The sequence below is a fragment of the Macrobrachium rosenbergii genome, chromosome 25 (genome assembly GCF_040412425.1).
Source record: "Macrobrachium rosenbergii isolate ZJJX-2024 chromosome 25, ASM4041242v1, whole genome shotgun sequence".
Classification (NCBI taxonomy): Eukaryota; Metazoa; Arthropoda; class Malacostraca; order Decapoda; family Palaemonidae; genus Macrobrachium; species Macrobrachium rosenbergii.
Window position 1 is genome coordinate 37804683 of NC_089765.1, and position 144179 is coordinate 37948861.

Here is a 144179-nt window from a genome sequence, read left to right on the forward strand (position 1 = left end):
AAAGGTTTTAAAGGTGTAACAGGAGAAAAACCTTGCAGTTGCACTGTGAATCAATTATTACGAAAGGGTGGAAAGTAAGATGGAAGGAAGAGAATATAAACAGAGGTACCATAAAGGAATGAAAGTGGTTGCAGTTAGAGGCCAAAGGGATGCTGCAAATAACCTTAAGTAATACCTTCAGTGCACCATGCGAGATGCACACCCACCTAGGGGGGGCCCACGCCAAATGCTACTGCTATATTTGAAAGGTAATAATTGTATCCCTGTAGGGAACAAATGTATTTGTTTGTCATTGAGACAGCACAAATGATTTGAATTGCAACCTCAAATAGGGGTATGGGCATTAGAACTGATCTTTTCTTATTTTAAAACTTAGAAACATTTAATGGTTATCCTCTAAATCTTCTATGATGCCTTTGGATAATTTCTTCAACTTACATTTGTAATAGTACATTAAATGGGACTGGGTCTTCAATGCTATTTTTTTAGAGTATATTTTCTTCACCTAATGTCTGTTGTAATATTTTTATATTATACATTGTTTCTTTGTTCTGTTTCATCATTACATCTTTTTTTTTATTTTGGTTACATTTTTGGGTTATGGTTTTGGAGAGGTTTCTTTGCCAGTATCATTAAGCCCCCTCATATTTAGTTCCAGTTTAGCTTCTCTCATGATCATTCCAGTTTCATCTTGAAGTATTTTTAATTCTGTGTTGTATGCACTTGAACATTTTAGATAATGCATGGTGATTTTAACCACAGTTTATGTATGTTGGTTCACCAGTTTCACCTTGTCAAATGATCATTTGATCCACAGAAAGCACACCTAGAGTTGCTATTCATTTTTTGTTTTGGTGTCTATATTTACTGCACATTTTTCATTGTACAGGTTTAGGTACATATGGTTTTCTCTTTTTCAACATGAAATTATAATTTTCAATGGAAGTTAGTGTTCATATATAATTTTTACTATTTTTAGACTTTTTCCTTGCTTGGAATATTGTAGATTGCACAACTTTGCACATTACTGTGTTCTTTCTAATGTAGATTTCACAGTTTTTCACATTACTGTATCTTTTTTTAAGAGTCTTGAAATATTTTTGTCAAATGGCTCATCTTCATTACTGAGCAACATGATTTTTTTGTTACTTTAATTTATCTATAGATTGTATCATAACACTCAAGACTGATTTTTGGTAGTTGCTTTGACCAACTTGTTTTGTTTTTAACTTGTCTAGTGCCATTTCAGTTGCTGAATGCCTGCTTAACAGATAGTTTTCACATCTTGTGGTGATATTTGGTGTTCACTTTCTAGTATCAAGAACCTTGATCAATTCTCATTTTCAAAAAGAGAATCAAAGTGGGTCAAGGTTAGAACCTGTTCGAATTTAGTTTTTCTTTTAAGTGTTACCTTAAAAGGTTTTAATGTTATTTCTATTTGTTTTTATTGACTGGAAGAATCCAAAGGGAGAATCAAGGGTATGTAAGAGCCCCGACGCTGCCTCTTCCAAACACGTGTGTGTTCGTCAATCGTCACCATCGAAGTGGACAGGACAAAGCCAGCGTCTCGTTTTCTTTCTCTACAGGAACGCGATTTCAACCATACAATATTTCCGTCTGTTTCTCCCTACGCATTGTTGTCTTAATGTATGTTAATCATGTCTCTTGATATCGCCACCTGTTTGTCTGCCGACAAACACAGATGTCTGAACCTTTTATCTCTGTTTTACCTGTCTGTGTGTAGACGCTTACATTACCGCTCTCACCACGCGTCAATAACATCTTTGAAGATTCTGTACATTTATCTCAGTAAGGAACAACCAATAAACCAGTTAACACCCAGCCAGTATGTCGCTCATACCCCAGTCCTTACACTGGTGACCCCGGAGTGATCCGAAGGACCCGGCCGACCCAAGATGACGACCCACGCGCCGATAGACCCTTCGCCGCCTCGCTGTTTCCCGCCGTTCCTGAGTTCTCAGTAGAAGTCCGACCCTCTGAGATGACCCACTCCACCACCGGAGCCCTGGATGCCTCCTCCAGGAAACCTGAAGCCGCCCCCGCACTCGTACTGGACGAGCTGACCAACGAAGGACCAGCCACGTCATCCTTCAGCCTGCTGCCGCCCCTCTCGAGCTGGCTACCAAGGATCAGCCGACGTCACCCTTCAACCAGCTCCCGTCCTCCTCGAGCTCCTGCTGGCCGGTGCCGCCCTTCAGCCTCCTACCTGCCCCTAGCCCAAGCCCTTCGAGCCAACTACAATTGTCGCCAAGACAATTTCCGCATCGATGCCTCGCTTGTGGGGGGAACATTGTAAGAGCCCGTCGCCCCGACGCCGTCTCTTCCAAACAATCAGACGTTACACACGTCTTGGGGGAGAGTACTTGTAAGAGCCCCGACGCTGCCTCTTCCAAACACGTGTGTGTTCGTGTGTTCGTCAACCGTCATCATCGAAGTGGACAGGACAAAGCCAGCGTCTCGTTTTCTTTCTCTACAGGAACGTGATTTCAACCATACAATATTTCCGTCTGTTTCTCCCTAAGCATTGTTGTCCTAATGTATGCACAATCACCACTACTTGCATTGCCATGCAAGCATTCTAATCATGTACTCTTAATGTTCCAACAAATCTTCTGTATCAAACTGTACGTGTGTTTCTGTTTGTGAAGACGCCAAATGTCTCTCCATTTCACATATATTAAGCTACTGCATTGTATCCATTAATCTGTCTTGAATCTCATGCAATTGGCCAAATGTAGAATTTCCTGGCCTTTCCACTGATGTATGTTTCATCACTGTATGTTAATCATGTCTCTTGATATCGCCACCTGTTTGTCTGCCGACAAACACAGATGTCTGAACCTTTTATCTCTGTTTTACCTGTCTGTGTGTAGACGCTACATTACCGCCCGCACGCGTCAATAACATCTTTGAAGATTCTGTACATTTATCTCAGTAAGGAACAACCAATAAACCAGTTAACACCCAGCCAGTATGTCGCTCATACCCCAGTCCTTACACTGGTGACCCCGGAGTGACCCGGGACCCGGCCGACCAAGATGACGACCCACGCGCCGATAGACCCTTCGCGCCGCCTGCTGTTTCCCGCCGTTCCTGAGTTCTCAGTAGAAGTCCGACCCTCCGAGATGACCCACTCCACCACCGGAGCCCTGGATGCCTCCTCCAGGAAACCTGAAGCCGCCCCCGCACTTGTACTGGACGAGCTGACCAACGAAGGACCAGCCACGTCATCCTTCAGCCTGCTGCTGCCCCTCTCGAGCTGGCTACCAAGGATCAGCCGCCGTCATCCTTCAGCCCTCGAGCCGGCCACCGAAGGATCAGCCAACGTCACCCTTCAACCAGCTCCCGTCCTCCTCGAGCTCCTGCTGGCCGGTGCCGCCCTTCAGCCTCCTACCTGCCCCTAGCCCAAGCCCTTCGAGCCAACTACAATTGTCGCCAAGACAATTTCCGCATCGATGCCTCGCTTGTGGGGGGAACATTGTAAGAGCCTGTCGCCCCGACGCCGTCTCTTCCAAACAATCAGACCGATACACATGTCTTGGGGGAGAGTACTTGTAAGAGCCCCGACGCTGCCTCTTCCAAACACGTGTGTGTTCGTGTGTTCGTCAATCGTCATCATCGAAGTGGACAGGACAAAGCCAGCGTCTCGTTTTCTTTCTCTACAGGAACGCGATTTCAACCGTACAATATTTCCGTCTGTTTCTCCCTAAGCATTGTTGTCCTAATGTATGCACAATCACCACTACTTGCATTGCCATGCAAGCATTCTAATCATGTACTCATAATGTTCCAACGAATCTTCTGTATCAAACTGTACGTGTGTTTCTGTTTATGAAGACGCCAAATGTCTCTCCATTTCACATATATTAAGCTACTGCATTGTATCCATTGATCTGTCTTGAATCTCATGCAATTGGCCAAATGTAGAATTTCCTGGCCTTTCCACTGATGTATGTTTCATCACTGTATGTTAATCATGTCTCTTGATATCGCCACCTGTTTGTCTGCCGACAAACACAGATGTCTGAACCTTTTATCTCTGTTTTACCTGTCTGTGTGTAGACGCTACATTACCGCCCGCAAGCGTCAATAACATCTTTGAAGATTCTGTACATTTATCTCAGTAAGGAACAACCAATAAAGCAGTTAACACCCAGCCAGTATGTCGCTCATACCCCAGTCCTTACAGGTACACCAGAGGTTAAATGTTGCGGATTAATACTCATGAAACAAAAAGAATACAATTCAGAGTGTGTTCCTCTGTCCCGATGGCCCTGCTTAGGGGAAGAGGCAATTTTGCTACCTTTAAAAAGGCAGCTGCCCTGGAGACCCATCTGAATATACTGTACACTTCACCAAAGTGCCTTAAGAACTGTCAGTCTGTTGAGATGAGACCCACCATTGCTGGCAAAGTTTGGCACTATTTCCACTCACTTAGCCACTTCAGGTACTCAAGTTTTATGGATAGATGCATGCCATCCAACTCTATCCTCCATCAAAGTTTCATGAGCAGATTTTTCCATAGGCCAAATCATTTTAGTGTTCATCAGAAAGTCCGTTTTAATAGAAGAGAAGAAAAAGGTCTCACTACAATTTGCTAGTACAGTAGCTGAGGTGTTAGGCTTCCAGGGCCTTGATGTCTATCATCATCAAAGCACTGAGACATTGCTTCTTACCTCTAGTCCCCCAACAATGGCAATGGGTCAAGATTCTGGGGAGGGGGTTGTGCCCACCTCTAATCTTGAAATGATCTTTATTTATAATTAGTATTTATGGCAGAAATACCCAGTCATCTATGTTGACTTTCAAGTCAGCATTGGAAGAATTTTGGCAGCTGCGCCCATGACAATATACCCGTTTCTCATATTTTCTTTTATATAACCAATTTCCATTACTTCACACTTGTGTTTCAGTCTGTAATTTTCTTTGGCTGAAATTTTTTTTTTCATTTTGTACATTTATGTAGAATTACTTACTGTCAGTTTTTTCTCTCTCTCACCTGACAAGGGTGCAATCGTGTTCTCCTATTTGGCTAATCATCTTATATTCTTTTTATTTCACTTTCTTTATATACCGCTCATTTATTATGTCACTGTCATCTGTTTAAATAATTTTGTTTCATTATGTGTACTGTACATATAGGTATGTTACTTATTGCAAGTGACATGTAGGTGGTCTGGAGCTGGTAGCGATGTCTTGGTGACTATATAGTGATTTCTTTTATTTCATTAGGTAATAACTTTTCTTTAAATAATGTTCTTTCCTTTTAAGCATAAATTTGTATATATTTATTGCCTCCATACGTGAAATTATGTGCATATTTGTTGCAAATAAGTGCCTTCCCTTAGGTAAGAGGCACTTTTATGAATACATTTTTAGAGAGTATTATTTATAAGTAGCTAGGAATAAATTCCTAATTAACCAATGTTATAATTGGGTTGTTATCTGATATATCTATTTTTGAGGCACCTAACCAAAATTGTATACCTATAGCCACATGTACCAAGAATAAATGATTGAAAATCACAGGTAAGATTACAATACAAAAATACTCACATTGGAAAAGAAAAGAATATCTTGTAAAGCACAAACAAAAATATCAATCAATAAAAAGAATACCTGAAAGGTCCACAGTACAACAGGACAACACTGGCATAGAACTATACAGAGCATACTATGTGGAAAGTAAGAAAAGGACAGCATATTTTTCCATATAAAAAAGCTACACTAATTAGTCAAGGAAAGTTAAGCCTACTATTAGCAAAAACACTTGGGTCCTAACAGTAAAAATGTCTACACTACCCTGTGTGCTAAAACAGAGGAGGCAAAGTCACCAACACTTTAGACAATTGAATATAAATAAAGATATTACCTGAAGTTCTCCAACGACGAAAAATGTATCAACAGTTTTAGGGTTTACCACAAGGAAGACAACAGTGCTACCAGTTGAAGTAATTTTCACTACAGAACACTAATTAATGGAATTAATCACTGGATTCAGGAAACCTAAAAGAAAAATAACACATTATGATGAAAAGATGCAAAATAAAAAGAAAAACTAAAAAAGTTAAATCATTTGTAAAAGTTCTGCAGTCAAGGATGTGATGTACTTGTGAGCACAAATGGAATATAAAGTGAAATGACAGCCAGGGCTGTCCACTCCTTCCACATGTACTTACCCACACATCAGTGATTCTTAGGAGGATTTTTGTCTGGGACATTCTTCAAAATATAAAATGGGCACTGTAAGTGCAACACTTTGTTATTTGTAAAATATTCTCTAGTATTATATATAAATTCAACAACACTGATAAACTGTAAAAACTACCTAAGTGACCCACTTACTGATGCCCAGCTCTTACATTTTTTTTTTTTTTTTTTTTTTTTGCCAAAATTAAATTTTTTCACATTGGGAACTATGCTATTCATGAATGACTGTTAGGAGACAAAGTTCTGTACAATGAAAACAGTATTGATAAGCGTGCATTCCCTGATGCGGCAAAACACACTAGCATGGAAATCCAAGGACCAAAACAGAGAACCATGGGAGTGACAGATTGTATTTCAAAAGCAACATACTTCAATCGATGTATACTATTAAGAGTAAGATAATACTATTGTACATATAACTGAACAATATGCACAGTTTATATCAACAATCTAGCATTTGCTCAACTGCAATAGCACTACATACAAATATACAATATCTACCCTAAGGATACATTCATACACACATTGTACATACAGAACACACTTTTAATACATCATCAGTGCATCTTAAACAAACTGTGACATTCTGTTATCACAAAAATATACAAAATCTAAAGCCTTTCTGCAATCATGACTAATGCATCTGAGACTAGAGATAACAAAATTCTCAGTAAGAAATCTTTTAACACCACAAACACTATGTAACACACTAAGGCACAAAAAAGATAGAAATATGAGGATAATGTTTTCTCTTCAATGTTGGATTAAAAATAACTAATGTGTTTCCAAGTTACATGCTCTGAAAAAGCCACTCAAACAGAAGACTAGTCTTCATTACTATATAACCATAAACCTCACATCTTATGGACCATATGACAGAAACACAAGTGCTTTCAGTCTCTTCACAAGGAAGAAGGGGTTCATTTTTGGCAAGTCTCATGAAAGTTTTTATATATTGCATTTTATCTGCAACATTTAACCTTAGTTCTTTATCAAGAAAATTTTGTTACCCTTACAGCAAATGGAAGTCTGGTAGCCTGAAAACTTAAAAAGCTTTAAACAATTTTTGAAAAGGTCTTCCCAGTCTTACATCTTCAACAGGATTAAGCTTAAAAAATATTAAAAATTACTCTATGCTCACCAACCTTACTCAAATATTTTGTTATTTGAAAATCCTGATATAAATTATATTTTTTTTATACAGGTATGTTGCCATTGACAACTAAGATTGGTATATAAACTAACAAGCTTGATTCTAACCTGTAGTCAACTATAACGTTCAAATAGTGGTTCTAGCACGAGTAATGCCTTGACTTACATCCCTAAGAAAATATGCAGTAGATGGTAATGTACTGGACTACAGCTTGGCATTACTTCGTCCATATTTATCACATATTTCAAGGTAAAGGTTAATGCTGCAGAAAAGAGTAACTTTTTCAAAATATCAATCTTGGACCTTTCTTGCTTTTCACAGTAAATTTTTAAAATGAATGAATAATAAACCAGTTGCATATGAAAAGAAAGTTAAATATTATGAAACTTAGTATAAAACAGTACAGTAATAACAACAGAAAGTCTGTCGTTACATTAAGTTCAGAATAACTGCTGCTTTCTTAAGCCCTCAAAAAGCATTTGACCCAAAAATAAAAGAATGACAATTAAACAAATACTGGACAAGGAAACTCGGCTGCAGGGCTTAAGAATCATTCCATTAAAAACCATTGTGGTAAGTAAAACTTCCACAAATATATCTGTAAAATTTTTGCTTTAGTGAATTCTGTAATGTGAAATAAGCTATACTCCCAAACTTTAAAAAAAAAATTCTGTGAATTTAAGTTAAATTTCACGCATCTGTTTTACTTCATAAGAAGTCTTAGTAATTTATTTTCTTAACAATGGTCAAGAAAAATTTAATTATTTTACTGGCACCTTAGAATGGTTTGCTTAAAACTAAAACCAACACAGTCATCACATTAACAATCTTATAAACTGTTCCTAAAAAGAACAATTAATGATGGCATGATAAACATGAATTCTAGTTACACATTGCTTTCCCAAAACCTTCAAACTATTTAATGCTAAATTACAGACTATCCAAGTTAACAAAATTGAAACTATCCACTTTTTTTCCTACTGGATTCTGCAATGGACAGACACAGGAAAAATACATAGTAAATATCAAATGAATTTTGAAATATGGTCTTTGAAGGCATAACAATGTATAACAGCTAAACACTTAAAATGGTTCTTCTATTACAATCAATTTCTGAATATTACCTATTATGACAATATCCTTAACTCTCCAGGCTAATTTAACGTGACTACCATGTATCACCACTATAACCTAATGAATTCCGTTTTACACCTTACTCATTTTAGAAATGTAAGCATGGTACTCTTACAACCTAACTCATTTATGCAATATTAATAGATATAAGGTTAATAAAAGCCTAAAATGAATACTGAACCTATCATGAATACTAGTGAATATCAAGACTGGGAGCTTATTTTATGAATACATTTGTGCAAAAATTCATGATGCAGTATTCTTCTCAATATTAACTCAACATGAGAGAGCAAACTTCTAAACCTCTTCAGTTTTAACCTGAAGTTAAGAGAGCAAACAGAAAATGTCTATAACTACTGTAACTAGGTATGTAATCTTTGGCTGTAACTCATTTCTCATACCATGCAACTCACAATTCACCAATGACAACTTTATAAAAACATACAATGGTCAATAGAGAAATTCAATGTTCATGTCAGATAATCTGCCTTAAACTAATGAACTGCAAGGCTTAGACCACCCTATCAACTTACCTCTGAACTATTTATACCTTCTGCTCATAGCAAGCTCCAGAAATGCATTTCAAATTCTTTGTAAATTATAATTTTACCCTACAAAGTACCTTGAAAACTTCATTATAACATACAGCAAACTTTTACAAACACAGCATTTCAGACAGAATCAATTGTGCTGGCTACAATTACAGAACAAAGTTGTACTGTGCTGATATAGTAAACATTATATACTGTATCAGTAGAAAAAACAACTATAAAAAGATATGAATACAAAGCTTTACTTTTCCTACAGGCTAATAAAAAGTATTATATATCATATATTACACTACCCATATAAAGATTATAATACTAAAAATACTTCCTACATCTTCTCATAATAAGGTAGTGGCCGATTTAAACAGGATAAACAAAAGCACTAAGTTACCCCATGAAATATATGAATGTTTAAAATTATAATATATATATATATATATATATATATATATATATATATATATATATATATATATATATATATATATATATATATATATATATATATATATATATATATATATATATATATGTGAAACTACAAATGTTGCTTAATATCCAATTCATGCTACTTCGGGAATATCCCCGATGGGGAATTAACACCGAAGGGGAATTTTTAAAGTGATAAATGGATCAGAACCGCCAGGTCTCGACTCCTTGACACGGTAACTTCCAGCGACTCTATTCGACGCAACCAGGGACTGCCTGTATATATATATATATATATATATATATATATATATATATATATATATATATATATATATATATATATATATATATATATATATATATACACACACACACACACTGGTAGTCCTTGGGTTACAACGGGCTCGGCTTACAACGTTCCAAGCTTAAGATGCTCTTCAAATATATTCATCAAAATTTATTTCCCGGGTTACAATTCATGTTGCCAGTATACGATGCCACTGATCCAACGGAAGAAATATGGCTCCAAAATGCCAGAATGGTGAAAATTTTAAGGTTTTTTGATGAAAAACTCAACAAAAATGCAAGTTGCATCATTTTCAAGACATCCAAAGGATTAAAGTAAGGTTTTCTTACAATTTTTGAAAATATTTCAGGTTATTTTGGGGACTGCCTGTATATATATATATTGTGAGGCTTAGTGCCTGTTTTGTCTGTGGAACAACTGTTCCCTTGTTGAGGGTGCACTCCTTTTCACGGTGGTGCTTGTTTTTTTGTGCATACAGAGTTTACGTCTGTTGTCTTCGCTTTGGTAGCGATAGTCAAGTCTGGGTAATCATCGAGTCAGGGTCCAGACAGCATAGCAGCATGGACAGGTAGTTGTTACCTGTTGGCCCCTACAGCATGAGAGGATGAGAACTTCGTTCGAGTTTCGAGGATGAGTTGATGGCTAACCTTAGTCATCTGTGGAGAGGAGGCATTCCTCTGGGACAGCAATTTGGCTGTCGCATCGACTCTGCGTGAACGTCTGTGTTTCATGGAGATGTTCCTGTTTGCCGTCATGGGGCGGTTTTGACGACTTCACGGCAGTAGTTTGATGGTCATCCTCGACGATCTTTGATGGTCATCCTCTTTGACCCTTGTTAGTGGTCTTGACACCTCTGGGTAGATGTTCAATTTTGTACTGTAGGAGGTTTGTGTATTCAGATCTATGAATTATCAGTGAATTGGTATTTATGATAATTTGGGTTATTGTTATTTGTGCTGCTTTAATGATTGATCTGTTATTTGTGTACTTTTGGTTATACCATTATTTATGTTAATTGATGTTAATTGTAATCATTACGCTGTCTGGAATGTTTGTATTTTCTTGATGTAGCGTGAGTGTTTACTTTGATTTTGATGTTTTGATGGTAATGTTTTATTTTTAACTAACTTTGCTATATCTTTATTTGACTGACTCTTTGGTTTGTTTGATGTTTATTTATTTACTGATTTATGCCAGACTTGACTCACTTGTAAATATGTATATTACGTAATGTTAATAAATTAGTATTAAGGTTATTTTGCTAGTTTTATTGTTCCCCTTTCCCCGTCGTTGTCTCGGCTTCTGCCAGTCTTTCCAGTCCATTTCTTTGTAATTGATGATAGAACCTGATGAACCGATACGGTTCATAACAATAACAATATATATATATATATATATATATATATATATATATATATATATATATATATATATATATATATATATATATATATATATATATATACAGTCCCCAGATTACAGAGTTCCAACTTTGGGGCACTTGGCCACAAGCGTTGTTATAAATCTGATTTTACAGCACTGTAAGCAGTTTTACCGTGCTGTACCGGTTTTATGATGATGTTCCAGTTAATGGCATTTTTTGGTTTGGCGTGCCACCGGGAACAGAACCCACACCAAAACCAGGGACTGCCTATGTATGTATATATATATATATATATATATATATATATATATATATATATATATATATATATATATATATATATATATATATATATATATATATACTGTATATACAGCAAACCCCACCTATTCGTGGTTCTAGATTCACAGCTTCATCTATTCGCGATTTCTCTGTGGAACATATATACATATTATTCTGCAGAAAATTTGCCTATTTGCAGTATTTTTCATGGAGAAATATTCACAGATTACTGTATTTTCATATCATTTTCATGACTAAATGCACATTTTGTGATAAAACTATTAAAATATTCTGGTATAAGCATTTTTTGAGGGTTTTTTGGTGTTTTGAACTATCAAAATAGGCAGTTACAAGTGTTTTTCAGAGGGGTTTAAAGCATTTGCAGATTTTCGCTATTTGCGGGGGGGTAGTGGTAAGTATCCCCTGCAAATACTGGAGTCTACTGTATACATTATATATATATAAAATTTACAGAAGGTAAATAACTTTACATATGTATGCATGCTCTTCTACTTATGATGACAGGTTATGTTCTGAGAAACTTGGAGAGTGGAAAATTGTACTCAACATCATTGCCTAGCCAACCTTATTTAAAGGTGATAAAAATGCATTTTGTAGCTTATCATGTAGCAAAATTTTATACAGAATGCATCTTTGAACAAAATACAGCATATCCGATGTGCTTTATTAGATAAAGAATTTTTGTTCAGCTTTGGCAGCAAATTATGAAACTACTGCACCAAATAACTACATACAAGTATTTTCTTTAAAATCAGGTCTTCTAGTAATCTCGTTTGTATAATAATATGCAAACTACAAAAGGACTTTTAGTACATGATTGGATGCAAAAATGCACAAACTCAAAAGGAATTCTTCCAACATAGTATCATATGTTTACACCTTGTTTTTTTCACTGATCTGTGTGATCACTGCAGAACCTGAAAACATGGTTGAGTGGATGGTACAGCTGGCTGCCATTATGAGCTTTAGGAAAGAAGTATCAAACTTCATATCGCAAGAATAGAGAAAAATTCAAACTCAAGTTCCTACCAAATGTATCACACTTTTGTATCACCATTACTGAAAAATCTAAGTCAATGAATCGTGTGAACAGTAGCATCTATGTATGTATGTTTGTATGTATGTATACTAAAGAATTTCTTTTCCCTAGATATTCTCAGACATGCCAAAGTTTTACCCCAAGTATTAAGCAAACCAATGAGAACAACACACTCCTGAACTTAATACCATACTGAAGGCATAACTACCCATCTTATGTTGGAATACAGTACTTAAGTAGACAGGGAATGAAATTATAAAAAACTTAAACCAGCAAGACAATTGCAGGATATTTCTATTACTGGTGAAAGCCAGGCTTGAAATTACTGTACCTGCCTCAGCTGTTTGTTTTATAATCCTAGCCTTTCAAGATCTAACCACTGCTCTGATAGTTTAGCTATGGCAAACATGAAAAGAGATTAAGAATTCCATGTTATCTTCAATTAATGAAGAAATTTATGCAAACGTACAATGAATATACTAATGGTATTTGCCAGTACACAGGGCACCCCAATTTTAGGATGCATACTTGGGACAAAATCAAAATACTCTCTCTTCCCTGATCTTCACATGCATCCCCGACATAGGTTACTTTGAAGCTTCTTACCTGTCAGTATTCAATTATTAATGCAGAGGAAAACAAACAGTAAAACTGCACTTTTTGGCATCTCAGGGGTCTGCCCCTCACAAAATATGCATTATCTATTCACAGAAATGGGTTTTGCCTAACTTGGTGACTAGTGTAAATCTGACTTTCCATTTCTTCATTTTTTCTAGCATTTTTTTAGTTTTTGATACTATAATTCTATGCCTATTAAAGATACATTATGGAAATCACTATTATATGAACTTGTGCAATTGTAAGAATACCAGTCTGCCTGTCTAGACAAAAACCCATTTCTTTCTCTCCCATATAAAACAATTGTTGTCAGAAGCTTAATGCTGAGCTGTTAGGAATACGAAAGACTGCACATTCAAGGAGAAAGAGTACATTTTCATATACAGTTTTGAGACACCACATATCCTCTTCAGTGTGGTAAGTATTTTCCAAACTGAAAAAGGAGATGTGATGTCTCAAAACTGAAATATATCTTCTTCAAATCTGTAATTTTTTATACAGACCTATTTTACTGATACCGTACTGCAATTTCAAACCTATTAGTGATGTTCTAGAGCAATATAATTACATATGTAGTATGGTACATGAAACCTTAGGTTATCAATAATAAGTCCACAACATTACATGTTTGGCTCTTAGCAACTGTAATGAACCAAAGGTATGTTAGCCTGCTATCTCTCTCCCCATATATTATTGATACTGTAATACTAAACATACAAAATATACTTTAAGACATTACTACAAATTAAGTCAAACATACAGTGCAGTAGTAGAATATGTGCATTTTCATGCATACCATGAATGTTCAATGCTATATTGAAGATTATGTTGGGGGCAGGCTGGAGAAGGAACCAAGGCACAACAGGAAAGCAGATGAAAGCTCACAAAATGCAACTTAATACAGAAACATGATGACAAACTTGTAATGCTTTGGACTGCAACTGTTAAAACTGGTGCATATTGCATAGTAAAGATATAAAACCTTTGTATGAAGATAAGACAGCTGGTATATACTGTTACACTGAAAACCTACTGGTAACTGAAAAATAAGCTAGTTTCTAATAAAAACCAATAAAACCTTCTCCTCCAGAGATGTAATGTATATCTGATTTTTTAATTTGCTGGTATTTATAATTTTTCTGCTATATTAGCCTTATAATGGGAAATGAAATATCTTAAATTATAAAGTCAAACAATTCATAACATGGCTTATATACTGTGGTCTAATTTGGTGAATAAGGCAACACAGTAATCACTGTTCACATCTGTGAGTGGAATTTGTTATTTGTCAGAGAAATCACTCCATCCCATCCCGTAGGCTAACTTCATCAGTTTAAACTTTGCCTTATATGGTGCACCAAGAAATTCGTTGAGTTTTAGAAAAAAAAAATCTTATATGCTTTATACATACTTTTAAGTCTACAAAGATAACCTATGAGGCACACAAACAACTGAAATAGATATAAAGTATATAGACTGCCACAACAAATTCCTAATCTAACATAAATACTTGATAGTAAAAATAATTTTATCTGCTCCTGGGGGAAATTAAGCCCAGAATTTCCTAACATAGTGCCACTCCTCTAACCACAAATAAGCAGCCAAAAATTTAATGCTCTACCCGAAGTTAATATATTTCTTGCTGAACTGTATTTAATACAGTATAATAATTCAACGAGGCAAGCAACCAGCAAATTTGGCAACCGGAACTGCTACTCAAGAAATAATCCCCAAAATAACACTGCTGTCAAATATATTAATCCAAAAACAAATATATTTTTCATACACACTCTCTACTTATAATACAGTATTGCACATTTCTCATATTAAATAAAATCCCAGACAAATCATTCCTCTGGATAAACAAAGTTGGCGGAAGAGACAGCTACCGAGCAAAGTGCCCAAGGATCCTCAGATCTCTAGCAGCTACATGCTCTAGTTCTTGCGTAATCTGCCCAAATATCTCCAAAGAACAGCAGAGTTGGGGAAGGTTCTTTGATTATGATCAATGGATACGTATGAAAAAATCTAGTTTTTAACAAAAGTTGTTGCAAGGTGAACCCACTACTGTACTTACAATACAGCCTCTACAACAAACATAGGTGGGAAGGAAATGAGTATTTGAAACCTAGAATTGGCCGATTCAGACTTGAAGGATATAACAATAATAAGCAAACCCACGGCTCCCAGGAAAAGAGAGTCATGTTTGATAATGCTGAAACCCTGGCCTGTGGAGAAACGGTCAAGTGTGGGTGTGGAAAATAAAGGAAGGCGAGTCATGAACTGTACAGTGCAGGGCATGGTGTGGCCAACAGTCTCCATTGTGTTACAGCCTATATACGAACTTGCTTGTTGGGTGGATGGAAATTTACCATCATCATCATCACCATCAAATATTTAGCATGCAGGAAAATACAGCAATTGTTAAAAGAAATGCAGTGCTTTGTTCTGAAAAACAAAGAAATTCCTTTAAAATTTCCTTTCTAATTACCCTAAAAGTCAATAAAGGCTCTTTCACAGGCAGTGAAAAGCTATGAAAAAGACAATATAACAGTCGAGGTAGGGAAAAGCTTCATGGAAGGGATATGAAAATGTCAGTAATCAAAAGGATAATGTTCGGAGTACAAGGTGCATGAAAAGGCAGTTGGCTGCTGGAGATGAGGATCCTCGGTTGCATGCATAGGGCTGTCATCTGCCACCAACTCCTTTTTTTTTCATTTTTTATGAAGAAAACAGGCTATATTAAGAGTAGTGTGCAAACAAACTCCACCTTTGATACTTATGCTATTGTACCATCAGTACTCCCTAGTTGGAATACAGCCAGCAAAAAATTCAATAGATACTGAATAAAATAAATTACTTGCAAGTTGTAATCTATCTCAGAAATGAAAGATAATGTGGACACTCATTTAAACAATCTATCAAAAGAATGCAAATTAGGTATTAAAGTTTTATCTATCAAAAGCAAGTTCACATTCCCACTGATCTAACCACAGAGCTAGAAAAGCAACTGAAAACAGCAGGTTTAAACTCAACAATGTACGAAAGCATTAAAAATTCTAAAGTGGAATGCAGCAGAGTAAATTGGTATGTAACAAATGCTCTAAATCATTATTAGGTAGAAACCACTGACCAAGTATGCTAAGAGATACATAATCAAAACTAATACAGATAACACATACTACATCAATCATTACTTAAATAAATGTAAATCCAGCATCAAGTTCTCACCAGTATCAGATGCTACTTGAACCAGTCTATTTGACATGTCCATGACAATTATCTCTATGCCATCAAGCTAAGTGAAAAGAAAGCAGTCTAAAAAAGCATTGACACATCCATGACAATTATCTCCAAGCCATCAAGCTAAGTGAAAAGAAAGCAGTCAAAAAAAGCATATACAGTATATTATACAAGACTTCTTAAATCAGTTATCTGTACCAGCATACTGGTATGTGGATAATAAGCAAGACTAACTGCTGCAGCTTTTTGATGACAGATAATCAAACAAATACAAATCACTTCAAACAACTTTTACCTTTTTATGTGTGGGTATATATCCACAACTTTAAGGGACATAACCAAGGCTAACCACAGTTCTATCAAAGGAATATGATGATGAAAATCCTTCAACTAAAAGACAGTGTTTGTGAAGTATTTATGCCTTCAGCGTGATATGTACTTCACAATCCACCTCTGTTCCATAAAGAACAAACATTCTGTTGATACAGCACTGGCCATATGAATTCATGGTTAAAATCTCACCCCATGTGCATAGAAAACTTTTAAATTGGACCTTTGCAATAATTGGGACTTATGGTTTTACATTTTAATATATAGTGGCAATAATAACTGATGTTAAACTGTATATGAAGTAACTTATTATCAAAGATGAACAACATGGTTTCACTCTTGTTTCAAATTCACCTCACCCAAACAGATGTACAATTACATTGTACATCTCAAAGAGAGCAATTAGGAATAAAAAAAATATACAGCATGTGAGATCATTAAAGAAAAGCATAATCACAACAAATATTTATGAATACACAAAAGTAAACCCAAGATGAGTAACTACACAAAATCAGTCATGCCAACAGACAATATTACTTATTTTAACAAGTTACTTTATAATAAGTTTCCATTGGCAAAAACGTTATCAGGATCAAAATATTTCTTAATAGCCTTTAAAGCTCCAAGACTAGGTTCCGAGTAAGTTTGGTTCATAAACTGACGTCGGATTTTCCCAACGCCATGATGATGCGAGATGCTTCCTCCACAAGCCAAGATCTCATTACGAGCATTGCCCTGAAATGAATTTAATTCTGTTTTCTAACTCCAAACTTACACTAGAATGAGAAACTCAGCATTATAGCTCAAAAGATTTCTCAAGTATTAATGTTATTTACTAATCTTACCAGAAAAATAATTTTATGACAGATATATCAATTTTTTTATACAAACCCATTACTGTACAGTACTTAAAATTAGCATAAATCTCACACAGAGATCAAATGATACTCACAGAATCTACCCAAAAGCTACCTGACCTCTTAAGGTCATACAGGAAGTTGTACTCAAATGATAAACCTTGGTACTGCAAGAAGTTTAAAACTTGTACTAAAAGCTACTATGTTCACTTTCTGCTTCAGATTCTTTTAGGGAATGATGCAAGCTGTGAGAACTGTACTGGCATTTGGTACACCTGGGGATCACGAAAGTCAAAGAGGACAGCACTTTTTGGCCCATTTCTTTATTCATTTCTTTTATCACAATTCTTAGATCCACATTTCACTATTATTGTAACTTTGCCTCCCATTTCACTATTATCGTAACTTTGCCTCCCACCTTTGTTTTCATGGCCATGTGGCCCACATCTCATACATGAATGTGTGGTCAATCTGAACTTTTCAAAAAACAAAACCTTAAAAAATTTTTTAGAACTCACCCCAGTAGCTATACATCTTCACTGCATCTAGTATGCTTATAACTCCTTCTCCATGCTCGGCCCTGGGCTTGGACAAGCATAAACTAAGGCTATGTGGTGTTTGGAGGCTGCCTTTGTATCAGATATCTCCTTATACTGTACCTTCCAGTATAAAACTTGGCAGTTGAGGGAAGTGAGATGGCGCTGAAGATAGGTGGAAGGGCCCAGTATTAATCTCATACTGACATGTTGTTAGTGTCCCCCTTTTCCCAGCAACTGTCCAAGACAGTTAATGGCCCATCTTCTTCCCCCTTCAAATCAAGTTCAAGAAATTCATGTCATCACATTTTTTTATAATTTACATTTTTTAGAGTTCACATTTACCTTCCTCATTTTTCTTATTCTAAGAATTTTCCTTTATTAATTTTCTTCATCGGTCTCCTAGCACTCCTACGACATTATTTTCACTCTATACTACTTATCACTACTGATGTATTCAGCATGTGATAAAACAACTGAATGGTTCAGACCATCCCAACCTAGCCTATACAAGATCCTGCAAGGAGACATTTTGTGTCTGGCCTTTTCCAATCTCCTCCTCTTGTAACTTTAAGTAATCCTATAAACTTATTCCCCATTGTAAATTTTTCCTCATTTCTTTAAATTTAACTAGACATATGTGAATTTAAGACTCAAAAATTTTTTAGTTAAATTAATGAGTACTAACTTTGAATGTTTGAAACTGATATGCCATGGAAGACAACCACTTATCTGGATTAAGATGACTGGTCTTCACCTTCAAGTAATATGACTAGTAAGTGGATTAAAAGGTGATTTGATCCCACAACTGAAGAATCTTGTGGAAGTTGTTCTGTCCTTGGGAAATATTTTTTTAAAACAAAGTTTGGAGTTGAAGAATTTACCATAGAGAATGATGTCAAGGCAAATGATCCAGCAAAGTCTATGCCATAATAGATACAAGGATGGTTAGGTACCAAAGGAAATTATTTTAAAGAGTCCAAAGCACACCTGAATATGGAACCATCTGTCCCACAAAATCTGAAGAACAGGCTGATCAACATGTGACATACCCCTGAGAAAGCCTGCTAATATACAGTATATCTGGCATCTTTGCATGCAAATCATAAAACATGTTCACTTGAAGGAAAGTAAAAAAATACAGAATCCACAAGAGATCTAATCTTATAGCTAAACACTATAATTTGTGCTGCTTTATAAATACCTATCTGAGCCAAAGCATTACAGAATTCTCAATTCTTTGCTTGTTACACCTTGGAAAAAGTAGTCTAGAATCTCCACTGAACTCCTTGGTTCTTCATGTAGCCAAAAATTTGTGCTGCTTTGCCATCATCATAATCATGTAAGGCCTCAATCCCTGTCTTCTGAGCCAAAGTTTTACAGAACTCTTGATTCTTTGCTTGATGCATCTTGAAAATGGTACTCTGTAACCTCCAATGAACTCCTTGGTTCTTAACGTAACCAATACTTTGTGTTGGTTTGCCATCGTCATACTCATGTAAGGTCTCAATACCTGTCTGAGCCAAAGTGTTACAGAATTCTTGATCCTTTGCTTGGTGCATCTTGAAGACAGTAGTTTAAAACCTCCTCTGAACTCCTTGGTTCTTCATGTAACCAATAATTTGTGTTGCTTTGCCATCATCATACTTGTGTAAGGCCTGAATACCTGTCTAAGCCAAAATGTTACAGAATTCTTGATCCTTTGCTTGATGCATCTTAAAAGACAATAGTCTAGAACCTCCACTGAACTCTTTGGTTCTTCATGTAACCAATAACTTGTGTTTCTTTGCCATCATCATACATGTGTAAGGCCTCAATGCATGTCTGAGCCAAAGTGTTACAGAATTCTTGATTCTTTGCTTGGTGCATCTTGGAGACAGTAGTTTAAAACCTCCTCTGAACTCCTTGGTTCTTCATGTAACCAATAATTTGTATTGCTTTGCCATCATCATACTCGTTAAGGCCTCAATATCTGTCTAAGCCAAAACATTACAGAATTCTTGATCCTTTGCTTGGTGCATCTTAAAGACAGTAGTCTAGAACCTCCACTGAACTCCTTGGTTCTTCATGTAACCAATAATTTGTGTTGCTTTGCCATCATCATACATGTGTAAGGCCTCAATACATGCCTGAGCCAAAGTGTTACAGAATTCTTGATTCTTTGCTTGGTGCATCTTGGAGACAGTAGTTTAAAACCTCCTCTGAACTCCTTGGTTCTTCATGTAACCAATTTGTGTTGCTTTGCCATCATCATACTTGTGTAAGGCCTCAATACCTGTCTAAGCCAAAATATTACAGAATTCTTGATCCTTTGCTTGGTGCATCTTGAAGACAGTAGTCTAGAATCTCCGTTGAACTCCTTGGTTCTTCATGTAACCAATAATTTGTGTTACTTTGCCATCATCATACTTGTGTAAGGCCTCAATACCTGTCTAAGCCAAAACGTTACAGAATTCTTGATCCTTTGCTTGGTGCATCTTAAAGATAATAGTCTAGAACCTCCACTGAACTCCTTGGTTCTTCATGTAACCAAGAATTTGTTTCTTTGCCATCATCATGTGGCGGACTTCAAACCCACAAACAAAACAATACACAACACTCACCCTGATCTTCGGTTGCTGGAGACGGACCAAAGGTCCACGGTCGCCAATCACAGCACGCAAAACCACAAAACAAAACTGCAAACAGACCCTCCACCAACAATGAACAAAAAAGAAGAGACACATGCACCATCAATGTTGGTACAAAAACCCAGACCAAAATTAATTTCGAACTGCCCATCCACTTTCAAGGCTGGACCTCAACTCCCCAAGACTCTCCCAAAACCGAAATCTACCTAACATTTTCACAGACAGACAGCGGCGTAAACGACTCCAACAACCGAACCACTCACAACGACAATTACACTTGCTCTCTCTCTCTCTCTCTCTCTCTCTCTCACACACACACAAAACGTTGGGAAATGCTAAATACAAACAAATTCATTCATCCCTCTATAATTCTCCCCCCTTTTTAGCATTTCCCAACCAACACCTTTCACACTGCATTCAAATTGCCTTACACAACACCCACGGATGCTCACTTGCAGGTCCTCTAGATCGCGTTCGCGGGAACGCAATCATTCTCTCAGAATCACTTTCTCTTCCAGCAACATTCAGATTCACATTTTCTCCTCCATTCTCTCTCAGATTCACGCTATCTTCTTCACTACTACCACTCTCAATTTCATCTACAATCTCATCTATACCCTCTAACTCGTTCCCAAATACCTCCCCCAATTCTTCAACTAACCCATCCCATTCGCTCATTGACCTTTCGAATTCTTGCAACGATTCATTCATGCTTTCAATCACTCGCATATTACTGCTACGCTCTCTTACTCTTACACTTTCGCTCACCTCCAACCATTCACTCACCCCTACACGTTCAGTCAACTCAGTTATATCAAACCCGCATATGCTATACGTCCTATTCATACCATCCCATTCATCTGTATTACACGCTTTATCACTCATTTTCACTTTGGCACTCACACCCCTATCACACAACTTACGATCATTCCGTTCACTTATGTTCTTCCCTTTCTTACGTTTTCTACCATACTCTATCAAAACAAATTGCTGATCCTCCATACACAAGCTCTCATGCATACTTGGTTCACCCACATTCGATTTCAACCATTTATACACCCCATTCTCTCTTACATATTCCGGTACATCCTTCCATCTACGCAATTGGTTATGATGCGCTCGTATTTCTCTCTCACTACCATCTACACATACTTCCCCTACAACATAACTAAGCCCACTGGGACCAACTTCCAACACTTCATACGGACCCTCAAATTTTTCACGCACTTTATTTACATTCAACCGCCCTTTCTTGATTACTTCTTTCAACACTTTCTCGCCCACCTTGTAACTTTCGAACCTCTCATGTGCCTTCTTCCATACCTCCCTATCATTCTCAGATATACCCAATCTCGGTCTCACTATCTTTTCAAAATTTAATACATATTTACACGGAGACATACCAATACCCTTATGCACGGTGGCGTTGTATACCCACAACGCTCGCCCAACATTTACATCCCAATCATTATCACATTCACTCATCATACGTAATATCTCCGTCAACGTTCTCACCGTTCGCTCCGCCAATCCATTCGCACTGGGCATATACGGCGTAGAGTACACATGCTCTATGCGCCAATCACGCAACATTTGCTCAAACTCCCATCCAACAAATTCAGGCCCATTGTCACTCAACATTCGCGTCGGCTTGCACACACACATTGGCAACATCACTTGACCCACCATTCTCGCTACAGTCTCACTCTTTTTGTTCCGAATCGCTACTGCATATGCAAACTTACTCAAATGATCTACCATTACAACCATTTCCACATGTCCCCTAGCAGTCACAGGCAACGACACACAATCAATCACAACCATCTCAAATAACTCTTTCATCTGCAATCGCAACACAGGTGGATTCGCATGCACACTTTGATACTTACCCTTCTGACAGTCCGCACACGTAATCGCTACATCCGCACAAATTTTATTCAATCCAGGCACATACAATCTCTCTCTCATACATTCCCATAATTTATTTTTCCCCAGATGCCCAAACTTATCATGCACTAATAAACACATACCCACGGCTGTGTCTTCCGAAAACACTGGCACATACACTTCCCCATCCCATATTCCTTCCTGATGCAAAAAATAAACTATACCTTTACATACAACAAATCTCTTAGCCCTTCGCTTATACACTTCTAACTCACACAGCCAACTTCCTACTCTTACACCCTCTAACACACACTCTCTTAACATACTTATTCTCATGCACTGATTTTGCATCTGCTTAATTTTCTCTTCACTCAACAAATCATTTTCACTCCTTGCAATATCTACCATACCTACAAAACTAGTTTTAGACACATCCCCTCCTTTAACCTTCGTTATTTCCCTGCCGCCCTTTCCTAAAATTCCCCTCCCGACATCCACACTTATATCATGCATTCTCATAAAATCAATTCCTAATAAAAAACAGGTAGGCATATCATTCTCATCCATGACTACAAAATTATGTATTATTTCAAATCCCCCTAACTGAATTTTTAATTGTACCTCCTCCCATATTAACACACTCCCTTGTCCCAAACCATGTATCCTTACACTCGTTGATTTTCTTTTTATATCCCAATCGCACCTTTCCAATTCACTCACTACTGTACTACTCACTAACGACACTTGTGCTCCCGTATCTACCAAACTACAATATTCACTCTGATTCACTACTACATTCGTTACTAATTTACCTTTCGCTTCATGCATACACGCTCTCACGGCTACATTCACCTTCTTAGCTTCCTCACAACCATCCTCATCGCATTCATCTTCAAAGATATTCTCAACCGTACCCCTTATTCCCTCATTTTCCTCACAATCACCTTTCTTAACCAGCCAGCTACAATTATCTTTTCCACATTGAACATTTAAAATTACATTCGTACCATTTTCATTCACCCCTCCTTTATACTCCACCAGCCTATTCCATCCAAAGAATAATCGTACTGTAATTTTAAATATTTCAGCCACTACCAACAACACTTTCACTAACTTTTCCTCCTCATCTAATTCCCTTCCTTCCTCGCGCACTCCTCCTTCCGGCATTTCATTCATCACCTTTTCACGTAACTCATTCATGCTTGCAGGTACTCCGTCAATCAACCCATTTGTTTCCAAATTACTCAACCCCCCAAACAGACATTCCCACACTCGATTCTCCCCTACAAACTGTTGTAGAGGACCTGCTAGTGAGCATCCGTGGGTGTTGCGTAAGGCAATTTGAATGCAGTGTGAAAGGTGTTGGTTGGGAAATGCTAAATACAAACAAATTCATTCATCCCTCTATAATCATACTCGTGTAAGGCCTCATTACCTGAGCCACAACGTTACAGAATTCTTGATTCTTTGCTTTGGTGCATCTTGAAGACAGTGGTCTAGAATCTCCACTGAACTTGGTTCTTCATGTAACCAATAATTTGTGTTGCTTTGCCATTATCATACAAGTATAAGGCCTTAATACCGGTCTGAGCAAAAGTGTTACAGAATTCTTGATTCTTTGCTTGGTGAATCTTGAAGACAGTAGTCTAAAACCTCCACTGAACTCTTGGTTCTTCATGTAACCAATAATCTGTGTTGCTTTGCCATCATCATACATGTGTAAGGCCTCAATACCTGTCTGAGCCCAAGCATTACAGAATTCTTGATCCTTTGCTTGGTGCATCTTGAAGACAGTAATCTAGAACCTCCATTGAACTCCTTGGTTCTCCATGTACCCTGATGAATTATCTATAATGCAGCACTACAGTGTAGTTGGAAATAAGTGAAAATCCACAATTATGTATATGAACAGCAACTGTAATTTGAAACAAGTAAAAAAATGATTAAACATATGGACTTTTGATTTTCGCATGACAGTCCTCTTTAACCAACTAGATAAAAATATATGAATTTCTTAATGAGATAAAAAATTACTTAATTTTGTAATAGCCTGGGAAAACATCAGATAACCCTTCAGATTTTACTATGAAATGATGGTCATGTAATGGCTATTCCTCACATCTGTGTGCCAGATGTTGTGATCTTAATTGCTGCTTTTCATTCATAAGCTGCTCATTGGTGGTGAATCACCTTGATCACCACTTGGTCAAGGTGATTCGTAGGTGGCAAATGATCATCATCGGTGCCTGTTGTTTCTATGACAACTGCCACTTCAACAACCTGTGCAGAGGAGAGGAAGATGCAGCATTAGAGGCCAATAGAAAGTGCTTGAAATCTAAATTTATGGAATGACAGACCAGCTTGTCTGTATGTTTGTTTTCCTGCATAAAGGCTTTATTGCCATCTAATGCTTGGCTAATATTTATTAAAGCACCTCTAACACTCTATAACCTGCATTACTACTCCTTTATATTGTTTTAGCCCCCTCTCAATCCTTGGCATGATCATTCTACCAACTAAGTTCAGCAATGGTACTCTTTTGAGTGAAGTCCCTCACACTTCTTTTTTATGCTCTTGTAATCTTACATCCCTCCCTCTGCCTGTTTCTCCAAAACAAAATAAACTGCAAAGCTTGCATCTTATAGCATGCATTCTTACATCTTCTTATTATCTCATTAACAATGCTGCAACTATTCTTCTTAAGGATTTTGGATCTGATTGAATCTCCATAGGTAAAAGCTATGTTAATACTACCTGTGTTATTAATGAACTGAGCTGCTGTCTAAAGTTAGAAAAAGTTCTATAATCCTGCAGATAAACAGTGATCAAAGTGAGAGATACATCAGACTTTCATATCATGAGAGGTTGAAAACAACACCTCAGTTCATTAATAACACAGGTAGTGTTAAAGTATTCTTTACATATTTCTGGATATTCAATGAGTGCAGCATTGTGAAGGATATAGGAGTATTTGCAACAAAATGCAAGCTTTACAATTTATTTATTTTGGGGAGACAAGTTGGGATGTAGGGTTGCAAGAGGATAAAAAAGTTGCCATGGACTTTGCTCAAAACAGCACCATTATTAAACACTTTTGGGAAAATGATCATGTCATGGACTGGGAAGAATCTCAAACTACATATAGGAGTAGCCAAGTAGGTCATAGAAGAGAGGTAGTGTGTGCTTTGATAAATATTTGCAAAACATTAGATGACAATAAAGCCTTTACACAGGAAGGCAAACATACAGCCAACCTAGTTAGTCAATCCATAAATTTAGACTTAAAGCACTTCTTATTGGCCTCTGATACTTTGTCTTCCTTGCCTCTCCACACACAGGTTGTTGAAGTGATAACTGTGACAAAAACAACAGGCACCAACACTGATTACCACCGATTACCACTAATGAGCAGCTCGAGAATGAAAAGCAGCCTTCCAAACTGTCTTTCATGCTGTCTCGGTGCATTCTACTGAGGAATAAAAGATCAAGTCATTCGAGGCATGAGAGGTGTAGACCTACAGTCTTCTGGATGAGAAAAATAACTTCCCTAAGAAATGAGCTATGGGTGAGAAATAAGTATTCATCAAATCAATACCCATCTACAGCACCAACTGTAGAATGAGTTCCAAATGCCCAGTAAAGAGTCAGGGTAGATCAGTATAAACTGGAGATGGTTGGAAACATTTGATGAAAAATCCCTTGGCCTCTGAAGTTTTGCTGAAATCCTCTAAATTGTGCCACTCACTCCAGCTTTTTGAAAACTTTAGATTCAGTGAAGAGCCAACCAAAGAAAGCAAACCATATTACTGAACCCTTCAAGCCCTTTGTTGGCCGAGTTGGTTGAGCTTCAGACCGTCATTCGATGGGCCGGAGTTCGATTCCCGCCGCCGGCTGATGAAGAGTTAGAGGAATTTATTTCTGGTGATAGAAATTCATTTCTCGGTATAATGTGGTTCGGATTCCACAATAAGCTGTAGGTCCCGTTGCTAAGTAACCAACTGGTTCTTAGCCACGTAAAATAAGTGTAATCCTTCGGGCCAGCCCTAGGAGAGCTGTTAATCAGCTCAGTGGTCTGGTAAAACTAAGCTATACTTACTTACTGAACCCTTCAATACTGACGACAATTCCGCAAACTCAATATCTTGCCTATTAAAACTCTAAACATACTAAAGAATATAATTTCTCAGCTCTTGCTCCATTCTTCATTCTTATGCACACTAAAAATCACAATAACATGATAAAATATGCAAAGGATAAACAAAATCTCTAAAAGGTTCACAAAAGCACCAACAAATTATTTAAATGTAGGAATGCCAGTTGACACACACATGGATGCACAAAGAATAATCACATGTGCTACTGGAGAACCTAGGGATCTGGTCAGTTCTCTCTCTTTCTTTGAACATAAAACAGAAGTGTGAGGGCCATATGAGGCATAAAATGGGCTAATGGTAAGTAAAGTAAGGGAACTGTACATTATTCTATGAATTACACATTCACAACAGAAAACCATTACTGGAGTTTGTCTTAATTGTATGGAACATATTAGCTCAAGCAACCAAAACGGACATATTACTTAATAGATACTTAGAAGTTAATGAATGTCCCATTCTAGGCAAACTACCCAAAAAATGTCTAACATGAAATAATTCATTCTGCTTTTCCTTTTAAAAGGTACCTATAATTTCCCAGTTTATATTTCCAAGGGTTGTTTCCAACTTACAATTACTGTCAACAACAAAATCCATCAAAAAGATTTACCTTAATAACGTTAACTTACCTCAATTGTTTCATAAACATGTACAGGGTCTGACAGTCCACGATAGTTAAATGCAAAGTAGAAATAAACACAAGCACCTGCATCATAAGTCTGTGTTACTCTGCAGGTCACAAATGTGTGTTTAATGCCCCTTTCTGAAAATAAGTGATGGCATAAGAATATATGAAACTTGTAAAATAATTCTTACACATCATAAAATGATTTTACAGAAATCAGTGCTGCTATAACAAAAACATCTTCAAGACTTAAATAAGTTCAAACTTATAATTCAACATTGTCACTTATTGAATCAATATAATGTAACCATCATTCTCAGTTTCTCTTATAATTACAGCCTAAACTATCAATCTCTATAAACAATGGTTTGTTTATGATGAAACTGTTTTCAAAATTTTTTTTTTGCAAATTTGTACTTTGTGATAACAGATCTACAGTATATCAAATTTCATTAGGAAACAGTAAATGGATTCAAGCAAACTGGGATGTATAACATTACCTATCTAAACTTTACATGGTAAAATAGACAGGAATGGATGCTATCTGACATCACATTACAGTGACGCATACAGATCTGTCGGTGAAAAACACTCTGTAAAGAATCGCATATTAGTGTGGCAAGATATCTGAAGCACTTAAACTTTGTTGCTTTTCTATAAATTCCATTAGTTAGCCATATTCTTCAATCTGGACAACTTTGTTTTCATCCTTATCAATTGTGGCACAATCTTCAGCCTGGCTGACTTCACTTTGCTGCATAAGGAGAAAAGATTATACAGTCACATGCAGGTCTTTCCTGAATCATGCTGCTTTATTCTATCTATCAAGTTCTTGTTGGCTCTCTGCCAAGAAAACATCACTACTTGTGTGCAACACTTATGTCTCTAGTGCATCCTTTGAGACTGGCAAGCACTACAGAAAACCAAGGCCCTTTTCAAAACTATAAAAGGTCAGCTAAGGTACCAGCCACCTGTAAATATTATTTACCATAACAGAAAGATAAGGGTGTTTTAGGGATGGCCAGTCTGATGGTGAACCACTTTTTATTGGTACAGCAGTTTCCCTTTGCCCACACTTACCTAAACCTTTAGTAGTAGTATTCTCAAGACCCTCCACAAACCCTTTTTGTTTTCTGCTTGTCTGAGTGTGCAGCTGGGTCACTGAATACTTATTTTGGTTAAAATGCACTGCTCTCTGCATGTTTAATATACCATCAACACCTGCAGTCTCACTCATCAGAACTTTATTCTAAATTTCTTCATTCTGATATTCATCAAATTCATAACTCCTTTGCATCATCTGTATAATCAATTCCTTTCCTTAAAGTTTGGGGGTTGTATTTTCCCTGGATTTCCATTTTTAGTGTGAGTAGGTTTTTCTCCAGCTTTGGTCACTTGATCAACTTCTAATACAACATTTTCCTTTAAACTGCCACAATTTCACATGTTTAGCTGGTGGTATCTTTTGTCAGCCAGTTTATTCACTGCTTTTTTGGTGAAGAATTTCCTTATAAGTTTCAAAGAGATTAGTTTTTTGTTCCTTTAACAGTAAATTACATTTAGTTGCTTGCATTATGTCACCTTGCTTAGGTTATTCAAGCTTAGTTAGGTGTGTATACAACTTAGTGTACTTAAGCTGTATGCTTGGTCAAATTTTGAGAGGAAATTAATTATTTTTGTCCTTTATTTTATTTTTGTCATCAAAGTCAGGTACCCTTCCTCTCCTTTTCAATAAAACAGGTTTTGAAACAAGAAAAACCTATTTTTGATAGCTGCTGTGGTCCTCAAGGGCTCCAAAAGACAGACCAACTAATGTCAAAGAATTCTCTCTTGGCAAGAACAGTGCCTGCTGATAGAGTAACAGAGTACAAATGACCTCAAGGCTGGAGGGCTCATTCCCAAGCCTTCAGCTTCAAATTTATAATATAGATGTGGCAACAGTGCATGAGTCGACCATATTCACCACTACTCGCCACATCTGTAAAAGAAACATCCACCTCAGATTCCTGTGCCTTTTCCCCAAGGAAAGTGAGGGGGCTTGAGCACTCACAGTGGTTACCAAAAACATATTTTTCTTCCGTAAAAACCCATTTTTTGATAGCATAGTTGCTCTTGATCCTCAAAAGAGAATACATGCATAAAGAAATTAACCGGTGAAAAAATGGACTAGCTCTCTGATTAAAGAATCCCAGTAAACCAGACAAAAACCAGTCCACTATAGAGTCACATGAGTGATTACCAACCCTTTATTTACAAATCCCACTTGGGATTAGTAATGAAGGATGGGAAAGAACATATACATGGGGGGTGACTTACCTAAGTATGTCGGGGCGGGATACAGGATAACCGCTCCGCCCTGACAATTAGCAATGGGATTTTAAAAAATCTGAGACGGTAGCAGTGACATCTTAATACTTGAAGTGATCTGACCCGGCATAATATTTTACTAGTCATACTGACTTCTTACATAAGAATAAGAGATGCCCTCTTCAATGGATGCTCATTCTTGGCAAAGAATGATGGTCCAAGGAACATGAGCAAAAGACTGCTGGTGGTGTGGATTATGAAATGCTATCCATCTAAGTGAGCAGAGTTTGCTGATCCTGACTCCTGAAACCATGTTGGTCAAGAAAACCTGCCTTCTGAAGCATATGCAGGGGACACCAAGAGCCGAACAACCTTAGTCAAGGATGGGGGAATGTGACCCCTTATAGGAACAGTCTTTACAGTGTAAAGGACCAGAGGGTAGAGCTAAGTATGGAGCTTATGTCAAACCCATAAAGCAAGGGTTCTGATGGTGCAGCCTTGTAAGTTATCAATCCGGTAGCAAGGTGTGTGTCCTCAAACAGGTGGACCATAAAAATGTTAGAAGCGTTTGAATCACAATTTCAACTTGGCTCTCTCTGTGGAGATGAAGTTGGCAGTTTCTGCACAAGGTATTTAGCAGTGTTACATACACAATTTTCACTTCAAACTAGAATTAGAAAATCCACACATGAAGGTCATAGCTGAGTAAGAAAAATGTGCAGACGACTTTCCCTCTTAAGAGATAGAACAATGAATGGCAATGAAATTATTATCCTCACCTGTTGCTTTAGCAGAATGAATCAATGACGCTTAGGCCAATTTAGAACTGCCTAAGTAGTGGGCAGGCAGTTATCAGCCTACTCACCTCCAAAAATCTGGGGCAATGGAGGGAATAGGTAGACTGCTTGCCATGTGTTCCAGCCCTGTAGTAATGTCTCTTGCTATTGCCTGAATGTCCAGTTTGGAGGGACACGCTGGAAACTGATGGTTCTCTTCCATAGGAAACGGCCCCTAAGGTAAAACAGGAGACCAAAAACAAAATTCCTAGGCAACAGTATTGTGTTCAACTCTGACTGCCATCTCCTCCTTCTTGAAATTACTGGCTAAATGTTTTGTGCTTATTAACTTTCAAATGAACCCAGCTGACTCTCAAATATTCACTCCCTACCCTACCATAAAGGGAAGGCACCAACATCATTAGAGTGGCTCAAGTATAAGCCCAAACTGCTTGCTGGAACTCAGAGTGTTACATTAATACAATCATCTCCTCTTTAACTGAAGGAACTAATCATCAACTCACTACTTCATTGGTCTGCAGTTCAGATCCCATGGAAGGAGGTTATCATTGGCACTTTTTTTCAGGCAATAAATGCCTGCTTATAATGTGTACATCACCTTGGGCCCATTTGGGAAGAGGATAAAATGTGTCCAATCATTGCTAGTGGGGTGGGGAGAGGTAAAACTACAGTTAGGGGTGCACTGGTACATGCTATAATTCCATACACATGGCGCTGCACATTTGGATTCTCTCCTTTTATGCCCTTAGTGATGATGAACTTGCACATCTGGGCTCTCTCCTTTTATGCCCTTCGTGATGATGAACTAAGTGTTGACCTACTGCTACACTGGTTGGCAGTCTGAATACACTTATGTGGATATTTAAATGCATCTACCCCATGCTGGTGTGGTGGGGAAGGAGTGAAACCATAGAGGAGCATAGCTGCCACGACTCCACGCAGTTGAATTTCTGGTTCTGCTGCTTTTGTGCCCCCTCTAGCTGAATGGACTAAGTGTCATCCTACTGCTTCAGTATTTGGCAGTTCATATCACCAATGGAGGAAGTTACTGTTAATAACCCAATACTTTACTAATGAGGCTCCAGTCCTCATGACCACTTGTTAGTCCTCGGGAGTTTTAGGGGTACTACATGATCTCTGCAAAGAGGTACAGCGTAAAATGGCTGGAAAAAAAAAGCTGATTACCTAAGACAAAGGTTGGTTGTATGTGCAAGGAGAGGTGATACGGAGCAGTACGTCAGAATGTAGCAGGATGAAGATCACTGGCAGACTTTCATCCACATTCCAGTAGTTATTCAAGCTATTTATTAGCAATGAGTTTGTTGTGTAACAAATATAATCTCTTATACAATCCTATTATTTTTACAAGAAGTGCCCACTGCCCAGCCCCTCAATTCTCTGAAGTTAGTTCATGCTACATAATATATGATCCAGTTTGCTCCTGTGGATTGTGGCATCAGGGGTGCATGTGCCACATCAAGGTACTGAAAAAATGACTCTTGTTGCTTTTCTGCTATGAGGTGTCTGAGATTTCTGCACAGACAAATGAACAACTACATAAAAGCAAAGATTTATATTGAAGGAAATTCATCTCATACCTTAAAAAATTACCTTTCTGGTTGGCAGGGGGACTAGGTTGAACTTTACCAAAAATTTTCAAGTGTAACTAACATAAAGTACTGCAAATATAAAACATGGTATAGATGGTGTGAATAAATCTTATATTGATTTTCTACTATCTTAGTCTAGGAAATCAAAAGAACTCTGAGGGATCTATGTGCTAAATTTCCTGGGTTTTAACAATGAGACCCAATTTAATATGGAACTGCATAATGCAAGTAAATAGGAGAAAACGTTGTATTATAAAGGCTGAACAAGCTACTGCAAACTTTCACTCAAAATTCTATGAAGGCTCCCACAATGAAATACCAATATTTTCAGGTAAAAAATTTACAATAATAACTTATTATTGGCATTACACTCACCTTTACACTCCATTTTGATGCGATGCTTAACATTATGGCAGAGGGTTTGTACACGATCCCATGGCACAGAGGTTTCAAAAGACTCTGCGACAATACCATAGTCAAAACCTAGGTCCTGAAGAAAATAAGAACAAATTAATTATGCAACTTTAACTTAGCATTCAATGGAACATATTTCTATCAATTCCAAAACATTTTTTGTCAATAATGGTACTATATTCAATTCATATTCAATTACATAAAAAATTCAGTGATCTAGTTAACACCACATTAATATAAGTGGAGAATAATCTTACAATAGGAAAAGATTCCACATATAAACAATCTACCTCAAACAAAAATAAACATAAAAACTATCATCATCAAGGATTTATATTTATTAATAAAAAATCTATAAAATTTGTTGCAATTCATATAGTGACTTTATTGGTACTATTCATAGGGAGGCATACCTGTACAATTTGTATAATTTACCTTTTTATGAAATATGATGTTTTTGTTACAAATACATCTGACACATCAGAATACAGTATGCCAACTTCATTCAGTACCTTATGCCCAGTCAGTTAGTCATAAACAGTAGTTTATTCACATCATTAACACTAACAATTTCATGTCCGACTATCTCTTTATGGAGTCAGACATGACTTTTCTTCACTCTCTTTTCATACACTTTCTGACTGAATTCCCACTTGGCCTACCTTCATCAATTCCCTTTCCCACGGCTTCCTAAACCTCCCTATGGTCTTCATCCTGCAACTTTTCTGACTTACTGTTCCTCATCCCCTCTAATTACAGGTACAAAAAACCTCAATCTTTGGTATCTCAACCTGTTTTCCAAACATTTGACACCATACCTCTTCGCACCTTCATTTGTAATATGATTTTCCTTCTACAACTCCCATCACAAATCTTATTCTGTAGTCACACTTCCAAATCTCCCTCCTATTCTACATTGAGTGTTCCTGTCTGTACATGAAGTAGAGGCCTTGGGCATACATCTAAAGATTTTGCTTTGTTTGCATTATATCTGATAAATAAAACTAACACCTACAAAAGATCAATCTTAATGTTACTGTCTAAAAAACTGTTCTATTTTTCTACTACAGAACCCAGATACTTGGCTAAGCATCAGACAGTACTGAAACTTTTACCTAATTCACAATGAAAGACTCAAATCTGCAAATCTAAAATATATGAAAACAAGTTGAGAGAGGTGAACTTCTTTTCTCTCTACCCTGTGACTTTGTAACCAAATAAATTTCAATAGAGATTTAGTCAAGTGACACCAACTGAGGCACTTTCTGATCAAATAATAATTTTTATAAAAATTCATCCACCACATTTATGCTTCATAAAGTTCACATCTGAGCAAAAATTTTTATATCTATCCAAAAATTATGTGTAAACCCATAAACAACAAAGCACCATACAAAAGAATACATGTCATATTTCATTTATGCCACATTTAAAGAAACTACGTTTCTTAGTAAATCTAAGATAATTCCCAACATATATATCTGTACTGATCATGAAAGGAAGGCTATTGTGAAATCTCCGTTTGGTCAAACCAGACGCAGACGTCATCAATAAGTACCTGTGTAGTGCTTTAAGACAGTGCGTCATCATACATTAGCATCCGTTTGCATAAACTCAGCGTTCTCCTTTTGCTCAGAGCTGGAGGCAAAGTCACGTAGCCGTGGGAAGTTCTTGGGAACGAGGTCATATGTTTGTTCGTGTGTGTGCATCTTAGTCTTGCTATGTAAAAGTGTGACAGCTTAGATATTAGATCGACATGGGAGATCATCCCGTGCAGACCAATTGTATTCTTTTGTAAATAAGTCTTTATACGAAATACAAGAAAAACCACTATGGAGTTTGTCTGAAATCCTGCAGAACATTGGTCTGATCTTCCAAAAACAGTCTTATTCTACAGCCATGGAGAAACTGAAGATGTCATAACCAAACTCTGACTGAGTTCCAAACACAGTCCTTATAACCAAACACCTGGAGGAATTTCTGATGAAATACCTTCATAAAACAGTATGAAGGTCGTTTCCCAGTACCTTGCACAGATGATATTTTGTCTCTATTAGGACAGAATAAATTTTTTACTTCCTTGGACTTACTTAAAGGCTTTCACCAGATACCCTTAGCTAAGGATAGTACCCAGTACACTGCTTTTAGTACAGCTAGAGGTCACTATGAATTCCTCACGTATGCCATTTGGGCTACGTTGTGCTCCTATTACGTTCACTAGAATGATCAATATAGTGTTCGGAGATTTACTAGGGAATATTCTCCATGCTTATATGGATGATTTAGTTATATTTTCCAACACCTTGGAGGAGCATTTAAGTAAACTAGAAATAGTCCTTCAAAGGTTAAGAGAACATCATCTAAAAGTAAAAATTTCTAAATGTGAGTCTTTTAAAGACGAATTAGTCTATTTGGGTTTCATGGTATCTCGGCAAGGTCTTAAAGTAGTCCATGATAAAATCTCTGCTATTAGTAAATTTCCCGTTCCTACTAATGTTAAAGCCATACAGCAATTTCTCGGGGTTTCGGGTTATTATCGTCGGTTTATTCGAGATTATTCAGTAATAGCAGCTCCTTTAACTGATCTCATAAGGAAGGACGTAACTTTCAAATGGGAATCCCAACATCAAATTGCTTTTGATACCTTGAAAGAAAAAATCAGTTCTGCTCCTATTTTAAAGTTTCCCGATTTTACTAAAGAGTTTATTATTGCAACCGACGCATCAGATCAAGGAGTAGGAGGTGTGTTACTCCAGTGGCATGACAATAAGTTTTTCCCCATTGCTTTTTATTCTCGCAAATTAAAAATGTCAGAGAAGAAATATGCAGTAATAGATAAGGAATGCCTCGCCATTGCTAATTCGTTGGTACATTTTAAATATATAATCTATGGGTATAGTGTCAAGGTTCTAACTGATCACAAGCCCCCTTACTGACTTTTTTTAAAGGTTTCAATCATAGTCCTAAAAGAACTCGGTGGCACATGATTATCCAGGACTTTGGAGCTAAAATTGGATACTTACCCGGTAAAGCAAACGTAATCGCAGATGCGCTATCTCGTAACCCAGTACCAACACACTCAATACCTTTCGCTGATCTAGAAGAAATTCCAATTCCTTCATAAAGCTATGAAAATTGCTATCGAAAATGGTCAATCGTTAGCCCAAGCAACAGAGAATATTACAGATATAGAATGGAATCTAGATTCAGTAATGACAAGAACAAATGAAAGATCAGAAATTAAGAGTAATAATAGATGCATTAAATAGGAATCCAGATGATAAGGAATATGTGAAATATACGAATCAATATTTCTTGATTAAGGATAACATTCTATGCCGATCCGTGGCTAGGAGAACCAGGAGTTCAACACAGTTAACTAACGACCAGGTGGTTGTACCTATCACATTAATCCCAATCGTTCTGAAATGGCTTCACAACCATCCTCTGCATGGTCATCCTGGGTTCGAAATAACCTCTCAAAAGGCCAAGTCATTATTTTACTGGTCTACTATGTTAAAAGATATTAAGACATATATTAAAAACTGTGATATATGTTTCCGTCACAAGGGCCATACTAAGAATCCTGTAGGTCTCGGAACTTATCCCGTGCCTAGCAAACCTTTTGAAAGGGTACACCTTGATTTATTGACAGGTTTTTACGAGACAGACCGGGGAATAAAAACCTCTTGGTTATCATTGACGCCCTTACACGGTATACTGAATTAATACCACTAAAAAGTAAAACAGCCATTGAGTGCGCTAGGAAGTTTTACGAGTGCTATATATGCAGACATGGAATTCCAAATATAATAATCTCTGACTCAGGTGGAGAATTCAATAATCACTTCCTTAACTCATTGTGCGAAATTCTGCAAATAAAGAAAGTCAATACGATGATATACCATCCTGAATCTAATGGATTGGTAGAACGGGTTAATAGAAAGGTGCTAGACATACTGCGTGTAAACATAGGCGGTATGGACCCAAACTGGGATATTGCAATACCCACGGTGTCCAGTACCTAAATAACAATTATCATACTTCAATCCGTATGTCTCCCCATGAAGCTGTATATGGGATACCTGCTAGGTCACCTTTTCACATATTATCCCCGACATCTAGTTTATCAGATCCGTTGAAGGATATAATAGATGTTAGCCGAAGTAGATATCAAACACTTTATCAAAACCTCTTACAGGCTCAAGTGTTAATGAAGAATGCACATGATAAAAAGCTAAGGTCACAAAGCCTTACCAAGAAGGAGATATAGTATATGTACAAGTCTATGTTAGAAAAGGGCTAAATTGGAAATTGTTGCCTAAGTTTGAAGGTCCTTTCATAGTTATAGAAGTTTTAATAGGTAACCGACTTAAAATTCGGAATCAGTCCGATTCAACCGATGTTCGAACAGTATCTATCTCTCATGTGAGAGCTTAAGACAATGGTTTGTTATGAAAAAGTTAATTATTGTGTGAATTTTTACATCATTTGGATGATGCGATGTTTTTGTTTCATTATTTACAAGTTATTTTCTTTTACAGGCTCCAACATGAAGCTTGTCAAATTATACCATGCACTATTCCTCTCAATGTTTATCGTAGCTGGGAAGAGTTCTGAAATAACTTTACATCATGGTTCTATAGTAGAGGAAATGAATAATTTCTTTCTAACTGGCAGTAATATAGTTTTAGAAGTCAATATGAACGCCATTTTTACTAGCGAAAATGAAGTAATAACTTTGAAATCAGAATTGACTCTTTTTATCAATCTCTGGCAGACTTGCATAAATCATTCTTAGCTAGCAGTGATCCAACGTCGCCGAATCAAGTCAGTGACACAATTAATATGCTTTTCTGGGAATTAAGAAATAAAACAAGCGAAGCTGAAATCTTGGCTCGTGATTTGCTAATGTGGTCAATACCTCATGACGTTACAGAAAGGCGTAACCCACTTGTTCTAGCGGCATTAAATTTGGTTGGTTCCGTAGCAGGTCTTGGGTTAGGGATTTCAAATCGTTTAAAACTTCGCGATCACGGGGTTAAAATCGAAAATCTGGAACATCAACAAGAGGTATTAGCAGGAGAACTAAACAAACAAATTCAAGCTTTGAACAGCGTAATCAGTAAAGTAAATGAACAGTCACGACGTTTCAATCAGATTCATGACACTCAAGTTTTGTTAGCAACTTTGATGTATTATCACGCTAAAATTAATCATGTATACTCGAGAGTTTCAAGCTTTATCGAAAAATCAAAAGATTATGTGGAAGCTATAACACTTGCTGCTAAAGGCGTGTTGTCTCCTCATTTGTTACCGATTAAAAAGATCTTACTCAGATTATCAATAATGCTCATGATAAAATGCGCTATGTTCCAGTAGTAGATTTCCATAAAGTTGAATTTTATTACAGCTTGATCACAGTTAAAGTTGACCTTGATAAGATCGTAATCGACATTCCTTTCAACCCATCAGACGCGTGGAAAGCGTATAAAATTTCGCCTTTTCCCACGTATGTATCTAACGTCTCGACACCTATTATTAATAATCTGTCAGCTCTAGTATTGGTTTCCGCCAAAAAGGAAGCTTTTACGGTAGTCCGAGCCCAAGCACTGTTAAATGATTGCCATGATGTTATGAATAATGTAGTGTGCAGGATCGATTTGTTTGAATTCTTAAACATTATGTCATTGAATTCATGCGAATTGGACTTGGTACTTAACAGAACCTCTCCCCATACACGTGAACATTGTTTGGCTGGTTTAGTACGGTATCGTGACAATCAGTTTCGTCACAGGCTCGTGAATGGCACGTCATTCGTCTTCTCTGCAGAACCATACATCGTCACTTGCCCAGATGGTACTAGGACAACAGGACACATGTTCGTCGTTAATGATGGCTGCACTGCAACAACGCCGTCACTCTTCATCCGAGCTAGCACATCCATCATCAGAGGCCGCAACATCTTCATCAACACATCGTGGGGAAACACTAGGCTGCAAGGTCTAACAATTCCCTACAGCAGGCCCATCGAAAACGCTATTGCATCATTAGACTTGCTGTCTCCTGCGAGCCATTCTTCTGATCACCATGATTTTCTTCTCCTCTACACATTAATTGCCGTTGGTATGTTCCTGGGAGCCGTAGGCGTAATCGTCAGCGTAATGTTTTGGAAAAAAGCACGAGAGATGAAGGAGACCATTGCGAAATCTGCTGTTTCTCAAAGGTCAACGTTGGACTGGCGCAATTATATGTTCCGGGTTCAATAATGGAATTACTGGCCATTTTTTCATTAAAGCTCGAGTACACAGAGAAAGACTGAAAAGGTTCTATTTTCGGTGGTAATGTATGTGAGGAAGAGCTGAACATTTCTGGTGTTATCATTTATCTACATTTATTTCTTTAATAACCTATACTACATATGTATGTATCAATTGCGTGTAGTAGCATGTTGTTCATTCAACATTTTGCATTTAGTAATTTGGTTGTCCATACTGATTAATCTATCAGGATAACTGTTTGTTTATATAAACCTACCATATGGTTATTACCTTTGGATACATTTTTTAAGCATTGATTTCAATCTCTATCATTGCAAGTGTATTCATATAATCTGTGCACAAATGTTTTTACTTCGTATACGAATTGCATTATCATTTCTGAATTGCATTATCATTTCAGAATTGCATTATCATTTCAGGATTGCAATATCATTTCTGAATTGCATTATTTTATTTGATTTATCCGGATTGCATTATCTATATATGATTTATATGTTAATCATTAGTATTGTCAGTATAATCAATGTTTGAGTTATATATCTTACCTTTTTTTTCTCACTTTGCTACATTTTAGTAAGACTTGTGTTCACAAATATGCAACATATTTCAGTATTTGCTGTCTTCAGTAATTACTATATATCTCATTCACATTTTGAGTATAATGATGTTTGGAAGCGTATATTTTCTTTTGCTTTCTGAGGATTTATGCTTAGCTAGTGAATGCCTGTTTTGATGATTTCGTTCCTATTGTGTTTTACGTGGCGAGCAAATGTCATATTTCATTTATGCCACATTTAAAGAAACTACGTTTCTTAGTAAATCTAAGATAATTCCCAACATATATATCTGTACTGATCATGAAAGGAAGGCTATTGTGAAATCTCCGTTTGGTCAAACCAGACGCAGACGTCATCAATAAGTACCTGTGTAGTGCTTTAAGACAGTGCGTCATCATACATTAGCATCCGTTTGCATAAACTCAGCGTTCTCCTTTTGCTCAGAGCTGGAGGCAAAGTCACGTGGCCGTGGGAAGTTCTTGGGAACGAGGTCATATGTTTGTTCGTGTGTGTGCATCTTAGTCTTGCTATGTAAAAGTGTGACAGCTTAGATATTAGATCGACATGGGAGATCATCCCGTGCAGACCAATTGTATTCTTTTGTAAATAAGTCTTTATACGAAATACAAGAAAAACCACTATGGAGTTTGTCTGAAATCCTGCAGAACATTGGTCTGATCTTCCAAAAACAGTCTTATTCTACAGCCATGGAGAAACTGAAGATGTCATAACCAAACTCTGACTGAGTTCCAAACACAGTCCTTATAACCAAACACCTGGAGGAATTTCTGATGAAATACCTTCATACAACATACACAGGATGTCAAGATCCACATTATGCAATTCATACTGACAGGTCCAAAAATTCATCTGAGATACGATTTGCTGCAATACTATCACTTGAAACATTTACCCAGAGAGTCTGTTTTCAAATCAGAATTGTCTGCACAAGCCACCTTAGAAATGCATAATTTTCACAGGCCACAAATACTTTGGAAACCTTTATAAATTATTGTCTTAAAAATCTCTTATCTTGACAAATTAAGTTTTCATTCCACAAAACTAAATTTGAAGCTGGTATAAATGTTGAATACTTATTCAATAGCAATGTGAGCACACAGCAAGATAGCAAGAAAAATCACTAGCTACCAAATGAACCGATTACTTCACTAGAGTTGGTAACAGAAGACCAACATACAACAGTTTAACATGACCATAGAGTCATATTTCAAGACTCTCACTGGGCTAATCTGAAGGATTTGTTCTTACCTGAGAAATGAAAATTAGAGAATGATAAAGCTTAAAGAAGTCTGAAAACCCTGGTAGGAAGAAACTAAAGGGAACATAAGAAAAGTAAAAGGAAGAAAGCAATGCAGCATGTGGCCAAAATATTGCTGGAAAGAACCTTGAGTATCATCTACAGTGTGCCATGCAAGACTTACTGTAAGCTCCTCAAATGGTAAAAGGCTCCTGTAAACCTAGGGCTGGCACACTATAAATTTAGAATACATGTATACTAATCTATGCTATCATAAATGTAAAGCCTATTTGTGTGAGAACATACCAAACTTACCCTAATATATGCTATAACAAATGTAAGCATGTACCCTCTCTGCCCATTAGCATCACCAGCTGGGATACCACCATTATTCAAAGCTATGTCGTACAAACGTTTTTCTTGTGCAGCAACTTCTTGTTCTGAGCCTACAGGGAAAATAGAAAATACATATTTGTGAAAAAACTTGAAAAATGCACACAAAATAACATAAGACTCATCACCTTACAAATAAACGATTAACTTAAGAAAATGCAATGAACACGTATCCCACATCAGATGACTAAAAATCTCAACAGAGATCACTTATAAATCAAACAGTAGAATATACCCATCGATTACAAATAAAGATGTAACGGGAAGTTTCAATGAAAACAAACCTTGTTATAACAACCTGAAAACCCAGGAATGGCTAAAAGTTAATTAGTGTAAAACTACTATAATTTACCAATACAGGCAGTCTCCGCTTACTGGTGGCATCGGTTAACAGTGTTTTGGTTTTACGACACATGGCTAACAACATCGTTAACCAGATTTTGGCGCCGGTGAGCGGTTTATTGGCGTTGGTAAGCAGTTTATCGGTGTCTGTAAGCAGTTTATTGGCATCAGTAAGTGGTTTATTGGTGTCAGTAAGTGGTTTATCGGCACTTACAGCATCGTAAATGCCATTTATTACCATAATTGTTGTGATGTTCCGGTTAACGACGATTTTCGATTACTGGCACTCAGCCAGGAACAGAATCCCTGCCGTTAACTGGGGACTGCCTGTACCATTAAAAACGATGATAACACAAGTGAAGAAGGGGACAACAAGTTTCTACACTGTGAATTTACTTATTGTACAGTCTTAAAGCTCAGACTATAACATGGCTACCCAGGAGTAGGTGCCACTAGGGACAAAATCTCAGATGGGACAGCCACTGAGTTCTAAGCAAGGCTCCCCTCCCTCTGTGTCCTAATTCTGTCCACTTTCTGGAAGTTATCTCAGTCTTCTAGAACTGTTTTGGCTGCAGTTATAAAGTCCTTATATGGACCCTATATGGGTGTACTATACTAAGATTTCATGGTGTAGTGCCCAGGGTGCCCCTTCCCATTCTCACCAAACTTAAGATACCCATAAGATTCTGGAACCATATAACATCCAGTCATCGCTAGTGTATTCCCCAATGTCAGAAGAGGGAGCAACAACAACAGTAACATCATCTCTTTTGAGAAAGATGCAGATGTGCTCATTGAGGGAAAGGAAAAGCACCTCCTACAATGCCAGTAAGGGCAAAGGAAGAAGTGAAGCTCGATAGGATTTGCCAGGGGTGGGGGGGTTGCCTTTTGCAACACTACATGCTGTGAAGTCTTCCCCCCGGGGACATAGCATTATTTCCAATGGTCTGGGGTGGAAACCCACTCCCCATACCCTCTCTGACCCCTGGAGAAGTGTGTACAAAAGGCTCTCTCAAAGGGAGCCATGGACAAAGAAATGCTCATTTGTCACTATTTATGTCTTCAGCATCCCTCAGAAGGACTCTGAATGAAAAATTATCCTTGACCTATCAAAGCTGAGCAAAAGGGAATTCAACTAGTGGCCTTCTTAGGAAACCAACAGAGAGAGGCTCTTATGAAACCTGCAACTAATTAGTATTAGCCTCTGGTCAGAAGACTTCCTGATTAACTAAGATAGGTCCCACTTAGTCTTTTGTGTGGCTGGGACCTCGCTGTAATATGCTTCGGGGCTGGTTGTTTCTTCCCAGCCAGACTCAGGCAAGAGTAAGGAAAGATTTAGTCCATACTGCTCCCACGGCTGATGGAATGGATCCTGGACCTGTAACATTTTGAGTCTATGGTTAAACAAATCCTCAAACTTTAACTCAAGGACATGATGGGAGTCATTTCTCAAATGCCTGAATAAGGCTTTACAATAGTCCCCGCCTGTGAAAAGAGGTGATTGGAAAGATACTCCTGCTGTGGACCTGGAAGAGTGCTCTTGCCAAGCAGTACGTTCTGATATCCCCTACTGCTCAAGTACTTAAATCCAGATGTCTCCATGACTGGGCTCCTTTCTTCAATAAAGAAGATTTAAACACACTTCGTAAACTGAGTAAAAAGGAAGACCTGATTTTTTCAAAACCAGGTAAAGGTAAAGGAACCGTTATTCTAAACAGAGCAGATTACATTCATAAGATGCAACATATTCTATTGGATGACTCTAAATTTCAGATAATTGGCGAAAAAGATTTTAAACTCATTTTTAGAAACGAGGACAGGATCAACTGTTTTTTAAAAGCCCTAAAGGACAAGCATACAATTAATCAGGCTACTTACGACGAGCTTTTCGTCACTGGCTCTTCTTTTGGTGTCATGTATGGGCTCCTGAAAATACATAAGAAAAATGTTCCTATGAGGCCAATTCTTTCGTCTTATACCACGCCTGGCTATAAAATTGCCAAATATCTGATCCCTTTATTGGAAAGCTCTTTTAATAATTAACTTAGTCTTTCTAATTCCTTAGAATTCAAAAATAGCATTTTGTGTCAGGATTCCGATTTAGTCATGGCTAGCTTTGACATAGAATCTTTATTTACTAATATATCCGTGGAGGAAACAATTGAGTACATTTTAGATACCATTTTTACTGAGGATGAAAGCATTCACCATGATTTTAGCCATCATGATTTTAAGAAGCTGTTGGAGTTGGCAGTGCGGGACACTGCTTTTGTTTTTAATGATGAGTTATATGTGCAAGTTGAGGGTGTGGGCATGGGTAACCCACTGAGTTGCACATTCGCTAACATTTTTATGCACAAATTTGAGAGAGAGCTGCTGGACAGTTGTCCCTCTTCTTTTAAACCCTTGTTCTATCGCCAGTATGTGGATGACACTTTTGTTCTTTTTAAGGACCATTTGCACTGTGACTCGTTCTTACAACATGCCAATTCTTTACATTCCAACATTAAATTTACATATGAATTGGAAAACAATAACCAACTACCATTCTTAGATATGATTGTCATCCGTGATGATGACCGTTTTCACACAAGTATTTTTTGAAAGGCAACTTTTACAGGCCATGGTCTTAAGTTTTATAGTTTTTATTTTTTTTATTTTAAATTAAATTCATTGTCTACCCTCCTCCACAGGGCCATGACATTAACTTCTGATTGTTGTCTTTTCCACAAAGATATCGAAATCCTTTATGATTATTTTAAATCAAATTGTTATCCTCCTAATCTCTTTATGAATTATGTCAGGAAAATCAGATATCTTATATCATCCACCAGTAGCAATACATTTGGCCCATAAACTCAAGTTCTATATATGATTTCCTTATGTGCATGACACTTCTTTCTTACCTAACTTAAGGAGAATTTTAATTATTTTCCAGCTGTTGATGTCAAGTTTGTTTCAATAAACCCTAAGACTATTGGTAGCATGTTGCGCCATAAAGAGAGATTACCTCCCTTAATGCAGTCCGGTGTTGTCTATATTTATACTTGCTGCCGATGCAATAAGCAGACTTACGTTGGCAATACGCGTCGCCTGCTTAAGGTGAGATGTGATGCACATAAGGGCATTAGTTTCCATACAGGGGTGTAAACTATCCAACCCAGAGCTATCTAACATTAGGAATCATGGGAAATTTTGCAAAAATAATATAAATTATAAGGATTTCAAGATATTATCATCAAGTCCACACGAGCACCACCTTCCAATATTAGAATCTCTAGCTATTAAGAAACTAGTTCCCACCTTAAACAACCACTCTTCATCTATTCCCTTGCATATAGCTTAAACCACACCCTTCTTGTTGTTTACTTTCGGTACATTTTCCATACAGCAACTGAACTCCGTTGAGACAAGGTGTCTTTTTAACTACTCTTAACTTTAAATATGCTTCTTTTTTTTGTAGAGTAATTTTTATTTCAATGTTGTACTCTGCTTTATTCAATGTTTTGCATGTCAACAAAAAATAATTTGTTATGCTGTATTGTTTACTAATTTTTATCTTTCATTTTAGCCTGGATGATGAGACATTGGTCTCCAAATGTTGCAATAAGAATAAAGTGAATTATGTTTCAGGCTGTCTTCTTCTATGCCTTCTGGATTTATATACAGTACATACATACATACATACATACACATATATCTATATATATATATATATATATATATATATATATATATATATATATATATATATATATATATATATATATATATATATATATATATATATATATATATATATATATATATATTATATATATATATTATATATATATATAATTTATATGTATACATTATATTACATTATATATATATACATGTATATCTATATATATATATATATATATATATATATATATATATATATATATATATATATATATATATATATATATATATATATATATATATATATATATATATATATATATATATATATATATATATATATATATGTATATATATATACATATGTATATGTGTATATACATATGTACATATATAAATATATATATATATATGTATATATATATATATATATATATATATATATATATATATATATATATATATATATATATATATATATGTATATGTATATATACATATATATATATTTACAGATATTCCCCTACTTACGATGGGGTTAGGTTCCAAAAAACCTATCGTTTGTTGAAAAAATCATAACTCGAATATGGCCTAGCCTACACTAGGGTAATCAGTACCATCTATACATACATGGTAGCCCAGCCTACACTACACAGTATACTTTATACATATATGGTATAGTAATTATTAGTGTCAGCTAATTCTGCAGGTTCAATGCAGACTGACATGATAAGTCAGTATAAAGAGAAATTGAATAACAAACAAGGCCTGGCCTGCACTTTCGTATATCATATACGGTAGCCTAGCCTACAATATACTGTATTCTATTTTCACATAACACCGCCGTATTATACAAACATCAAAATAACAAATGTGCATCTTTTCCATGGATCTTTTAAAAAGTTATGCTTTACTACACTGTATCCAATCGTAAATATTCTTATACTGCTTTTGCATTATAAATTCCGATCATAGCGATCAAATGTTTTGGTTTGAATCGATCACGCAGTCTTTATTTCGATGCATTTAACTTTCGGTTCAGAGGCATTTCTTGCTTCTAGTTAGCGTAAATGAATCTCTAGATACTTTATTTACATATGTATTTTTCGTTATACAAAGTGTTTTTATGTCGAAATATAACTTAAATATGTCTCGGTGTGAAATTATTTTAGCCATTTTTTCGTTAGTAGATGACGTTGGCGGCTGGCCGTTTGTTTTGTGTAAACAAAAAAATCAAGATTCCGTTAAGCTATTTTCTCTTGATTTCATCATCATACCATGAGCTTTTCGTATGTATCTTTTATCAGCGTGAAAACAGCAGTAATATGTGTTCTTTCATGTACAGTAGTTTTGATTAAAATACTATCCAATTTTATTTGCGGTCGAGTTTCATCCATGTTGCCAATGTACGATAATTTATAGTCATTAGCAGCTTGAACTTTCTTTTCTCAGCGTCAGCTACAACTTGCAGCTTAATTTTACTGCAGCAGTATATTTCCTTGCCGATCTTTTCTCCAAAGCGGATAAGGGTAGTGTAAAAACATATCAGTACTTAACGTCATTTTTAACATAACTACGATAATTGTTTAACCGTACGATGGTTGAAATACAAGCAAAACACTTGTTATCCGATTCGGTTATTAGCAAAACAACAGTCTCGTTCGGTTGTTTATGGCTGTACGCATTTTCGCAAGAGTATAAGGTTACTATTTTAACTAGAAGATGGAATAAAGAGATGGAGAAAAAGAAGTTGGTCTATTGTAAGTTGGTCTTACTTGCTGCCTGATTCTACGGCAATTGTAGTGTACGCTGTTGCTTGTGCCCGCTCAAAATTTAAAAATATTTTCTAAATATTGTCGTACCGGTATTAATTGCTAACTCCATCGTAAACTCGAATTATCGTCACTCGTGCACTACCTGTATTTACAAACGCACAAAAATTGCAAACGAACACTGACCTATTTTAACTTCCGACACAACGAGGGCAAGTGAGGTCAGCTCATTGAATTAATGTACCTATTCCAGCCTCTCGGGCCAACGTATCGTACACCGTACGCTGCCTGATTGTACGTTGTTGCCTGCGCCAGTCGCCCGCGAAATTTAAAAATACGTATTTTCAAAATATTGTCGTATTGATATTAATTGCTAATCCCATCGTAAAAGCGAATTATCATAAGTCGAATTATCGTAACTTGAGCACTACCTGTATATATATATATATATGTATATATGTATGTATATATATATATACATATATGTATATGTAACTCCATCAGCAGGGGTTGTCATCCCTCCCCTTCCCTTGTGAGGGCATTGAAGGCATGCCACAAGTTAACCGTCAAAGTGCCGGGCATCCCCTCGCCTTCCATAAATCACCTCAAGGGTCACCGCCCCTCCAGAAGTTCGTTATGAGGTAGCATCACCTATTTCGATCACGATTGGTGCATGGACCTAAGACAGTTTGTAACAACCAATAGAGTCAAGGAGGAAGGCTGGGGGGTGGGGGGGGGGGGAATTGAAGGGGAGACACGCACTTGACCTGAAGGGAGAGGGATTGTCGTGCCGGACTCCCGTAGGGGCAGGTTGCCTTTCCCTTCGTTCCTGTCCCCGCCGGTCCTTTTACCTCGCCTCGGAAATCGGGTGTCATCAATTAGTTTAATTTCAAATTAGCTTAATCACAGTTGGGCCCTCCTGTAAGTTTAGTTAATACAGTATATGCACTGTGAACTTATGGCTGTGCGTATTATTCCTGCATGACCTGCAATATGTTAAGAACCCTAGATGACCTCCGGAATACAGGTCAAAATTCTGGTGTCAGGTGTGGGGTTTGCAGGTATATTTGTTAATTGCAAATAAAATGCGGTAAAGTGTTAATTATTAGCCAGCTGTGGGTCAGTGCGTCGTGCCAACTCGACAATTGTGAGCGGGGAGACAGAAGTGCACACAATGGTGTATAAAACAGGAAGTGGGAGGGCTCACAAGAGTTTGAGGGAAAGTGAAGATGAAAATGACACGAGAGCTGTGGAGATTAGTCCAGCAAGGGGTGAGAGAAACCCTGATGCTGACAAAACATATACACTTTTCCAAGAGTGCCTGAGACGACACTTTCGAGAACACCGAAATCAGACAGTGAGTGATTCGAACAGTATCGCACCGTCGGAAATTCCGAATGACGCTAGTGCGACGAAAAGGCTACATCGTCGGAAACTTCGGTGCGACCTTTCCCCCCTTTGACGGCTGGACTATTGGGGCCGGTGAGGAAATTACCGGTCCTGGGAGGGCATGTGCCAGAATTCGATGGTTCGCGCCCCTCAGAGGGGTACTTCTCGATAGAGGCCTTCTTACAGACTGTAGAAAATGCGACAGCGGATTGGGCTGACGGGGAAAGAATTCTACAAGCCTGACAAAAAATTACTGGGAATGCTGCCCGTAAGCTGGCCTGATGGAACCATGGCCCTTTCAGAGTTTGGGAAGAATTCAAAGGGAAGATGATACAACTGTTTGGTCTCCCAGAAGAAGAGCAGGTGGTGCTGCTGGCGAAACACAAACCTGCGACGAAGGTAGGAGAGTCAGTGGCCTCCTTTGTTGACAGACTAGAGGAAGACCACGACAGTCTCGTCAAGGCAGAGGACCAAACAGAGGTCAAGAGAACCGACTTTTGCAGGCGGATATTAGGACAGGCCCTCCCCAATGCCGCCCTGGGGATACTCCACCAAAATAGAATCAGGCGAGAACCGTTGGCAGAATATATTCCCGCCCTTAAGGACCTGGTTGATCGAGAAAGACAAAGGTGGGGTGAGGGAGGAGGACCAGCCACGTCCCTTTCCTCCCTTGCCGCTGCCAGCCATCCCGCAACGAGTAAACACACCTTCCCTGCCTCCTCCAGCTCGAGTCAAGATGGTCCTGTGGCGAAGAGATGGGGAGGGGCCACAGGAAGGGGGAGGGGTGCTGCGACAAGGGGACCCTGCTGGCACTGTGGGAGAGGGGGTCATCTGTGCTCCCAATGGCCTTCCTTTGAACAAAGGGCTTATCATCGATGTGGCGCTGCAGACCATTGGGCCCGACAGTGTCCAAAAAACGGGGCAGGAGACACCGTGCCCCCTACCTCAAGAGGCAGGGGAAAACAGTGCGGGAGAGGGAGAAAACGAGTACCATTGAATGCCCACCCTCAAGCAACCCCCAGGGTACAGGTGGCTGCGACCAACGGGACAATAGTGGGCCTTGTGGGAGTAGGGCCACCCTCAGTCAGCCAGTAGGTGGGGATCTCCCCCGACCCCAACACCCAACCACTAACCCCAGGGTGAGCGTATCGGTAGGGGAAATGGAACAGACGTGTCTCCCCACCTCTCCCCCTAGTGAGAGTGGAGATCGAGTCCCGGTGTTGGAGGTAAGTGTGGGAACAGGCACATACCATGCATTGTTGGATAGTGGTGCCTGTGTTTCCCTAATAGAAGAACGCTTACTGATGGGTGGCATTGTGGCATCCAAAGGATGTCTATTGTTAACAAGCGTGAGTGGTCATACCATAATCCTGCAACGTATTGTGCAGCAACAGATATCCTTGGGATGGGAGGACAAGTGTTAACTCACAAGTTTTATGTAGTGCCAACTACCCACTTGGATTCCGTTCCCATAATATTGGGAATCAGGTTTGTGCATGAGTTTGATGTGGACCTCTATGGAAAAGGCAAGGAGATAAGGGTGGCACTCCCCGTAGGTGTGGAGGGTTACCGAAACATCCCTGTTGTAGGTGAATGTCAACCGGTCATCAAGGTTGCATTAACGACCACGGGGGATGTAAGGGTGGTACCTGCCAGCCCCGAGGCGGGGGAGGTAGTTCCTCCAGCTCACCTATACTCACTCCCCCTCATCCCGTCGAAGAATATCGCAGAGGGGTCTATAGTGTATATCAATCCTCATAAAAAGTGGGCGGATTTCATCTTGCCCGGAGTTGCTAAGATCATAGATGGTAAAACCAGTGTGCCTTTTATAAATTTAAGTAGTAGTAGAATAGAGTTAAGTAGGGAATCTATGTGTACTTTAGAGATATACTCTCTTATGGAAGCCAACCTCGCAGCGTTGACCTTGGCCTCTCAGAGTCAAAGTCGTGTCAAACCAAGGCTTATAAAATCAGTGGAGATAGCTACCAAAGCAAAACCTTTGAGTCACCGCAGTTGTGTAGGAGAAATAATAAGAGCATATCATACTAAGCCCTATAGGACTCCTGCATGTGATAAACAAATAATTGGGGAAACGGTAAAACAGTTGCAAGAGCAAGGTATTATTCAAGAAAGCGAGTCTCCCTGGGCGTCTCCCATTGTTTTAGTCAAGATAAAAGATGGCTCACCGATTATGTGTAGATTATAGGCGATTAAATGCCATTATGAAAGATAATGCCTATCCATTGCCCTTGATTGAAGAACTTTTGCTGGATGTAAGGGACAGTAAGTTTTTCACATCCTTGGACCTTAAGTCTGGGTATCAACAGATACCCTTAGATGAAGAAAGTAGAGAAAACAGCTTTAATAGCAAATAATCGGCTATATGAATATAATTTCCTCCATAAACAGCTATATGAATAAAATTTCCTCCCTTTTGGACTAAAGAATGCGCCAGCTCATTTCTCACGAGTAATGGTGTCAGTTTTAGCTTCCATTATAGGATTTGGGGTTTTTGTATATTTAGACGATATCATTGTAGTCGGAGCTACCGTACAAGAACATAGAGAGAATTTGATAAAAGTGTTAGAAGCATTAAGACGTCACAGGATGAAAACTAATTTACAAAAATGTTTTTCCAGGCCGAAGTCGAATTTTTGGGGCACGTTGTAACACCAGAAGGCCTTCAGCCATGTGCCGATAAGGTTAAAGCAATTACAGAATTTCCACGACCATAGCATGCCAAACATGTAGCCAGCTTCCTCAGACTCGCGGGATATTATCGGAAATTCATAAGAAATTTCGGCCAGATCGCGAGGCCATTAGATGCGTTAAGGAAATAACCTGTATTCAACTGGGGTGTAAAGGAAGAGGAAGCCTTTCAGAAATTACAAGATGCTTTGGTGAGCGACAAATTCTTGGCTTATCTGAAGTTCGATTGACCTTTTTTCATAACCACAGATCCAAGTGATGTTGCAATAGGAGGCATAATCTCTCAGATTGATGATAAAGGCCATGAAAGACCAGTTTGTTCTGCATCATGCATGTTAAAGGGGCAGAGAAAAATTACAGTACAGTAATACCTCGAACTTACACAATTCGAGTTGCACGAATTCACAGACACACAAATTTTTCACTGGAACCTAACTAATGGTCATACACAAGTTTTTCACAGACACACGAACATTTCTGAACACTGAGAGACCCTGCAAAAGTGTTTGTTTAATTTTTTTATGTAATTTATAAGTTTTCAAGCTTTTATGTGTAAGTTAAATAACATTAAAGATTATTAAAAGTAATAATTTCTCTCTCTCTCTCTCCCTCTCTTTTAGTGACATGAATTTTTATGGTACATGTATACAGGTATGTTTATTTGTATGATAAATAAACTTTTTACGTAATAATAAGTACTGATTTTCAAATATTAATGAGATTAATAAAATTAATTAATAATAATAATAATAATAATAATAATAATAATAAAACTGTAATACAAAATTCGTATCATCTTGAACAAACGTATCATCTTGAACAAACAAGTTCTTCCCTCATCTTTTGTAAGAAGGTGGAAGGCAAAAGCTGTCAGACATGTCATTTAACATGACAAGAATGGGAGTGTTGCTAATCAGTGGTCAAATTTTTCTTGTAATTCTCTCTCTCTCTCTCTCTCTCTCTCTCTCTCTCTCTCTCTCTCTCTCTCTCTATGTCTGTAATAATTCATAAAAAATTTCACTCTCTTAAGTAAGGACAACTGTTATCTCTCTCTCTCTCTCTCTCTCGTTCGAAGTTACCCAACCTACGTATTACAGCACTGTTTCTCTGTATGTCTTTAACTGTACAATAGATAACTTTGAATTGATCAAATTTTGCCTGTACCGTTTACAAACTATAAATGCGCCATTCTGAAACATAGAGACATAGAGCATTTCTGAACAAAGAGAAAGTGACATAATAAAGAAGTTTGTAAAAACGAGGTTGAGAAGACTTCTAAAAACAGGTTGGTGGAATGGGGGAGAGAGTCACACACTATATTCTTATTTCAACCATTTATTTATTTTTTCAAGGGTAATGTATTAAGCTAACTCTCTCTCTCTCTCTCTCTCTCTCTCTCTCTCTCTCTCTCTCTCTCTCTCTCTCTCTCTCTCTCTCTCTCTCTCTCTCTCTCTTTCCGTAATAATTCATATATAATATAACTTGACATTTCAAGTAAGGACAATCTCTCTCTCTCTCTCTCTCTCTCTGTTATTCTCTCAGTCTCCGTAATAACTGATAAATAATTTCACTCTCTTAAGTAAGGGCAACCCTTGAACCAGGCGATTCTTTACCGTTCATGTTGGTTCTCTCTCTCTCTCTCTCTCTCGTTCATAGTTAGCGCTAACACATTTTCACAACTTATTAATTCTCTGTACGTCTTTACCTGTACAGTAGATAGTTTAAATTGATCTAATTTGACCTGTATCGTCTACAAAGTGTAAATGCGCTAGTGTTGCAAATACGTTCTAAAACATAAGAGACATAATAACTAAGAGTTGCATTAGTCAAAATATAAAACACTGTTAGTTCTTGAAAAAGCATTTCAGAACGAAGAGAAAGACACGCAGAATAAAGCTGTTAAAAAGAGGTTGAGACGATTCTAAAAGTAGATCGGTTGGAAGGGGGGAGAGAGAGAGAGAGAGAAATTCTCTTACAACTCTCAATTTTTATGTAAACCATTTATTTCTCTTTTTTTAAGGGTAATGTATTAAGCTAACTTTTAAATGAAATTACAGTAACTTTAATTTCATTTAAAAGTTAACTTAATAATTTGGGAGCATAATTAGGGTCATATTTAGTGCTTAAACTTTAGAAATAAGCATTTATTAGCATTTTTAGAGACCAAGCCAAACTTACGCGAAAATTCACCCTGCGCGAGGGGTTCTGGAACCTAATTTCATTTAAAAGTTAACTTAATAATTTGGGAGCATAATTAGGGTCATATTTAGTGCTTAAACTTTAGAAATAAGCATTTATTAGCATTTTTAGAGACCAAGCCAAACTTACGCGAAAATTCACCCTGCGCGAGGGGTTCTGGAACCTAACCTCGCGTAAGTTCGGAGCATGACTGTACCTTCAATCCAGAGGCACTGGCGGTTTCGTGGATGCTGGAGAGACATCGCTACTTTTTGTTGGTCATAACGTTCAGACTTTTACAGAACATCAGTCATTAACATACTTATTTAAGAAGGGTGATATCACCAATCGTCAAGCTTGTTGGATAGAGCGAATTTTAGAATTCGATATCATAAAGGTCGATTATATCCCTGGGAAAGGTAATCGAGTGGCAGATGCTCTCTCCAGAAACACCATCAATGTAACAACTCATGCTGCAGAGCGCAAGGAAGAACGACAAAAGGAATCTCGCGGCGTTGGTGGCACCCACAGTGCCAACACAGGTGCCAGTGACTCCCCGACAAGTCAAAGTAGTAACAGTCAGCCAGGTGTAAGCACGACGCACAGAAAACGGGAATCTTGGAAGCACTTGCAGGCGAGTAGAGGTGGTAGAGATGACAGGAGCATGGCTGTGAAGGAAACTCCGTCCGGGGGATTCCAGAGTAAACGCCCGGAGAGTGAAAGTGCGGTTGATTTTTTGTGGTTGGAGTGTGAGAGAGTTGGTTGAAAGTCAAGAGTCTGAAGCCTGGATTAGCCAGGTTAAGGCTTGCGTGAGCGGAGAAAGTTCCCGAGTTCTGTGCATTTGTCAAAAGATGAGTTCTTCATTGAAGAAAACGTCTTGTTGTGTAAATATGAAAAAAGGCCCGGTGGCATCCGAGCCAGAGTCATCCTTCCTCGAGCTCTGATAATGAAAGCCATGCATATGATTCATGTTAGCCCTTATGCTGGACATGTAGGCTAGAGGTCTCTTAGAACAGCTTGCAAACATTTCTTTTGGGTTGGCATGCGTAGGGATGTTACTAGATTTGTAAGTAGTTGCCATGTGTGTAATATTGCCAAAGGACACCAACATGTGATTCCAAAGGCCCGGTTGTGGCCTGTGGTGCCTGTAAAGTGGGATAGAGTGCATATGGATGTAGTAGGACCACTACCCACAGTGCAAGGACACCCTAAATATATCTGTGTGTTCATGGATGCGTTCACTCGTTTCACGCATGTGTGCTATGGAGGACAAGTCTGCAAGGGAAGTGGCTAGAGCATTACATTCCCTTGTAAATCGGTTTGGGTGTCCTAGAACGCTTGTATCTGATAATGGGCGCGAGTTCGTGAATGAAATAATGCGCGAATTCACCGCCCTTTTGCAAGTAGAACATGTTACCATTGCGGCGTATCGGCCGTCTGCGAATGGTCTAGTGGAATCACATAATCGGGAGATTGTTAATCTCTCAAAGTATCTCGTTGCCGATAATCTGACATCCTGGCCGTCCTTGTTGCAGATGGCAGAGACGGCTATCAATACCGTCTATAACAGCTCAATTAGGGATATGCCCTTCTTCCTGATGTACGGCCAAGACATCAGGTTGCCCTATTCGGTGGTCTTGGACCCTCAACAGGTGCCACTTTACACTGTAGAGCAGTACCGGGTGTGGTTTTGTAATATGACTCATCAGATGTTCCAAACAACACAACGCCTGCTGTTGAGGGCCAATGAGAAATATCAGTTGAGGTATGATAAACAGTTTCAGACTCATGATTCCCCAATCCAGGTACAGGATTGAATCTATCTGAAAAGAATGCAACTTCCGAAACACAAACTCGAACCTGCATACACAGGGCCAAATCAGGTGAAAGCGATCAAACACGGCACGGCAGTTATCCAACATATCCGCACGGGCGTTGTGCAAACACCATAAGGCACACCTGCGTGTGGTGCTCGAAGACAGCCTGATGTTCTTCACCAATAAACCAGTACCCCCTTACCCGGGATTGGCGGGGTATCTGGGAGAAGAGCCCGTAGAATACGCACGTGCGCAGATGGGTGCCATATCGGGGGCATAAGATCAAGCTCTTGAGCCTTGCCATGAGTGAAAGATCATTGGAAGTAAAAGCAAACGAGTCTAAAATCAAAGTTGTGAATGCCAAACCACATTTTACCTTAACACCGGAGTCATACAAAATGTTGCAAAGTCTGATGTAGTATTCTTTATAATTTGTTTTTGTCATTTTCGAATGTAAATGTTATTGCCTGAATATCATATTCTTATGTTGTAGTTTTGGTATTGTGGCTTATTGATTATATAACATCTTTCAATTGAGTCTATTGCTTGTTCCATATTCTGTTATTTTATATATTTTTTTGTCGTCCTTTGATTGTGTGTTAACAATTTACATACCAATCTAGATACCACCATTTTCTTTGTGATTTATGATGTTCACTAATGTTTTGTAAAGTTTATGTTACCTTGTCATAAGTAATGAGAACTCTGTGCCTATTTTTCTATCTTCGTCATGTATTTCATTATGTTTCTTAAAGTCAATGATTGATGTATGCCATTTATCTTTTATTATTTTGGTCTATTTGAGTAAATGCCACGCTCAGACACACAGTTGTTGTATCACAATTTCTAAATTTTTTTGGTTTATTGAGAATAGTAAAGACAATTACGTATGCAGTGTGAGTAAAAGTTCATTGCCATGTTGTCATGATTGATAAGGACAATGTTGAAGTTGTGTGTCTTAATTCTTTTTGTGTGTGTTCATAAATTTGTTGAGATGGTAAATTTTGATTTTTAAAATAGAGGAGACAAGATTTTATTCCATTCTTCATGAATCAAGGAGTATTTTCTTGTACTGATGTAAGACATGTTCAATTCACTGGTAGCCTTTGGCTTGCACACACATCACTTGGCCCTTAGAGATAGTTAGTTTTTTTTTATTAGATAGGTACGACCCTCAAGGGACGAGGCTCAAGGGGGGACAAGGTGGACATTGCAGCTTTGCCGGGACGCAAAGATCCAGGGAGGGGGTGGTAACCCTGTCCGGAGGGGTTGTCATCCCTCCCCTTCCCTCGTGAGGGCATCGAAGGCACACCACAAGTTAACCGTCAAAGTGCCAGGCGTCCCCTTGCCTTCCATAAATCACCTCAAGAGTCACCGCCCCTCCAGAAGTTCGTTATGAGGTAGCATCACCTATTTCGATTGTGATTGGTGGATGGACCTAAGACAGTTCGTAACAACCAATAGAGTCAAGGAGGAAGGCTTGGGAGGGGGGGGACTGAAGGGGAAACGTGCACTTGACCTGAAGGGAGAGGGATTGTCGTGCCGGACTCCCGCAGGGGCAGGTTGCGTTTCCCTTCGTTCCTGTCCCCGCCGGTCCTTTTACCTCGCCTCGGAAATCGGGTGTCATCAATTAGTTTAATTTCAAATTAGCTTAATCACAGTTGGGCCCTCCTGTAAGTTTAGTTAATACAGTATAAGCATTGTGAACTTATGGCTGTGCATATTATTCCTGCATGACCTGCAATATGTTAAGAACCCTAGATGATCTCTGGAAAATGGGTCATATATACAATATATACATATATATATATACATATACATATATACTGTATATATATATATATATATATATATATATATATATATATATATATATATATATATATATATATATATATATATATATATATATATATATATATATATATATATATATATATATATATATATATATATATATATATATATATATATATATATATATATACACATATATATATATATACATATATACATAAACATATATATGTATATATATACATATACATACACATATATATATGTATATATACATATACGTACTGTATATGTATGTATATATACGTATACATATATATACATTATATTTATATATTTATATATATATATATATATATATATATATATATATATATATATATATATATATATATATATATATATATATATATATATATACATACAATAATACAGTAATACTTGATCTTACGATTGAGTTGCGCGAATTCACACACACACAGGAACTTTTCACAGGAACCTAACTAATGGGCATATCGATTTTTCACAGACATACGAAATTCTCGAGAAACCCTGCAGAAGTGGGTGTTTAATTTTTTTAAGTAATTTACAAGTTTTCATGCTTTTATGTGTAAAATCTGTATGAAAAATGCATTTCATTCTTTTATGTGTAAAATCTGTATGAAAAATGCATTTCATGCTTCTATGTGTAAAATCTGTATGAAAAATGCATTTGATGTTTTAATGTGCAAAATCTCTATGAAAAATGCATTTCATGCTTTCATGTGTAAAATCTCTATGAAAAATGCATTTCATGCTTTCATGTGTACAATCTGTATCGAAAATGTATTATTTTTATTTTTGTACATGCATAAATATGATGCAAAGGTAATTTCAGCACATTCACTTCGTGTACTTTTACAAGATGTGATACCCATTTGCAAAGTTACTGCACTTTTCAAAGATGATACCCCTGCAGAAAATGCTTGTTTAATGTTTGAAGTACATTTATAAGTTTTCATGCTTTTAACTGTAAAATCGATATGGAAAATTTATATTTATATTTCTGTACATAAATATCATACAAGTATTATGTCCATTTGCAAAGTCTTTGTCACAAGGACTTTACATGACTTTGAGATGAGGTTGTTCAGTCGCGCTCATTTGATAAAATGAATTCTTTAATGTAATATCAGAGATGTAACTAAGAGTTGTATGTGTCATTCTTTGAAAATTACTCTGTTCACCTCGGAGAAAAGTGCTGGTGCAATCTGTATGTGCATGTAATTACAGCACGTTCAGTTGGTGTACTTTTACAAGATGTGATACCCTGCATTTTTCAAAGATGATACCCCTGTAGAAAGTGTGTATAATTTTTAAGTTTTCGTGTTTTTAGGTGTAAAATCAGAATGGAAAATTTGTATTTATATATTTGTGCATAAATACGATACAAAAGCAGTACAGTTACTTTATTACAGTATCTCTCTCTCTCTCTTATTCGTAGTTAGCGCTCAAACATACGTTTACAACTTATTATTCTCTGTACGTCATTACCTGTACAGTATACTGTATAATTTTAAATTGATTGAATTTTACCTGTACTATACTACCTTCTACAAACATTATGTACATGTTTTCGATGTTTTATGGAATTGTACTTTTGTTGACTGTGACGTTTTGCCTAGTGACGCAAAGAAAACGGCTTTTACTCTAAGTGACAAAGAAAACGGCATCCCATGAATTAGGGGTAACATTAGTATACGTACGCACCTTCTGTAAATGCGCTATTATGAAACTGTGCAGTACTCAATTTTTATGTTAACCATTTACTGTATTCCTTTTTTAAGGGTAATAAGCTAAATTTTAAATAAAATTACACTAACTTTAGTTCATTTAAAAGTTAGCTTAATACTTTGGGAGCATGATTAGGGTCATACTTAGTACTTAAACTCTGGAAATAAACATTTATTAGCATTTTTAAAGACCATGCCAAACTTACGCGAAAATTCACCTTGCACGAGGGGCTCCGGAACCTAACCTCGCGTAATTTCGAGGTATGACTATCTATCTATCTATCTATCTATCTATCTATCTATCTATCTATCTATCTATCTATCTATCTATCTATCTATCTATCTATCTATCTATCTATATATATATATATATATATATATATATATATATATATATATATATATATATATATATATATATATATATATATATATACTGGGAGTTTGTCTATATACAGGGTGTTTCTAAATTAGAGGCCCCCTCTACAGCATAAACTAAAATTGATATGGATAAAAACAAAAGTAATTCAGAACAGGTATTTATTTAAGTTTCTCTCAGAGTATTTAATATTTTGTGTGGCCTCCATCTGCCTGCACCACAGCCTGCATTCTTGAGGGGTATGATTTCAGCAAATTGCAAAAAAGCTGAGACTCAAACTCCATTTCCCTGAGCACTTCGGCCCAGCCCGAGAAGAACCCTAAAAGAGTTCAGAGGTCTGGTTAAACAAATCATTTATAACTAACTAACTAACTGAGCACTTCGGTCACCTCTCTTTGCAAGTCGTCGAGGCTTCGTATACCATCATAGTTCACTGTGCTTGCTTCAACACGATCCTTTAAGATACTACCAATGTTTTCACACACATTAAGGTCAGGGGAGCTACCTGGAAATTCACTTGACGAAAAGAAATCGATACCACTGTTTCGAAGCGGCTCCTGTATCTGAAGAGCCTTGAAACATGGTGCCTTATCATGCAAAAATGTGACTTCTTCAAAAGATAACACATTTTCAGGATCTTTGAGGAAAGGGAATACTCCACCAGTAAGCACAGTTTCTCTGAAGTATTCGCCATTCCATTGATTTTTCTTTGATGATCCACATTAACCGTTTACCTGTGAAACAGAGAAAAATTCCCCAAAATCCAGGAAATTTCACAAATGGTGATAGCGCACGTCATCGCTGATATCGTCCAACTTTGCAGACCAAATGATGTCATTTTTATTATTTGGCTTCCTGACTGTGTAAATGAAGAATTCACCTGATGCGGCAACATGGAGAAAGTCAGCTTCATCCCAATCATTAAGAAATGAACCACAAAACCACGCACGGTCTTCCCTCTGTTGCTGAGTGTTGGGCTTGCTGATAACATGAAATGGCCTGATACCAAGTTTTTTCAACTCACGATATGAAGCACTATAACTTCTCTTCTTTCCCCTTTTTGTTTCTAGTTCAAGCACCAATTTATGTAAAGACTTTCTTGGTCTACCCACTGCCTCAGCTGTGATGTCTTTTGACTCCTGAGACAGGACTTCAGGCCTTCCAAGATTCTCACTCTTTTCGCGGTGACAGTCATGTGGATTTTTGTTCCAGTTTCTTTTAACAAAGGATTCATCTCTCTATTAATGTATTTAGCTATCCAGGAACGTGAAATGAAGGATGCGCCAGCATCACTGGCCTCTCTGAAGGTTATAGCCTGGATTCAGTCACTCCATCTGATTTCCTCTGAGTCGTTAGCCATGGCTGTATCTAACTCCGTCACTCAGTCTGAAAATACAAGAAATGTAAAATGAAAAATAGCTTAAGGGTATCAGCGGCCTGTGATTTTGGTGAGATTGGCTCAAATTTGTGAAAATTAGTTATGATTATATTTCCACAAATCTGGGTCCCGGCCATTGCCACGTGTAAGATAATATCAATAAGAAGTCTTTTAAACGGTTTAAAGGCCAATTTAAAGGCCACACCCAAGTAGAGAATTAAAGGTCTGGTTAGGGGTGGTTTTACTATTTCATTTTACATTCATTCTTCAAGTATTTGTATTTCTTTTCATTGCATTTTGTTTCATATGCCGTACAATATGTTTTCCTGAGAGAGATGGCAACTCTTCCCATGGCTGAAAAATGCGAGCCAGTTGTCCCGAGAGAGAATTCTTATATTTCTTTCATGTAATCGTGTATTTGTTATTTTCAATCGATTGCAACACTTCCTCGGACTTTTGGACGTCAATTGTGTATTATATATATTACCAACTTGCCAAAAAAGAAGTTTAGTAAGTGAAGGGAAGCCATCTCTCGCAATATCAAAACTTATCTTGAAGCTAAAAGTATATACACAGCTAATGTTGTGGCTTCTCACAAGTTGCCAACAACCATGTGTGCCGAGGAGATGCCAAGTACTTCCTATTACGAAGCTCCAAGTGAAATCTATTATTCCCTTGCACAAATATATCAAGATGATGCTGATGATGGCACCGATGACTTTGTTTTGAAGTTATGTGATCATGAGGAGGGGGAGGAGGAAGAGAATGAGCATTTTCAAGATGTAATTGTCGTCCCTGACGTAGCTTCTGGAGACATGGAAGCTGCTGGTGCTCTCGCATTGTGGCAAAGATCACTAGACAGGAAATTCATATATAAAGTATTTGTTGGTGATGGGGATTTGACAGCATAGGAGTATGCAGTTTGAATGAGGGCACTGGTCCTTATGGCACTCCATATCCAGTGATCAAGGAAGAATGCATAAACCACGTTCAGAAGAGGACTGTCTTTCATCTTATGGCCTTGAGAAAGAAATATGTTTCAAAATATGTAGCAACAACAAACAAAGTTATGTTTAGAAGTGAGCTTGGAGGACTCAATAAATTGAGTGATAGCACGGTGATAAAGACTGGAAAATATTTTGGCATTGCAGTAAGAAACGGAGCTAAAGATCCCACTAACCCTACAGTTACCATGAAAAAAATATAATGTCAATCTTTTTACAACTGACTAGTGATGCCAAAAATCATGATCATTCTCAGTGTCCTGTTGGCAAAAATAGCTGGTGTTTTTATAATCGTGATTTGGCAATGAATGTATCTCCCAAGAGTCACAAGACGATGACAGTAAAACTCCAACTTACAGAGGAACAAGAGATCCCAGTTCGCCAAATATTTGAAGAGCTTACCTCTGATGATTTTTTTAGTGCAAAGATGTGCAAAAGGTTGTACTCAAAACCTAAATGAATCGTTCAACAGTAAAATATGGGCAAAGTGTCCATAGGTCAGACTTCATGGGAAGGATACTGCAACCTTTGCTTTTCATGCTGCTGCAATGGAACATGATATCAGCTATGCAGCAAGTTCATTGCTGCCTATTATGAGAAAAATGACAGGAGAAAGCCTGAAAGGCCTTCAGATGAAAGAGAAGACCAGGAAACGAACGTCTGCTATACATTCAAGAAAGCAAAAGAAGCATAGAACATCAAAAGGAGGATATGAAGGAGGGGCTCATTAGCCTCCTAAAAACCTGGCAGCACAAGAGTAGAGTGGCGTTCTATGATAGCCGCCCCAAAATAATATAAACTATTTTCTTTAAGTGATAAATATTTTTTTTAGAGGGAATATTATCTCTTATAAAAGAGAGGGGAACAGGTGCCATGTAGGCTTTTCCAAGAAACTTTATATGCTTCTAAAAGCAAAATAAATGGTTAGCAAAACTTTAACTGCGTTTTTCTTACAACATACTTTTTCTACAATCAAATTCCCAAAATTCCCTTATTTATGAATGGATTTTAATAATCTAAAAAGCAATTTGAATAAAGATAGTGAGAGAACACATTGGCAAATTTATTTTTCTTCTCTCAAAAAAACCTTTTTTACCAAGATATATTATATAATTTTATAGTATTTTTTACTGCATTTTTAAAGATTCCAATTCACCTGAGATTTTGTGTGCATCTTCAGTCAAACTAAAGGTAACACCTGTGGAAGTTTGAACACTGTCACTCAAAATTAACCCCCGACCCCGCCGATACCCTTAATAGAAACTTAAAATAATGTACTTGGAGATAGGCTATAGCAGAAAGCTTCATAACTTTCCATTTGTTCTGTGGAGGGGGCTCTAATTTCAAAACACCCGGTATATATAAATATATATATATATATATATATATATATATATATATATATATATATATATATATATATATATATATATATATATATATATATATATATATATATATATATATATATATATATATATATATATATATATACATATATACATATATACATATATATATATATATACATATATACATATATACATATATATATATATACATATATACATATATATATATATATATATATATATATATATATATATATATATATATATATATATATATATATATATATATATATATATATATATATATATATATATATATATATATATATATATATATATATATATATATACAGTATGTATATATATGTATATATATATACATACACGTCTGTGTTTCAACAAAACCACTGATTGATTAGCCACCACTGCACTATCTTGACACTCAGCAGAAAAGAGGGTGGAAACCAACAATTCCAATGCAGTGCTCTATTATAAAAAAAGTATGATCCAACAAGCAAAACGCTGCCAAGAAATTGTTCTCCAAAGTGAAGGATAGCAAATACCACAGCAAAACAGCAGTAAATGAACTACCATTGGCAAAATTGTTTTAAGAATTTTCATCAAAATGCTAAAGCAACTTAGCAAGTGAATATGTAAATATATAAAACAACGTAACTTCAGCCACAAAGGCAACATAATTCAATTACAGTACACAAAAAGACAAATTCTAACATTAGCAGATAACCATACAAAAAATCCCTAACCTATTTTTTCATTAATTAGCTAGTACTTACTAACACCAATGTAACAGAAACTTGGCAAAAACATAAGACATAGACAATAACTGTAAACAGGTATAAAAGCTCAATAGTTGTTCTTCTCTTAAACAAGCACAAAAGACATTACACAAACTACAACCATAATGGAATGAAAACAATCAAATTCAGCAGTTATCCAGTTATTATCCAAAATACCCACCTTCAAGCACAGACACCAAAGGAGAAAATCAGTGACCACCTAACAGCATACACAGAGTTCACAAACATAAATATTAACAAAATTAATTAACAAGATCCAATCAGCAGATAACCAAAATTCTGAGGGGTTTCATGAATGCAATTAAGTCAACTGCTGACAAATACTAACTTATATGAATCTTTCAGACCTGGGGTTTGCCCAATACATGTGCAGTGATATCATCTACTGTACTTGCCATTTTCACTGTATCTCAAGAGGGACTGAATTCTAAATTATGAGTAATGGTTCATTGTTAAATGAAAAACATTTCAAACTGTACTCAAGATAACTGTACTGTACCTTCAAAGAGCAATGTAGCAACCCACATGGCATTTACATAAAATCCACTAATATAAGTGACTGAAGTCAACTGTACTGTACCTTCAAAGAGCAATGTAGCAACACACATGGTGTTTATATCAAATCCCCTAATACGAGTGAGGTACATCTTCTTGATACCATCAGTAAGAAGCCCCATAATGCCTGTTGGTGGTTTTAAGGCATGACCTGCAAGGAAAGAGATTTCAGACAAAATGTAGAGCACATCATCAGTACAGTATATTAAAATATATACCATGCATGTAGCTACTTGTTATTACTGTTGTATTATTATAAAAAATGGTTACAGTATGCCGCCTGTATTCGCAGGGGATGCGTACCACACACCCCCGCAAATAGCTAAAATACTTAAAACCCCTCAAAAACAATTAGAACTGCTTATTTTGATAGCTCAAACACAAAAAAAAAAAAACTCTAAAATTGCTTATACCTGAGTATTTTAATAGTTTTATCACAAAAAGTATATTTAGTCATGTAAATGATATGAAAATACAATAATTAGCGAATATTTCTAAGTGAAAAATACAGCGAATGGGCGAATTTTCCATGAATAATGTGTATATATGTTAGAGAAATACGCAAATAGGTCAGCCCACGAATCGTAAGAATGCAAATACGGTGGGTTTACTGTATTATGGTTACTATTAATACTCGCAAAAAAGAAACCTCCTTTTGGGGATCTGAACTGAAGAGCAATTTAGTTTCCCGAAGATAAAGTATGCCTGTATTATCAAATTCCAGGTGATATTACCAACTTATATTGCATTTTTTTTATTAATGATGATAACTAAAATTCACATATTTAAAAAAAAAAAAAAAAAAAAAAATATATATATATATATATATATATATATATATATATATATATATATATATATATATATATATATATATATATATATATATATATATATATATATATATATATATATATATATATATACACAGCGATCCCAGGTTTACGATGGATCCAGCTTACAGCGTTCGAGGTTATGACACTTTTCAAATATATTTATCACAAATTATTTCCCGGTTTACGACGCATTTTCTGGGGTTACAAGGCGTCTTACGCCGATCCAACATAAGAAATATGGCTCCAAAACGGCAGAATAATAAAAATTTCGAGGTTTTTTGATGAAAAACTCAATAAAAATGCAATTTACATCGTTTTCAATACACCCAAAGCATAAAAAATGTTTTCTTAGGATTTTTGATGATTTTCAACGATTTTTCGGTTTACGACGCGGCATAAAAACAGAACCCCTGTCGTAAACCGGGAACTGCCTATATATACAGTATATAATATACATATACATATGTCAATTAGGTTCCAATGAAAAGCCTGTGTGAATGTGAATTCGCGCAACTCGAATCGTATAAGATCGAGGTATTACTGCATATATATATATACATACACATATATATATTTATATTTATATATATTGTTACGTGGGTCAGTCGGTTAATTACTTTAATACTTCACTCATTGGAGTTTTATTGCCTTGCTTTACCTAAGACCCATGTAGTTCTGCCAGTTAAGGCCAAATAAAGCTCTAATGGACAGATAATGAAATAGATTTATTACACAACCACATGGATTAATTTAGCAAACTTACTGGAAAAAAACTAGTTTCAACAAAAGTAAAATAAAAGGAAATGGATATTTACAGGAGCTAACAGCAGCTCAAAATATTGGTCCTAATCAGGACAAATATCTCAATACTAATTGTAAGGATTACAACAGATTTAATAAGACTTCAAACACTTTTATAAGGCAACTGAATGCAGTGAATGTTGAAATATGGCTTCTTGGCACTGATGATGTGGATTCTTCTCCAAGCAAGAGGGAAAGTACAGGCTCAAGGTATACACACTTCTGGAAATAAGTATCCAGATAACAATCTTGCACTTAAGAAGCTCTCAATCGTCATTAATTAATCACAAGGGATGAATCTTATATCAAGAATAGCACTTTTAACACCATTGAGGGTAAGTTATGTGATTTCACTAGACAACAATGAATGCACTTAATATATGACTTCATAAATGGGATATCTTTCACTAGGAGTTCTTAGTCAGGGACTGCTTAAGAGATGGAAATTTGAAAAGGAAAATGAGAGTTTCAGTTGAAGGGAAAGAGAACTGGGAGTAACTGTCGCAATCCAACTTAATACTGGGTGAGATTTTGCAGTGATAAGTTGCATTAAGATTCCTTGGTCAGTTTGGAGTAACAATTTCCCCCACGATGAAGGCAAAGGGGGAGAAAAAAAGCGTGCTCTCTCTGAGCCAAAGTTCTCACCCGTTGGTCAGTCGGCTATCTTCGTTTGAAAACATCATCTGGTTCTCGTGCCTGATTCTCATCTCATGTGAGGAATTTACACTGTCTGCCTTTACTTTAATAGAACTTAATTCATTATTCTACTAAGAGGCAAGGAAGGGAGGGCTAACAGCAAATATTTATAACAGCTTCCCCCCCTAAGAAGGCATTCACTCCCTTTCGGCCGTGAAGGCCTGTACTAAGCAAGCTGTTCGTCTCGATTACTTTACTCTTTTCCCTGAACAGGTTTTGCCCTTGCAATACGGCTAGCTAAGGATATACCTAACTCCTAAGAATGGGATATGGACTTTCATAAATTACTCACTAAAGGATGCCTAACACTACTCAAAGGTGTCTATGGATACTTATGTGCTACCTCTGATGATAGTGAAAGTTATACCTACACAAATGGTACATTCAATTGTATCTTTTATGACATAACCTATTAGAACACTGCTGTAGCACCAACTTAAATGACAATGAACTAGCTAAATTACAATATTCTTACAAGTATACAATTTCTTACACTAGAATGTACAATCATAGTAAACAAAGGAGTAACCTGAAGTTCTTTAAATGAGTTTTTATACTTGAACGACAGAGGTACACATTCCTCCTCAGTCTTATATGGAAAAAATGCTTTCCTCAATTGAGGTACTATGCCATGTGTGTCATGAGTTCACTATAGTTACGATTACTGGATTAACGAATTATACTTACTCACTGACTGTTGCTCATTACAAGATTTAAAGTCACAAGGTTACTACTACTACTTACCGGATCTGATCTAGACTGTTACTATGGTGTTCCTAAGGCAGAGATCCCACCGGCTACCTCCTCCGGGCAGGAGCCAGGATCACTCTGAGATGGAAAGGCACTGTACCACGGAGGCACGAGTGCCAGGGTGAGCTTGTAGCTATTGCAACTACTTGGCTCTCTTCCCCCCCTTCTTCTTCAAGTTCCTCCGAGACCTATCTATGACAGTCCTAGGAGGTGATGAGGGCACCGATTCTAGGGAAAGGGCAGAACGGCTGTTGGGACAGAAGTCAAGCATGACCTCAGAGGCTACTGGAGAGCTCCCTACTTCAGCTGCTGCAACCACCAGAGCAAGAGTTGTCTCAACCTCTGCGTCCAGGGAGGCCAGTTCCTGGTCTCCCAGAGGTGTAGCAGGAAGATCCACCAGAGGTTCATCCTCTGGGGGATGGATGTGGTGAGGAAGAAGTAGTGTTGGGTGCCAGAGGCTCACAAGTTGCTAGGATCAGTTCGGTGGGGGTTCCTGGATCTCCCGTAGGAGGATCCATCTCATGGTCTGGATCTGGCACCATGGTAGGGCCAGGCACAGGGTCCAATTCTTGTGGTGGCTCAACGTCCGAGACAGACGGAACGTGGCACTGCTCAGAGCTTGCAAATGGTACTGGCAGAGATTGATGGTCAGGCATGCCTAATGAGGGGTCCGGAGGTGCAATACCTCGTGGATGGCTTGAGTTGGGCTGGGACAGAGATTCCTGTACCAGCTGTAGGTCAGAGCCTCTTGGAGTGATACGGTCTGTGGCATCCGCTGGGGCGGTTGCTTATTAGGGCAGCCCCCAAAAATTAATGGAGTGGCCTGTCACCTTGCACGCTCAACAGTGGTACTGCTTTCTTTTAGTGTCCTTTCGTACAGAGGGAGGACTTCATTGGAGGCTGTCTTTTTGTGAACTAGGAGGACTAGGCCTTGAATTGCATGGAGTGTGGCCCTTCTGTGGCCCACTTCGGCAGGTGGAAGGTAATTATTCTTGTGGTGGCACGCCAGTCAAAGTGGCTATGCTCTTGGTCGGTGATTCTACAGTCGGTGCCTCCAATGTGGAGTTAGCAGGGCTACGGAGTGGTGTTGGGGAAGGGCTTCCCCAGAGGAGGTCCCGACCCAACAGGAATTTCATTCACTATGCCAAGGCGGTGAGGCAGCAGGCCCCACGGTGTCGTGACTTGGAGCTCGACTGTGGGGATGGATTTGGTGTGGCCTTCTACCCATTTCATCTCCCACCGAGTTTGTTCATCAACAGTGGAACTGGCTGGCACTTGGGGCCTGTCAATCAAGCTGATGTCTGCTGCAGTGTCTAATGTAACCGGTAGGGTCACTGGCAGGCTAGAGCCATCAAGGGGCACCACCGAAATGGACTGGGTGTCCAGCCTCTCGGAGTGAAGTATCTTCTGCGGCCTGGCAGCAGAGAACTGGTGCTTATCAAGTTTGATGCACTTGGTGGATGGGAAATGATTTGGGCAGGCCGGATGTCCAGCACTATAGTGGCTGGAAGCACCACAGGATTGACAAGGGCCCTTTGTGGGGGCTCAGTTACCTACAGTGACCCGTTGGTGAAGATTGAGTGGCAGTGGATGGAGAGGAGCTCTGGTTATTGGTAGGAGGCTGCTTGTTGGTGCCCAACTTGTAGCGGCAATTGGATTTGGTGTGCCCCACCTTCTTACAGTGGGTACACGTGGGCTTGCCAGGTATTCCGTTCTTCAGGCGAGTCAAGCCTGAGAGGTACCAGGGTGGCACTATGCGCAGTTTAGATGTGCTGTGGGACTGGTTGTAGGTTTCCCAGGAATTGGCCATCAGCAGGCTTCCATAAGTGTTGTGGGCTGCTTATATTGAGATACACAGCAAGGGGCCCAGGGACACATTGGGAAAGACCCTCCAACATGGTCCGATTGAACAGGTCCTCGAATGTGGTGCATGACAGGGAGTCGAACCAGCATGTAACAGACTGGGTGTTGTGACAGACCCATTTGGTCCAGGACCAGCCAACTTCCTTGGCAAGACCTCAAAACCACTGTCTCCATTTCTCCGGGGTTATTTCGTAGGCTTTTGTTATGGCCCTACGGACTTCTATCATGTTGCCACTTTGACTCTCTCCAGTGAGTGAAGGGCTGACTTAGCTTTTCCCTCCATGTGCTTGGCAAGCACTAAGGCCCTCTCTGTCTCGGTGGTACTATAGTTATCGAAGAGTGCCTCTATTTCCTCCAACCATGTTTCTGGCTCTTCCTCAGTCCACTTGGGGACTAGGGAATTAATACTCAATATTGGAGCATTTGGTGCTGCAGATGAGGGGTTGGAGGCCTGCTGGGTAGCCAAAGCTTTGGTATTTTCTTTTTGAGCCTTCTCCAGCTCGAGATCCTTCCCTTGAAAGCTAGCTCACTTTCCTTGAGGGATAATTCATGCTGTCTTTTCTTCTCTTCCCTTGCATCTTCCAGCTGCCTCTGTGCTGCAATGTTTTAACGAGTGATGGATCAACTGCTAGGGTCCGTAGAAGGAGTAGGTGTATATTTGGATGACACAGTCATTTACTCTGCAACATGGGAAGAACATCTGAAGATCCTGAGGAAAGTTTTCAGGAAACTAAGGGAAGCAGGACTAACAGTCAACCTAGAGAAGAGTGACTTCGGGAAGGCAACTGTGCAGTATCTTGGGTTTGAAGTTGGGAAAGGCCTTCTCGCTCCAGTAAACGCTAATGTAGAGGGTATCCATAGGGCTACCCCACCTACTACTAGAAAACAGCTACAGAGATTTTTGGGCATGGCAGGATTCTATTGACGTTTCTGCCCGAATTTCTCAGCTGTAGTAGCCCCCTTAACAGACTTAACTAGTCCCAAAGCTAAGTTTGTTTGGACTACAGAATGTCAAGAATCCTTTGAGAAGGTAAAAGCCATTTTAACTTCAAGACCAGTACTTCGGGCTCTAGACTTCAATAAGAAATTTGTGATACAAGTTGATGCCTCTGACTGTGGAATTGGAGCTGTACTACTTCAAGAAGATGAAAGTGAACTTTTGCATCCCGTATGTTTCATGTCTTCAAAATTGAAAAGCATCAGAAAGTGTATTCCACGATAGAAAAGAAACTCTAGCCTTAATCACAGCATTGAAAAAGTTTGAAGTGTATGTGAACAGACCTAGGAATGAAGAGATTTTAGTGCTGTCTGATCACAATCCGCTCACGTTTTTACAGCGGATCAAGAATCACAACCAGAGATTCACTCTGTGGTCTCTGTGCTTGCAACCCTATAATATTAAGGTACAGCATATCTCGGGTAAGAACAATGTGGTTGCTGATTACTTATCCCATTGTGAATCGTTGGATTCAACCCCGGGATAACCAATCTTCTGGGGGGAGGAGTCTTATGCTGTGGGTTTCATAATGCAGTAATCTCCCCGTGTTTATGTGTGTATTGTTGTATACTGTATAATCTTATGTTCAGATGCGCATATGCCGTAAAAGAGTTAGCGTAAAGTTACAGTGATTAAAGTCTATATGGTTTGAGAGAGCACGGTAGGCGTGTAGAGAGGAGGGACAGAGGCTGATTGTTCTATAGAGATGCAATGTGTTTAGTCAGTATTCAAAACTTGCTGAGATTAAGGCTCATATGACTAAATCCATTAGTGTACAAGACGTTAGGGGACTCGAAAAAAACACAGTGGAAAAACCTACCACTTAGATAGACGCCCATACAGAGGAGTCCTCATTGAGAGACCATTATCCGTGCAGAAAGAAGCTGCTTCTCTCTCTCTCTCTCTCTCTCTCTCTCTCTCTCTCTCTCTCTCTCTCTCTCTCTCGGGATTACGAATGTCCCGTTTTAATGTAATTGGTATTTTGGTAGACGATGGTCACTCATGTCCTTTAACTGTTTAATTCCTTAGTAAATGTGTCTGAGTTATCTGAACAGTGTATTTTATTAAGTGTGTGTGTAACGGCGCCTGATTAAAACACGAAGCAATTTGGTACCAAGGTATTGTAACATAATTATTGGGTTTTAGTGCACTAAAATAATATTTAGAGTGGTTATATGTAAAGATACCTTTTCACCTTTTTAATATTTTTTCGTGTTATATGTTTTATGTTTTATCTTTTGAAGAATTTTTCTTTCATACATATATGTGGTGTGTTTGCTTTTGCCTTAAATTTTTGCTTTACATTTTTTGATATTTAGTCTTTTGCAGAGTATATTTCTGTGTCTTTTGTATCCACATTTTTATATGATTGATTTATTTGCTTTATTTTGTTTAACACTTGGGAATTGATTTACTTGCAGTATATTTCCTTTCAATCAAGTTTTGTTATTTAACAATTTAAATTTTACTTGAATAATTTTTTGATTAATTAATAAATTAATTTCTGATTTAATTTTGACTGATGATTAATTCAGATTTAATCCGATTTTGTTTTGTTTTCAAGTAATAATAAATTTCCCTGAGACTGTTAATGTTATGTATAATCTTTGAATTTAGAAATAAATTTTTGTATTTAAAATATTATATCAGAGTTTCATTTCATTAACCCACCAGTAATTTTGATTTGAATTAGAGATAGAATGGTAAGTGAGATGTTTTCCTTCAAGTAATTGAAGTGAGCTCGAACCAGGGAAATGAAATAAATAGAAATACTTGAACTTTTATGATGTTAATGGAGTGACGCCCTTACATTTTACCTCACACCTATTTTAATGAACTTGCTATCTTTGATGATTGATAAGTTTTATAAGGGCTCACTGTTGCCTTTAGAGAAATCAGTCGTTTTGTATGTGTGATGAGGGTTCAGGTGTCTGGCTTTTGTGAGGTAACTATAATTGTTGAATAAATGGTAAGTTTGGTAATCAAATATCAAGCACTTAGATACCAGGTTTGATTTGAAGAACAGACACTGGACACTCCGGGGTCACCAGATATAAATGGTGCCCTAGACTTCGGGACAAGCATTTAGATACCAGGTTTGATTTGAAGAAGAGACACTGGACACTTCGTCACAATATATACTGTATATATATATATATATATATATATATATATATATATATATATATATATATATATATATATATATATATATATATATATATATATATATATATATATATCAGGCAGTTCCTGGTTATCGACGAGGTTTAGTTCGAAGGTGTGACGATAAGCAAAAATTGCCAATAACCCAAAATCGGTGATTTTTGGGGCTTATCAAAGCCGATAACTGGAGATCAGCGCCTCTGTTAGGTATGTATCGGCACCTTTAAGCAGAAATCGCACGCCAGTGCCGAAAAATCACCAATTTTTGTCACTATATATATATATATATATATATATATATATATATATATATATATATATATATATATATATATATATATATATATATATATATATATATATATAAGAGCCTCGATGGCTCAGTCGGTTACAGCAGCAGCTCCGGACTTCAGTAGAGGTCTGTGGCGCTGGTTCAATCCATAAAGCCGGCTGATCAGAGAGGCAGACACTTTGCTATCCATGTAGACATCCCGGGATTATATATGTAATCAACGGATAGGTTTGCTTAAAAAGCAAATGGATGTTACAGACTAAATGCACACACAAAACAAAGCCACTACAACACCTAAAAACATAACAAACATCTCACACGTCTCGAACGCCGCCATACCTGCGCAATAACTTCGCTGCTGGGAAGAAAGGGCGTTGGGTCTGGTATGATACATGAAACATACGTACCAGGGTCTCAGCGATGTCAGGCAGGGCAGCCGATCGAGACCACAGGTCTACCCTAAAGCCAAATCAAAAGTCCTTCAAAGAAGGCATCGTGGCTTACCCCATACAAAAATGGGAATAAAAGCACGTTAAAAGAAAAAGAAAGAAGAAAGATATATATATATATATATATATATATATATATATATATATATATATATATATATATATATATATATATATATATATTATGCATATCCAATTTCTTTTGAAGTCAATAGCCTATTATGCAGAGAATTCCTTTTGAAGTCAATAGCCTATTTTGCAGAGACACTCTTCATATTTAGACTCTGAATCAGTCTATTCTTCTTTTCTTATTCAGGCAAGCTCCACAGAATAAGGAAAAACTATTCACCTTTCTTTCCATTGGTGTACTTATACAGTAGTCGATGGACTGTTTCCTCGCCTACATGCGACATCTTCGGGATTAAATTACTGACATACACAGTTATATGACTATGTGCAGACTTTGCAGCCGTGTCTAAAATTTGAAGCATGAAACCACTAGGTACAAAATTTCTGTTGGTTGGCAGGTCTCATCATCTTGCTGGTGGTCTGAATACAAATTACTTTTACCTCTACTAGCTTGAAATTTTCAGAGGGTCTTCTACCTACATGTGACCATAATTAATATCATAAATATGTTTATAAAGACTACTGTTCTTAAATCAACTATTCTTGGATGAAAATTAAGAATTGGAGGAAGGTAAAGTTCGATAAAAAGTTATATGCACAATGCAGTGCCACCGAGGCAAAAGGATGTTGCTATTTACCAAGTATTATGCAAGTCATACGTGAATAGGAACAGAAAAATTAAGTTTTCATAATAAAACTAATATTGTAATACTTACCTGAACACCTGAATTAGCCCTGGTCACTGACCAGCCCGAACTACATCCCCATAGCTTTTACCCACTAAGTGGGTAATAAACTGTCAGCGTTACCAACGCTTACAGGAAAAAACTTGTCAAATGAGTTACCTGAAGTACCGTTGGCAACACTGCTGCAAGTCCTGGCCGAGTGAGGCCGAGATCCCCAATGCGTTATCCACTATTCAAATTGAAGTGGGGAGGAGGGGTGGGAATCATTCAGGTGTTCAGGTAAGTATTACAATATTTGTTTTATTATGAAAACTTCATATTGCAATACACTCCCTGAACACCTGAATTAGCCCGATTAACAAAATTTAGTGGAGGTGGGATCAATCTAATTCAGCCTGACCTGCCATCAGGGAAAGCAGGTAACTCATTATTTGCCTACTCTGTATAAATGAATGTATCCTCACCTGGTTATCCCACTTGGCAGGTGAGAATGTCTGTAGAGAGAGTACCCCTGACGTCAGTCTCATGTCTAGGTACTGTCTGAGTTGAGCTACCTCTCATGTGGTATTCAAATCTCCTCATGGATAGAGATTAGCAAAATAAAAACCAACCTACCATGTGGCTAATCACAGCCTCCCATGATTAGTGGAGAACGGTAAACCTCCCATGTGGCTAATCAAAGCACTCTCATGTATGGAGGGGTACGATGAACCTCCCATGTGGCTAATCAAAGCACTCTCATGTATGGAGGGGCACGATGAACCTCCCATGTAGCTAATCAAAGCACTCTCATGTAAAAAGGGTGCAAGAACCTCCCATGTGGCTATTGTAGCCTCTCATGTATGGAGGAGAAGTTGAGTGTGCAGGATCTTCAAGTTCTTCCCGTCCGTTGCTAATCAAAGATGTCTGCATGAGAAGAGGTTGAAGAAACCAAACCTGTCCACTGGATCTACCTATCTTCACAGTACTAACGTCAAACTTAATATTCTCACTATGAACCCCGACTAACAGAGAATCCAAAATTTCAAATTTCTGACTACATTCATTACCTATAGTTCCCCCACCCTGGACATTACTATGTAATTATAAGATCGAGCTGGTCGTCGCAAAGGGAACATCGAGTAATTCTTCTTCAAGAAAACTGAACGTCTTTAGGTAGAAGTCGTGAAAACCGACACCGCTTCCAAGTGGCCGCTAAGAACCTCCGCTTAAGAGAGTACCCCTTAGCTAAATGAACGCACCCTCGATAGAAGGGTTACCCCTACACACGGACTAAGAGAATAACTTTCATGTAAAAAGGAGAACGATGCATCCCCCAAGTGACTATTCAGAGCCTACCCATTAAGGACTCTCGTAGGGAAACTATCAAAGACTAGGATACTTAAGATACTCTGAACTTAAGTTCATGTGATTAAACTATCACTGTTGCTTAACCCCTTCGCCACGGGGACGTACACATGTACGTCTTTTACGGTACAGTAATAAAAGACCGCGACGTACGCCTATACGTCTTTCATCCCTCCTCGAAAAGCAGAGCTGTTTTCTTCAGCTTGGATGGGTTTCAGGCGTAGTATTGTGTACGAGAGAGGTGCAGAAGCTCCACCCACTATTCATTCTAGCCAATGAGTGTCCGATGGTCGTCGTGACGTCATATTCATATGGGATATTATAAGGGGTATCATCCAGCAGCACATGTCAGTGCGCCTCAAGCTGTTATGTATGAAACATTGTCATGATCTTGTGAGTAAACCATTTGGATTCGAAGGCTAAACTTTTTCTCCTTTTGATTGCAGTTATTTTACAGGTTTTTTTTATTTTTCAGTATCATGATGTCGGATGATAGTATTTCAGATCCTGGGTAGGAATACCTGCCAGATCTGTCAGATGATTATAGTGATAGTTGTTATAGTTGCTTAGAGGATGACAGCGACACCGAGATTTTAGAAGACATTGAACCCATTGTCGATGAAGGTTGGCAGTTCATAACATATCCATTTTGTGACAAGCGCCCAGACCCACCCCCCGATTTCACGGAGGGTGACAATGGGATCTCTGTTTGCACACCCGACTTCACCTGCCCACGAGATGCATTTTGTTTCTTTTTTTGTGATGATGATATTGACAGACTGTGTGAGTGGATGAATGTTCGGGCAGAGGAGTATTTTCGGTCAACAGGCAGAGGAGTATTTTCGGTCAACAGGAAAGTGTACTATGTTTTTTGAAAACTTCTTTCATTTTTTTTACACTAACATGTAATTTTTATTATTATTTTTTCTACTACAAGTTGTAGTAGTAGTGGTATTACTGTTGAATTTTTTTATTATTATTATTGTTATTATTATTACGATTATGATTATTATTATTATTATATTATTATTATTACCAATGCCATAAACATTCATTGATGTATACTAACTGTTTCCGTAAGAAAACTAGTATATACTGCTATTACTACTAGTACTATTTTACTAATACTTTACTACTTTTTCTGCTACTTTATTTCTACTACTTTACTACTATTTCTATTTCTGCAATTACTTTTCCACTAAATATTCTCTTTTTTATATATATACATATCTATATATATATATATATATATATATATATATATATATATATATATATATATATATATATATATATATATATATACATTATATATATATATATATAATTATATATATATATATATATATATATATATATATATATATATATATATACATACGTGGACATACTCCGAATACTGTGCAGTAAGGTATAAACCTCGCACCACACGAGAATCGTGAAGTGTGCCTGCAACTGTGTTCGTGTAGTGAGCGCTTATGAACCAGGAACCAGGAACCATTTCTCCGAAAGTAACTAATCGCTTCCTTCGACAGCGGACGGGAAGGATTCCGCGGAGAGACAAGAGGTGTACACGGAAGCGGACGGAGTTTATCAACCTTAGATAATTATTCGCATCGGACATAAAGATATCCCCGCTGATGCCGGAACCGAACACTTGCAGATAAAGAACCTAAACGAACGAAGCAGTGTTTAAGCCTCGGCCACGACTTCCGGAAGAAGAGAAATACTTATCATTTCCCTCCTAGGAAACTGGCCTAGGAAACTTCCCGAAGCTCGCCCATTGTTTATCTGCAGCTAAAGCCGAAAGAAAGAGATAAAACACCTAACCAATTATCTTAACATTAGAACTTCTGACAAATCTCATGAGGGAGCCCGAGGGAACGTAACAAGTCAAAGAAGATCTTACTGCTAGAAATTTCAGGAAAATAGAAAAATGTACTGCAAAGTGCTGAGTGGTAGCCAGCAACAGCCGAAAACGGAAGAATCTTGACTTTCCGAAGGAATAAGAGAAAACCAGCTATTTCAGTTATGGCAGGCCTAAAGATGGAATGACCTTCCTTACGACACAGACTTCCCCATGTCAAGTTGACCTGGTAAAGCTACGGGTTGACTTCTGAAGCTGAAGGAAACACTGTCTAGACATAACTTTAGAGTGTCTGGACTGTCAGCTGTTTGCTCGGCAGTCGCCCGCAACAAGGTTCATCACGCAAGAGTTTGGATGATAATGGTGAAAATGCAGCTGTCTAAAAGATCTTCCGCATGAGGAGGAATATTGGAACTTCCGTAAGGAGCATTAGGAATTCTGGACCGAGGGTGTTAGAGCCAGAAAGGAGCTAGAGTCACAGTCTTGACACTACCGCAATTCCTGATTACCTGATGAATGAGACCGAATGGCGGAAAGTATACACCTCTAAGTTCTAATCATCTTGTTCCCCCCGAGTTCTCAGATACGACACGGCAGTTACGATGTCTCAAAGCAGACCCACTATTGTGTTGTGCACTAGGACTGAAAAACACCTGAGGGCTTCCTTTATAGCCATGAGGTTCCTGAAGGTTATGACTCCTCTCGTTCCCGATCTCTCCAGAGGCCCAAAGCCTGGGTTCCTCCAAGGTTGCTCCCCAACCTTGAGGCATCTGAGTACAGATGAACGTCGGGAAGAGGGGAGACTATAGACCTTCTGGATGTCAGATGCGCTTCTTCTGACTATCACAGACGGTCTGACAAGCGAGAATCGTTCCAGATTATACCTGTATTCTCGATGTGGAAGTCCCAGCGATTCCTGAGACATACCTGAAGAGAAAGCATGCGGAGACACAAGACCCTGGAATGAGAGAGAGAGAGAGAGAGAGAGAGAGGACATTCTCCCTAAAAGACTTCTTCAAGTGGGTACCGGCTGTTCCCTGTTAAACAGGAACCCTCTATTTCCACATTTTGTACTTTCAACGATGCATATTTGCCGAAACTGGAGACATGAGTTAGAAGCAACAAGTTCGTTATACTGGCCATATCCCTTGAACCCAGAGCAGCCACACTAATCATAGCTTGCTGTGACGCTACTGCTGACGACGGCTACACGAAATAGACCATGGAGGAGATATCCTCCTCCCTAAAAGACTGTTGCAGAGTGCAAAAGGCGCCCACAACAGAACCCTCTCCGAATGTCCGGATAGTGAGGCGGAAGCTTCAAAAGAAGCCCCTCCTCTTCTGCCAAAGAACGTTGTATAGTCAGGCGAAATGTTAACCTGGTATGCCAGCCTTACTGACACCGAAGTGAAGAGGTGTCAGGCAGTACCGGACCGGAGGGAGTATATCATCTTGTTTGAACAACTACCGGTTCTGTCGCATATAGCGACTCGAACATCGTTGTTCTTTGTAGTAACTGCGCCCTCGGAACCTTGGATTGAGGATACGTGAGGATAAAGTCTACCATCCGCTTATACTCATTCTCATTGGCTGAAGGAGAACTAATATCCGGTACCGGATCCTCTTCTTCAAATGAACAATCCTTGTCGGACTGGTTCGACCGAGCCGGAGGATTGTCGGACTGGTCCGACCGAGCCGGAACAGGAAAGAGGCAGGCTGATCCCAAGCAAACACCGAACTCGAAAACCCGCAACTGCTACACCTGGGTGCGTGAGAAGGACACCTGACGTATCAATCGCGAACATACTGGAGGCACCAAAGTCTAGGTTGAGCAAACCCCGCACCACCAACAGGGATGACGCAACACCTGGGCAGACCACGCCCACTCCTGAGAGAGAAGAGGCCGCAACACCCGAACCACTCAAATCCGGATGTATCAAAACTGCACGAGAGTGGGAATCCGGAACTGAAGACCCGGAACCAACATGGATGCCTAGACGGAGGGACAGAGAAAACCTGCCGGAAAGTTGAGAAAGAAGAAGCCAAAGGAGGGAAGAAGGAAGAAGCCACACTCGGAGTAACCACCGGAGCACCCAACGCCGATGTTGGACAGATGGAGAAGGTCCCAACCGGACCGAAACTCAAAGGAGTACTGAAGGGGAAGTTACGAGGTACCGAACCGAAGGTAACAGAAGAAGGTAGTTACCAACTATCCTGGAGAATGGAAAGGCTGCGAAAACTATCGGTGCTGATACACTGAACGCTGGCGCAGGCGAATCGTAGACTGCCGTAGCATCCACAAGAATTGCGGAGGATACATTACAATGAGTTAACTATTGGTGCTGATACACTGAACGCTGGCGCCGGCATATCGCCAACTGCCGTAACATCCGCAAGAATCGCGGAGGATACATTACAGTTAGGAACCCATAAAGAATGAAATAAGGAGTTGCTTACGCCTCCGCAAAGAACTGAGAAGCAACTAGACCGGATGCCTGAGAAACCATCGGATTTGCAAAAGGTCATAAAATGACGGATCCGTAAAAAGTACCCCTTCCCTTAACCCCGAAGAAAGAGAGGGAGGGGGGGCCGCTGAGCTCTAAAATACAGGGTTGAAGCAAGAAAGCCTTGCTCTGCTGAGTTAAAAGCCAAGAAAACAGGATGCGCAACAAAGACCCCGAGAGCCCCCCAAAGAGCGGACCGAAAGAATATTGAGCAGGGCAATGGAAGAAGGCTTAGAAGAAAAAGGGGGAAAAACGGGAAATTTCCGTAACGGCCGAAGAGGCCATAGATTTCAAAGAAAATAGACTGGTTCTGTTCCCCCTGCCCCTGATAATCTTGATAGACATTATCAAATCAGAAAATTCGAAGAAAATAGCCTGGTCCTGTTCCCCCCGCACCTGATAATCTTGATAGACATTATCAAATCAGAAAATTCTTTAAGACATGATCATGAATATTGGTAAAACTCAATTGCCAGAATTACCACCATCGCAAGAAGAACGAAATTTTAAACCCCCAAAGGAAAAGGAACCTTCGAAGGAGGAGTATTCAAGGAAAAACAAAAATTCAGAACCAGATACATCAGAAACCAAATCTGAACGACCCTCCACGGATCTGGAAACCTTTATTGCACAGAGCACGAAGCAGGAAATAAAACCGACGATTGATCTGAATGAGAGACCTAAACCCAAAGACGACCACGCTCAACTACTTTCCTGAATACTTCCTAATTAGAATTCCTACCCTTCTGAGTGATTCCTAATTCTAAATCCACCTTAGAACTTACGCTTTTTAGAGGAAGGGGAAATCTGCTACCAACACTGCCTGCTCCGCACCGGGGGGGCTGGTAGATCCTACCTTCGAGGTCTGCGGTTCTCCATGACCCCCGGCACCCGTTAGGGCTGGTTCTGGAACAGGCAGGGGGGCTGAAAAAGAACGATTAGTATCTACAACACTATTACTACTATCCTTATCTCTAGTTTCCGTTAATTTCGTCATAAAGCTAGAAAAATAGACTAGACATACTAAGCTAGTAACTTGTCCTCTAACTTTTTGAATAATTCTTCCATCTGATCTACCGACCAAGACTCACCGCCTATCTGACTGAAACTACACTGTGTCTTCCTACATAAAAACACAAACAGAATGTCGATCGTGTTTGAGGGTACTGATCCTATGCTTGCAGGACGTGTAGTGATGATGAGCGTCAGCATCTCCAGCAGTAGAAGGCTCTGTCGTCGAAGATGTAAATGAAGCTGAAGTATCGGCCTAGCAGACGGCGACGTCTTCTTGTTTGACTTATCCAATCGAATCCAAAGTACCGATCCCAAAGTCAAAATCGGGAGAGAAGTTCCAAATCCCATCAATAAAGTATCCATCCATGAGAAAATGCGTTGAAAACAGTCCAAATCGTGATCTGATATCCAAAAACTTGAATGGGGGTCGGGCTAAATGACCAAAAAGTTCGCCTGATGTGGGACACACCCACACAGCATGGCGAACAAAAAGCAATTGGGGATCTCGGCCTCACTCGGCCGGGACTTGCAGCAGTGTTGCCAACGGTACTTCAGGTGACTCATTTGATAAGATTTTCCTGTAAGTGTTGGTAACGCTGACAGTTTATTACCCACTTAGTGGGTAAAAGCTATGGGGATGTAGTTCGGGCTGGTCAGTGACCAGGGCTAATTCAGGTGTTCAGGGAGTGTATTGCAATAGTTGCATTTCTATTAGGTAAACCAGCAATATAGAAACATGTATCACTTACCAAACTTGAACTGTTCATTGTCTAAGAGTCTAATAGATGCAGGCTGGCATCGATGTAAAGCCACCTCTCTCATGCAATTAACACCCATAGTAAAATTGGGGAACACGATGGAACCATAATGTTGGACTTGTGGCACAGGACGTACCTTCAGCGTTACTTCAGTAATAACTCCTATAGTGCCTGTTAGGAAAAAAAATTTGAAATTTAAGTCCAATTTAAAAAGATATGAAATAGAACTGTGCGTAAGTATTTACATAAAAATATGTACAAGGATTAACTGATTCGTTTTTCAACATTTTAACTGTAGGAACACTCTAGAATACTTACATTCATAAAATAAATTTCATTTCATATGGCAAAAATAAGGCAATTTTAAAAATTCATTTCACAAAGAGAACATGATACAATAGATCTATTTTCATAACGACAATAAAATTAAGGGCCAAAATACTTGAACTAATTTTCATGTTTCATAACCAATAAACTACATTTTATGAGTGTTTTTGGTTTTCCATATAACAATTAAAGCACAGTATTATTCTTAAGGGAAAAGTTAATTCTTCTTCAAGTACTGCACTCTATTCTACATGGGAGAGCATTGTAGCTACATCGTTAAATGTTACTTGTTATTAAGGATAAGCTAAAGTTTCAGAACTGCTCCAAACAGTGATTGAGCAATGTCTTAATTTTGTGGGCTCTTGTCTTGGGTAGAAACTATCTCCCTAGCATAATGAATCATACACCTGCTTGATTACCTTAAGAAGGCAGAACAAGACTATTCTTAGGTACTTTTCTTGTTAAATGCAGCTCTGACAAAAAACTGAAAGAGAGGGATTCTCTAATCTGGAGATTATAGAGTGCATTTCATCCAGAATGTCATGAACAAGTAACGAACAAGGCAACCAAAACAACACTGGAGAATCCAGGCCAAACTCAATACAGCATGTAACTGGCCTTGAACAATATCTGATGGCATAAAAGCTGCTTGGGCATGTAATACACACCCATATTTCAGCAAAGCATACTCAGAAAAAGTTTTCTGTGGAGAATTTTTTGCGTGGAGGGCAGAGCATCAGTCATAAGGTTAGTTTGGAGCACTAACAGCTCAACGAAGTCATTCTGACTTTGAGTGTGATGTGGCAAGACTTTGTCCCAGTTGGGCATTTACACCAACAGCATCCATCTGCAGAGGCCAAACTGTATACTTGTACAGTATTTAAAATACTGATAATTTTAATAAAACTGTTGTTTTACGACTGTGCCCAATTTTCTTGTCTGTTATCATTTAGTTCTTTAAAAAAATATGAACACTGTGTTTATGTCCATTTGGTTTTGGTAGTGTTTACATTCTTAAAGTCATCAGCAGGTTGAATTTTAATAAAACTGTTGTTTTACTGACTGTATCCAGTTATATTATGTGTTCATTTTATTCTATTAAAAAATATGAATACAGTACTGTGATCAAGCCCATTTGCAATTTGGTAATTTTACATTCTTAAAATCAGCAGGTTGAATTTTACCATCATCATCATTGCCACTAGTTCCTAAAAGACAATTCAGAAATACATTTTTTCAAAATAACAAAGCTGAGCTAAATTCTTTTTTCTTTAATTTCATTCAAGAGTAGTTTTACCAGACCATTAGTTAAAAGAACTCTTCTAGGGCTGGCCCAAATGATTAGTTTGTGATTTTATATGTAAAAGGTATTGACTGTATATTAGGTTTTACTTACGAGGTTGCAATGTTGTAAAAATTTTATAATTATTAGAAAAGAAAACTTGTTATTTTCAGATAAAATTTCTTCCATTGTGTGGTTTTTAAAACATAAGTTTCTTGGGCATTGATAATTCTGACATTCTGTTAAATATGCTTTATAGATACTGTACTAGCAAATGATATGTACAGTCATACCTCGAAATTACGCGAGGTTAGGTTCTGGAGCCCCTCGTGCAAGGTGAATTTTCGCGTAAGTTTGGCATGGTCTTTAAAAATGCTAATAAATGTTTATTTCTAGAGTTTAAGTACTAAATATGACTCTAATCATGCTCCCAAAGTATTAAGCTAACTTTTAAATGAACTAAAGTTAGTGTAATTTTATTTAAAATTTAGCTTATTACCCTTAAAAAATGAATACAGTAAATGGTTGACATTAAAATTGAGTACTGCACAGTTTCATAATAGCGCATTTACAGTAGGTACAGACGACGTATACTAATGTTACCCTAATTCATGGGATGCCGTTTTCTTTGTCACTTAGAGTAAAAGCCGTTTTTTTGCGTCACTAGGCAAAACGTCATGTGTCAGTCAACAAAAGTACAATTCCATAAAATATCGAAAACATGTACATAATGTTCGTAGAAGGTAGTACAGTACAGGTAAAATTCAATCAATTTAAAATTATATACTGTACAGGTAATGATGTACAGAGAAATAATAAGTTGTAAAAGTATGTTTGAGCGCTAACTACGAGAGAGAGAGAGAGAGAGAGAGAGAGAGAGAGAGAGAGAGAGAGAGAGAGAGAGAGAGAGAGAGAGAGAGAGAGAGAGTAACTGTACTGCTTTTGTATTGTATTTATGCGCAAATATATAAATACAAATTTTCCATTCTGATTTTACACCTAAAAACACGAAAACTTAAAAATTAAACACTTTCTACAGGGGTTTCATCTTTGAAAAATGCAGTAACTAAGGGTATCACATCTTGTAAAAGTACACCAACTGAACGTGCTGTAATTACATGCACATACAGATTGCACCAGCACTTTTCTCCGAGGTGAACAGAGTAATTTTCAAAGAATGACACTTATACAACTCTTAGTTACATCTCTGATATTACATTAAAGAATTCATTTTATCAAATGAGCGCGACTGAACAACCTCATCTCAAGGTCATGTAAAGTTCTTGTGACAAAGACTTTGCAAATGGACGTAATACTTGTATGATATTTATGTACAGAAATATAAATATAAATTTTCCATATCGATTTTACAGTTAAAAGCATGAAAACTTATAAATGTACTTCAAACATTAAACAAGCATTTTCTGCAGGGGTATCATCTTTGAAAAGTGCAGTAACTTTGCAAATGGGTATCACATCTTGTAAAAGTACACTAACTGAATGTGCTGAAATTACCTTTGCATCATATTTATGCATGTACAAAAATAAAAATAATACATTTTCGATACAGATTTTACACATGAAAGCATGAAATTCAGTTTTCATAGAGATTTTACACATGAAAGCTGAAATGCATTTTTCATAGAGATTTTGCACATTAAAACATGAAATGTATTTTTCATACAGATTTTACACATAAAAGCATGAAATGCATTTTTCATACAGATTTTACACATAAAAGAATGAAATGCATTTTTCATACAGATTTTACACATAAAAGCATGAAAACTTGTAAATTACTTCAAAAATTAAACACCCACTTCTGTAGGGTTTCTCGAGAATTTCGTGTCTGAAAAAATCGCGTATGCCCATTAGTTAGGTTCCAGTGAAAAGTTCGTGTGTGTGAATTCGCGCAACTCGAATCGTGTAAGATCAAAGTATTACTGTATAACAAATTGGTGGGGGGATTGTCTGATGTGCACATTAAAAAAACTTAAGATTACTGTGTCCTCTTCTTAATCTTGTTAGGAGTACTTCTTGTTTTCTATTATTTCCTGAAGATGATGGCCAGTCTCTGACAGTGTCTTTAATGGTCCTTCATTTGTTTGTTGTGGGAGTGTTATCCCAGCCTTGTTGCCATTTTTCCCATACCACTGAGTTAATCACATTTATCCAATCTTCAACTTGAAAACAGAATTGAAAGATGGGTAATCTTATTTTCTCTTTTGCTGAAATATCCACTTCTTTGTTTCTTTCAATTACTTTGTGATGGAGTCCACATATCGTAATTCTGATGTACTTTTATTCCATTCTGTGTAGCATTAGTTTCATATCAGATACTAAGGGGTGTTTTAAACCATATGATTTTATAGCTACAACTGCACTTTTTGAGTCACTATATATATATATATTATAAAATCATTTACTTTATGGATATTTTCTTCATTGCATTTTTAATGGCATATAATTCTTCTGTACGTATACTGTAGATGCTTAAAATGGCAAAGAATTTTGCATTTTAAAATTGCGAGATATTACTGAATAGCCAACCCCTCATGTGTTTTGGATCCATCTGTGTATATTTCATATTCTCCACTATGTATCCTCACGAGTTCCAGAACACGTGCGTCCTCGACTTATGGCGGAGGATCCGTTCCAGCGGCCTGCCGTAAGTTGACTTCTGCAGTACATCAATTTTTCGCATTTAACGGCGCTTACAGTGCCCTAACTTGAGTTATGGAGCCGTAACTTGATGTTGCATCAAGTTACAGCACTATAAGCGCCGTTAACTTGATGCCTATTCTTGCCATTAGTGCCATTAACAGCACCATAACTTGATACAACATCAAGTTACGGTGGTGTAAAAACGCAGTTTAACAGCGCTGAAAAAGCACCATAAGATCGAATTGCTGCAAGTTGGTGGCACCATAAGTTGAGGATGCACTACATAGTTTTATTACCACCTGACTGTGACTGCCTTTCTTTACATCATTATGTAGGGAGGTACAAACATCCACTTGACTGATTATCCAAGGTGCCATAATACTTTGTGAACTGTAAATTTTAATATTTCATAGGTTACTGCTGTTTAAGAGTCTATTTGTTTTTACTGGAAAGGGAGGTGGGTGCTTTACATTTATAAATATGTCTTGTTCATAAAATGGTCTTGCTGGTGATGATCCTGTTCTAATTTTCAAACCTCTTTGCATTGTTAAAATTTCTTGTTGATATGAAAAGGGTAGATCTCCAGCTTCTGTTATCACTAACTCTGAGATGATTTGAAGGCTCTTGTTAGGCCTAAGACCCAAATGATGGACAGGACTTCAGCACTGACTTTGAAGAATTTGTAAAATAGATGCTTTACATAACTTCAATATGTTATTTCTATCAGCTCCCCAAAAGGTATGAGCTAGTTTTTTAGTATGATACTTTTCCCTTTTATATAATTTATGTGCACCTTCCAATTTAAATCTTGATTAAAGAAAAATTCTAAACATTTTACTTCATCGTAAGAATTTATAATTCTGTCATCCATTTTTAATTCTACATTCTGACCATTTATCCATTGCTTATCTTTATAAAACATCAGAGCTTTTGTTTTCTCAACTGAAAATTTGAGACCTACTGACTTGGCCAAAGCATGAATTTTAGCCATTGCATTATTTAGTATTCTTTGTATGTCTTAAGTTGCATAGTGGTGGTAGTATGGAAAATTGGGTTTGTGAGAAGAGGCTTGTGTTTCTGAAACCATTGTGTGTTTTTGTTTATTATCATATTTATTTTTAGTGTGTTTGTTAGTGTATGATTATTTGAATATTGATGTTTATTTTTCTTGTTTTTACTTGCAGTTTGCTTGAGCAAGATAGTGTTAAGGTTTGGCTCCACTCCCCTTCACCTGTAGTACTGTAATAAATTTTCATTGCTTCGATGGTGAAAAATCTTGGGTGATTAAGCAGTGACAGGAAAGAAGGCCTTCTTTTGTCTGCTGAATGCTTACCCCGCTTCGCAGCACGTATTATCTGTAAATTGCTGTTGATGGTGCACATATGAAAACTGGTGTTCCTCAAAACATTCTATTGGAAACATTTTAAACTTAGCCCTCAAATCAGTGGTATGAACCTAGAGTCTTGATTTATTCAAGTTCCTGGTAGGAATTGACAATGCAAAGCATTGTTCAGTGATTGCTGTAGGTGTATTTCAAATGAAGCTAAAAACAGTGTGAGAGGAATCAGAATGTGAAGCAGGCTGACAGTGAAGTTGTACAGAGAATTCCATGTAAAGAATAACATATTGGTTCGCAAATAATCAATGCTGGAAAATTCCAAGTAGATTTGATAAAGAGTTATCTTTCAAAGGTGCATTCACCTACTCTGCCTGTCATAGTTACTTCATGAAATAGTAACATGTAGAAAACTTAATGGAAGAGCTCATTTAGCTTAGTTAAAAAATAGTTGGAATAATCATCTGAAAAAGAATTGGATGTGTTTACTGAACATAGCATTAAGATTGATATATTAAGTTAAGGTTCTTTTGACAGTTGGGGGAACACTATAGTATTAAGATTGATAAATTAGGTAAAGGTTCTTTTGACAGTTGGGGGAACACTATAGTATTAAGATTGATAAATTAGGTAAAGGTTCTTTTGATAGTTGGGGGAACACTATAGTATAAAGACTGATGAGTTAGGTCAATGTTCTTTTTGATGGTCGCTGTAGTACAGTATTAAGATTAATAAATTAGGTTAAGGTTCTTAAGAGTTTTCTTTAACCTCTAAATCTGTTCCCATCATCCTGCACCAATTGTGTCAAAGAAAAAACCCCTACATAATGAAGTATAAAATATTGCAAACTCATCAACATACAGACTGCTTTTAACTCCTTGAGGTAAAGTTTTAACAATATCATTTATTACTAAAGTAAATAATGTACCACTCAATATATTTCCTTCTGGAACACCTTTGTCTAATTTGTAAGTGTTGGAGAGAGTTGTATCTATCTTTGTTTCAAAGTTTCTTTCACCATCTCTATAAAGGAATTTTATTACTGAAATATCTCCATGTCGTATCATATACTTTTTGTATGTAAAAAAATTGCTAATATTATTTTGCATTGTTCAAAGCCTCTTCTTATTTGGTTTTCTAAACATATTAGAGGATCTAAGGTTGACCTCCCTACTCTTGAACCAGACTGCATAAGTGTCAAGATTTTATCTTCCTCTAAATACCAAATTAATCTGTTGCAAGCCATTTTTCCCATTAGTTCACACAAACAGCTGGTGAGGGAAATAGGTTGATAATTATTTACAATGGACAGTTCTTGTTTAGAATTGGTACAATTAGTGCATGGCCCGTTGTTTTGGAAATAGGCTATTAATTCACAGATCATTCTACAATTCTAGCAAATATTTATTTTGCTACATGATTTAAATGTTCAATTACATCAAATGAAATATTATCTTCACCCCAAGAGACTCTAAGAATGAAGAAAGGGCATACTCAAATTCCTCTACTGTGAAATTTCTATTATAATATAAAAATCTTGATTTATTTCAAAATTTATCATTTTCCTTTCTGATTGTGTTTTTATACCATGGAAATGGTGTTCTACTGGTTCTTTTGCATTTGTCAGTAGATGACTATAGTGAAATAGTGCTCTTCCTTTCATTCCACGCCTTCTACTGCTGAGTTTGAAGAATTCATACTGCCTCCTCAGAAACACCTAATACCAAAACCTTTCTTTAATTTTCCATGTACTTAAAATCTAACTTGATGCTCTACTAACAATTCTATCCATTAAGAATGGTCTACTTTCCCAACAAGCAGCAGAAAAGGGCAAAATCAGTTTTTCCTTTACACTATTACTAAAGTTCACATCTCTGCTATAAAATCATACCAACCTGTACTTATGAAATATTTTCTAATAAGGATAAAGATGACAATATTGGTGATACATCAAAAAACAAAGGTCAGAAAGATACTGGAACAAGAGTGAATGAAAAGCAAAATATTTTCAAGATAGGAATTCACTGCCATAAAATAAGCATTACATATCTAACACCAAAACAAATCATGAATACAAAATGCATACCGAGAAAGATATAAAAAAACACCACACACTGTAAGCAGTGGTGTAACACACATCACTGTAACTTTACCTTCGGAGCCCAAAATGAAATGCTGCACATCAGGACCAGCTGAAACCCTAGGACCAGCTGTGTAACGCTCCACAGTTCCTCTTGGAGTTACTGCTTTTACTTGTACAACAAGGTCTTCAATATTTCCATAAATATTTTTCTTCATTCCTGAAGCTCTTGTGGCTACCCATCCACCAAGACTAAAAAAGATAGCAATACACTTTTCAGACAGGTTATCTATTACAAAATAATGTTCACAAAAGTATTTTCAACATTACAGAATTTCTTGAAAAAAAAATTGTCAGCATACAAATTTTAGAAAAGATATAAATTAAAGTTGGAAAATATTTGTAGAAAAGCAACTACTTTTGCCTTATATTTATTATGTTTTCATTTCAATACTTGACATTTTGCCTGTGAACACAATACCAAACTAATACTAAAATTTTGTTGGTTATAAGTTTAGCTTCTTACACTAATTTCTTCTGATTTAAACTTCCTTCTCTTAACTATGCTGTTTCCATATAAAAGTGGAACAATGTATCAAAATTTTCAAGAAATCCACACCTTTAAAGGTTTACTGTATGAAGCTGCAACATTTATAATCATTTACTGTAACGGCAATGTACAACCCTAAATAAGATCTTAAAAAGTACACATAAATACAGTACATTACAGGTGATTAAAAACAAAAACCAATTGAAAATCATATAATATAGCTACTGTAAATACATCCAGATTACTGCAATTTCCTTAAATACTGTGCCCGAGTGTACCATAATTACCTAGAAAATTCATAGGAGTCTGGTTCATGTCCAGTAACATAACCTCTGGCTTTTAGTTGACGTTCCAAATCTTGACCAATAATGCCCGATTCTATTCTAGCAGTCAGGTTCTTTTCATCGACCCACAATATACGACGCTAAAATGTAAGAGAATACTGTGAAGAAGACTTATAATTTTTTTAAAAATAAGAATACATCACATAGTTATTCCATACATACAGTAAACCTACTAGCTAGTAATATACACGAAGAAAAGATTTGGCAACTACTGTCTGTCTTTGGGAAATGACAACAGATCTAAAAATGTATGGGGAGGATAATTTTTCACAACAGATAATAACATAGATCTAAAACAATGTGGTCAGTTGTAAGCATAAGGTCACCAGAAAGTCTGGACTTCTCCCTATACACCCAGGAAGGTAACTAATTTTTTTTGCAACTTCCATGAATTGAATGAATTGACCTGGTCACTGCTACCTCCCAGGAAGCACAAGAACTGCACTGCCCTATAAGTGATAGTGACAGAACAGCATAACAGCCTTGCTTAAAAGGATAAAATATGAATACGATTCACTCCCAGGAAGGAGAAGTAAGTTAAACCCCTAAAAACCTAAACCATGACAAATTGTTTCCTCACCCAATATCCCCACTTGATAAATCATAACTGGGAAACCCTTGGCAACAGCATTAATGAAGTCTTTTTCAATACCTTTAAAACCAGTTTGCCTTTTTTCTTTAATTCCACTTTGGTAGTCTCTGAACAGTTAGGCTTTAGTGATTCATACCAATTGCAAATGGAAACTGATCACTAGTGTTGATCACCCATCAGATTCCAACATAAATGACTGCGTCATCACTGCAAATTCAAATATCTATACCTAATAACATGCTAGTCTGATTATGTGAACATGCTTCTCCTACATTCAAAATGCCAATACTCAGATTTTCAAGAACAGAAAAAATGTGATTTCCACGTTGCTTAACTGTGATTTCCACGTTGCTTAACTGTGATTTCCACGTTGCTTAACTGTGATTTCCACGTTGCTTAAATGTGATTTCCACATTGCTTATTCATTATATCTCCTCACATAGGGTAACATTTACAATAATCTAAATTCATCATCGGGAACAGTGTGAGAGATATCATGGAGCACAATAGTAATACAGACTAACATAGACTTGGTATTCTTTACAGCAGGGATTAATTTTTTGCAGTCCCATACAAATAAGAGGTATTTCATTTACAACAATTTCAAATCTCTCCCATTTAGCTCTTAGTCCCAGTTTCAATATGATATTATTAATTACCATTATTTTAGGAACCCTTCATATTTCATTTCTTGTGACTGTAGAAATAATGTGTTGTATGTGATTTTGAGAGTTAACATACTCATCCCCTTTTAAGGATTTTCTTTGATGAGCTGAAATCTTTGGAAATAGGTTTTTCTACCAGCCACATTTGCTACTGAATAACCAGCAGCTATTGTTTTGGTATCAGAGGAGGCAGATATGTGCTAGCAATATTGGCACTGGTCTAGCATGTCCTCACACAGATAGCGTGGGATGGAAGTGACATTTGCTGCTCCAGTCTAAATGAGGCAATGTATTAGCAAAAATTGGCACAACAGCATCAGCTATTGTTCCAACCTCACAGGGGTAGGTTCACCAACAAGGATGATGTTTTAATACTCACTAATTCTGCAGATATTTTGTTATGCTGTCTTATGTTCTATATATTTATACTGAAGTATTTTACATAAGAACATTCTTGGGCTCAAGCTGGTTCAGTCACTGATGTGGGATTATAAAAAGATTTCTGGTTTATATATCTAAGAAAACTTCAGTTTACTTCAAAATCTGTGATTCATTCCCATGAGAAAACAAATCATCCTCTTTTATGATACTCACTCCTTAGGCAAATGGGATAGTCTAAAAAAATTTCAGAGTATGTTATTCCACATACCATCCAGAAAAACAGCATTCTGGTTACATACATGAGCAGGGGAAAGATGACACCAGTAAGCTACTACACAGCCTGGCAAGTTCAATGTATCAGGTTGGTTTTTGTGAAAGAAAAAGAAACCACATCTGGGGTCTCAGGTTGGTAGGTAGCAGTTTTTATTGCCACTATTCTTAGCTAATCACCTTCCTCCCCCGATCACCCCGAAAACCAGGAGAGATGAGGGAATCAGATCCCAAGAACCTTTGAACTAGTGTTCCACTGGGTAGCTACCTGCTATGGGCCAGACCAGCACAGGCATGATCTAGGGTGACGGAAGTCAGGAAGGGAAGAGAGAGAGTGAGAGAGAGAGAGAACAATCATCCTACACAGCTGCTTCCTTGATAAAAACCAATCTGTGTACAATAGGCAACATGCTTATCATATTGACAAGAGCTTGGGAAACTACACATAGTGATTAGCAGCCACTACAGGTCTCAAGGAATAGTCAAAGGATTGCTGTGCTACTAGCCCTAATTACTTGAGATACCAAAAGTTCCTCTCCTATATACCTGAAATACTGTAAATTCTTCCTGAATCAAAGAAACTCTGATCCTCAGACATTGTGGGCTTTTGCGCTGGGGTTGGAGTTATCCACCCCACAAGATGAGCTCCTAACTCAACACCTCACTAAGCCCGTAGGGAGTATGTCCCTGGATACTTTCTCCCTCTGCTTACCAAACCTGACGAAAGAATGCTGGCACTTAGGCCTAAGCTGTCAAGACTGCTTCAGGTATCCCTGTATGGCTTGCACTGGAAAATGCTACTTGCCAAACCTCGACACTGAGGCCAAAGGTAACAGAAAGCTGCTGAAAAGGTGAGGTCTCCATCCCAGGCCTGATTGAAGGCCTCAAAAGATGGCTCCCAAGATCAAAAGAGAGGCTGTTCTTGCATAAAGCCAATCAGGAAGAGAGATGAAGATATCTTCAGGCTGCTGAAGTGTTCTTGGTCCATGACGGACTTTTCCAGTCATTCCATCTGTAAAAGATGGACCATTTCTCCATTTGTCTGAGTGACCTTGTGAAACCTAGAAGTCTCTAGATCAACCCTGCAAGAGGAAATGTCCCTCTTTCAGGAGAAGACGGTGGTCTCCAGCTGTGAGGAGAAGGCACATCCATAGTGGAACTTTGCAGAAAGGGCACACAAAACCAAGTGGGCCTGAGGAAAAATCTCTTGGTATGTGAAGCTTCACCAGCTCTGGATATCACTCAGCTCTAAACTATAAGGAGAAGCCAGAACCATCTGAGCCCTGAAAAAAGATGCATTCTACTGATTAGGCTGTAGCCCCCATGTGGTAGGCTTACCTGACGAATCAACTTTCTCTGCACAAAAACAACCATGCGGTCGCCACGCAGCTGAGAGAAACACAGATTATCGTGATAATGTTTTATGTAAATATCTCAAACATTGTTATTGCCACCTTTCATATACAGGCAGTCTCCGGTTTACGACAAGGGTTCCATTCTGATGCCGCGTCGTAAGGCGAAAATCGGCGTAACCCGAAATAATCGTCAAAAATCATAAGAAAACCTTACTAATAACCCTTTGGGTATCTTTTGGGTGTCTTAAAAATGATGTAACCTGCATTTTTAATGAGCTTTTCATATGAAACCCTCCAAAGTTAGACAATGTTGAGAGAGAGAGAGAGAGAGAGAGAGAGAGAGAGAGAGAGAGAGAGAGAGAGAGAGAGAGAGAGAGAGAGAGAGAGAGAGAGAGAGAGAGAGACTGTTTGCCTCACCACTTATCTACCAGAAAAAGACTTGGAATTTCACAGAACTACATAAAATCTAACCTAATTTTTCAGTTATTGAAAAATCTCACTCTCTCTCTCCCTTATCTCAGAGAGAGAGAGAGAGAGAGAGAGAGAGAGAGAGAGAGAGAGAGAGAGAGAGAGAGAGAGAGAGAGAGAGACTGTTTGCCTCACCACTTATTTACCAGAAAAAGACTTGGAATTTCACAGAACTACGTAAAATTTAACCTAATTTTTCAGAGTTATTGAAAAAATCTCGTTCTCTCTCTCTCCCTTCCTTATCTCAGAGAGAGATAGAGAGAGAGAGAGAGGTTAAACTGAATTGTTCACATCAGCAAGCTGTTTTCTGATTTCACGGGATTTTAATTTGAAATTTTACTGATACTTTTCCGTGGTTAACTTAACATTCATAATTTGAAAATTAGTAAATAATTTTTTATCATAAAAAATGTATTTGGTCATAAAAATACGATAAAATTCACGAGCTGTTGACCTTTGTGAAATATGAATGAATAAATTAGTAAGCGTCTGACCTGCACTTTCACTTGTACCTTGCTCACAAGGCGATGGATCAGGAAAAAGGAATGGAAAATGTAGGTGATCTAATGGTCCCCTGGGTGCTGGAGGACATCCTCCAAGTGGCCCCTGAGAATGGTGTCTCCTCATCGAAGACATAGCCAGACAGCTTGGCTACAGAGGCCCCTGAAGATGTTGAACGTGATGGAAACTAATTGGTGGAAAATTCCATCTGGAGTATCAGTACCCCATCTGCTATTCCTGGTGGTCTTACTTTACACAAAGCAAGGAGGAAAACAATGACCTTCTTAATTACTCAGGAGCACTACATTGACCGATAGGTTCCTAGGCAAGTAAAAGGAAAAGCCACTTCCTTCCTCCTAACCCCAAATAATAGTCATCCGAAAAACTCAAGGAAAAGAAGGGTCTCAAATGTGTTCAAAGGTCATGGAATGTATATCTGGGGACAGGTCATGGCAACCAATTCCCTGTCTCCCATCTTGCTAGAAGAGAAGGAACTCCCTTCTATACAATAAGACCCATGCTTCTGCCAGTTGGGGAGGAGCTTCTGTCTATCCTTCTCTTCTGGTGAGCCCAGGTAGCAGAAGCCTCAAGGAACAGCTGGAGATAAAGGAAATCTTTAGTCCATGAAACAGAAGCCCAACTCCTCTAGCACCAGAGGGTATCATCTTGGTCAAATGAAATGCAGAGAGCTAGCAAAGAAAACACTACAAGACCTCTGCAGCCAGTACTCTCCCAAAAATTCCTGTCAAACTCAGTCTGTTGAGACCTGGACAGAAGATCTTAGTCCTGCAAACCACAGTAAACTTGGTTGCTCAGTTGACTGGGAAAAGCATACCCTAACCATATGGACATGGGAACTGAACTCTGGTTGAATACGAAGGTGCATACCAAGCTTGGTCAAACCAATATCTCCCTTACATGGTCCAAATGTGAAACTAGACAAATTGGAATTATTATGTGGAACCAGTGAGCAACGACCTGTGACTACTACTATCAAGAAGGACAGTGACTGAAGCACAACACTGGAACCAATAAAGCACATTGGGTGACAAGTCTTGATAGGGACACAGACAAGTACCTAGTGCGGGAGACTGAAGTCAAGCATGATGAGCCCCAGCTGGGCCAGTAATAGGTTTGTACAAGCTGGGACCACTACTGAGCATGAGTGGATGGTCAAGCTCTTGCAGATCAAGTTCCAAGGAACTTGCATACTCAAGGGTGCCAGACAGGTGTAAAGTTACTCAACTGTGCCTCTAGAAAAGCACGAGGGAGGAGAGTGCTAAGGAGAACCTCTCTCAAAGATTTCAAAGGGTAGAATAGTCCTGAACAGGCTCGTGATCTTTAGCCCTCTTCCCGGAACACTATTCCTTATAACTAGAGCAATGTCTTCAGCCTTTCTTCCAGGAAGGTTGAAACCCATGCATAAGGATAAAATCATGTACTTGGAAGGAGAGTTTACTGCTCTGACAGAAAGCATCAGCAAGAGCTCCAGCAGCCACAACAGCAGAAGATGCACCAGCTGGAACCAGAAGCATCCTGCAAAAGAAAACTTCCCGGGAAAAATCTGTAGCCCTTCAATTATCCTTTAGCCCATAATTATCCTGTTTTTACATTATTTCTAAAATTTACAATTTTACCCATAGTCTCCATTTGTCTGCTACATATACAGCACCTATCTACTTTGCCTGTCTATCGACTTTCACACATTCATACATGTTCCAGGCACCATCCAATCTCTCAAATGTTAAATCCCAAACATCATTTTGCCATTTCTGGGAACTTACCTCTATAAGACGAGATCTCTCCTGTCATATTCACTAAACCCTTTCATTTGCTGAATGTACTGTCTCAAAAATGCCTAGACAAAAAATAAGTGAATGTCTTGATTCCTACCACCACTCCACAAATGTTCTGTTGATGGCAGTTGCTTTGCAGATGGTGAAAGGTTGTGTATAAGCACAAAATCTTTATTGTCAATTTTTCTCTTGACCTCTTCATGTCTTCAGGGCTACAATACCTTCCATGGCCTACTCTGAAATCCCACCCCCAAGGTCTTGCTTTGCCAATAATCAAGATGTTTACAGTTCCAGGTGGCATTTACCCAAGCAGTGAGCCACTTTAAAAGAATGCATGTCTATTACTTATCAAAAAATACCCAAAATCTTTAGCAGCAGCCACACTTCACACTCCTACCTATCATAATATTAAACGGCTAGTTGTTAGGGTATAATCAGAAATGGTTCTCTTTGGATAGACAGCAGCTGGATCATCAGGACATCCTCATTCAGATCCTTTGAAAACAGATACCAACAACAAATGAGTGCCTGCTTTCCACTCAGTCCCCCTCTAAATAAATACTTATTAAATTGTATAGTCTTACTCCAGGCTTAACCTTAATGTTTCCTGTTGTTTCAATTAAAGACAATTTCACTTAGGAGCCGAGCCATAACTTAATTTTATAAGAAAAGGTGAACATTTGAATGAACTGAATATTTGAAACTAGTCTTGAAATCTGCTAAAAAATCAAGTGAGACTGTAAGAAATGAATCTCTAAGTCTGATCCACATTTATATTGAGCAATGCTGTGAAATCCTTATCCTGCTCAACAAATACAGCTCTTGTCAATTTTTCTTTGAATTTTGGAAAATTGCAAAGCACAGCCAAGTCCCTACATCACTTGGCTTAATCAGAATTTTGGGAGTTAATATTGGGAGACCAGATTCATGGAGTACCTCAATAAAGGGGATGTTGGGGTTTCAAAACAGTGCAACTATGTATACTAAAAAATTTAATTCCCTAAAGAATTCATAAATTCTTTGTGCACATCAAAACAGAAACTTATAACTACAAATTACCCACTACTAATAGAACCACCAAATTATATAAAAACCACACAAAATACCATACAATGAACTGCCTACCATCTGTGATGTATCAAGGGACACTATCATCCTGCTTTCTTCCTCAGGACAAATTAGAGCACCTGAAACACTTGTACCACCTCCGAAAGGTATCAAAACAACCTGCAATCGGCATGCCAATTCCACAATCTTTTCCACCTCTCCATGGTTAGCTGAGGGTATTAGAAAACAAAAGAATATTAAATGCTTTCAGGGTTTTGCAGAACTGAACTAAACAATATCATACCAATCATACCTAAGATGTTTGACATCATAATGTTGCATCACTTTTTTTATTTACTACGACATCATTAAGTACAGTCACACCTCATCATCTCATGCTTCTGTACTTATGGGTTACATTATTATGATGATTTTTTGTTAAGCTACATTTTTTGAAAAATCTCTTGAATGTGCAATTTAGAAAATGCATGGAAGTACTGCTAGCTGTGGGACATTTTGAAAATGTTAGAGCACAGACTATACTAAAAAAAATCTTCTGATAAGCTGAAGGGCTACTGTATAAAAAACTGGGCATTAATAGAAAAATATACCATATCAAAGAAGTGCAAGAAATACACTAGTGATCAATAAAGAAAGAGTGTGCCAAAACTCACTTGGCCAAATAACTAAGTCAGGAATTCTTGGGAACATTCCTTCACGTAGTACAAATATCTCTGCTAGTGTATGTCCATGAGCTCTGAAGAGACGGTCTTCACCTTCCAAGGAATGAGTAATGCCTAAAGTTTTTACTCCTTCCAAGAACTCTGTTGAAATCATTTCACAATAAGAAAAAAATCTGTTTTGTTTAATACATACATCGCATTTCTCCATAATATAATTATGTACAGCTCTTTCACTGAATATTTCAACTACAAAAACATTAATTGCAAGATGAGAGTAGACATTACCGTTAAAAAATAATTGCAAGATGAGAGTAGACATTACTTTAAAAAATGACAGTCATATAACAGGGGGAATCAATTACCTTTCACATATAATAATTCAGAAATCTTTGATAATGAAACTGTAATAACTACAGTATTTAATCAAAATTTTTATTATAACTTTGAAATTTTAAATGCAGCTTAACAAACTTACCTTCTTGTATAATGGGCTGTGGATAATCTTGTGGCTGGGGGAGTGGTTGCGGTGGGGTGCAGTCATCAAAATTAACTCCCAGTGTATCTTGTACCCATGATGAGAAATGAGGAAGGACCAAGCTGCCAATTTTGTACCTATGAGAGATGAAATACATCATTACCAACTTTATATATTGATTTATTTCACAACAAACCTATTACTGTACTGTACTTACTGTATTAGCACAATTTTATGGTCAATGAAACCCTAGAAGCTTCAGTCAATGTTAATAAGAAATACAGTAAGAAGATGGCAGTCAGCCAGTAACCCTGAAGATGACTGTACAGATCCATGAATCTTTCATAGAAAACCACCTATTTTTCATGTATCTGTGATACTGTTTACTGCTCGTGTGAGAACTTTAGACTTTTTTACATACAGTAGCTTCTCAACTTACAGGTACTTCAGATTTCTGGTCTTCTGTTAAGTAACAAAGACCCTGTGGTATAGTCTACACAGGAATGTTCCAGATATCCAAGAGCCAACAGTAATCCCATATAATTCCTAGCTCAAACTAAAATAAACTGTACTTGGCACTTATCAATCATTCAATTTTACGAATTAATCCATAAAATGCACATCTGAAAAAGTTGCATAAAGCAAAACACCATCATAATACTGTAACATAGCTGATAAGTGAATAGTTTACGTTGACATTTCCAGTGCATCCCTCACGTTTTTTCGCTAATGCAATAACTAATTATTGGAGCTTTCATAGTCTCTTAGGAGGATGAACAAATACATTAGACATTAGACAAATCAAACAAATATGGAAGGCTGTTTGAGAGAAAGACCATAACTCTACTGCAGCTTGTGTTAGGTGTTCCATTTATTATTCAGTGCACTTTTTGATAATATAGTATTGTTTTTCGTATGCTGTACTGGTGTTTTCATATTTAGGTTAACTATTGTTGGCACATGGTAATAGTGAATATAAGGCTAGTTTGCCTGTTTCCAGAAGTTAGTATCCAGTTGGCTCACTAATATGTAAATTTTGCATTTACAGTATTACAGTAGGATTACATTATTTTGAAGTGTTGTTTGAAGCACTGAAAAATGCTGTCCCACTTTTTCTCTTATTACTTGGACTGTTGTACAATTTCCAATTATCAAGGTTCTCTCATAATAACCCAGAAAACTACTGTATGCAAGTCATACTAAAAACATTAGGAACCTTTCATTAAACTTCTTGAGCCCAGTCAGTATAATTAGGGGTACAATAATTACCTTTGGGTGGGGTCCAGGGAACATCATGTAAGATCTATTATTCTGTGCCATGGTATCTGAATGAATTTTGTTGGAAAACATTCATATGGTTTGTACTGGCCATAAATAACAATTTGGCAAATTATTAGACCTCAAATTTGTGAATGGGTGGAATTGCAGTTGTACATAAGATTTTGTAATGAAGGTTATTGCTGCTGCTAATCCTACATCTCTCTAGCCCCGTACCTCTTGCTCTGATTCTACAATTCAGGTCAGGTCGGAGACATGAGTGTCAGTTTGGCATAAAGTACCTAAAAAAAATCATTGACAGAGGAGGAAATATCTTTCCAGTTGGAGTTTTATGAAATGGAAAGTGGTGTATTTGCAGTCTCGGGCACTGGAAACTATGAGTGACAAAGAGAATATGTTGGAAGGCTTAGTAGTGATGATCCTATGCTTCAGCAAGATCATAGTGATTGCAATATGAAACAGAAGTGACTGGCACTGAAACAGACATGGGGAAAAAGTCTTTTTCCCGTCAAGGTACTCAATCAAGATCTTGCTCATCAATTACTGGGGCTAGTTGTGTTGTGATGACAGTGAGATATCATACAATTTTAGGCTTTTGGTAGATGATGAAATAAAGTGAGTCATGGTTAATGAAATTAACAGTTACCATGGACAGTGTTTTACTGGTCTAAGCCCCAGCTCGGGTAAGATGAAGGCACAGAAGTGATAGCGTTCCTTGCAATAACATTACTAACACCCATGTATCTACACACCTCATCAAGAGATTATCAATCATACACAGGTATTTCCTAAGCTTATACCCCATAATTGATACCAGGCCCTTGACAGATTTTTACATTTTACAGATAATGATTAGCAAGACCCCACTCCAAGGATAGACTGTGGAAAATAAATCTTGTGGTTAATGAAAGCCTCATATTATTCAAAGGGTTACTCATTTTTAAACAGTACATCAGATCAATGAGGCTTTGGTTAGGTACAGCAGAAAAATATATGTTACAGTGACTGTACAGCAGGGTATATGATGGATATTGTTACTGGAAGAGATGTAGATATTCATGCTACTGACCCTCCAGGCCACTTGAGAATGTTCATAAAACCATTTATTGCCCCTTATCTGGGCTAAGTGTCATATTTTGTACACAGACAATTGCTATGCAAGCTCAGGCCTAAGTAAATAACTCCATAACAACAACAGCGCACTGGTTGTTAATGTGTGAAAACAAAAAGGAAATGCCCATCTTTCCCTTAGACATGAAGAAAGGATTGACTGCATTTAGAAAGGGCATCAAGAAAAGAATTCTCACTGCTGACAATGATACATACGGCCGATTAACACCCACATGGAAATAACCATCAGATGTCATTATCAACTACATGAAAAACATACAGCTTGTCACTATGTCAGATATACTTTATATACAGATGGTTACAATACAATGTGTCAGAAGATCAATGAGGTGGTACAACAACAAAAAAATCCACCTATTCAACATCTGCATACTGAATGCTTATAATGTAGCTTTAAAACTGGTAAGTCTATACCTTTGCAGGATTCTCTGAGTCTGCAAACAGCTGCTAAACAAGTATTACACATTTCAACCAGGTGGAAGTGTAGAAGGGTGCTGACAGTACAAACTGACAGTATGGCACCCAGGGGGAGAGCAAAACATCGAAAAGTATGCAATGTGTGTGCAAATACGAAGAAATGAGATGAGGTTAAACAGACAGTGATGTACAGTGCCCCAGATGTGAGATGGTCTTAGCATGGGATGATTTACAGAATACCATAGCTATGTAAGTTTTAGAAAATGAGAGAGATAGAGAGGCAATATTTATATATCTATGTTTCATGTTCATTAATTTTTTATATTGTAATTTGCTGGGAACATTTTTATATCTAGTACCTTTTTCATATAGGTAAACAATAAGCTCCTCATGTATAATGAACTTGATTAAATATTACTCATAGGAGCATGAGTCTTGAAATTGAGAAGCAGATCCACAATTATTTATGGGTATATTTAAAAACAACTCTATAGAGAGCTTTTGGGAATCTGTTCAATTCCCCTTTTCAATACAGTATACGTACCCTTAAATAACTCTGGGTTTGTTTCTCCATGAACTCAGTGCAGAGAGAGAGAGAGAGAGAGAGAGAGAGAGAGAGAGAGAGAGAGAGAGAGAGAGAGAGAGAGAGAGAGAGAGAGAGAGAGAGAGAGAGAGAGAGAGAGAGAGAGAGAGAGAGAGAGAGAGAGAGAGAGAGAGAGAGAGAGAGAGAGAGAGAGAGAGAGGTATGGGGCAGGGATCAAATGAATTTGAAAAATTGACAAAGTGCATAAAGTGCATGAGAGAGTGAGAAAAAACTTTATATTTTTGTATAAAATACACAGAAGGATGAAACAACATTTGATGAAATACTTAGGTACAATGATATCCAGTAGCTTCTCGTAAGTTGGAATTTAGTGAAAAATTTAAGAGGGCACATCAAACAACGGACAGGCTGAACGCGATTTGGAAATCATCAAACAGAATAAAACACATGAAAACAAGAGTATACATGAATCAAGATAGGACAATACAACTACCTCTAAAGGTATTCCAGATCTGCGAATAAAACTTGAAGAAGAATGTAAATAACAGTCAGATGCAGGATAGAGTGGGAAATGCTACCAAAAGCAAAGTTACTTAGGTTCCATGTGTAGCTGAGAAAATGATGAAAGGGAGGTGGAGATGGCATTGATATCTCTTTTGCACAACCCCCTAGAGAATATTACTCAGCATTGTCAGCTACAAACCTGTGAAAACCAGAAGAGTTGGAAAAGACAGACTACTTTGATATATGAAATATAAGAAGGGAGGCTAGATAAACCACATGAAAGACAGGAGTGGCAGGATTTCAAATAAGCCCTTTAAATCACACAGCACTGGAGACAATAATGATGATAACCTTAAAAATTCATTACACAAGCTGTGATATAGTGAAAAAGATAGCTACCTGAAACAAGGGATATTGACCTGATATGTGAGTTACTTTGCCAAATGTTCAATCTAATTTTACTAAAACCCAGTCTTACGAAGCAGTATGGCATCATCAAAATAAAAGGTAAGTATATTTCGGAGAAACAGACACAATATTGATAAACTTACAATTTCACACATAATAAAACCTTACAGTTCACTGTACTTACCTGTTCCCTGAAAATGAGACATAATAGTCTTTATCTTTATGGACTATGAATTTCGAATCATTGTAACCCCAGCCATTCCACTTCAAGAGTTCCTGTCTGCAATGAAAAGATTGATTAATAAATAAAAAAAAAGTATACACATATTTTGAAGACAATTTGTATTTTCATAGATATAAAAAGGTAACTCTCATACATACATACAGTCACTGAAGCTTGGTAACAAGGTGTAATTGGTGGTAGGTAAGTGAGTGGCTGGGTACTGCCAACTCTTCCGTTAGTAAATTTTCTTTGGCATCAAAGACTATACAGGGATGGTTGAGGTGGGATTATTATAGACTGATTTGTATATCCTAGGAAAAATCAAGCAGACACCAAAGTAAACACTGCCTTGCCTTTGGAGTACAGACTATGGGTTAGATGGGTTTGACAAAGGAGCAGAGTTTATTTCCCCAAGATCATTAAACTCACATATAAGCCCAACAATCTCTTGAAGAAACTTTTCCAACTCTGCCTGAAGAGGTTTTGAAGGACAGAAACCCTAACGTCCTAACAGATTCCTCAAAGCACAAGTTGGATCCTCCATAAACAGAGACTGACACATCATTCTACCCTGCCCAGTGCTCTCGGGACAGTTGACACAACTGATCGGACTTGGCAATATACTGAATACAGTAATGAGCTGAGATTGACTTGTAACTGCTCAAAATTGTGGTTCACATTCTTTTAGAATTCCATCTGATTGGCAAACACCAAACTAAACAAGAATATAGATGAACACTTGTCTGAGTTATTGTGCACTTAATCACTGGGATTCTTGGATAACCAGAAATACCCCAAGTACCTGTATGATCACACGCACACAACTTGCCACAATATCCAGCGGTATCATAATGCACCAACCTTTCACTTGTGAACCTTCTGCTTGTGTACTCATAATCTGAGGATCAAGCATACATATATTAGAAATTCTGAACAAACCAGGCAATGCCGAGGGTCCATGGAATCATGTGTATTTAAAATGTAAAACCACCCAGGAGCACTGAAATGCAACAATCTTTTGCATAATAGCCAGCAGTATTATTGAGAGGCATCCTGTTTTACATGAACCTTCTGTCTGCATGCACACGACTCAAGGATCATACACAGGCAGAGTCTGGAAGAGTCTAGGACAGTTGTTGTGTCTCAGTAGGATATGGGGAGACACTGGTTCACAAGCTGGCTCAAAGAACCTGTATCAACCCTAATTATAGCATATGTCCTACCAGCAGTCAAGTGAATGCATTGTCAACCCCCTAAGAAGGATGGCACTCCCTCGAAGTTCGATGGAATTTCTTGAGAGAGGCCTTCCAAGAACTCTTCCTCTTCTCACAGAAGGAAGAAGAGGCAGGAGACAAGGAGAAAGAGGAGAAAGAGTTCAACAATAAGAAGGAATAGGAAGGAGAGGGAAGTTGCATCAGAGGAGTTTGTTGAATTCCTCACCTGTCAGTTCTCCAGCAAAAACTGCCAACAAAGCATTACTGTATTAAGCAATGGCAAATCATAAACTCACATCACTGTCCCCATCAAAGTAGGCAAATCATAAACTCACATCACTGTCCCCATCAAAGAAATTGGCATAAATTTATTTTTCCTTTCCTCCATTGCAACTGAACTGCTCCACTGAAGTAGACCAGCCAGTGCAAGACCTACAATGCAGAACAAAACTGGTTATGCTAACATCAATATATAAAGTGGGTAAACACCCACTTATGTCTTTCATACCTTTCACTGTTGACCTTTCTTGTTCACATCGATGATAAAAGAGAAATACAATCACCACACATACAACTTAAAAAACAGGGGTCGATTACAGTGAGTGGTAATTCCTCTCTCTCACCCACCTACCTCCATTTAACTACCTTGCTATCAAGTTTCTGTTTTGTATTCCCATAGGAACAAAAGGGAATCACATGATTGGTTAATAATGAAAACAATTGACAAATCATTAATTATGGGCTAATTTTGTTATGAAGATAGTCTCTGGACAGCAAATCAGCCTGAACTGCAACTTGAAAAGTACAGTACTCCATAGTAAATATGTCACCATATGTAAACAAACAAATGGATATGATTTCTGAATCCTACAACCCTACAAATATCTCAATATACCAATAACTTGCAATGGCTATCACATAGATGAGAAGTGTTGCAATCACCAAGGCTGCAATATAAAAATGCTGCATGTTATCATGCATTGCTTCTGAGATAATACAGCTAAGCTAAACCTAACATTTTAACAGCTTTTAACATTATTTTGGTGCATTAAGCTTTGAAATCAGTTTCCTTTTTATTCCAGTTAAAGTTAAGTATATCTTAGTTTAACCATATCACTGAGCAGATTAACAGCTCTCGTAGGGCTGGCCCGAAAGATTAGATTTATTTTACGTGGCTAAGAACCAACTGGTTACCTAGCAACGGGACCTACAGCTTATTGTGGAATCCGAACCACATTATAGCCAGAAATGAATTTCTATCACCAGAAATAAATTCCTCTTATTCTTCACTGGCCGGTCGGAGATTTGAACTTGCAGCCAGCAGAGTGCTAGCTGAGAACAGAACCCACTCGCCCAACGAAGAACTTTTTTTTTTATTCCAGTAACAGTAAATAATAAGTATTACAATTAGACTAAGCCGCTATGATAGGATAATTGGAGACTCAAATATGAAGATGTAAGCCTATGTGACACAGTATAATTGGCTTTAATTCATCTGTCCACCAATGGGTGACGATGTGGCATGTGCAGCTTGTGACTGGCTGAAAATCAGCATTTCAGATATTGTTGGTTTAATATGATATATGTTCAAACTATTTCTTCACTAATATATCTGGATGTTTATATATCCAAGAACACTCACATCTTCTTATATATGAATCTTAAAAATGACAATTTTCATTGATAATACACCTATATAGCACTAGAAATACAAGCTTATATCAAACAGCCTACTGCCATCACACACAAATGAATGATGGGCTTTCAATAATTATATTTACCCCACTGGTATAGCCCAGGTTGCATGAAGACCTATAACCACAAACTGTTCAGATTACAAGATTTCCGATCATTCAAACTTTATTCTATGTACAACTTCATTGCATGATATATTAATAACCTTATTATGACAGCAAAGCTATGTCCACATCCGTAAACTGGAAAAATAACCTTTATGATGTTGACTGCTAGAACATGAAGCACTGACAAGTGAATGATAGGCCTATGCCACTGATTCTCCAGATATTTTTTACTGGCCTTCTTTTACCAAAATTACTTACTTACTTACTTACTGTAACCATTACTTATTTATTCTAATTAAGTGTCATTCCAATGCCTTACATCAAAAAAAAAGTATCTAGGCTGGCCTTTTATGCTGTATAGCCTATATATATCATCAACACACAAATGATGACAGGAACTCAATTTGTATGCACAAGAAAAAACGATGTAAATAAGCAAAGTATTCTGAAAAGACAACTGCAATATCACTGCCATGCATTACTGAAATTTCCTGCCTTCCAACCACGGTTGCAGTAGCTGTTCCTTTCACCTACCCTAGACAGCCTCATAGGCAACTAGGCCTATACTGTATGCCATTTTGAATATTATCCCTACTCATGTAACTTACATGCAAGGAATTATTAAAATACCTTCAATTCAAGACATTACTAAAATACCTTTAATTTGCACTCACACTTCCAGATGTCTTTTTATTTACCTACAATGCGATAAAACATAATCACTGAAAATCCATCATTCATTTGTGTTTGATCTACATAGACTACTTGATACGGTACAAGCTCGTCTTTTGTGTGCTTGCAGTTATATTATCGATATAAATCAGCATATTTATCAACTATGCAAGGTGTGAGGGTTCTTTGTATATATAAGCATTCAGATATAATACTGAAATGATAGTTTGCATCCTTATCACAGCAATCACGATACCCAAAAATCTTTGATTTCGGCCAATCACAAGCTGGCTAGCCTGTTCGTATTGCCACATCTACCCATAACCTAAGATAGAGAGTGGCAGATGGACTGAAATACTCTATACTGGTGTTCTGTTATCTGTCATGACCACACCTATAGACTAAAACACCAGATGGGGTAGTATTAGGCTATTTTACTAGGCTATACTGTACAGTAACACCAAATTTCAATATTGGAGTTTTTATGCTGTGCTCTGTCTCCTTGATAACACTAAAACTTTACCAACATGCCTAACCTGTCAGAAATATACATGGTTCGTGTGTTCTTCAAGAAATTATTGTATAATTGTTTACATTTTAAGGTGTATCTGTCCTAAGCTTGGCCAGGATGGTATTATTTTACAATAGTTCCAACTCATTCTATAATAATTATAGTATTATAGATGCAATTTGCATAAAAATAATTAAACTTTGCCTCTGAACACTTTTTGGGGAAATTCACCATATCCAAGATATGAATGTTTATATATACAATCCCCATCCTCGAAAAATTTCTAAGTGTTATGTTTACTTTAACACAGACACAGTTTGTGCTCTGATGCGAGTTTGTTTTTCTTTAGAACTGCATTGTGGTTCTGATGTGAATTTTTTCCCCCTTAAAATTGCATTGTAGGTAGTTACGTGTTATGTCTAAGAGTAACGTGACCTGGTGAAAATCTTACAGGCGTCAGACATTTTCGCTTGTTATTTGGCTCAAGTCTGTCATAGAGTGAGGCTAAGTCCAGTCTGTGTTTGTCTTGTAACTTTGATTATTTTCGCTTAATTCAAGATTTCTTTGAAAATGAAACACAATGCACTGATTTTTTAAGATAACACGGAGTGTTACCTGCAGCAGTACAGTGTTTGAAGTATAATAAGCCGTGTAAATTTAGAAAGGATAAAAACGTTGGCGTTGTACCGGCTATGTTTCAGACAAAAGACGTAAAAATAGAAAATATTGTAACTTTACTGTAAGTGATCGGATATGCACATTTTTAGATAAAGTTAAACTGCCGTTATGGAAATTGTTGATTTTTCTTTGCCAGTTTTTGAGTCAATTTTGGAAACATCGCCCTACTGTATTGTTAAGTATTTGAATAGTTCATCAAAGGCCAGTATTAATTGGAGAAGTTTTTGTAGTGAGGTGACTCAGTTTTGGTACAATAATCAGGAGCCCATTGGTGATGTTGATGTTAAAGTGGAAATAGATGAAACTCTAATGACTTATAGTAAATACCATAAAGGTCACCCTCTTACTCAGTATTGGTTGTTTGGTGGTATTGATAGAAGATCAAAAAAATTCTTTGCTGAGGCATTAATTGATCCTGGTGCTGACAATCGCAAAGGTGAAACTTTAATTCCTTTAATTAATCATTACATTAAACCAGGCTCTATTATTTATAGCGATTCATGGTGTGGTTATAGTAAAATCAGTGAGAGTGGATACACTCATTTTCAAGTTAACCACACAGAAAATTTTGTTGATCCCAATAATCCTAACATTCACACACAAAATACTGAACGATTGTGGCGAGATATTAAGGAATGGATTAGAAGGCCTGGTATAAAAATGGGTTTTTGAAACAATATCTTGCTAGGTATTTATTTATCAAGCACTACCAACGTTCAGTTTCACACTAATTTTTATTTGAAGCTGCTAAATTATATCCACCTTTAAGTGACACTCAGCCACCATCACCACCTAGGGAATCATTTTCTGATGACGACGACGATGACACTGTCGATGAGCCACAACCATCTTGTTCTAGATATAACCCATGAAAATGTTTGTGTCCATCCAATTACGGTAAATTTCCAATTGTTTTTAAAATAATATTGTAACATGATTTACCTCCTGTAGCCCCTGTGGCTAGCGCATGCAGCGCAACATTACCTCTTGCCAGTACATACGAGCTTGCCAAGAATCTTTATAAATGTGGATAAGGCGCAAAACGCCATTCTGCCACCCCCTTGCGGTTAAGGGATGTTAGGCTACATTACACTAGCCTACGTTGCCTGATTATGGCTTGCTAGGTATGCTATGATTTACCTCATTTTATTCATTAATTCAAATGCTGTTTTGTGTCGATGGTGATTTACCCCACCCAAAACCCCATATTCCCAAAGGGTCCCCAACCTTGTTGGATGTAGTAGGGGTGTGTAGGCTAGTAACTCAAAAACAACTCATTTCCCTGATGTATTACTATTATAATCATTAAGAACACATTAAATCACACATGAAAATACATAATTACTTTAGAAAAATGGAGTTGGAACTGTTGTAAAAATTTACCGCTCGGGCATTCCTAACGTGATTCTACCTCCTATGCTAGGTGCAGCCTAAGCCTAACCAAAGCCTGCCTTGCAAAATAGCAAGCGGAAGAATGATTAACATAATAAAACATATTAAATAACATATATTACCGTTTCCTCGGCACAGTAGGGGCGGTGATGTAACCAAAGCCTACATTGCAAAATAGCAAGCGGAAGAATGATTAACATAGTAAAACATATTAAATAACATATATTACCGTTTCCTCGGCACAGTAGGGGCGGTGACATCAGTCTTAGCTGTTTCGTCCGAACCAGAGGCTCGCCAAGATGCAGGTTGGAGGCATATCTCGCTTCTACTCAACCCAGGCCCTGAGGACTTTTCCAACTCGGTTCCCTTCTCCTCTCGACTAGAACTTGCGGAAAATGTGCCACATTGAAATTGTCCGGAAGAACTATCACATTTACGGTTCGATAAATGCCGCTGAATTACCGAGAGACGATCACGAGCAGACGATGCCATCGTTGTTGTTGTGCCACTGTTTGTTATCGTTCGTGAGTCCAAGTGTGTTCTTTATGACAATTCAGTCAATGATAAGCGTCACCTCGTATCTTTTGTGTAAGTTAGAAGTTTTCAAGTAATAATTTGTATAATTACAATAATTAAATAAGCAAACAACGATAATCATTTCAACATTTATTTACCTCAATTTATACTTTAAGTACCAAACGATCCTAACGCATACTTTACAATTATCGATCATACGATCACTATAACAGTCTTAACTGCTTTCTTTATTAGGTTACTTGTGAACTGTTAAGTGCAAAATTCATAAGATTTGGAACACAGTTACAGCGTGTAACAATTTTTGTTTTGAATGCCTTTGTTATTTCAGTGCATCTTAGACAGAAATTTAATAGTTGGAAGAGTTCCATGACAATTGTTGATAATATTCATCGTTTTATCGATCAGATTTTTTTCTGAGAGCATTATGAGTCAAAATTTAGGCCCGCATAACGCATAGCATGCGAATAATGTGTTAAATGCTTGATGGTATTACAACTGGTAAGCCACTCCTACATCCGTTTCATACCGCCTCACTTACGTTCCTTGCGAAACTAAACCTAATGGTAATTTTTTGGAATATAATTGTTAAAGTATCAAAACTTTTATAATATTTTATTCTACCACATAAATTTATAAATTACTAAACGACATACAGTCACATATATTTAGCACTAATAAATAGCTGTACGTAAAGAACAATCTCATTGCGTAAGGCTGAACAAAGGGCGCAAGAAAATGTGCTATAGTGTGATATACAGCATCTTTACTAATACAGATTCAAAATTATGTTCGAGGTCTTAGGTTAGGACACTGAGAAATAACTCCACGAAAGGCTGTGCAGTTCTGTGTTCTCTTTCCTCTTTTTTCGTGCCTTAATAAGATTAAGCATGAGCATGAATCAGGTAAAATACAATCATTAAAGAAGTCTTTAGCGGGAAACTAAAAACTTAGTATGGATGTAACTCTCGTTGGATAAATGTGGGTATTCCATACTTTTCGGTAATTTACTGACCTTTGACTTTGACAGAATCTAGGACAGTGGTAAACAATCGACATAAGCACAAGTTATTGGTTTTCCCACTTTCGTTTTGTTTTTATGTGCGTCTATATCTGCAATCACCAATTTCCACCAAAATCTTCCAATAGCATTTTCCGTAATGATTCTGAAAAAATTGGTAGTTATTTTATCTCATCGAACCTGATTAGGGCTAAACACCGTACTTAAGGTAAAATCGATATCTTCATGAAAAATTTTAGTCTTCCACGATAAGAGATCGACACTCGAATGATAAGACTTTGGAACCTAGGAGAATATTGTCTGATGCAGTGTGGTAACAAGATTTACACACTCACAAATTGCGTCAAAGGCCAAGAGTCTCTATGCAGACTAATAATCGCCACGTGTGAACCGCGTGTGTACGAGCAAAGGTCAGTGATGTACTGGTACAAAGCTGCATATATAAAACAGAGCAATGGCTCTTACTATGAACATTTTCCAACCCTTTCAGCCCTATAATTACCAACCCACTTAACAGTGAACGCATTATTCAAGACGTCCGAGTGACTCCAGCTGGCATACCAGACTTGCCTAATGCACATGTTAGTTACCGCATTGTTCATAAATGTGTTGCATCTTCTGTGTACCTACCTATATTTTATCTTTATTTTGCATAGCTGATGTTAGGCCTATGCCCATACCTCAAAAGAGAGGCGTGACGGACATTTGTATTCGACTCCTCTTTATTCTTGGGCATTGCTTCGTTGTATAACTACTGTTTGTATATTATTTTCAGCGTCTTTTCTTGTTATTCACCAAATTTTCGTCTTTTGCTCGTCCCCACATAGAGAATGTTGTACAGGGCCACAAAGTCAACCGTGAAAAAAAAAAGACTTGCACTGAATAGGGCAGAAGAGATGCCTCGGCACTCACGCAAGATAAATTTCTTTGTATCTGCATCTTTAATTGCAGAATTAGTCTCAGTCAATTAACATCGTCCGTTTTTTAACGCCATGTCTGACGCAAACTTTCGGTACCAAGTACGTGTATTTGAGGGAATCACGAAGACTGTAAGTGAGATAATGAGACGTACTGAGAATCGAGTAACGGCCTAATAGCCTTGTTAAGCTGCCAACAAAAGAAGTGAAATGGCTCGGTTCAAAATCCACCGGAAATAATGTTCCAGAAAGGCTTGGAAAGGAAGTTTGTATCTCCATTCCATCCAGAAAGATGAGATCAAAGGGCTTCATTGTTTAATAAATTCCACCGCTTTTCTTAACAAGCATCTTCTCCACAGCACAAATGACACAATAAAGTCGACTTTCCTATTTTTATATGATAAGACTTTTCTTTTTCTAATTATTAGCAGTGCAGCCTTTTTACATGAAAATTGAAAAGTATTGTGCGCAGAATTTTATTTGCATAAATCTGCACATACACCAAGTCTCGATTCTTATGAAAAAAAAAGGCTTCTCGTGAAACAATTTTTATTAAAAAAAAATACAGGCATTGTAGATCACTCTTCAAAAAATGTACGGTGTTTAAGGGTTTCTATAATGAAACTGTTCCATGAATACGAATGAGAATCATTCATGAACAAGAATATAACGATAGGAGATACTCATATAATACATTAAAAATATGTACGTGCAGTGGATGATATAATCAAAGAGCGGTCCGTTGAAGAAAACTAGAATATGTTGACTTACCATCCTTAGCGAATACTCAGACACAGACGACTTCACATACGGAAAAGAGTCTTTCATAAAGAAGTTGAAAAATATAATATTATAACCTCTCATCTTCTGTAAATGCTCAAAGACCCACGGATGAACTGAACTGAAATGATCCAGACAGGGAAGCACTTCGGTCTACCTGGCTCATCCGAGCTACCCATTTAATTTAAGCGTCTTCTCTTGGCAGCCGATGCCGATTTGACTATCCGTACTGTCGCTCTGCAACACAGATAAAGGTATCAGATGTTTAATGCCGGATTGTTAATTACTACTACAAAGCCAAAACAAGGAAGGTGCGTTTTGCTTCGTGAATTATAATGATTATTATACTTTAGCACTCAGACAGGTGGTTTGGTTGTGCTTACTGAACAAGCGCATGCAAACCTATGTTCAAGGGGTTTGTGTAAATTTTTGATGACGAACTTAGTTCTCCATATGCATTCTGGTTGTCTGCGTGGATAATGTTAAACGGATTTTAAAAGAGAGATCATGTTACTTAACAATGAAATACAAAACACTTGCAGTGAAAATTGCCCCCAAATTTATACTTTCATTTTGATATTTTGCATGGAAACTGTTCATTCACACCATATGCAAGCACTACTATGCACGCACGTACCCACACATACATACATACATACATACATACATACATACATACATACATACATACATACATACATAAAGACAAAATCCACAAAGGAAAGAAAAACAGTGGAGTGTTGCAAGGCCTTTCGACTTATAGTCCTTTACTTAGCAGACTGAAGAAATATAAAAATAATGTCATATATTTTCGTGATTCATTTATACACACACACACACATATAAACCGTATATATAATATTTATGATGTATAATCTTCAGTAATGAATATGCCTCAGCTAACATTAACTACTAAATCCTATTTAGTCGCTCAATTAATTAATTTTTTCTAGGCATTTAAACAGTAAAGGGAAAATACGAAAAAGAACACCATATTTACTTGCAGACTTTCAGTACTTTGTAAATGGATACAGATATGAGTGCACCAGAAGTACAGTATAACTGTAAGGGGGAGGCAACAATTATAACTTGTATTATTTTGAATTTCACGAAAGTAACGCAGAGAAATAAAAAAAAAAAACAGACAACCGAACGAACGCAAGATGGCTGGATGGACGGTATTTACGTCCAAAGCACAGGAAAGATGAACAGTGGAATGCGTAAGGCTTAAAATGAAATTAAAACAAATGATATGCTATTGCATAAGCCGACAAGACTGATGAAAGAATTTACAGTTTAATGAGATGAAAACTGAATAAAGACTTAGAAATATTAAAATCTGAGGAAGAAAGGATTTAAAAAGACCATTGTAACTCCGATACTCACGGTAAGGTGGAAGGTACGATTGAGCGGTCGCCGCTACGGTCTCTGTGACGACTTGGGTGATCTCCACGGTCGAGGTGCTGTAGACCGGCACCTCTTCTGTGACTACGGACGTCTCCACCTCCGTCACGGTGGCGGAGACTGTTGCAGTCTCCGTAACGGAAATGGACTGAGTTTCTGTCTGTTGAGGGAAAGAAGAAACCAAGGTTATATATATATATATATATATATATATATATATATATATATATATATATATATATATATATATATATATATATATATATATATATATATATATATATATATATGCTTAAAAATCACAGTAGATGCACATGACTTCAGTGTATAAGCGAATCCCACAAGAAGATGACAGGCAGAAGTTCAGTACCAAGCGCTTTCACGTTTCTTAACGTGTCGTTTGTGCCCAGACGATGCGTTATTAATAAACATGAAAGCGCTTGGTACTGAACTTCTGCCTGTCATTTGCCTGTGGATTCGCTTATATATATATATATATATATATATATATATATATATATATATATATATATATATGTACGTATGAATGAGTGCATATATATATATATATATATATATATATATATATATATATATATATATATATATATATATATATATATATATATATATATATATATATATATATATATATATCACATCACAACAGGTGAAAAATTAAGAGATTGGGTGTGTAGGTCCTGATCAGGTTAGGCTTTATTTCTAAGTCATTAACGAAGGCCCTTCATTAATGACTTGGGAATAATGTCGAAACCGATCAGAATCTACACCCTGTCTCTTATTTTTACGCCCGTGGTGATGTGTGATAAAAAAATAACGTGTTAATGTGATGTGATTATAACCAAACTATATATATAAAAATAATTTATATATACATATATATATATATAAATATATATATATATATATATATATATATATATATATATATATATATATATATATATATATATATATATATATATATATATATATATATATATATATATATATATATATATAATGTATATTGATGTCAAAATTAAAAACATCATCAGATAAAAGAAGGAAATCTGACTAATGTTAACTTACTTTGAAGAAATGAGAGTAACTTGCTACCTTGAGTTATGCTAACGTTTTCCCTAAGTTAACAGACAATTATGACATAGTGATTATTGGGTTAGGTGTATTTTCCGTTGGATTTGCAATTCATATGGAGTTTATAGTTAGGGTATTAGTCTCTCTCTCTTTCTCTCTACATACACACACATACTGCATATACATACATACATAATTTATATATGTATATATACATATATAGTATATATATATATGTATATGTAGATGTGTATGTATATATATATATATATATATATATATATATATATATATATATATATATATATATATATATATATATATATATATATATATATATATATATATATATATATACTAACTGTTTCCTTACAAGGAACGACTTCAGTGTAAAGCAGACCAAGTGCTTACCACGTACACTCTTTGACAGAAGAATCAAGAATGGTCCTCATTTGCAGTGAACTTCCACAACAGCAGACTTCATACCCCTTCACTGAAGCCCTATCAGCATTATATCGATCCCTCATACGTAATATATACACCATATAACTTTGACGGCATATTAAAGTTTTTCCCCTGTTACACCATGCAGTCAGCGCTGTCACGAGCTGTTTTCCATTTTTTCCCCAATCACTCTTATATTGTATACTCTTTTCACCATCAGATCATTCTCCACTCTTTTTAGAGACTATGCCACCAAGGAACACACTATGCTTACCTTTTTACCATATATTTGTCGTATCTCAACATTTCTCACCCGTTCAGACTTTCAAACCCCAAGTACTGTTCATTTCACAATTTTAGACTTTCATACCCCAAGTAGTGTTCATCTCACAAGTTTTAGACATTTTCTCTAGTTTCTTCGGCTTCATTTTCACCAATTAACATAATCATCTGTGAATATGGGCCATTCTACATCTCACAGTCAACCATTTTCCCATCTTACTAATTCACACCTACGCTGTCGTTTTCCTGGCTTCTCTAATCACCCAGTAATGACATTAAATAAAATAAAAATGGGGAAATAAGATATCCTTGCCTGAGAACCCTTTTTACACTAAACCAGTCACTTCCATTTTAAAGTATGCTGTGCTTTCATCGTAACCACTTTTCACTGCTTGCAATAGACTCCCTCTATACCTTATATTCCCAGTACCATACACAAACACACATACACACACATGTATATAAATATATAAATATATATATATATATATATATATATATATATATATATATATATATATATATATATATATATATATATATATATATATATTAGTATTTGCCACTTGGTCTCAGCTAAATGAAAGCAAATAAAGTTGCCCATCCCATCAGCCTCAGCACTGAAGATCTATCTATCTATCTACCTATCTATCAAATGTTAAACTATTGCCTACCTCAGTTTCCGTGGAAATAACGGTCTCAGTGACAGAACTGGTGACTTCAACAACCGTAGGAACAATTTCGGTCTGAGTTTCGGTCTCTGTAACAACTTCGGTCAAAGTAGTCGGAACTACTTCGGTCTCCGTGACCGAAACGGTCTCGGAAACGGTGGTGGGTTCGATGACGGTAGTCGAGACCACTTCGGTCTCAGTGACCGAAACGGTCTCGGAAATGGTGGTAGGCTCAATGACGGTAGTCGAGACCACTTCAGTCTCCGTGACTGAAACGGTCTCAGAAATGGTGGTGGGCTCAATGACGGTAGTAGAGACTACTTCGGTCTCAGTGACCGAAACGGTCTCCGAAATGGTGGTGGGCTCGATGACCGTAGTCGATACGGTCTCGACGACCGTTGCAACTTCAGTCTCAGTGACCGAGACGGTCTCGGAGATGGTAGTGGGCTCGATGACGGTCGTCGGCACGGTCTCGACGACCGTCGCAGTCTCGGTCTGCGTCTCGGTCACGGAGACCGACTCGACTACGGTCGTCGAGGCAACCTCGGTGACGGTCTCGGAAACGGTCTCCGTGACCTCGGTCGTTTCGATGACGGTCGTGGGAACGGTCGTGAGGTCGGTGACCGTATCGGTCTCGACGACCGTCTGCGTTTTGATTTGGGGGACGGTCGTCACTTCGGTCTTGACGACGGTTTGGGTGTGGTAGCCCATGTTGGTCTCGGTCACGACCTCGGTCTCGGTGATGGTGCTGTAGATGAAGGCTGTCGGGCAAATCTAGAAAAGTGAGACTAATTAATATTGGAAAACGAAAGAATAAAAATAAGAAAACTAAGTAGAACACTACAAAGAAGAATGCAGTTGACAATAAGATATATAAATTAATATTTAAAAAAGGAAAAGAATAATAACTTTGCATAAACATGGAAATGACTGATTAAAACACTGAACTGGCATTAGAGTTACAATGGTCTTGAAAAATATTTGGTTAAAACTATAATGTAAACTGGTGAAACAAAGAAAGCTATGTTCCTTATTTAAAATCAAATGATTTAGAATGTTAACACACACACACACACATATATATAATATATATATATATATATATATATATATATATATATATATATATATATATATACTGTATATATATATATATATATATATATATATAAGAGGCACCTACCACTCTTTTAGGGTGAGGCGGAACGGGGTATCCCTTTGAAGGCTGTAACTGTCTCAGGAAGCCTCCCAAAGACGGGGTAACCAACAGAGCCGCGACGATACAGCGAAGACTGGAACTACAAATGATCTGTCAGAATCTGAATGAGTTTCAGTCTTATTTTCAATTTTGATCCCTTACTTCGAGAGGAAACCTATTCAGTATTTGGCAGTGGTACGCGCGCGCACGTACACATTTATATTGTGTGTATGTTTGCGTATGTATGTGCATGTATACATAATCAACATGATTAAGCTGTGTATGTATAATTTTCTAGATTGTTTATAGGATGATGACCTTACTTGCTTCATGAAAGTGTACGGTACGTACCATTTAGGAATCTGGTTACACGTGAACTTGCAAGGCATTAGGTAAGATTTTGATAAGATTTTAAGGGAAAAAATTGCTCAATTTAACAATTCCTTACGCAAAACTTCCTTCCAAACAGAAGCCTTGCATTTCTCGGAGTATGCCTTGAAAAGATTTAAATGATGCATATAAAAATCAAGCAAACTTTGCATGTTTACGTTTCCTCACACTTGACTCGCCACTTACTTCATCTTCTTCCCTTTGGACGTTGACAGAAAGAAGAACCAAACAAAACTACCATAAGTTTCCAGTCAGTCCCGCGTTATATACCTGAGTCCCATCTGTTGTTACTATGGTCGGGCTTGCTTCTGGTACTGTAATAATTATGCAACGAGACAAAAAAGAAATGATTGCGTGAAAGGATTTGTCCTCTTAAAACCAGCACGAGCGCTCCCGAAAGTGGATCTTCAGGCCACGGTGCATAAAGACCAATTTACGGTCATTATAATGCAAGTATGCCCGCTAACAACTCTGGTAGTTAGCGGTTGGGAGAAAATCTTGCTTAACAGGTATAATTTGTTAGGTGGAGATGATTTTCTTTGTTCTTTAGCCCAGGAGGGATCTATCGGTATTAATGATGTTCTTTAATCACAGTAAATAAAATTATATAAGACAAAATTTTAAAAATCAGTGGCTTTTACTTAGAGACATAAATAGCCTTGTGAGCACATAAAGTAAGTGAGACTTCTAAGACTACCAGTATTTTAACGTCGAAGTAAAATATGGCCCGGTGAATTGATTGATGATCTTAATGTCTGTTGGGCAATACTGATCACAGAGATATTAAATGACTGGCCAGGCAATGAACATAGCGTCATAAGCATTTTGGAAGTCACCAAAGTTTACACACACACACACACACACACATAATATATATATATTATATATAATTACATATATATATATATATATATATATATATATATATATATATATATATATATATATATATATATATATATGTATATATGTATGTATGTATGTGTGTATATATATATATATATATATTATATATATATATATATATATATATATATATATATATATATATATATATATATATATATATACACACACAGTACACGCTTGCACATAGAGTATACACAGAAATGCTTACGTACACAAACATGAACCTGTCTGAAGGCGTAAGTAAAAGGATCCAACTAACATCCTTGGGTCCAAAGCGGAACAGATTAATGGATTCGTCCCCTTGGGCGCGTGATGGCTGACACACCCCTTGAACCGAGGAAGATCACTGATGAGTCCAGTGACCAGCTTTCAGAACAGAGATGGGATGGAGTGACTTGAATTAAGAATGATGGAAGGGATGGAGCCAGTGCCCGACTCAGTGAGAGGGGTACACCAATTTAGTTCTAGGACTGAGGGAAGGATAAACAGAAAACAAAGCCCCCACTTGCCATGTCTTCGATCATTTTATGTGTCTGATACTGTTAGCTATGAGTTCTAGGTTAATTTTCCAGTCTTTTCGTAGGGTTTAGTAGGCAAACGAGAACCACGCGGCCGAAGAATTTGCGAGTCGTCGGTCTGATAATTACCTAGAGCAAGGCCCAAAGTCATAGCCTTAAAAAGGCAAAGATAAATGATTTCCCAGTTCAGCAAACCTGGGGAGAGGTTTGTAGCTTGTAAGTCTTGTCAACTAGAGTACCGAAACGCGATCCTTGCACGACCTGGGGAAACTGGGCCATATAAGCGGACAGGGTTTTATCCAAAAGTGCCGAAACTATCTGGAAACACCAGAATAATACTCAGCAAGGAATGGCGGTGAAAGTATCAACGGAGTAAATAGCGAAAGGGAGTATGAATGGATAGCGACCGGGTATTTGAGGACGGCGCTCAGCCACTGGAATAAAAAATGTCATTCTACGTCACACTGAAAAATCAAGAAAGTAAAAGTAAGTGTGTTAAGCTAAAACACTCTCTTATCAAAAATCTTCTGTTCGCATCGAGACATAATAAGCTAAATAAAATCGTAGAGCCAGAAGTAGAAACTGCTGTTCGGACAAAACATACAAAGAGACCATTAAAAGAAATTATTCTCTCTCTCTCTCTCTCTCTCTCTCTCTCTCTCTCTCTCTCTCTCTCTCTCTCTCTCTCTCTATATATATATATATATATATATATATATATATATATATATATATATATATATATATATATATATATATAGAGAGAGAGAGAGAGAGAGAGAGAGAGAGAGAGAGAGAGAGAGAGAGAGAGAGAGAGAGAGAGAGAGACTGGTGTACAGACAAAACGTACAACGAGATCACTTAAAAGAAATGAATGTATATATATGTGTGTGTGCATATACATACATACATATATAATATATATATATATATATATATATATATATATATAGATAGATAGATAGATAGATAGATATATACATATGTATATTGATGTACCACAGAAGAGATTGAAAATTGCATAAAAATGACTGTAAATGTTTAAATTTTTCTGTGGTACATCTGCACATATACCCCACGCACATATACATATGCACGCCCACACGCACACGTATTATATATACACTCGTGTGTGTGTGTGTGTGTGTGTGTGTGTATATATATATATATATATATATATATATATATATATATATATATATATATATATATATATATATATATATATATATATAATTTATATATATATATATATATACTTGAAAGTGACACTCACTCTAAAATTTGTTTTATGTACAGTATTATACACACACACAGACATATATACAGGGTGTTTCGAAATTAGAGCCCCTCCCTCTACAGCATAAACTATACTTGATATGGACAAAAACAAAAGTAATTCAGAACAGGTATTTAAGTTTCTCTCTGAGTATTTAATATTTTGTGTGGCCTCCATCTGCCTGTACCACAGCCTACATTCTTGAGGGGTATAATTTCAGCAAATTGCAAAAAAGCTGAGAGTCAAACTCCATTTCCCTGAGCACTTCAGTCACCTCTCTTTGCAGGTCGTCGAGGCTTGGTATACCATCATAGTTCACTGTGCACGCTTCAACACGATCCTTTAAGATACTACCAATGTTTTCACACATATTAAGGTCAGGGGAGCTACCTGGAAATTCACTTGACGAGAAGAAATCGATACCACTATTTCGAAGCAGCTCCTGTGTCTGAAGAGCCTTGAAACATGGTGCCTTATCATGCAAAAATGTGACTTCTTCAACAGATAACACATTTTCAGGATCTTTGAGGAAAGGAAATACTCCACCAGTAAGCACAGTTTCTCTGAAGTGTTCGCCATTCCATGACTGTCCAAGTATTCGCCATTCCATGGCTGTCCTTTTTCTGTGATGATCCACATTAACCGTTTGGCTGTGAAACAGAAAAATTCCCAAACATTCAGGAAATTTCACAACTTGGTGATAGTGCATGTCATCGCTGATATCATCCAACTTTGCAGCCCAAATGATGTCATTTTTATGATTTGGCTTCCTGACTGTGTAAATGAAGAATTCATCTGATGCGGCAACATATAGAAAGTCAGCTTCATCCCAATCTTTAAGAAATGAACCACAAAACCATGCACAGTCTTCTCCCTGTTGCTGAGTGATATTGTGCTTGCTGATAACATGAAATGGCTTGATACCAGATTTTTTCAACTCACGATATACAGCATTATAACTTCTCTTCTTTCCCCTTTTTGTTTCTAGTTCAAGCGCCAATTTACATAAAGACTTTTTTGGTCTACCCACTGCCTCAGCTATGATGTCTTTTGACTTCTGAGAAAGGACTTCAGGCCTTCCAAGATTCTCACTCTTTTCGCAATGACAGTCATATGGATTTTTGTTCCAGTTTCTTTTAGCAAAGGATTCATCTCTTTTAATGTATTTAGCTATCCAGGAACGTGAAATGAAGGATGCACCAGAGTCCCTGGCCTCTCTGAAGGTTATAGCCCGGATTCGGTCAATCCATCTGATTTCCTCTGAGTCGTTAGCCATGGCTGTATCTAACTCTGTCGCTCAGTCTCAAAATACAAGAAATGTAAAATGAAAAATAGCTTAATAGAAACTTAAAATAATGTACTTGGAGATAGGCTATAGCAGAAAACTTCATAACTTTCCATTTGTTCTGTGGAGGGGGCTCTAATTTCAGAAACACCTATATATATATATATATATATATATATATATATATATATATATATATATATATATATATATATATATATAAACATACATACTATATATATGTGTGTATTATACATAAAACAAATTTTATAGTGAGTGTCACTATCAAGAATTGAAATAAATGAACACAATAGCCCTACAATATGAATAAATTATACCACCATATTTCTGCCAGTGTAGTTCTTCAGCTGCCATGTTTTGAAGATTAATCCACTTCCTTGTACAAGAAAGCGCGTCTCGGCTAATTCAGTTGCCTTTCCCAGAAGAAAATAGCCGCAGTATATCAGAATGCAATGACTAAAAATCAAAATTAAGAAAATAAGCAAAACTGAATTACAAGAGATAAAATTATGAACAACAGTTATTGTCTCAGAGACAATAATTGGATTGTAAAACCAATACGATGTGAATGCTGATGAGTACCTGTATTTATTACTGATGAGAGATGGTAACCCTTGCATTACAATTAAGTTCAGAAACGTACACAAAAGGTAGGTATTTCCTCCCCTCCCCAAATGTAATTATCAGTTTACAGGTACCAAAAAGCAAATAGGAAGATTAAGTGGTAGTACTAATAAGCAATAAGCCATTTGGTTTAAAATAACATTTGGTCCTAAAATCGAGCAATTTTCAAGTCCTTTATAAATATAAAACTAGTAATAGTTTTTAAAATAAATGAGTAGTACTTAGACTTATTAAAATATGCAATACAAAATTCTTTGACAAACAGTCATAACCTGCATTATTGTGAACTAACGCTGGTACAGTTAGCATTAGGGACCAATAAATCTATATTAAGGATGAGTTTATTTTATCTTATATTTTCCTAATAGAGATGGCATATTAGAATTTAAACGTCTTCACCAGAACTTGGGACTTGCAACATTCGCCTTGGCGGAGTACATAAAAAAATACATGCACGAAATGAATTTGGGTCAACTGTACATTCGGCGGAGTTCAGTATTCAAGAAATTTACTTCGGAAAAAGTAGAGCCGATTCAGTCTCAGCTGCAAAATGCACCCAGTAAAATATCTATGTTAACAGACAAGCTCTGTTGGTTGAGAAGCTATCACATGGCAAACCTCATAATCCAATAAAGAACAGAAATTGTCACAGAGAAAAGTCTCTTCTTTTATGCGTTATTTAAGACTCCTTTAAGCTCAAGGCCAATTCCATCGAACAATAAAAGCAACAGTTAAGGAATGCTTCCTGCACTGCTCGGAGAGTGGCAACGCAGCTTAATTGTAAAACGAAAGGTAAAAAAACCACACTGAAACAATGAAAAGTATCAACAAGTGGCCAACACAAGTACAAGCACACCCACACTCGACTTATACACACACACGTGTATATATATATATATATATATATATATATATATATATATATATATATATATATATATATATACACACACACACGCACGCAATACACACACACACACACACACGTATATATATATATATATATATATATATATATATATATATATATATATATATATATATATATATATATATATATTTGTGGGCGTGTGCGTCACTTATACTAGCGTGACGTTCACATTCGCAATTATTAAACCACTAATGCCTTTTAATAGCCAGTCCACTATACATTCGGAATAACTTACACCCAATGGAGGAATTGTAACTGATAAATGCTTCTGCAACGGTCAAGCATATGTACAGCAAAGTCGATATCAACTTATATCTCTTGATATTCGGATGGTCATACTCTATGTCTACCTTTGTTTCTAAACCAGATCATGGTTGGAATCTTGACCGGTGCTGGAGCACTTATTAATCATAAGTCCTTTTGGGTATAAGTTATTCCCAAGGTATGAACAGGATATTAAACGGTATTTGTGTCTTAATATTTGTGAGCATAAAAAGTAGCGCTTGTATAACACTATCGGCATTATACTCCCTGGGGTGGTATGAAGGACGTATCTCCCATCCCATCACTTTTCTTATTGAAATTCCCTAAGTCCTCTCTCTCTCTCTCTCTCTCTCTCTCTCTCTCTCTCTCTCTCTCTCTCTCTCTCTACATATATATATATATATATATATTAAATATATATATATATATATATATATATATATATATATATATATATATATATATATAGCTATTATAAATGGCAAGCACTGGATATTTAACAAGGTCTACAAAATGTCTCAATTAGGATCGGCAGCTTGCGCTCAAACATCGTCGATTAATGATCATATTCAAATGCTTCAAACGTCAATCTATGGCTACTCCTCGTATACAAAGCTGAAAGCGCCCGGGAGCTATATCAAGAACCTTTTCCGCAAAGTTTTAGATGATAATGAAAGTGACAGTGACGTTAAAAAAGACCTCGTGGATGTGAAGAGCAACATGACACCCAAACAGAGTTTCCCATCTAAAGTTAGACTTATAATCATGTTAAATACACCAGAGCAGGTGCTCTCTATTATTTAGTAGATAACTATTAAGGCAAGAAACTTAACAGTCCCATTGCATCATACAAGCAGATCTTCCATTTTTGTCCAAGAATTGTCATTCATTGACGTCATCTAACCAGCCACTTGTGAACTGCAAACGTCATTTCGGCTTGCCCCTCACCCATCAATGCGGTGTGGGGAGATAAATCAACCTGATTATGACTTTCTTTCTTATAACAGGTACAACAGATCACAGCGCCATCTATTGCAGTCAAACCGCACTACTCTTTCGGGCGACTCTGCAGCAATGTCTGCCTATTTTAGCGGCTAGCCGCGTTCATGATTATGGCCCTCCTTGCAAACTGACTTGTTTGTATGGATGACCATACGAGGAACACCTGCTGACGTGCAGTCTGTTATATCAACATATGGAATTCACGTTTTCTTTTTCGTTTTACCGCAAAGGAGCAGTGGCTAGAGAAAAGTGAATTGCTTGCGGTACTCTTTTTTTCTTGAGGTGCAATAAAATAAACCGACGATAATTACCCACGAAAAGAAAATGTATTTGGCATTATGAAGCAGGATTTCTTTTCTCCCCTAAAATGTATACCGTCATATCACTAAACAAAAAATATTATATGGTCTCGACGAAGTAGCCTAATCCTTACTCCACCATTGTGAAACCTTTCATTTGATACTGCAGTGTATCTCTCTCTCTCTCTCTCTCTCTCTCTCTCTCTCTCTCTCTCTCTCTCTTGCAGATCATTTTCGGTGTATTTACAGTGCCTCCAAACGATGAAATGCAGATGGTGGCAGACGTTTACTTTTTAAGACTGTCATGACTGAAAAGGCCGAGTAAAAGTTGGTCTCTTGGAAATGCAAGATTCTCCCAAAGCAAAAGGCTATAAAAGTGAGAGATGTTTATCTATCCAAGAAGTAGAACCCACTCTCCGGAAGGCTCAATTTGTGGAATGAAAAGTTTCGCGCGGGAAAGGATTAGTGCATGTTTAAAGGCGCCAATTATAAACGGCGCTGACATCTATTGGGAGACGTCTGATTCTGTGCATCGCAAAGCAGCCCTAATAATGTTGACTGATCTGTTGGATCTTATGGCGTCGCGCGACAATGGTCATGAACGCAAGAAATTGTTTACGGTTGTAAATTATTTGCGCCAAATTCAGAAAATATGGTAAGATATTTGCAAGTGTTATCTAAGATATTTTACCTGTGACTACTGACAAAATATTTACAATTACTTCCTGTTCATTATTATTATTATTATTATTATTATTATTATTATTATTATTATTATTATTATTATTATTATTATTATTATAAGCAAAACTGTTATTAAACAAAGAAATGAATGCTAACTCGAAAAGGGTGAAAAATAGAAGAAAGCGGTAAAATGATATCGTACAATAACAAAAGCAAATATATAATTAATAATAATATTCAGTAAAAATGAACATATTTAAAAAAATAGAATAAGTACAAGAAAGTACTGTACAGTATGCTATAACGTACCCCTAAGCAACGGGACTTCAACCATGGTCTAAGAAATTTATGAAAAGCCTGATCAGTATTTCGATCTGAACTGGAGTTACATCCATAGTACACAAATATTCGGCATAGTTCTACAATGACGATGACCAAAATACGCGTGAATACACAATACAAAACCACGATCGCATTTACACCTCCTCCTTTCCGCTATACCTCCTTGGCCTTGCTGACAGGTAAATAGCCCATCCACTCGCCCCGTGACGTCATGCGCTGAGTTGGTCGAATTTTGGGTCAGTTGTGAACAGACCTTCTTTCTTAGACCACATGACTTCAACCAAAGACCGTGCTACGGCACAGACAGCGTTTGAAAACAATGGTTGTATGGTCACCCCTGAGGAGATAAGCAGCTACAAAAAAAAGGGGGGAATTTTACACCAATTAATCAGGGAAGACTATTATTGAAGGATAGGGATGTTGGGAGACCCCCAAAATACCCAGGTATAGCATTTCTTATACTAAAGGTAAACCCTTGATAATCGTTGAAACTTTGGATACTGCATGGGAGGTAGCTACTGCGCGCACGCGCGCGCTTTTGTGCATTATGTATGCCAGTGTTTGTGGAATTACATATAATTTACTTTCCCTAATAGGCGGTAGCTTTAACGTACAATGACAGCGGTTCCTGCTACAATCACCCTGTACCCATGAGTACACAGTACAACTTTCACACCATCAGCCACTTTATACACCTACACAGAGGACACATGTGTTAGTGCGTGTGGCGAGGGGGGTTTGGGGCCGGTTTTAGTATGGAGAGCGGGAAAGAGTGCTGGCTTATACGCCTTCTGCGTAGATATGTGCAGTATTTTATACGAAGAGTTTTCTGTACAATTGGCTTCAACCTTAATTAATTAGTTCGAAATTGAAGAAGACAGTCATTGGTCCTTGTTTTACTGAATTATAATATATATATATATATATATATATATATATATATATATATATATATATATATATATATATATATACCTGGCTTTCACACAGTCACTTATTTAATATCAGAAGGGATATACTGTACATTGCACGTGAAGTAGATGATTTTATGATTTTATATTAGACAGTAAAACTGTAACGGATAACTGATGGAGTTTGTTCAATTAAAAGTGAAAACGATTATTCTATTAACGAAGGATTAACACAAAATAAAAAGAAAGGACAACTTTTCCCTGTTCTCTCTCTCTCTCTCTCTCTCTCTCTCTCTCTCTCTCTCTCTCTCTCTCTCTCTCCAACGCCTATTCAATACGGATTTCCTATAAAGCTTTATGTTACGATATTATTATTATTATATTATTGCTGCTGTTGTTGTTGGGAACTGGTTTTTAAGCATGGTTATCAGAATCTCGACCCCGGAAAATAAAAGGAAAAAAGTCCTACAACAGCGTCATAAAAATAAAGAAAGAAATTCTCACTTCAGTACCTGCCTTACATGTTTCACAACGCACGCAGAATAACCATAGAGTCGTGAAGTCATAAATCTAAGTTGCTGTGTGGAAATAGAACCTTCTAGAGTCAAACGCCACACGACCTTTTAAAACCGTGTTCAAAAGACAAAGGGTTTCCGGTCATTAAAGCTTGGTAACAAGGCAGTTAACTATGTTTTGCTATTCCAAAACTTTGCTCATATGTCCAATTTCCTCTTACTTCTTCCATTGCTCTGTCTATAAAAGTATTTAGGCAGTCATACTCCAATTTAAATGTCCTAAGACACGCTTTGCTTCCATTATAAAAACCCCGTAGGATGGCGGTGCCGTCAGTGCACCTCACGTGCTGCGCTGTAGGCATTACTTACGGTTCTTAGCAGGGTCCCTTCGGCCCCTAGCTGCAAACCCTTTCATTTCTTTTACTGTACCTCCATTCATGGCGTCTTCCATCTTTCTTTCCACCCACTCCTACCAGTCGTCTCAAGTGCAGCTGCGAGTCTTTGCCGAATGACTAGGTCCCAGCGCTTGGCCTTTGGCCTAAATTCTATACATCATTCCATTCCACTGTTTAAAAAGATTAAAACACTCTCAACAGCTAATACATAACACCATACATCGTTTTTTAATCCTCCACACATACACACATACTGTAAATATATTCCTGTATATATATACATATACATATAGTATATGAGTGTGTTTGGAAGATGGTAAATCAGTGTCTGTGTTAGTTTTGTTGCACTGAAAGAACGGAAAAGGATATTTTCGCTAAAGAGGAAGAAGTGTGGGGGAGGGAAACCTAAAATGTCGAATTCACTTGACCATGGGAGTAACTTAACGCAAAGGGAATTGTGGATGATAAGTGATAAGTGCATCAATCATGGCCAGATTCGAAATTGTGCCCTTTTCTTATAGTCTCAGACATTAAGACAAAAGAAACTGTACACAACGACTCAACATTACCTTGGGGATATTCTACAATCATATGAATAACATACTATGGGGCATCTGCCAAGACCAGGATTCGAGCCAGTGACTTTTTTGTGTTTGATACAGAAATAACAGAACCTGAATTCGACAGGAGTATGGACAGCAGTGGAAATCAATTCAAGGATATATGGATAAGATTCGAATCCTGCGCTTTATTGGTTTGATATTCGACATTTGAGATTTAAAGACAAAACTATGATATATATATATATATATATATATATATATATATATATATATATATATATATATATATATATATATATATATATATATATATATATGTGTGTGTGTGTGTGTGTGTGTGTGTGTGTGTGTGTGTGTGTGTGTGTGCGTGCTCTGACACACACACACAAATTTCGTTTAATATCCAATTCACTATACCTCGAGAATAACTCACACCAAAAAGGATATTATAAGTTATAAACGTTTCGTTACCAGTGGGATCTGAACTGCCACCTTGGGTGTAAGTCATTAAACGAAATTTGTGAATATTAAATAATGTCACGGAACATGTGAAAACATAAATAAATAATATATATATATACATATATATATATATATTATATAATACATATATAATATAAATACATATATATAATACATACATACACACACACACACACATATATATATATATATATATATATATATATATATATATATATATATATATATATATATATATATATATATATATATATATATATATATATATTCACATACACACACACACACACACACACACACACACACACACATATATATATATATATATATATATATATATATATATATATATATATATATATATATATATATATATATATATATGTGTGTGTGTGTGTGTGTGTGTGTGTGTGTGTGTGTGTGTGTGTATGGGGAGGGATTTGGTCATATTCCCGGAGGCGCAATAACGAAAGCCATAACCTTGAATGTCGAAATATCTACAATTCACGAGAAAAATTTAAAATAATTCTTATAATGAATTTATTTATAGTTTTAAAGATGGCTTTAACTGAGAAACATATAAAACCATTTACATAAAAAAAATCAAAGAAAAAAATCTTGTACATAAAAAAGTGTATCACACGGACAGATTATAGTTAATTGCACGGAGGTGGTTTATAACAGCTGCCTGGCATTTAGAATCATTTAGTAAATTACGGTAACACTGAAATTCAGTTTTAGAAGCTTTAATCACATTTAATGTCAAATCTACCATAATACTTTGGGAATCGGTTGCAGTCCGATTTCTCTACTTGATCGTCATATAAACATTTAGCCAACGAACGGATTAGTTCTGAAGTTTCGGGGGACATCAATTGTATATAAATGATAAAATATACAAAAACACAGTATTGAGAGTGCCAACTAGATCCAAAGTGACCCATTTGCTACTTTCTCTACGTTTAGTGTAAATAATATAAAACTATCGTCTTCGAGAGACAAATCCCTAAATTTTGACCATGTAAAGTGTTTTGAAAAACTTCTTTGATTTTGTTTTTGTTTTTATAAGAAGCAGACATGGCGTTATATGTGGAGGGACAGAAAAGTTCTTTTGCTTGTGTTTTTACATTTCGGATACAATTATTTTAGTATATTCTGTTCACTTTAAAGTCAGCTTATTGTTCAGCCTTTGCAATTAAAAGAATTTCTGTTTTCGCGGCTTAAAAATAATTAGCTTATAAACTTTTCTCTTTCACCATTAAGTAGTTTCTTACAATTTAACTTACCACAATCTTTTCGCGAGGGAACAGTATCACAGATATCTTCCATAAAGCTTGAAAATATTTTAACAAGTTCAAGCAAAGAATGCTCTCTATAATCAGATTACCACCCAGTTGCCAATCGGTTTTTTTTTCTCCTCCTATTTAGTCTTTTTTTCGAGCAAACAACGATTTTTGTAAACAACCAGAGCACCTTACCGATTACCAACTCTGCTTATTACCTTTCGTATTATTTTAATGAAGATGGGCCTTGATCATTCGGGAAGGTGGTTTTCGTAGGGATATCAATCTTTAAGGGTGACAATCTTTCGGAGTTTCAACATAACAGGGTTATGAAATTCTGGAATATGTTCATCTACCGTAAGTTTCTACCACTATGCACTAGTTCTCTTAAAGATGTCTTAGAAATACTAAAGACTAAACCGGTCAGGATTTATAGTTATTATTTAATTTTCCTCGTGGCGCATCTGCGCGCTCACACACACGAACGCATACTCACAACACACACACACACACGCACACATTTTATATATATATATATATATATATATATATATATATATATATATATATATATATATATACATATATATACATACATATACACACACACACATACATACATATAAAAGTAGCCAACCTTATTGGTGGATTTGCCAGCTGTAGTTTTAGTTTTGACTTACTGTGGTTTAAAATATTTCTAAAGATTCAGAATATGTCATGCTTGAAAAGGAACTCATTTGGAATTTGTACTCTGAGCACTACCTACTAAATATGCATAAGAAGCAGTCGCACACGGATGCTGCAGAGTCAAGGCCTGCATTATCCCAGTCAACCCTCGTTCCCTTGTATAAGATATGTGTTCACGTTGCGCAAGCAGTCATCCTAAAGCACATTTGTAATTTCGTACCTCATATTTCTTGCGCTAGTGATAATATGTCTCCAAAAAGGCAAGGGAAAAGAGATTGCTATACCCCTCTATGCCAAAGAGGGAGCATTAAGTTCATCACGTGAACGATAAATAGAAAAGGTTGGAAGAGTTAAAAGACGGCGTACTGCTTGCAGAGGTCGCCACTGATACGGAGTGAATAATTAACCTAGCTTCCGCACGATTTGTAACAAAGAATGCAAAACAAAGGTAGTTTCAGCAACACGCAAGCAGCTGTAAAAATGGTATCTTTAGTTAGTAATAAAACATTTTCCCAAACATTATAGTACCAATCGTCGCAAATCATTTTACTGGCACTGTAGACACCACACCCCATCATCATTTTAACATCTCTATCATGGTCACTGCCATGAGATTACAGCACAACGAAACAGAGGAACTGGGGTCTAGTTGACTTAATGTGTGAGGAAGAGAGAGAGAGAGAGAGAGAGAGAGAGAGAGAGAGAGAGAGAGAGAGAGAGAGAGAGAATTTTACCATTATCATCATAGCCACTCAAGACTTTCCTGTGCTTTTTCTTCTACGAATCTCCATTCATCTTCAGTCTCTTACCTCGTAGCTCTCACAAAAGCAGGTTTGACCCTTTCAAGTCTTCTTAACATTTCTACTTTCCTTGGAGCAAGGAGACATTACTAAATTTTGTTTATTCGGTAATGTCGCAGAACCTATGGAGGATCCAGTGCCTAAATACACCAAAAGATATCCTGTTCCTTTTAATTAACAGCTGATGATGGCTACTGACCTGTGCCATCGCATATTGGTTTTTAGTCAAGGTCATCCAGGAGGAATCCAAAATTGAAGCTTAGAAAACAAAATACTCGACGCCTTAACCTTATCCATCATTCCACTGCCAATGGTTGAAGGTGTTCATCCAGAACAAGGCCACAATATCTGATTTGTGGATTTAGCCTTCAGCTAATGGCGTGTCAATCTAGGCAGCGGCGCTTGTACCCTGAGGTCGGGGCTTAAAACCAGGTCCTATAAAATGGGCAAGCTGGACCTGATGCTCTCTAATGGGCTTGGACACAAGCCCCTGAGGGTATTTGCATAGCATAACTGAATTACCCCATTTTCATGTTGTTACCAGTCTTTTTTTTCTAGATCTTTGATATTTCAGTAATGTACTGTATAATTATTTAAGGTGTACAGTGTTACTTCATTTTATACGTGTCCCAAGCGTCCACGGTTGTTGCCTATCTGCGGGGTTCCGCAGAAATGGCGGGCCAACTACATATATATTTGGGGTATAGCCACTGGGTGGGGCTACCTAGGGACTTTTTCTAATCCCTACCCAAAGGACCCCGTAAGGGAGTAGTGCCGTCAGTGCACCTCACACTGTCCACTGTAGGCATTACTTGAGGTTCTTTTCAGCGTCCCCTCGACTCCTAGCTGCAACCCCTTTCATTCCTTTTACGTACCTCCGTTCATATTATCTTCAATTTACCTTTTCACTCTCTTTTAACAGTTGGTGCAACATTATTTCCGGCGTCGAATTACATGGGTCCCATCACTCGGCCTCTGGCCTAAATTTTATATATTCCAATCCAACCGTACCCAAAGGAAGAAAAATCTGAAGCTTGTGTGTTTGCGTGGATGTAAGTTTCTAACCAGGTACACATTATTCTTCATCCGAAGAATGGAGAGTTCCCATTCAGAAATAAGTACAAAAAAATTCATTAAGTAAGCGAAAACAGCGTATGAACAGAGTTAAAATCTGAAGAAAAGATTGCAAGTAAGAGGAATAAAGAGAAAGCAGCTCAAATTCTCCGCAAAGAAAATACCCATTTTCGTAAATCCCGAATTTACGTTTCATGTGGCTTTCGAGTTAATATGTTTTGCAAGTTTCTGTTCGCCCGGCTGAATAACGTTGCATTCTTTCTGGTAACGGCGATGACCCTTTCCGCAATACTTTGCTTTTTACGTGAAATCTGAAACCTTATTCTTTCCCTACATACATTTCTGTATGCATCTTTTGTTTTCTCTCACTCAGTGTATTTCTGTAATCATGAATTTTGCTTCCCTTCTCTCCCATGCATTTCACTTTACACTCATTTACCTCTCTCTCTCTCTCTCTCTCTCTCTCTCTCTCTCTCTCTCAGTATAGTATAATCACATTTCTGATAAGTTTTCTTCTCTATCTCTGCCCATTTCTGATTACACAAATTCGTTCCTTGTTTTCGCAATATACTGTTATCAGCGTTAATTTATCATTTCCCTAGTGTTTTTGCTTGTCTCAACTGTGAGGGTGTGCAGATATTGTGCCTCCCTTGACAAAAGAAAAAAAATCCAGAAGCCAAAAGAAAAAAAAAGAAAGTATAGGCGCGAAATAATACGTCCACTGAACCAAGCGACAATTCAGGCCCAGCCAAGTATGGCTCCATCCGTTACACATTACGCCACCCAAAACCATGGTGCCGCTGCTTCCCGAGTAGTCTCCTCGATTGACAAGAGCTCCCAGTATTTCCTCACCGCCATCGGCACCCGAAGCTCTTTCGACAGCGGCCACTGCTCCCTTAACAGGAAGAGGCAAGTCTTCCTGAAGGAATGAACTAAAGGTTGCGTGTTAACACGACATTAGAGGGGGAAAAATGTAAAATTAAACTCCGGTTTTAGAGGAAAATCCGCAGGGAAAGCTTGAGGCTGCGTGTTTATAGCACAAGGAAAATTCAAAGCAAAATAAAGCTAAAATCATACGGAAACAGAAACTGCTGATTGCATATTAACAGAGAGTGCGGAAAAGATTGACAGATAAACTATTTCTGTAAACTGACGTCACAACGACGATGGTCATCGACGCCAGATATGAATAAGTTGGATTAAGAAGGGGAAAATTTCTCATTAATATTTTTCAAGATGCATTCCCGCAATCACTACAACTCCAAGAAGGAAGATGCCATCAATATTTGGTTAAAAAGTAGAAACCAAATGAAAATATGGGGAAATCGGTTTGAAAATTCATTGGCTTGCGTGTTTCCTCTCTTACAATCGCCCTTCACTCAGAAAAAGTGTACCGCTTTCTTAGGAATTAATTTACTTTTTCCTTCTCCCCACCTGGTCTGCACTGCACAGAGTACTGGGTTGCCCATCACATATTCTTTAAAACCTGAATGAACCATCAAATAGAAACACTTCTTCTAATTTACAGGTCAAACATGACGTATGATACGCAACCAGACGGCTGTGGCTGCATCAGCCATTGACTAATACGCATGTCGAACACAGAGGGTTGATCTTTCCTCATCACAAACTATGTTTGTTCAGCACGACGGATAATTGCGTTCCCTTGGCCTGTCTATAAGTGCTCAATTGCGGGCAACGAAAACCCATGAGAATTGTGAGTACTTTCCTACATGCAAATTTGAATTCATTGACGGAGATGACAAAACCCACTGATTTTCCTTGTCGTCATTTTCATAATCCTTGATTTCTTCATTTCTTCCTTGACTAACTTCAAACATTCATCATAAGACATCAGTCTCATTCCTGTTTATTACAATTATTAACTTATTGTTAAAGAAAATTAGATAATGAAGAAAAAAGTTATTAGTGTTAAAAATTCACTGCTGGAAGATATATTTCTGAGTCAAGAAATTATTCATAACTGAAATCTCCGCTAAATGTCATCCAGATTTTGAGAGAGAGAGAGAGAGAGAGAGAGAGAGAGAGAGAGAGAGAGAGAGAGAGAGAGAGAGAGAGAGAGAATTACTCAACTAACTGAATTACTAATTACACCCGCTTTAAAGATATCAAAAACTGATTTAGCAGTTGCTGAATATAGCAATACTGGATGTTTGTACCACCTCGGTAAAGCCATCATGCGTACATATCCACGAAGGGAAATTGTCTGTCTTATGAGTGTTTGTCATACTTTCTTAGTATTGCAAGGACTGCTAAATTCTCTAGAATAATTCAAGTAACTTGTAAGGATTCCACTCCCAAACAAATAAATCTAGACTATTTTCCTTGTTGTCAAAACGTCCAAATTAAATTATTATTATTATTATTATTATTATTATTATTATTATTATTATTATTATTATTATTCAGAGGATGAACCATATTCATATGGAACAAGACTACAGGGGCCACTGACCTGAAATTCAAGCATCCAAAGAATACGGTGTTCATTACAAAGAAGTAACGGAGGTAAAGGGAAATACAGAAAAAAGAGATCTCACTTATTAAAAAAGAAAAAAAATAAATTAACAAATTCACAAATAGATAAAAATACAAGTAAATTCCTAAAATGCAGGGAGAATTGTATTAGGGTAGTAATGCATTACACTTTATTCGATTTGGGTAAGAAATAAATAGCATTCAAGCCTGAATAGCATAATTTGCAGTATTCGCCGCTCAGATGGAAACTGGTTTTCGAAACACTTACCGAAGCAATCACTACAATACGACAGTTTAACCACGAGTATCAATGCTATGAGCAAAACTGGAATCGCTTTACCTTCAAGGTACGTTTTAGAACCTGTGGTCAATTTTCTTCTTGCAGTAGGCTGTAGCCCACATACGATACCTATTAGGATGTCACAACAAGACCGAATATCTTTCAAGCATGATCTACTATGCAGCCATGACGCCGTTACACCCAAGCCTTGAAAATGTAGGAATGACGTTCGTCTTGACTGTTTAGTAAGTGTGCGAGCATATTATACATTTTACTTGTAATTCAGTGTAAGTTGACAAGATTACTGGTTCAAGTCTTTTCCACCGTTAGACCTGACTTTTCAATTAGCAGGTAGCGGTTAAATAAACAATTAACTTGATGTGGGGTTAGATGGCAACGCCTTCTTGAAAGTTTATCTGTCCCTGAAATAATTTATTCTGGAGAGCAGAAGGCGGCCCACGTGCGTCTGGTAACAGAATGGGACAAATACCAGTCCAGTAGTAACTAATGTAATGCAATATGCAATGCAAAGCTTAACATAGTTGCGTAACAATGAAGAGCTGAAGCAATAACGATAAAGTAGCAATGTTCGATTGTAATATTTAACACTATCAGATTTTTAGTGCCTTTTATGTGAGATTTTCTGACAAAATATCTATTTTATTAAAAACCCCAACAAAATATACACACAAAATATAACATTTCTTTCGAGATTCATGGACAAATATAGAAATCCTTGAACCACGAAGGCGCTAAAATGACCTGATTCAAGGACAATGTCTTGATATTGTGACGACCTCGAGCGCTCGCGCTCGTTTGTCGTCCTAATTCAAACAGGAATTTGAATCACAAACAGAGGAATCTTAAATAAGTATTAATTAGGCATTTCTTCAATCCAATAAGTGATAAATATGTAATACATATCGTATAGTAATTTTCGCAGTTAAATATAGTTGACTTCTCTCTCTCTCTCTCTCTCTCTCTCTCTCTCTCTCTCTATAACGCAGGCATTCATATATGATACATATATGTGTATATATATATATATATATATATATATATATATATATATATATATATATATATATATATATATATATACATAATTATATACACATATACACACACATATATATATATATATATAGATACAGAGAGAGAGAGAGAGAGAGAGAGAGAGAGAGAGAGAGAGAGAGAGAGAGAGAGTAAAGCTTTTGTATGTATATGCACGAAGTGTGTTCAGCCGTGGCCACGGTTCAGCAAAGAGCTCGAGAACATGTTTGATTAATTTTTAGTGGTGACTCATCATATCTGATAACCTCTCCTTATCTTTCTCTCGAGCGTTAACTCAGCTCTCACCCATCACCTACTAAGAAATGAAGTTTAGTCTAAAAATACCATCGTAAATAGCCACTGATAATCACTAGTACCGATAAGCGCCTCTAACTGCGGGAACAGTTAATTTTCCGAGCTATTCAGATGTACATGAGAAAGCATGAGACGGAGAGATAAGCTTCAGACATCTACAGATAACGCGGGAATTTGAACCCATCACTTGGGAGAATTTTCATCTATAATTAAGTCTTTAAGTGTTACACATAGCAAGTTTGTTTGATTACGTTCCGCAACAAATTTCAATCAAGTTCTGCAGTCACAGGCGTCTGCATGTCTGTTTGTTTGTTTCTCTTTCTGTCTCTGTCTCCGTCTGTCTGTCTGTGCGCAAGGCATTTTAAAAAGTTACCATAAGCAGTGAAATCTCAATGACATGTTGGGAATGGTGGACAACGATCCAAGGAAGAGCAAATAGATTTATCTATCTATTCTCAGTCAGAAGGGGGATTCAAGTTGTCCTATTTTTACACCATGGCTATGCTAGACCAATCATTCTACGGAGTGTCGTTTTCCATGGTCATTTTCCTTCACGACCGATTATTAATCGATTTAATTCTACAAAAGTTCCTAACAACATCTATGATCCTTGTCGTTAGAAATACAATATCTATTAAAAAAATTGCTGCGATAAAAACATTGTTACCATCATCAGATTATTCAAAATCATTAAACACAAGCAAGAAAGTAATTAGAAAAGGTAATACCAAATGACATGCATATAAAAATAAGTTTATATTTCAAATACCCAATTTGAATTGGGTGGTAGGCAAATTGGCCAAAAAGGAGCACCCTGTCTCTTCCAAACTTCCACAAGAAGGACGTGATCAGGTTCCCCTGGATAACCAGGGTCCCTGGGCTACACTATTAAGCCCGCAAAGAGGCCCACTTTATAAAACGGGCCTCTGGACTTCTCTGGGAAGCACCGGAGGGTCCCCGGCAACACTAAGACAAGACTCCCTTCGGAGTCCCGGGAGATATCCTCTTTTAATCAGTTTGACATGACTTAGTCTTGGAACAAGGCACAAAATACAGTTCCTGCTTTCTACAGCTCCTTGAAGACACGGAATCCATCCCCGGCTTTGGAGACATAAATTTTAGTTGGTTTTAGGATGGATTCTACGTTCTAAAGGCCGACACTAACGTTAAGGTATGCCTGCACAGTCGACCTGTGCAGGCACACCTGAACGTTAATGTGAATAACCTGTACTGCTTTTTCAGCACTTCATATTTCTAGCCGGAATGTGTTCTCCACCTTAGGATGGGAAGAGAACTGAGCAAAAACAGTGGCCACCTCACACTAACGCTCAGGCGAGCCTGCGCAGGTCGTTTCGACGCAGGCATGTCGATTGAGGTGAACTCTTTGCTCAGGTCACTTGCGCAGGCGCACCTGAATGTTAGTTTGGGGAGGGTACTTTTTATGCTTAGTTCTCTTCCCGCCCTCGGGTGGAGAACACATTCCGGTTAGCAACATAAAATGCTAAGCTTTATTGAAATAAAAAGTGTCTATACCCAAATTAATGATGTAACAGATTTATTTATAATTTTTTAATAATTGATGAGGACGTCGGATTGATATACACTGATAGTTTTGCAGTTTTTCCACATGGAAAATATTTGTGTAAATTGAAGGCTGAAAGTGGCCACACCAATCCTGAATGCCGTGAAGATTTTATTGAAATCTAAAAGAATGAGCATTGTCTTGGGCAACTCAAATACAAAAACTATCGTAACAGATTAAAAAAAACCTGCATATTTTAATTTAGTGGAAAAATTAATGGAGACTGATTCTGCTGCTGACAAAGACAGTGTCCTTGTGTTTTCATATATGGATATAAACCATATATGCAGGCCTGTTTTTAAATGAGAATAAACATTCAAGATAGCGAAGTAATGTAAAAACAGAATAGGCTTATTTGCTTATATTCATGATTATGCATCATGTATGTAGTTCAGTTTTAAAATGAGAACAAAATATAATTTTACTGTCATACAATGAGTCAGGTCTCCATAGCAATACAGATCATACTAAATTAATGTATAATCTTGCTTTTGTATTAAACCTTATTCAGCCTGGCCACTGTTTGATTTGCCTTTTTTAGTCTTTCACTAAATTTTTCACCTCAAGAGAGCCTGTACTGGATATCATTAAATCTTATTAATCCTTTCTCCACCTAATGTTATTCTATCCTTTGTGCTACTCAGTCCTAACTAAACAAGTATACATACGTCAATAATGGTGTTCATTTCACAACTAAATTTCTTTATTTGAACTAAATGACCTTTCCCCTCTTCCTGTAGACAAAAAAGTTTGTTTAGCTTAACAAGCAACAGAACGATTTATGAAGTTTGGCCTTGAATGACATCATTTTTGTTGCAAGCTTTTACACCTCCAACCTCCTTACTGTAAATCTTCGAGTCTTCCTCTGAGATTACTTGTGGATGAAGTACAGTCTGCAGGAGACTGTAAGGTAAAGTTACACAGACCAGCGAAAGATACTGAGAAACGGTAGGAAGTAGAGAAAATATCAAGTTCATGTTAGTGAGTGCTAGGTTCCGAGAGTAACCATGAGCTAGGATCTCAATGTCGGTTGACAAAAGAAAAATTACAAACATGATTAAGTATTTGGAAGTGACTGTTTCAGATGAGCACACAATGAGTTACTGAAAGAAGAGCTTTATATACTGGAACAGCAAAGACTGGTATTTGTAATTACCTTGGCTCTCCTCACATACCTCTGAAGAAAAGTAAATAGAAACATGCTAATTATCATTAGAATAATAATATTTTTTTTCCCGTTGTGGTTTAAGAGGGAAAGGGCATCTTCTCCAAAAACTGTTAAACCCCTTGGCATACGAACTAACATATGCGAAACATATGCAGGATAGCAAAACATACAGCCGCACGCCCATGTGTTTCGAAAGCAAGGCAATGGGGCAGGGGTGTGTGATCTTTACTTGTTTAGAGATTTTTAGTAACGTAAATAACAATAATATTTCACGGGCTGAGGGTTTAATTAGACAGGAAATTCCCGTAAATAAATGCCATTTAGAAAATTTAATGTTGAACATGCACGATTCGAGGTGTCCTAATTTCAGTGCAGAATAAACAAATTATTCATTCCATTATATATTATGTATATAGATTGCATGCAAGACGAAAACAATATCAATTGAAAACATTACAAATTTCCCCTCAGGCAAAAATGCTTTTCTTTCGAAATTAAACGGAACAGAAATTGCATGTATATATATACATATATATATAATATATATATACATTATATATATAATATATATATATATATATATATATATATATATATATATATATATATATATATATATATATATATATATATATATATATAGAGAGAGAGAGAGAGAGAGAGAGAGAGAGAGAGAGAGAGAGAGAGAGAGAGAGAGAGAGAGAGAGCACTTGAGTGAGATAGCCAGCCTTAGATTCATCAGAGAGGACCTAAACTGTACACTATGCAGTATATATATATATATATATATATATATATATATATATATATATATATATTTATTATATATATATATATATATATATATATATATATATATATATATATATATATATATATATAGAGAGAGAGAGAGAGAGAGAGAGAGAGAGAGAGAGAGAGAGAGAGAGAGAGAGAGCACTTGAGTGAGATAGCCAGCCTTCGATTCATCAGAGAGGACCTAAACTGTACACTATGCAGCAGGAGTGGGTTATAGCTAGAGGGGACAGTGCCCTGGTGCTAGTCACCTCATCCCAAAAATGCTCAAAAAAAAAAAAAAAAAAAAAAAAAAAAAAAAAAATATATATATATATATATATATATATATATATATATATATATATATATATATATATATATATATATACATACACACACAAATATTCACTACTTATCAAACTAACTTGTGTCAATACTTGTGCAGCCACATTTCCCCCTTCCCCCGCCTTCCTCCTAAGTTTAAACTTTTATTTATTTTAACTTTCCCTTCAACCAAATAATGACCAGATATACAGTACATCCACCCACTCCTCTTCCCACCGTTACATCATTCTACTGACCTCTAACCATCTAATTTCCACTAAACACTTCTTAGCAAACTCTCTTCCTCAGCATTTTCTTTTCCCCGTGAATGCTTATAAATATCTCTTTCCCACACACCTTACAACCAGTCAGCCAATATCCTTTTTGAAAACCATTTCAAACAGTCAGCCCCCTTTCCAAACAACTTCCCGCAAGTCTCTCCATTCTCCTTGACTGTATAAGCACTCCATATCTATGATTATGCCATATGTTTCTTTGTCACCTAGTTACGCATTTCAATCATATGGCAATAACCCTTTCATATTCTCCGGTCACAAATAACCACATGAATCATTCAGAAACTCCCAAAAACACATTTCCTTACTCTTTCTTTACAAATCTGGACTGTTAACGCTCACTATTACAACTTTCTCTCTTGGCACAAGTACCCATACCCCAGCTTTCTGGACACTACACTGTGCTTTTCACATACCCCTCAGTAATATCCTGTGTGTGTGTGTAATTCTCTCTCTCTCTCTCTCTCTCTCTCTCTCTCTCTCTCTCTCTCTACCATTCCTGCAAACACTGCCCTTTTCCTCTGAAAACATACGTATCAATTATCACGTATTAAAATATCCAAGGTGTAGTGTTTTATTTGTTAACCTTTTTTTTTTGTAATATCAGTATAAGATATGTGTTTCCATACCCCTTGCCCCCTAGCCCCACATACACTTAAACCAGGGGCATTGACTAATGTCTGTGGGTAGTATATAAATTTACAGTTTGAACACTCGATAAAACGAGATGAAGAAAAAAAAAAAAAACAAAGAGAAAGGAAATATGTCCATAAAATCTTATTTAAAAAAACAAATGAAAATTAAAAAAAAAAAATAAACAAACTAACACATCCAATATGAAGTCACTTTATGGCTATGAAACCCATAAATCATCATAAAAAGAGTTTATTGTTTTAGTCGGCTTTTCCTTTCATTACGCTCTATCATATGGTCGAGTATTTGGGCCGAGATCTGGTTCTCCGTGCGGTCTGAAGAGAGTGCATTGTAGCGGTTGAAATGCTCGGTTGCACAATGCAAATACCTGTAGGGTCTATGAAATAACAATACTTTTATGGCTTCGGTTTACAAGACTTCCTGTTTAAATGCCCTGCGGAACTTTACATTGGTTCTCTGTATACACATACTTATACATACTTAGGTATTTTTTAAAAACCTTCATTTCATATTCATATATGAAACAATGAGCATATTCTTAACTGGCGAACCCATTGTTTTAATTAATAATGCTGATAACTCTCTCTTTCTCTCTGAGAGAGAGAGAGAGAGAGAGAGAGAGAGAGAGAGAGAGAGAGAGAGAGAGAGAGAGAGAGTTATCAGCATTATTAATTTAAACAATGGGTTCGACAGTTAGGAATGTGATCATTGTTTCATATATGAATATGATATGAGGGTTTTTTAAAAATAAAGAGAAAACACAATAACGCAGTCAAGATTTTTCTGGAATTATTTTTCTGCATTCGTTTTCCCGTTTACTCAATCCCATCGCTAAAGAAAGCCGGTCCATCGCCTCCTTGATTTTCGGGCTTGTTCTTCTACCGTTCTCACCATTGCATGCTCTGGTTTTCATCAGGTTTGGGGTAGTTAAGAGCTTTCGTTGCCTGTCCATCGACCTCTGTTTAAAGCAATGTAGTGTCAGACTCAAACCATATTGCATAAAAAGAGGCAAAAGGTCGCTTTTATACCGAATACCAAAGTGTGAGGGGAAAAAAGCGACATTAATATATATATATATATATATATATATATATATATATATATATATATATATATATATATATATATATATATATATATATATATATCTAAAAAAGGAGCCCATAAAACGCCAAAACGTAGAGTGTTCATGCTATATATTTCAGAGAACAGCTGTCTTCCTCTACAGGCTGGTAATGAATGAAATAAGAGTAGCATAAAAGCGGTATTTATACCAAGGGATCCAACAGCCGTTACGTCACTCCAGTTGACAATTTCTCCTTAATCTTCTTAATGGCTGGTTGGAGGAAGATTTTATCTATAATATCTGAGTCCCAAGCTCTTTTTGATAGGTTCATCGTATTTCTTTGTTTAATCAATGCTGATTCTAACATCTGGCTTTTGAACCGACAATTGCTGCTAAAAATAATACGTGACAAATTCCAGCTTATTCTGTAATTATGGTTATTTATGTGGTTAAAAGTAGTTGAGCTCTGCTGGCCATACCTTACTGTATGTTTATGTTGTATTAATCTCTGGGGAAGTGATTTACCTGTAAAACCGATGTAGGACTGGTCACAGTCGACCAATCGTCACAGTCGAGGAAAGGTGTTTCATATACTCCTGCGTCTTTGGGGACTGGCTTTTGTTGGACGTTAATCAGGGATTGGCTAAGGTATATGGGTAGGTAAAAGCAAAAGGGTTAAAGTTTCCAAGTGTCCGTGTCAATGTCTTACTCCTGTCCAGGTGTGGGATTTTGATTTTAAGGCTGGGCATCTCTCTAGTCTTGTTTTGAGGGGGACAGTAGAAGATTATGTTAGCTTTATGGATCGCTTTCTCAATTATATGGTCAGGGTACTTTTAAGATGACAGCTGCTTACAGATTAGTTCAATTTCCTTTTCCAAGAAATCTGGGGAGCACATCAGTAAGGCTCTTAAGAATAAATTGCTGGCTACGACAATCTTGATAGAAACGTCATGATAACTAAAATAGTGGATGTATGAAAGTGAAAATGTTGGTTTTCTCCATACGGTAAATTTGTATTCTGTCGTGTCTCTAATTATTAAAACATCAAGAAAAGGAATTTTGTTTTGTTTTCTGTTTCCATTCAACTTTCAATTTGATGCTGGGCACTAACGCATTTAATTTGGAAAGAAATTCGTTGAAACTGCCCCATCTATTATCCCAAAATGTCAGGATATCATCTATATATCTCATCCACAACATGTCTTTAGGTTTTATTGCATTTATTATTATAGTTTCAAAGTATTCCATGTATAGATTGGCCAAAACAGGACTTAGAGGGCTGCCCATGCTGCACCTGAATTTTTGTTTATAGAATGACTCCCCGAATGAAAAGACGTTTTTTGATGCACATACTTCAACTAACCTTATTATTTTATCTAGGCCTAGTGGGAATGACTAACCAGGGGGATAATTTTTCTCCCAAAAACTGTAGAACGTCCTGTACTAGTACTTTTGTGAATAGGGAATTTACATCTAACCTTAAAAGTTTTATGTTGTGAGGTGGTATATGTGCTTCTTTGAAGCTGTGACAGAAATCTTCATAATGTTTAATTAGACTGGGAGAAAATGTGCCTAAGAATGGGGAAAGGAGGCCGGCTAACCACTCAGAAATTTTATAATTGAAAGCTCCGGCACATGAGATAATAGGTCTGAATGGAAGATTATCTTTATGAGTTTTGGGAAGGCCATAAAATTAAGATAGTTTTGTGTTAATGGCTTTAAATTTCTCCAGTAGTTCAGCGCTCTTTTTGTCTTTGCTAATTAATCTTACTTTTCTAAACACTTCTGTGGGGACGTTTTGGAGCGGATTTTTCGAAAATTTGTCACATGTGTTTGTGTCACTAACGAGTTGGTTG

General features: G+C 37.2%; 2 protein-coding genes across 3 annotated transcripts; both read right to left on the reverse strand.

The window, feature by feature from the left end:
- Positions 1-16963: 16963 nt before the first annotated feature.
- On the reverse strand, positions 16964-111162 carry ADPS (alkyldihydroxyacetonephosphate synthase). 2 transcript variants are annotated; one of them, XM_067127383.1, is made up of 13 exons: positions 108931-111162; positions 102394-102489; positions 97928-98064; positions 97444-97593; positions 96848-96999; positions 89638-89774; positions 88874-89052; positions 81103-81282; positions 63982-64107; positions 40948-41078; positions 32498-32612; positions 27413-27546; positions 16964-17457 (listed from the first exon to the last, which is right to left on the reverse strand). In XM_067127383.1, exons 1-13 carry the CDS (start codon positions 109191-109193, stop codon positions 17278-17280), a joined length of 1980 nt encoding a protein of 659 aa, XP_066983484.1. In that variant the 5' UTR covers positions 109194-111162; the 3' UTR covers positions 16964-17277. The 2 variants fall into 2 exon arrangements, with proteins under 2 accessions (XP_066983484.1, XP_066983482.1); XM_067127381.1 differs by having other exon boundaries at positions 63901-64107; positions 108931-109253.
- Positions 111163-111711: 549 nt separating this feature from the next.
- Positions 111712-117659, reverse strand: LOC136852148 (uncharacterized). The gene is made up of 5 exons (XM_067126594.1): positions 117627-117659; positions 117036-117150; positions 115856-116626; positions 113340-113517; positions 111712-112190 (listed from the first exon to the last, which is right to left on the reverse strand). The coding sequence occupies exons 1-5, from the start codon at positions 117629-117631 to the stop codon at positions 112174-112176; spliced, it is 1086 nt and encodes a 361-aa protein (XP_066982695.1). The 5' UTR covers positions 117632-117659; the 3' UTR covers positions 111712-112173.
- Between the last annotated feature and the right edge of the window lie 26520 nt (positions 117660-144179).

Excerpts from the sequence above, each read along its gene's own strand:
- ADPS (XM_067127381.1), bottom strand. The coding sequence starts at position 109,193 with ATGGCATCGTCTGCTCGTGATCGTCTCTCGGTAATTCAGCGGCATTTA. Across the intron at positions 27,547-32,497 it reads CATCAAAATGGAGTGTAAAG|AAAGGGGCATTAAACACACA; the intron begins GTGAGTGTAATG and ends ACTTATTTTCAG. Across the intron at positions 17,458-27,412 it reads ATGTTTATGAAACAATTGAG|GGCAATGCTCGTAATGAGAT; the intron begins GTAAGTTAACGT and ends AATTCATTTCAG.
- LOC136852148 (XM_067126594.1), bottom strand. Across the intron at positions 116,627-117,035 it reads CGCCTCACCCTAAAAGAGTG|ATTTGCCCGACAGCCTTCAT; the intron begins GTAGGTGCCTCT and ends TCACTTTTCTAG. Across the intron at positions 113,518-115,855 it reads TTATTTCCACGGAAACTGAG|ACAGAAACTCAGTCCATTTC; the intron begins GTAGGCAATAGT and ends TTCCCTCAACAG.